The sequence below is a fragment of the Vombatus ursinus genome, unplaced genomic scaffold, assembly GCF_900497805.2.
Source record: "Vombatus ursinus unplaced genomic scaffold, bare-nosed wombat genome assembly UNPS02009205.1, whole genome shotgun sequence".
Taxonomy (NCBI): domain Eukaryota; kingdom Metazoa; phylum Chordata; class Mammalia; order Diprotodontia; family Vombatidae; genus Vombatus; species Vombatus ursinus.
Window position 1 is genome coordinate 44,842,999 of NW_020948983.1, and position 144,179 is coordinate 44,987,177.

A 144,179-nucleotide genomic window follows, 5' to 3' on the forward strand; every position below is an offset into this window, starting at 1 on the left:
ATTACTTTGCTCAGATGGCCTAGTTCTCATACAGGAAACGAAAGTTATGAATACTAGTAACCTACCAGCAGAATAGGGGCCCTTTTTGAGGTCAGGTGTGGGCTCTGACATTATTACATGTCAGAGATCTAATTACAGGATTCAGAGCGTGAGTGTATGCATTGTGCATGTTGACCAACTCCATTCAGTCGCCGGGGACATTTAGTGAAATGATATAGCCATGTAACAGGATATTAAAGAGATAAATCAAGCAACTTTGTGGCAGGCAGTAAAGTAGAGTTCTCTTTTTCTGAGTGTCGAACAATATTGTTTTTACATATTTCTGCAGCTCCATAAAGGAAAGAAATCATGCCATTACCCTTACATTTTATTTGTTTGTTTTTTCCAAAAAGGAATTCACATCATTTAATCTGTAATCATAACATCTATAAAGAAGCTAGGCCAGTGACAGAGTACCATCTTACATGGAGTTAGGTCCTAAAGTTGGTGCTGAGGCAAAGCCTGAGTACAGTAAAAATTACCATTGAAAATTCACTTCATAAATGATCAAATTTATAGTACTATATTTTTAAATAGTTGTAGCTGGAAAGGGATTCCATCTCTTTAAAAGACAGTAATCTTTATCAGAGAGCAAATGGATCTGAGAGGGTTGCTATGGAAATAATTGAGTATTAATCTTGTTTTTCATTCCACCCTAAGTTTTTGATCTGAAGAGAGGTAGAAACCAAGATTTCAAACCACATAGAAGAAAACAAAACCACATGAAGACTTAGCTAAAGGGGAAAAGGATGATTAGGAGATAAAAATATTATCTAAATGGGCTTGACACACGATTATGATTCTATTAGGGGTTGATCACATGATCACATAACTCTTTCTTTTTCTAGCTTCGTGGGTGCCAAGAGAGACGAAAGGAGGTCAAAGACAACATGGCAGGGGACTTTTAGCATCCAGAGAATGCTAGCAAGGCCACTCAGCCTTGACCTCTAGCAGCCTGGCCAGAATGAATAGACTGTCTATGGGTATGGTGAAGAAAAGATTCCAGAATCACTGTGTACAAGGAGATGCTCAAGTTATAAGAGGCTTTTCAGGAACTGAGACAAGGGCAGAATCCTATCTCCCATCCCATCTGGTGGAACCTTAGGCTCATCCAGTGGAATGGTGGCTGTAATTGCCTGTAGTACTTTAAATGATACTTTTTTCTCTCTGTTCTGCCAAAGGGGTAACTAAGTGGCATAGTGGATACAGCACTGGGCCTGGAATCAGGAAGACCTGATTTCAAACCATGCCTCACACACTTACTAGTTTTGTGATGTTAGGCAAGTCACTTAAACCTCTGTTTGCCTCAGTTTTCTCACTGTAAAATGGGGATTTAAAACTTTTTTTTTTCCGGAAGGCAATCAGGATTAAGTGATTTGCCGAGGGTCACACAGTTACTAAGTGTATGAGGCCAGATTTGAACTCAGGTCTTCCTGACTCCAGGGCCAGTGCTCTATCCATTGTGCCACCTAGCTGCCCCTAAAATGGTGATTATAATAGCACCTTCTTCCCAGAGTTGTTGTGAGGATAAAATGAGATAGATAATTATTGCAGAGTGCTCAGCACAGTACCTGATACAAGGTAAGAACTATATACATAGTCATTTTTTAGTCATGTCTGACTCTTCGTGACCCCTTTTGGGGTTTTCTTGGCAAAGATACTGGAATGGTTTGTCATTTCCTTCTCCAGCTCATTTTACAGATGAGGAAACTGAGGCAAACAGGGCTAAGTGACTTGCCCAGGGTCACATAGCTAGTAAGTGTCGGAGGCCTGATCTGAACTCAAGATGAATCTTCCTGACTCTAGGCCCAACATTGTATCCACTGAGCCACCTAGCTGTCCAAGTGCTATATAAATGTTAGCTATTGTTATTATTATTATGTAGAGTTGAATTTGAGTAAGTTCAATACACATATACAGTAACTCTACTCTTTTCTTGTTTTACAAAAGACACTGGGTCACAGATGATCAAGTGTTTTACCTTAAAAAAAAATTCACAGAAATTTCCTGGTGAATTAAGAACTCAGTCATGTCTCCTACTCTAGTACTGTTTTCACTAAATCCCTGACACTGGCTAAAAGGTGGAACTGTCAGGAAGAAATTAGGAGCAAAAAAGCAGATAGTATAATGGAAACTCTAATTGTCAAGAGATTCTGGCACCATGAACTAGTTCAATCAAAACATTTATAAACTCAATTCTTAATACATTTTAAGTCTATTGAAACTTTGAACTTTAAAGAATAATCAAAATATTAGCTTTATTAATGAGGGGTTTTAGGTCTCTAGCACTTTCTACCCTACTTTACACAAAAGGGGGAGGGAATGAAGTACTAAAATGCCCTAAGACTTTTGGGACATGCTGTATTTATTAATCTTCTACATTCAAGACATTGTTCTAAGCACTACAATAAAAAGCCAAAAATGAAATTCTCCAAGAGGAAGCCACTGAAGATTCTTGAGTGAGAGAATTACATATGTATTCAGACCTGTCTAAGAAGTTTTAAGGAATAGAGGAGATGAATTGAGACTACGTCCTTCCAATGACCTCAATTTTCTCATTAAAGTAGGAGGCAAAGTAGTTTGCCATGAGTGTGGTGTTGAGGGTACTGCTGGGAATTTAAGGAGAGGAAAAGGTGTAGAATTGTCTGTGATAGGGATCAATAAAAGTAGAATAGAAGAAACAGAACAATTGGTGGGGATGTGTGACAAGGGGAAGCAGTCGTCAGTCTGAGACTATGTTTTCTAAGGGTAAGCAGTGCCTGGGGTTAGGGAATAGGGAATGTAGCTATGACACAGATTTGAGATTACCGAGGCACAGCTCCATTAGGAAGTGGTTTTGTCCGAGTAGACATTTACTCAGAGCAATCAAAATATTAGCTTTTTAATGAGAGGCTGTAACTCTCTAGCACTTTCTACGGCCTGGCCCCTTCTTTACACAAGAAGGGAAGGGAATGAAGGCACCTAACAAGGCCATCACTTGGGCTTGAGTCAGCCTCACTAATCTTTGCTGGCTCCAGCTGATACAAGACGATCAGGTTTACAGGGAAGTGTGGTTTACCTGATTGGTGGGGCCCTCATCAAGAGTCAGGATTACCCTATGATCTGCTCAAATGACAAGTGAACAGAGTTAATAGTAAACCTGCATGTACAGGGCTTAGAGCACACAGCCACCCTGGGCAGCAGGCTGAGACATGGTCTTTGGGGAAGAGCCGAGCTCCACCCTTTTGAGTGCCTGGTGGAAAGGGAAGGGAGGAAAGCCAATTGCTGGAATTGCTTTAAACAGCTTTTTCCCCCTTTCCAGACTGAGTTCTGGAGGTCGCAGATACCTTTCTTCCTGCCATCGTTCCTGATTATGGATGCTGTAAAAACATGCAAGGCTTAGACAATTCTTTCCCTGGTGTGTGTGCTGCTCAGTTATGCTTGATGCATCTGTTTAATATGCTCCTGCCTGGTTTTTTCCTATTATTTTTGCTGAATGGCCTACATTTGGTTGGTCAGAATATGCAACGTGGACACTAAATCTCTAAGTTCTAAAAGCAATCTTCCTGCCAGGCCAGGAATGTCTGACCCACCCTGGTTAGGCATATCCTGCTGTCCATTTCTGACTGGCTGAGTCTTGCTGATGGCTCTCTCTAGGCAAGCTTTTTCAGCTTTTCATCCAGAATTCTTGGTTTAGACTTCAGGAGGGGCCTAGAAAGGATGGGGGTGAGCAGCAAAGCAAAGGCTTATATTATTTAATAGTAATAATTGCATTTATAAAAGTGCCTCTAGCTTCTCAAAGTGTTTTTACATCTCATTTTGCCTGGACAACTTAGAAGGATCAGGAGGGTAATTATTACTGCCCCCATTTTGTAGATGAAGAAACAAAGGCCCTGAGAAGGAAGGTGATTTGCTGAATTTCCTTAGCAAGTTATTAGCTAGGTCTTCTGCCCTGTAGCACTATTCTCTTTTCCTAAGATCACAGATGCCTACCCTGTTTTACACACTAATAATACCAGTACCACATATTTTGATAAATCGATCCACATGCATTATTGAAGCAACTACTAGGTGCTGGACACTGTGCTGGCACGAGGAGGCAAAACTGAAACCCTCCTGGCCCTGACAGAGTTTACATTCTGTTAGGGGATACAAAGGGCAGCTAGGTGGTGAAGTGGCTAGAGCACTGGGCCCAGAGTCAGAAAGACCTGAGTTCAAATTTGACCTCAGCCACTTACTAGCTGTGTGACCCTGGGCAAGTCACTTAATCCTGTTTGCCTCATTTTCCTCATCTGGAAAAGGAAATGGCAAACCACTATCTTTGCCAAGAAAACTGCATGATTAAACAATTGCAAAGAGGACACAAAGCATACATATTATAAATACATATGAAATATATCGAAAATATATATAAGGGAATTTGGTGGGAGCAGGGAGGCATAAGCAGGTGGGAGGATCAAGAAATACCTCACCTAGAAGGTGACACAGAGCTCAGCTTTGAAGGAAATGAGTCTAAGAAGAGAGAGGAAGGAATACATTCCGGGCAAAAAGGACAAACTGCCCAAGGGTATGGAGATGGGAGAGTACTGCCTGTGAGGTACAGCAAGGACTAGACTGTGGAGCAGTCAAGAGAAGTGCTTAGCCCAGAGCCGGGAGTAGAGTAGGTGCTGGATAAATGCTTATCAGCTGACGGATCCACTGATGCGTGATAAGGTTAGTTGGAGCCAGGCTCTGGAACTTATATTTCCTTACTTTCTCCTTAAAAATCCTCAGATATATTTTGCCTCCTTCTTGAAATCTGACCTCTTGTGCCTTATACTTTCTCTAAAGTACTTACTACTCTCATCACCGATATAGTCTTCTACAAAGAAGTCACAAAAATTTAAAACAAAAAACAATGAATAAATTCCATCGTCGCATCATAAATCTTTTCTTTTCTATGATACTACTGAAGTAGCTGCAAAAGAAAGCCTTCTTCAACCTCAGAAGTCTGGATTCCTTGCTAATACACTGATAAGAGTTTTAAATTCTGTCAAACCCAAGCTCTTGAGTTGCTCTCTTGTGAGCTTGTTATATCTTTAAAAAACTAATGATTCACTTTCTTAACTTAGACAGTAGATTTCTTCATTCTTCTGAGGCACACAAGGAAAGATTCTCCAATAGTCCCAGCCTTTGGGCATGTTATAGTTCAGTCATTTTAGTCATATCTGACTCTTCGTGACCCCATTTGGGGTTTTCTTGGCAGAGATACTTGGAGTGGTTTGCCATTTCCTTCTCTAGCTCATTCTACAGATGAGGAAACTGAGGCAAACAGGGTTAAGTGACTCATCCAGGGTCACACAGCTAGTAAGTGTCTGCTGCTGGATTTGAACTCAGGTCTTCCTGACTCCAGGCTTGGTGCTCTAACCACTGGGCTACCTAGCTACGCTAGGGCATGCCCTCTGGGCATGAGCGAAAGAAGAAGAAGAAGGCTCACGCCTAGGATAATAAAGTAAAAGATTTAAAGCTGAAAGGGACTGCAGAAGTCCCCTACTCCAACCCCTTTATTTTATTGATGAAGAAACTGCAACCTCATAGAGGTTAAGTCATTTGCTCAAGGTCACATAGTCAATAAATGGAAGGGGTAGAATTAGAACCTAGGCTCTCTGATTCCAAATCCAGCATTCTTTCCATTGTATCTTGTAACTATTTCCTTCCTAAACAACCTATTCTCCCAACTCATTCTTTCCAGCCTTATTTTATATCACACTCCCTCCCACATTCACTTAACTTCTCTTAACCTCAGCTTTCTCATCTGTATAATGGGAATAATAACAGTCCCTATTTCACAGGGTTGTTATGAGGATCAAATGAGGTAACATATTAAGCATTTTGCAAATCTTAAAGCATTGTATAAATGCTATTATCATTATTATTATTATAGTAGGTACTTAAAAACATCTGTTGAATTGATCAGCTCCTACAAGGCTTTCCTACTAGTTTCTCCTCTTTCCTTCATCTCAGTAATTGCAGAAACTTGAAAAATCTCTCTCCTGCTTGGCAGTCAATTGATGAACAAACACTTACCTTTACAACCTTTCCCAGGTATTCCCTTGAAACCAATTGATTCCTTGCCATTTGAAAATTACAGATGAATTATTAAGGTTGAGATATCTCTTGACATGGAAGTGACTTACAAATCATGATCCAGCTCCTCAAAGGCCACCAGTTAGGTATTGTTGTTTCCGTTCTAGAAGGACAAATGAACTGATATTACAAAGGACAAGCCACATACTCAATTGCTCAAGGATTTCAGACTTGGACTTGACATTGGAGAGAAGCCCTTAGCTCAGCAAAAATCATTCCAAGAAAGAATGAAGTGACTGACAAACTCTTGCAGAGCAGGGGAAAGGAAAACATTGCTAGATAGACATTTGGGATCCGGATGGGAATTTTGCCAAGGTACTGATGCTAAGAGTCTTCCAGAAAGGGATGGTTTCTGGGAGGATATGCAAGCAAGTTGTTCTTTGCAATGTCACTTATTCCCGACCTTTTGAGGTTGAGGTCAAAGGCTACATTCCCGTTCATTTGGAGAAGGGCACCATGAGAGACTAAATGGCTACTGTAATTGCCTTCTGGTTAGACTCCCTGCCTCAAATCCCTTCTGACTCCAATCTATCTTTCCATCCATCTGTCAAATTGATCTTCCTAGAGTTCAGGTCTGGCCATGTCATGCCTCTTCAATAAACTCTAGTATCTTCCTGTTCCCTATAGACTCGACAATCAAATCCTTTGTTTGGTGTTTATAGCACTTCGTAACCTAGCTTCTTCCTTCCCTTCCACTCTTCCACCTCACCCCCTTCCAGGTATGCTGAGACTCAGTGACACTGGCCTCCTTGCTATTCACCACACAAGAAACTTCATTTCCAAACTCTGCGTTTTCACTGGCTGTCCCCCAAGACTGGAATTCTCTCTCTCTCCTCTTCTCTTTCTCCCCCAACTTCCTTGGTTTTCTTCAAGTCTCAGCTAAAATCTCACATTTTGCAAGAAGCTAGCTCTAGTCCCCCTCAATGCTAGTGCCTTTTTTATGAAATTTTTCCCAATTTACTATGTACTTGTCTTGTTTGCATAGAATTGTTGGCTTATCGTCTCTCCCATTATTCCTTTCTTGGCAGCTTGGTGAATGAAGCATCAAGAGGTAGCTAGGTGTTGCAGTGGATGGAGACCTCCACCTGGAGTTAAAATTCAACTTTAGACACTTACTAGTTGTGTGACCCTGGGCAAGTCACTTAATTGCTATCTGCCTCAGTTTCTCCATCTGTAAACTAAGGATGATAATAGCACTTACCTCCCAGGTTGTTGTGAGGATCAAATGAGATAATATTTGTAGTATGCTTAGCACAGTTCCTGGCACATAGTAGGTGCTTAATAAATGCTTGTTAAAAAATAGTAAGCACTCATTAAATGCTTGCTGACTTGACTTGGACAGACAAATGTGGGTCTAGCCCAGTGACATGTTTCATGTTCCTAAGTTTAATGTTCCTGCAGGGGCTCTCCATAAAATCACAGAATCTCATAACAAGATGTCTAATGGACATCTAGTTCAGTCTATACCTGAACAAGATTGAGCCTAATTCAATTCAGTGAGTATTTACTAAGTACCTACTTATGCAAAGCATAATGCTAGGTACTAGGGATTCAAAGACCAAAATGAAAGTTTCTGCCCTCAAAGAGTTTCTATTCTGGGGAGATATAACTTCTAAACATATAAATAAATACGAAGTGCATGCAAAGCAAATACATGATCATTTCGAAAGGAAAGCAATAACAAGACGGGGAAAACCAGGAGGGGTCTCAAATAGACTTCAAGCCTGGTACTTGAAGGAATACAGGAATTCTGAAGGGGAAGAGGATAGAAAGGTGTGTGTTCTAGGAATGTGTCTATGCAAAGAAAGGGAGGTAGAAGACTGACTATTATACATAGGCAAGAGCAAGAAAGGCAGCTTGGCAGGAACACAATATAAGGAGGAATAATGTGAAATAAGTACAGGAATATAGACTGGAGCCAGATTGTGCATCACAGGCTAAAGAAAGAAGTTTGTGTTTTATACTAGAGACAATAGGGAAGCATTGAAGACTCTTGAGTACAGGTGGTCAGACTTGGACCTTAGGAATAAGATTTTGGCAGCTGTACTGAGGGTGGATTGAGAAGAGAGAGACGGGAAGTAGGGAGACCAGTTAGATTGTTACTATGGAAACCCAGTCAGGAGGTGATGAGGGCCTGAACTGGGATGGTGGCTATATCGATGGAGAGAAGGGGACTTATAAGACAGATGTAGGATAGGGACAGGAACTATGATTTCATTTGTATAGAGAATTGTATAAATTATATTTGTAATAAAATAAAAATGTGCATAAATTATATTTAATAAAGGACTATGGAAACAGATTAAAAACTAATTGGAGATTAAACAACCTACTCATAAAGAATGAGCAGGTTAAAGAACAAATCATAGAAACAATCAATCATTTCATTAAAGAGAATGAAACAATGAGACAACATATCAAAACCTATGGGATAAAGCAAAAGCAGTATCAGAGGAAATTTTATATCTCTGAATCAATAAAACAGAGAAAGGGCAGATGAATGAATTGAGTATGCACTTTAAAAAACTAGAAAAAACAAACAAACTAAAAATCCCCAATTAAACACTAAATTAGAAATCCTAAAAATTAAAGGTGAGATGAATAAAACTTAGTGTAAAAAACATTGAATTACTAAATAGAACTAAAAGTTGGTTTTATGGGAAAAACAATAAAAAAACCATTGGTTAATTTGATTTCTAAAAAGAGAGAAGAAAACCAAATCACTAGTATTAAAAATTAAAAGGGTGAATACCACTAATGAAGGTGAAATTAAAGCAATTATAAAGAGTTAGTTTGCCCAATTATATGTCAATAAATTTACACAACTTAAGTGAAATGGAAGAATATTTACAAAAATGTTAATTGCCTGTATTAGTAGAAGATATCTAAATAGCCCTATTTTAGGAAAAAAGATTGAACAGGCCACAAATGAGTTTCCTGAGAAAAAAGCACCAGGATCATTTGTCTAGGTAGACACTCCTTCTACCAATACACATCAGCAACTTTTTTGCAACTTATAGTCTTAGAGAGTTGCCTAGACTAGAGAGGTTGAATGTCTTGCCCACACAGTCAATTTCCATCAGGGACAGGACAGGAACCCGTGTCTTCTGGGTCCAAGGCCACCTCTGTATCCACCATGACATATTACCTCATCATGAAATTAGGCAACTTCTTGGATATGTATGGTGAGTGAGAGTGAAAAATTAAGGATGAATCTCAAGTTTTGACCCCAAGTGATGAGAAGGATGTGATGTCCTCAACAGAAATTGAGAGGTTAGGAAGAGGGGTGGGTTTAGAAAGGAAGGGGAAGAGAAAGGAATAAAAGCATTTATCTAGTACTTACCACGTGCCAGGCACTGTGTGCTAAGTGCTTTTTATGAGATCATTGAAAGATAATGAGTTCTGTTTGGGGCAGTGGTGTTTGAGATGATTAGCAGGCTGTAGGTGAAGAAGAAAGATTGCATCAGAATAAATGGCTCTGAGAGTCATCTGCATGGGACTAGACACTACATTTCCAATAAGTGTTCTGCGTCCAGTCTTCCAACCTCTTTGCTCAAGGACGTCTTTTAAGGCTGCCCATTCTGATTTTGGAAAGCACTGATTATTGAGGTTTTCTTCACATCAAAACTAGATCTGCTTCTCTGCATGTATTACTTTCAGTTCTGTCCTCTGGGGAATGGGAGTGGGGTAGAGATGATAAGCAGAATAAATCTAATCCTTCTTCCACCTAATAGTCCTTCAGTACCCCCAACTTCACTGAGAAGATTAAGCCACCTAAAGGAAGCTGTCTCAACTCTCCTCATCCAATCTTCAAAACTTCTCAGTATCATTACCTTCTCCTCTGTATCCCTGATTACATAGGAAGGGGTATCCATACTCCCCAAATAAAACTAGTTATGGTCTGATTTATCTTATCCCCCTTGCCTTTTCGAGCACTTTTCTCCCACCATCACCCCTTTATCTCATTTGTCTTCAAGCTCTCTCTGTCTTTCTTTCTCCACCAGTGGTTTTCTTATCTGCCTCATAAGTTCTCTTGTTGTTTTGTTGTTCAGTCATTTCCAGTTATGTCCATCTCTTCATGACTCCATTTGGGGTTTTCTTTGGAAAGATACTGGAGTGGTTTGTCATTTCCTTCTCCAGCTCATTTGACAGATGAGGAAACTCAAGCAAATAGGGTTAAGTGACTTGCCCAGGGTCACACAGCCAGTAAGTGTCTAAGCCCGGATTTGAACTAAGGAAGATAAATCTTCCTGACTCCAGGCCCGGTGCTTTATCCACTGGGGCACCTAGCTGCCCTGTAATAAGTTCTTTCCAGTCCTAAAAATAAATTACCTTGATCCTCTCCCCCCACCTTACCCAATTCATCTCTCTCCCTTCAATCACCCAACTTCTTGAAAAAGCTATGCTAAGCTCTGGCTGCTTTCTTGGTTTGACTCTGCTGACAGCATTTGGTAAGAGACCGTGTTGTAAGGGAAGAGGCCTTGGACATTCTTCTCTCTGAGGCCAAAATATGGCCCAGTAAAATGGGCTTTGGTTCTTTGCCTCTGCATTTGTTCTTTTTTTGAAGTAGGTGAAGAGATCAGACACTATGACCTTGTGAGTTTTGAAAAGTCAGGAGAGTGAGCCTCTGGGCGTCCTAATGTCCTGGCACCCATTTTTGCAGCTAGCTCAGAATTGATGCCCTGAGGAACAGTATTGACACAATTAGTATGATAGATTTTTGTGGGCCATCCTGGAAACCTCACTATCATTTATATAACTCTGGGAAAACGCATTCTGAGTATCAAACAACTAACTTACTCGATAACTTCTATAACACAATTTGTGTATAATCTGGCGGTTGTATATATTTTCATATTCCTTCCCTTCACAATTTTAGTCCTATATATCCAAGCATCTAAATTTCTGTCTTGAGCACACACTGCAGATAGTATGTTGTTCCTTTCCCAGGGAGGCTGACTGATGGCTTTGAGCCCTGCTCCCATTGCATCAGCCATTCATTATGTTCTTTCTCCAGCACACCAACTTATTCTAATGTGACATGCAAAGCCTCTGCTTTCTTTCAGCAGGAAAGGAAGAAACTATGAGCTTGGACATTATTACTCATTTTGGTGGTTTCCTTTTAAATGCATATGCATACACACACCCCTGATTTATTGCTGTAAAGGTTATTTGGGCTTTCTCCAAGGGAAGGAGTCTACTGATTCCACTCAATTCTTTACCAAGAAGTTGGAGGGGCTAATTAGATCAGCTCCAACATGTCCAGAATTACGGATTGCTCCCACTACATTTCACAATTACTTAGAAGAGAGGAACTAATTAGTTCTTTTAGATGCCAGACATGGAGTGGAATAAAAGATGTGTGTTTTCAGAAATGAAGAACACTGTCAACACTGGATGAGGAAAGGGGAGGTTGGGAATGTCTTTCTTATAGCCCTTTCAAATGAAGAGACTCACCTGAGCCAGACAGAGGTGAAATCTGATAGCATCACCAAGACCTGTCCCTCAGCTTTGCTGTTAGGCACCTGTCACTCAGGAGCCCCCTTCTACCCTTTATTCAAATATAAAATCAGCACAGTCCCAGACATCCAAGCAGATCAAGACCAAGCATGATCCAAATGTATAAAAATCTAGACAATCCAGACATTGGCGTCAGGATTCTTTCTGTGAGGCAGAGGGACAATGGGGAGATGTGCCACATGGTATGCACTCTTCAGCAAAGAGACAACAGAAGCATGCAGAGTAAGGGATTGGTGAGAAACCATGCAATTGCACCCTCTGGCAAGTTAGCTTGTAATATAGTAAAATGGCAAATTGAAATTTGGACAGGTAAGTGCTAGATAAACTGGGCTACATCTAAAATTACATGGTAAGTCACTATAATTCATATAAATAGATGATGCTTTGGAAAGACCAGAGGCAGCTAGGTGGCTTAGTGGATGCAGCACTGGTCTTCTTTCTTTTTTTTTTTTTTTTGGTGAGGCAATCAGGGTTAAGTGACTTGCCCAGGGTCACACAGCTAGTAAGTGTCAAGTGTCTGAGGTTGGATTTGAACTCGAGTCCTCCTGACTCCAAGGCCAGAGCTCTATCCACTGCACCATCTAACTGTCCTATGAGCACTGGTCTTAAAGTCAATTCAATTCAGTAAACATTTATTCAGCTCTTACCATGTGCCAGTCACTGTGCTAAGCACTAGGAATTCAAAAAGAGGTAAAAAACAGTCCCTGTTCTCAAGGAACTTACACTCTCATGGAGTTTGGAAAGAGGAGCACCAGGACCAGTACCCAGCACAGGGGGCATAATGGAATCAAAACTAGCTAAGCTGCTCATGGAAAATGGAGAGTTACCTGGAGAGTTCTGAGCTCTCTATCAAGCAAGACTCTGGGAAGAAAGACCTGAATTCAAATCCTGATTTAAACACTAGCTGTGTGACCCTGGCTGAATCACTTAAAACTCTGTGGCCTCAATTTCCTCTATCTGTCCCCCATCCCCCATGTATGGGATGCTATTCCTTATCACCTCTGTTTCCTTGCTTCCCTGGCCTTCTTCAAGACTCCATTCAAGGGGCAGCTGGGTGGCGCAGTGGATGGAGCGCCAGCCCTGAAGTCAGGAGGACCTGAGTTCAGATCCAGCCTCAGACCAAACACTTGACACTTGCTAGCTGTGTGACCCTGGGCAAGTCACTTGACCCCAACTGCCTAAAAAAAAATAAAATAAACAAACAAAAAAAAGACTCCACTCAAATTTTGCCTTGTCTACTGCCCTACCACTCCACTGCTAATGCCTTCCCCCTGAGACTACCTTCCTTCTACACTGTATATGTCTTGTAAATACTTAGTTATTTTCATGTTGTGCCTCATATTAGCATGTGAGCTCCTTGAGGGAAGGCACTGTTTTTGGATTTCTTGAAACTTTCTTTGTATCTCACTGCTTAGCACAGAGCCTGGCACATAGTAGGCTGACAGGCTGAAAGTGTGGGTGGCTGGGGGGATGGTTGTACCTTCAAAGGTAACAGGGAAGTAAGAAAGAGAAGGTTTTGGGGAGAAGATAATGAGTCTAATTTTGAATATGTTGAGTTTTGATGTGTACAGGACATCCAGTTTGAGATGCTGGATTGGCAACTAGAGATTGAAGATCAAGAGAGAGGTTAGGACTGATTAAATATATTTGAGAATTATCCAGGCAGAGATGATAATTGAGTCCATGGGAGACAACGAGATTACCAACAAAAAAGTATGGAGGAAGAAGAGAAAGAAATACAAATTCTAGCTGTGGGACTTAGGGTCTTAGGGTCTTAACATTTTTCGTAGGTTAATTGGCTGTGTTGTCTCCTATTAACTATAGATCCTATTTCCAGCTATCAATTAAGGCGTGTTGTCATTCAGAGTCCTCATCTACAAGCCCCCTGGGGGAATTCCCCCTGGGGGATCCCCTGATTTACACTGTTTGACATGGACTGAATGTTGTGACTGTTTTCTGAGTTACAGGATTGGAGAATGTTAGAGCTAGTAGGGCCTTTAGAGCAACTCCTTAATTTCACAGACTGGGAAATTGTGGCCCAGAGTGGTTAAATCACCTCCCACTGTCACAAGGTCATTAGTCATCTGTTATGAACATCACTGGTAATGAAAGAGAAGTCAGCCAGTCAACAAGCATTTATTAAACTTACTGGGTGCCAGGCACCATACTAAGCTCTGGAAATACAAAGAAAGAGAAACACACAGTCCCTGACCTCAACAAGCTCATGTTCCTTTTTTTTTTTTAATTTGCCCTCATACTTTTTTTCCTTCTTCATAAATATTCCTCTTTTTTTTTTACCAACTCCTCCCCCACCACCATAAAATATATTTGTAGAATGCTATGTCTGCTTTATATGTCCTTTCCTAAATTTTAAAGAAGATATACCACAGACCAATCAAAACTTTAACAGTAAAATGCACTATATTATATCTATATAGGATGATCTTTCTAAGGATGAAAACTTCTATTTTCGTTTGCTGTCTCAAAAAACAAACAAACCACCTTAAGTTGAGAGATACCTTCTCACTAAAATCCCCATCAAAAGCTGCCTCATTGTATCATAGATTGGATAATTTCTCCTATGTATTCTATAGTGCATCTCTATTGATGTAACAATCATCTCTATTGATGTAACAATAAGCTTACATTCTAATGGGGGAAACAGCATACAAACAACCATGTGAATGCAAGATACATACAATATAAATGAGAGGTCATCTCAGAGGGAAGGCACAAGCATAGGATAGTGGGCAGAAGGGATGATGCAGATGATGGGACTTAAGATGAGTCTTAAAGAAATCCAGAGAAGCTAAGAAGTGAAGTTGAGGGCAGAGAACATTCCAGGTACAGAGATAAAAAAGTAGTATTCTGACATAAAAGCAATATTTCCATTAGAAATCTTCCTCCCCTTCTATCATGAACCCCTACTTTTACTTCCCTTAATTCAATGAAATTGAATTCAACAATCATTTATTTAGCACCTACTGTGTGCCAGGCACTGTGCATACAAGTATGCCTTGAGTATACAAAGATAAAACAAAAGGCCCCACTTCAAGAAGCTTGAAATCTTCAAAGTAATTCTAGAGGGTGAGAGATCAGCCAAGTTGGTGAAATAGGCAGAAATAGCTCAGCTGCCTCTCCCCCCAAGACTATTCTAAATAGATCTAGAAAATGTACCAGTCCTGCCTGATTGGGAAATCTAAGGAAAAAATCACAGTGAGCCATTTTCCCAGTCCAGGTCAGCATAGGGAGATAGACAGGTCTGTGGACACTAGGGATGGGATCTAGCCAGGAATGGATGCAAGGAGTATTCCAGGTCAAGGACCAAACAAAGGCCTACTACAAGGCCAGGTACTAGGGCAAGAAGAAGTCCAAGATTCATAACAGAGAAAGGCCTGTCCATGTGCAGGGAGCCAGAACAGGTGCCAACTGGCAGTTCTGTTACTCATTCCCCATTTCTGAGACACAGATGCAATGTGGATTGACAAGGGGCCTGTGCCTAGGAATGGCAATCCAGATCAAGGAGTGCTCATGGCCTCTAGGATACATGTTGAGTGAGGAACAATTACAGAAACCATCAAAAAGCTGAGTTTCTCTGATCTTGAGAGTAGAGTAGGATCTCAGATCCTGCCCCTAGCCCAGTCTGATGCCTGCAGTGGAATAACCAGGGCAGAAAGTACAGACCAAAGGAGAGCCTGCAGTTCTGTAGCTTTGAACCTCAGAGCTGGCTGACAGTGACTGAGTCCAGCAACCAGCAGTCTACTATGAGCTAGGCACTGTGCTAAGCATTGGGGTTTCAAAAAAAGGCAAAAGACAACCCCTACCCTCAAAGAGCTTACAATTTAATGGGAGAGACAACATGCAAACAAATATATGCAAAGTAAGCAATATACAGGAAGAATAGTTAATAATTAAAAGAGAAGGCCCTGAAATGAAGAGTGACTAGGGAAGGTTTTCCTGTAGACAGTGGGATTTTAGTTGGGACTTAAAGGAAGCCAGGAAAGTCAGTGGGCAGAGTTGAGGAGGGAGAGCATTCTAGGCATGGGGGATAGCCAGAGACAGTATCTGGATCTGAGAAATGGAGTGTCTTGTTCATGGAACAACCAGGAGTCTGGTCTCACTGGATCAAAGAGTATGAGCAGGGGGAATAAGGTGTAACAAGACTGTAAAGGCAGGATGGAGCTAGATTATGAAGGGTTTTGACTGCCAAATCATTCATTTTGTATTTGTTCCTGGAGGCAACAGGAAGCCACTGGAGTTTATTGAATAGGGGAGAGACGTGATCAGACCTGCATTTTAGGAAAATCACTTGAGTGGCTGAATGGAAACTGGATGGGAGTGAGGAAGAGACTTAGGGCAGACAGACTTATCAGCAGGCTGTTGCAGTAATCGAGGCATAAGGTGATGAGGGCTTGCATTAGAGTGGTGGCAATGTAAGAGGAGAGAAGGGGGCATAATTGAAAGATGATGCAAAGGTAAAATTGGCAGGCCTTGGATATGGGGTGTGGGCAATATGGATATGAGAGAATGAGCAATCCAGGATGACTCCTAGGTTGTGAGCCTGAGGGACGGAGAGGATGGTGCCGCTTTCATCAGTAAAAGGGAAGGTAGGAGGTGAAGGATTTAGGGAAAAGATAATGTTCTATTTTGGACATATTGAGTCTACTCAATGTCTACTGGACATCCAGTTGGAGATGTCTGAAAGGCAGTTGGTAATGCAAGATTAGAGACCAGCAGAGAGACTAGGTAGGGCAGGATAGGTAGATCTAAGAACTATCAGCATAGAGATGGTAATTAAATCCATGGGAGCTGATGAGATCACCAAGTGAAGTAGCATAGAGAGAGAAGAGAAGAGGCCCCAGGATAGAATCCTGAGGGACATTGGATTAGAATTTGGAGAAGGATCCTGCACAGTGGAAAGAATAGTAGGCTGGAATCCCAAAACCATGGTTCTGCCACTTACTTGTTGTGTGATTGCGGTAATAGCATCTACTTCCTAGGGTTGTTGTGAGCATGAAATGAGATAATATATGTAAGGTGCTTTACAAACCTTAATGTGCTTTGTAAATGCTAGCTATAATTATTATGGAGGAAGTTAGGAGATCAGTTTGGGTAGAGCAGAGTCATGCAGGTGAGTAATGGAAGGTAAGGCTGGAAAGGTAGATTATGGCCAGTTTATGGAGGGCCTTGAATAATAAGTTAAGGAATTTGGACTTTACACTGTGGGCAATGGGGGAAACACTGAACATTTTGGAACTTGTAGATGGCATTATCAATCAATCAATCAATCAATCAAAAAGCATTTATTAAATATGCCTTTGATGTGCCAGGCACTGGACTAAGTGCTGAGAATACAAAGACAAAAGCAAAAATAGTCCCTGTCCTCAAGGAGCTTACATTCTAACTGGAAAGATGACATGTACATATATAGGTTCACATAAAACACATATAAACCAAATCCAAGATAACCCAGGAAAAGAGGAGAAGGCACTACCACTGTGAAGATAGTATTTATGAAGATTCATCACAGTGGTGTGCAAGGATGGATTTTAAACTTTCATGATTCAAATAGAACAATGTGCTACAAAGTAGGTTCTTGGATGTGATTGGGAGGTAGGCAGTGGGAGGAAAATCCCCAGAGACATCATGAATGTTTAAAAAATTGACCTCAAGGCCATTCCTGCCCTTCAAGTACCTCTCAAAGAAAGAACCCTCGCCTTCATCATCAGGGAAATTTCCCTTCCTTTCCAATTTGCTCATGGCATGCCATTTATTTCTTCTTTGATCAATTGGCCTGGGTGTTTTGTGTAACGTGTGTAAACATAAAAGCAACACTTTCTTCCACTAGAGGAAACTGGCGACTGGTCTCTGGCCTCTGGCCAGGTTTTAATCCAAGATTTAGAATGGACTGCCTCTCAAGTTTGAATAACAGCCTACTCTACTATAGACTGAGCAGAAGGGAAGAGAGGGTGACTTTGGGGACAGAGGCATTTACATAGTGCCTCTGACTTAAGCCTCCAGCGGCTCTCTGCAGCCACACAATGCCCAAGAGGGAAACGTGAAACTCTCCTTGGGAACCGACAAGGCACAAACCTCCCTGACCTTTCCCGCCTGCCAAAGTCTCCCAGAGAGCAGATGATCACTTATCATTCTGGAAGGACAAACCCTGTAGTGAACAGGGAGCCACTGACCTCCAGAAAGCTTCCTACATCCTCAGAAGCCATTTCCTGTGCAATGGGGAGTGGGAACGCCTCTTTCTTATCCCAAAACACTGTAGTATCTGTAGGCGAAAGAAAGACACATGTTTGGCCTCCAAGGCGAACCTTTGCCGGGCAAGATAAAGCAATGCATTTCTCAAGGCAGTCTCTTTTTGTTCTCTGAACACATTCCAGCATCAAAGAACAAGGTCTATACAGAATAATAAATAGGTGTTGGAACAATCACAACCTAAGTGCCAGCTCCCTCCTGCCTTTAAGCCTGGCAGGGCTTTCTTTAACTATGAAACAAGCAGACACAAAAAAGGAAGAGGGAAAGCATCCCTAAGAGCTCCCCATGAACTTGTGTTTGATGTGAAAAAAAAGCCTCTGCCCATAAAAGGAGCAGTTGTGTTTTTATTGGTTAGTTCTCCGGTCTTGCAGCCAACAGAACTACCACTGGTAATAATAATTTCAAAATGTTAACATCTGAGCCCCAAGCGCTGAACCATGACCTCCAGCTGACTTCCTAGGAGTCGCTTCAAACCCTAATGCCGCTCTATATCCGGTCTCCTTTCACAATGATTCATTTGGTAGGTTGTCTATGGGGCAATTGGTTGCTACAGTGGATAGAGCTCTGGCCTGGAGTCAGGAAGACCTGAGTTCAAATCTACCCTCAGCCACTCACTAGCCGTGTGTCCCTGGGCAAGTCACTTAACTCTGTTTGCCTCAGTTTCCTCATCTGCCAAATGAGATGGAGAAGCAAATAGCAAACCACTCCAGGACTTTTGCCAAGAAAACCCCAAAATGGGCTCATGGTGAATCAGACACACCTGAAATGATTGAACAACAACTACAGGTTGTGTATAGTGAACCTTTAATCTCAATTCATCTCTAATTACTGTCACATGTTCCCCTAGTCATGCTTGCTTAGCTGGGTTATGTTCAGGAAAAACAAACTAAAATATAAACATCTAGTCATGTAAAACATAATTAGGTCAATCTGTTACATACATATATAAATATGTAACTGGGAGGGGAATTATATGAAGTAATACAATTTGTATTATCCATTGTTTTAGGTTATCCATGCCACTATTTGCTTTGAGGGTGAATAATTGAATCGGTATAATTTCACAGTCTTGAATTACTAATGAAAATGGAATTGAAGTAATGGTCCTCTGATAACACCTCCTTGGATTCTTCCCAATCTAACAGGGTCTTTTTTCCATTAGGAGCAGGAGGATAGTATGGTGGAAAGAGCACTGGCTCTGTGTCAGAGGCTCTGAGTTCAAATCCCTGCTCTGCTACCTATTACCTTTGTGACCTCAGGCAAGTCATTTAACCTCAGGCAGATAGTGGCACGGCGTTTAGAGCACTGAGCATCTGTCCTCAGACACTTAATAGCAAGTCATTTATCCCAATTGCCATAGTTTCTTCAATTGCAATATAGGGGGATTGTTGTGAGGATCAAATGAGATAATAATAATAATAATAATGATAGCTAGCATTTATATGGTGCCTCCTATGTGCCAGACACTGTACTAAATGCCTTATAAATATTATCTCACTTGATCCTCACCACAACCCTGTGAGGTAGGTGCTATTATTATCCTCATTTTACAATTAAGGAAACTGAGGCAGGGGTAGAGTGACTTGCCCAAGGTCACACAGGTAGTAAGTATCTGGGGTGGGTTTTGAACTTGTGTTTTCCTGACTCTATCTTCTGTGCCACCTAGCTGCCTATTTATTACTATTACTGTTATTATTATTTTGTTGTTGTTGCTACTGCTATTGTTGTTCATACATTTTCCCCCAGAAGATTTCTTATTAAACATTTACCAGCACACTGTTGTGTACAGGAGCAAAAAATAGGCCAGTTAGGCTGAAAAGTAGAACTTCTGAGGGGAAGTAAACCTAATCAGCCTGAAAAGATAGACTAAAGCCAGATCATGAAGGCCTTTAAATATCAAACATTTAAAAAAATATATCTTGGAGGCAATAGGGAAGCACTGAAGACTTTTCAGCAGGGCAGTGACATGGTTGGACGTAGGCTTTGGGAATGCTGATTTGACAGCTGTGTAGATAGCATTTGTCGTGCTTAGCACAGTACATGACACACAGCAAGTGTTTAATAAATGCTTTTTCCCTCTCTTACCTCTCTGAGTCTCAGTTTCCTCATCTGTAAAATGAGGTGGTTGGATTAGATGGTCTCTAAGGCCCCTTCTTAGCTCTAAATCTAAGGTCTGATGAAATGTCTGCCAGCGGACAGAGAAGACATGGAGAAGGAATCTGAGGGCAGAGGCAACCCATAGTTCTAGTTCCTGATATGTCTCCCACATCAATTTACAAGGTCACTCTAGGCACAGTGCCTCCCTTAACTTCACCTACCTCTGTTCTCCTCCATTGACTCCCCACAGTACTTTCTACACATATGTTTCTTGCCACCGTTCCCTAATCCAATCCCCCCTGCCAATCCTGAGGGAGAAAGAATACAGTTTTTCTCATACAATTTGCAGAGAACCCCATTTAAGCTTCCAGAATACCTATCAATTTCACAGCTGGTAACAAATAAGAATATAGAAATCCCTACTTAAATCATTTTGCTAACATCTGTGACTATAATTACTTCTTCCATTGGAGAGTAACCTCACACTCCACCAAAGGGGACTGTGATTTACCCATGCCAAGGCAAGGAACGACAGGTATCATCTGGCACTTTGTTTTTGGTACAACATTTTGTTGTAGCTGGCTAGGGTTTAGGGAAGAGGGAGCAAGTTTGCACTTAGTCCTCTCTACCAGTTGCAAAATTACCTCTCTGTCCCCTCTATTCTTATCTCGGTCTCCGTTCTCTGTGCCCCAGCACTGAGTCTGACCAGCACAGAACTGCAATAACTGTCTCTCAGCCAACTTAGCCAGAAGACAAGGTAAGTAGGGGCTCCTTTGGGCTTTATGTTCCAACACACTTCCACCCCCTGAAGAGAAACACTGGAGTAATGAGCTGGGGATGCAATCTTAGGGTCCTTTTTCTCCACATTGAAAAAAAGTGTTTGAGAGGAAAGAAAATCCTAAAATGTAAACACCACCTTTCAATCACTTTTTCAGTTTTTCAGTTTCTCTCTCAAATATACTGGCAAACTCACATTGGTGTTCTGTCACACACCAAGTATCCATTGTTTCTCATTTGAAAGCATTTTTCTCTTTAAGCTGAAGGACACTTAATACTAGATAGATGCTCACCCATTTTCTCCTTCCTTCCTCATCTTGTCTCTTTTAGACTGAAACTCAGTGCAAAGGAAGGTTTGTCCAGGCAAATTTCCATGGTGTGGTTTGGTGTCATTTTCAGACATGTCTGACTCTTCATGACATTTGGGGTTTTCTTGGCAAAGATACTAGAATGATTTGCCATATCCTTCTCCAGCTCATTTTACAGATGAGGAGCTGAGGCCAACAGGGTTAAGTGATTTACCCAGAGTGTCTGAGGTCAGATTTGAACTCAGATCTTCCTGAATACAGGTCCAGGTGCTTTAACCACTATGCCATTTAGCTGCCCTTTGATTTCATTACACTATTCTTAGACGTCTCTATATTAATTTATCTTTGTTTTCAAGGCATCTTTGTTGGAATCATTTTAGAAATTATGGAGGAAGTTCTCCCCAGATAAAGAAACATCCTAAAGCAATAAAACAGAGTTATGGGGTTTGTTCTTTAATTCCCTTCCTATTGGTGACAATAGGATAAACAAGAATGATTCTATTTTAAAAGAGGCCTCTACCACACCAAACTACCAAAGAATTATTTTATAGAGCTAGAAAAAAATTTTTTTAACAAAATTCATGTGGAAGAACAAAAAGTCAAGAATATCAAGGGAATAAATGAAAAAAATGTGAAGAAAAGTGGCCTAGCAGTTCCAGATTTCAAACTACATTACAGAGCAGTAATTATCAAAACAACCTGGTACTGGCTAAGAAATAGGGTGGAGGATTAGTAGAATAGATTGTGTATATAATACACAGTTGGGAATGACCATAGTAATCTAGCATTTGATAAACTCAAAGAACCAAACTTTTGGGGTCAGAACTCAATATCTGAAAAAAAATTGTGGGGAAAACTGGAAAGCAGTTTGGCAGAAGCTAGGCATAGACTGACATTTCACACTATATACCAAGATAAAGTCAAAAGAGATAAATGATTTAGACAGAAATGATGATATCATAAATAAATTAGAGGGCATGGAAAAATGTACTTGTCAGGTCTATGGATAAGGGAAGAGTTTATGATCAAACAAGAGATAGATACATATTACAATATTTATAACTGATAATTTTGATTACATGAAATTAAAAAAAAACTTTTGCACCAATAAAACTAATGCAGCCAAAATAAGATGTAAAACAGAAAACTGATGGAAAAAATTTTTATAGCAAGTTTCTCTGATAAAGTCCTCATTTCTCAAATACATAAGGGAAATGAGCCAAATTTATAAAAATAAGAGCCATTCCCCAGTTGATAAATCGTCAAAGGATATGAACAGTTTTCAAAAGTCAAAGCTATTAATAAGTCACAAGAAAAAATGCTCTAAATCTCTACTGATTAGAGAAATAAAAATTAAAATAACTCTGAGATACCAACTCACACCTATCAGATTGGCTGATATAACAGAAAAGGAAATGACAAATGCTGGAGGGGATGTGGAAAAACTGGGACACCAATGCACTATTGGTGGAGTTGTGAACTACTCCAACCATTCTGGAGAACAATGTGGAATTATGCCCAAGAGGCTATAAAACTGTGTATACCCTTTAACTCAAGGATACCACTAGTAGATCTGGATCCCAAAGAGATGAAAGAAAAGGGAAAAGGACCTATTTGTGCAAAAATATTTATAGCAGTTATTTTTATGGTGGCAAAGAATTGGAAATCAAAAGGATGCCCATCAACTGGGGAATGACCGAACAAGTTATGGTAGTTGATTGTGATGGAATATTATTGTGCTATATGAAATGACAAGCAGGATGGTTTCAGAAAAATCTGGCAGACTTACATGAACTGATACAAAGTGAAGTGTGCAGAACCAGGAGAACATTGTACACAGTAAGAGAAATATTGTAAGGATGACCAACTGTGAAAAATTTAGCTACTCTGATCAAGACAATGAGCCAAGACAATTCTAAAAGTTCCATGATGAAAAATGCTATCTACCTCCAGAGAGAGAACTAATGAACTCTGAGTGCAGATTGAAGCATACTTTTTAAAAACTCTATTTTTATTGTTTTATTTTGTTTGTGTTTTCTTTTGCAACATGGCTAATATGGAAATATGTTTTGCATGACTTCCCATGTATAATTGATATCAAATTGCATACCTTCTCAAGGAGGGGAGAGGTGGAGAGAGGAAGAGAACATGTAACTCAAAATTTTAAAAAATGATTATTAAAATTTTATGTGCAATTTGGAAGTATTTAACAAAATAAATAAAAGTTATTATTAAGAAAAAAGGGGGACCTCTGTAATTTTAGAGATTACCTGACAATATAGTGAATTCTGAAAAGATTAACTGAAGAGAAATGTATTTACCACAGGAACAAACCTGGACTTTAGCAACTCCTATGACCCCAAAGCTTGCAATACTTCGTCATTTCCTTTATTTTGTTGAGGGGATGCTGCTGATTGGCTTTGCACTCTAGGTGAGCCCCAAAAGATGTAAAAACCCCCATCTGTTCTCTAAGAAGCTAAAGGTTCAACTAGTACAAATGGTCTTCTTTAGAGAACTAATAAATTTGTTTTCTTTTCAATCTGGCTACTCACTTTTTGGCCCCTGGTTCTACAGACCTCATCATGAACATGATTACCCCTGGGCTCTCATGAAACCCAGGTTGGGAAACTCTCACAGCAGTCTTTAAATGTGCTTTAGGTTCACAAAAAATAAGCTTCTGTATAGCAAACACTATACTAGGGTGCTTGGGGATGCGAAGACAAAAAAACCAAAAACATAATCCCTAGCATCAAAGAGCTTAAATCACTAACAAGAAATTTTTTCCAGCCAGAATTTATGGGCACAAAAATAACCTTTAATACAGATTTAATTTCAGAGAAATTGGCCATGTGTCATACCAAATCACAGCTGGAAGAACAAGAATCCTAACAGAATCAATTATAAGGACAGCTGAGCAAATATGAGCCTGCATCAGCGTGTAAATGAATCAATTTGCCTTTTCCCACTGTGGCAAAGGAGTGGATTCTAGCATGTCTTTTGTGTGCTAATGTTGATCAGAGCAGGATGGAGGAAAGAAAAGAAAGGAGAAATTCTATTTCTGCCTTCAGATTCATACGTAATATTGCTGATCATAGCCACACCTGTGGAGAAAGTTGTAGGAATTCATTTCATTTGAAATGCTTATTAAACCACTGACTGTCACCTACAGCCTCCAGATTCACACTCTGGATCTCTAAGTCCACTGAAGGGTGGAATAGTTATCCTTTAGAAAGCAAGAAAGTCACTTTTTCAGAGGCAGGAAAGTTCTTCCCTCACTTGCCAGTATGAATCCATTCACTTTCTGTATTTTAAAAGTCTGTCCAAAGAAAGATGGCCTCAGAGTCAGGAAGACTTGAGTTGAATGAATAAGTGAAAAGGCATTTATTAAGGTTTTACTAGGTGCCAAACATTGTGCTGAGGATTGGGATACAAATAAAAAAGTAAAGAACAGTCCCTGCCTTCATGGAATTTCCGGTCTAACAGGAAACAAACACACGATCCCCATTCAGGAACAATGACAGAGTTGATCTGATCATGGTTCATGGTTCCAGAACTAGAGGGAGAGTGGGGAACGTTAGGTTATTGGTAGGGAGGTTATAGGGGAGGTGGTTGGAGAGTAGGGTTCAAATTCAGCCTCTGACACACACTGGCCATGGGACCTCAGGCAATTTGTGCCCCAGGCAACTCTCAAAGATCATAAATTGTCAAAAACCTGCTCTTCAAGGAAGTTTCTTACTTGAGATGTCTTGACCCCAACGTGATTATAGAATCTTTTTTTTTTTAATATTTATCCAACTCTTCTGCTGCACAGTCACATTCCCTTCCAGTTCCTTGGCCATCACCTGATGGGAGGCCTTGGGTTTATAAGCCTTGATGAATTACAGCAATGCCAGCTCATTCTCTGGAGACACCTACATTGAGATATAAGGGCAGAGGGAAATGCTTCTGCTGACACAGGTGGGAGGGTGAATTGTCAACGACCTGCTGCCCAATGCTAAGCACTATGGGAGTACTCCCATATTTGACTGAAAAGAAGTGGGGGAATCAAGCCCAGTCATTAACAAAATGAAATGAACAATTTCATATTAAAATTTATTTAAGATTGAAATTATAAAGATGGATGTTTGATATTAAAAATAATCTTTCTGAGGAATCTTCCCAGCCAGTTCAATGGTAGCAGGGACACTTACACAATGTATACATTCTTTGTGTGTCCATATGGCAATTTATGAGCACATTCTTATGGAATGTGACTCCATATTGCCTCATTTCATATTCTACCATGCAGGCACATTACAACTCTATGACCCCTATGGAGAATTCCTTACTACCCTGAATAGGGCTTCACTGTGGTGAGCTCCTAATGAATAATAGTCCTCTACTTGCCCCATATACTTAATATTCGTGAATTACAGAACTTGCTAGCTAATAGGAAATTTCTGTATCTTGGATGGATGTTTTTTGAGTTGCACAAGAAAATTCCACTCAACTTCTCCATTGGACTGTTTCTCTGGATTTTACTAGCTATAAGCAAAAGGCTAAAAGCTTTTTAAAATTTCTAACAGCTTCCAACTTTACTATAAAATCAGATATAGAATAAGGCAAAAAGTCAGCGCCAAATAGAACAAAATACACACTGTTGAAGTGTAGTTATGCTTTGAATGATTGTTTTGGTATGAGATTTATATCAGAGAGCATATTGGCTTCATTCCTGAATGAGAAATTTTGAAATATGCATTCTTTTAGAGTTTATTTTATTGTCTTAAGATGCAATCCAAAAGTTATACCCAAGTAGGCAACTGTGGTGGAGGATGGCAGAGTAGGAAGAGACTATGTGGGAAAAAGAGATTAATATGATCTTATTGTACAAACATTTGAACACTGCATCATTGTATTTACTTAAAAACTGGGCTCTCAATAGCAACATTTAACCTATTTGTCCCCCTCCTCAATAATTTCACTTGCAACCAATTAAATGTTAGAAAAGATGAAACATTGTCAGAACATTAGCACAGTCCACTGATGGTAGCAAGAGGGTTAAAAATAAAGTCATACTTATCTCTACCCACCAGTCTAAATATCTTGCAATCAACTAAATTCTTAATGATTATTTTTATATCTCTCCATCCCTTTCTGCAGTTGTAGTTCCTGACTCTGTCACATACTAACTAGGTGCACTCAGACAACTCATCTCTCTAGCCTTTAGCCTCATCTGAAAAATGAAAGTGTTGATAATAATCTTTCTTTTTTTTTAGGATAATCTTGAAGGTTCTTTCCAGGTTTAAGATTCAGTGATTTCGCAAATGCCCCCCTACCATGCCCCTCCCAGTCTTGAGATTATGTAAAATATATATTTATGTATAAAGTACCATATAATCAAAATAGGAGGAAGTACCATGGAGAAAGTACCGTGGATAGAATATGATGAACCTGGAGTAATGAAGACTTCAATTCAAATGCTGCCTCAGACACTAGCTGGGTGATCCTGGACAAGTTACTTAACCTCTACTGGCCTCAATTTCCTCATTTGTAAAATGAGGATAATAGTACTCGTCTCACAGTGTTGCTGGAGGGTGGGGATAAAATGAAGTAATATTTGTAAACTGCTTTACCAACCTTAAAGTGCTATATAAATGCTAGCTATTATTATTATATGAGAGAAGACCCTACTTTTTGGATATACTGCCTGCATGAGTAAATAATGTTTAGTATTAGCCACGTAGAAACATATAGAAGACCAGATGCTTTCCATTTGTGACAGGTCCAACCTCAGGCAAAATCATGAACTATATACAAACATAAGCTTGCATAACTATGGCTTAAAGAGACTTCAGAAGCCAATGAGTTTAACCCTCTCATTTTAAAGCTGAAGAAACCAATCTCAGTCAGCCTTGCCACTTGCTTCCTGTGTGACCTTGGGCATGTCACTCAACCTCCTTGGGCCTCAATTTCTTTATCTGTGAAAAGATGGGGTTGGATTAATATCCCTCTCAGTTATATATCTACAATCCAAAATTCATGTCTTAAAGAGCGTTAGATTTAGTCATGGGCCTTGGGTTCAGTTCCCAGTTCTGCTACTTTCTACAAATTACTTAATCACTCTGCTCCTCAAGTTTCATCATCTGAAAGATGAGGATGTTATCACTATTTCAGAGGATTGATGAGGGAGCACGTTGCCAGCCATCTTTCAGCAGAGTGGGACAATACAGTAGCTGACTGAGATGTGCATTTTTGGACATGGACAACGCTAGGATTTGTTTTGTTTGCTTGACTGTGCTTATTTGTTACAGAGGAGGTTTTTATTTTATTGGAAGAGTGAAATTGGGAAGGAGAAGGGGACTAGCTATAGGGAAAGACAGGAAGGAAGGAAGGAATGAAGGAAAGAAGGAAGAAAGGAAGGAAGGTCATTGCAGTATTTAAAAAACACAGAAGAGAACAGAAGGAGGTTCAGAAGGACACACTGGCAAGCAGGGCAGCTTTAAAACTAACACAGGAGGAAACAATTTAAAAAGCACTGAAGAACCAATTTTCAAGATATTTGAAAGAGGGGTTGATACTAAGCAATTAGAAAAAGTCACAGATGATATGAACACCAAAAAAGGTGAATGGAAAAGACAGCAGTAACTAACAACTCACATGCCAAATTTTTGATCTCTATAAAATCTTTATTAGAATGATCTCAAATGCATTAGACACTTTTGTTGAAAATATGAGGAAAGAGGCAAACTTTTGCAAAATGATTTGCTATATCAGACTCTATGTTCACACTCACACAAATGACCCCAAAGTGCAGAGGATAAAAGATCCCATTGCTTCTACCAATTGTTGATGGTTAAAGGGCATTTTACTTGATTTGGAAGAGCAAAATGTAGTCTTAAAGGTTCTTAATATAAAGGGTTTGTATATTTTAAGGCAAGACCACACAACATTCCTTAATTAATGAAATTATCAAGACACCTTTGTTTACAACCCTCTCTCAATATTATGAGACATAAAACAGGGCAATGTATCTTGATGGACTAAAGGTATGGAAGTTGTCTTGTGCAGTCAAAGGGAAGAGGCCTTCCTACAAGATATCTTCCAGATGTTTCTGTTTACTAATAATATTGTGCTGAGTGTATCAGGCCCTAGAGTACTATAGGATTTCCTCAATCAAATTCCTGACTGCACAAAAGAGATCAGTAAAAGAAGTCAGGCAGGGGGGAAAAACTACACTAAATATATCAAGAATGCTCAGACTATATAATATTGCTGCATGGTCAATCCATTCATTTAAGTCTGTTAGTAAATTTATCTTGGGTAATCACTGTAGGAGGATAATGAACTGGTCCTAGAGCTAAGCAGGAGGAAAAGAGTGGGCTAGATTGCTCAGAAAATTGTGAAGAATTGTCTATTTCTGAGAACAAAATCCTATCTTTTTAGCACCATTATTTTTCTGGTGATGCCATATGGCTGTGAATTACAGAACACCACAATCTCAAAAACATAAAAATTACAGGTGTCCCCAAAGGCAATAGAGAGGTTGATACATAATGGAAAATATTACCAATGATGACTTGCATGCAGTAAGTAGTATAAAAGTTATTATGGAGCAGACCTATGATTAGGAAAGTAAAGGGACCATTTGTAATTAAACTGATATTTAACAGGTTAAAAGTTTGGGTGTTGCATTAGAATCCAAAAAATGCAAAAAGAACTAGAGAAAACCTCCCAGTTCATTGAGTAGCTTCTTCTCTGGGGAGTATTTACGGGAGAACATAAACAAGAATCATATGGAAGGAAAAACACATGGAAAAGTCGTGATCTGTGCCATGAGAAAGTGTCCTCACTGATGCGATCACAGATCCATTAAAACATTGAAGTTATATGTGCAAAATATTACGCTAGAGACTGAGGAAGACAGAACTTTAATAAAACATGGTGATTATCCTCATGGACTTTACAGTCTAATAGGGGGACAATGTGTTAACATACTCAAATATTCAAGGATTTGATGATATACATAATATATAAATATTATATATTACGTAAGAAAATGCAAACAAAATATTATGTGGGATCAGAGAAGAAGATTACTACTAACTGGGGCAATCAGGGAAGGCTTAATAAAGAAAGTACCTTTTGGACTGGGTTGTAAAAGATGAGTAGGATTTCTAAGGTTGGTGGTGATGGAAAGTAAGTTGCATTGAGGGGTTCCCTGCATACCCATTTCTTATAGAAATAAGCTTACGACAGTATTGATTGATTGCAAATTATAGCTTTTCACTTAAAAATCAGAATTTCATGACACAGAAACATTCATCTGCTTCAGAAACAGTTTAACATTACTGCAGATCCATGCATCTGTGGAAATGGACTAACTAAAGAGCTCTAACTCTAAGTGAGAATCAGGATGTACAGTGCAACTATCATTTTGTGCTCAGCAGAGGTTCCTATTGCTTCCCTGCAGAGGTAGTACCACAGAATGCTAATTTTTCCTCATTATTAAACACATAAAAAAAGCTTTGTCTGCAAGACAGAAGCTATCAAGTAGTGCTGAGTAAATGTAAATTTAATATGGTCCTGAGTATGTTGCATTGCAAATAGCTTTTACAAATAAGCTTTAAGGAAAGAATCCTTTTCTCCTCCTATCTTTTTTTTTTTACCCAGATGGCATCACTTTTTACACAGAAAAAGACCCTCTTCTCCCAATTTATTTTTTAAAAAGGAGGGCCAGTGACTTATGATAGAAATCTCTAATGGTTAACGAAATGAAATTTTCTTTCTTCATATTATTTATCCACCTTAATTTTTCTAATGCAAAGTTTGTTGAATTCCTGACTCCAAACAACTGGTCAACTCCTACATATCTAAGCAATAATCTGCCACCACCAAAATAAAGAAATTAAATCTGTCATTTTCTATGGCATCAATCATATCTACATTTACCCTCCCTCAGATTGCTTTTATTTAGCCACAAACTATGTGCTTTCAAAATGCTGTCATGATAAAATTACATTACATTTTTCATTATAACATAATAAAATAGGTCATGTTAATACCCATTTAACTGTGAAACTGTCTGAACTTGGTTTCTCCTTTTGGAATAAAGAGAAAGAAAATTGAGACCTACTTGCAGTGAGAAATGCCCAAATTTCGATTTCTTAACATTAGGAAAATATTTGTCTGTGATTTGGAAATAATCTGATTTCTTGTTGAATCCACCACATAAACAGAGATCCTAATGAGAACATAAACCACATGTCAGTATCTCTTTCTGCATCCTCACCTTCTTTGCCATTGTCTTCTCTGACAACATACATAGATCTAAAGGGATGCTCTTGAATCCTTGAAGGAAAGGTAAGAATGTGGTAGAGAATGAAGTGAGTAATAAGTCCTCAGATAATACCTTATTGACTGGCCATCCGTCCTCTCTCTGAAGAAATATCTATTCTACTTTTAAGTAGGTAAACCTATCTTACAACAGAGGTGACCACATTTTCCTTCCAGAATGAGGTTAGTTGTCATGGAAAATCATGATCAAATGAGAATAGTAAACAGATCAATATTAATGGATTACTGTTACTGAGCAGACTGGGGGGAGCTTAGTTGTGATTCTAATTAGAATACTCAGCTGACAACACAAGATTACTGAAGGAGGGCATTCAACTTCTCTACTGCTGATTACCATTTACAGGTTTCCTAATGCCATAACTTTTTGCTTGTTTGTTTGTTTGTCTTTTGGTGGTTAAGTGACTTCCTAATGCCATAAGTTTTAAACAAATAGTGACAGGCAAATATCACTATTTTAAAATTCAGTATGATCCTTGGAACATGTTTAGAAAACACAATCAACCTTAAAACACATCTAGGTGGTGCAGTGGATCAAGTGCTGGGTCTGAGTGAGGAAGACTCATCTTCCTGAGTTCAAATTTGGCCAAAGACCCTTACTAGGCGTGTGATCCTGGGCAAGTCATTTAATCCTGTTTGCCTCCGTTTCCTCATCTCTCAAATGAACTGGAGATGGAAATGGCAAACCCCTCCCATACCTTTGCCAAGAAAACCTCAAATGGGGTCACGAAGAGTCAGACACTACTGAAAAATGACTGAACAATAAAAGATTACCATAACCTGAATGTCACTTCACCCCTGAAAAGGACAACACAAATACTTATAGGAAAGCCTATATATATTTTCATACACACACACATATGTTAAGAATCAGAATCACTTTTGACATTAGTGAAGGGGGAGCTCTTCTCTTTATAATGTATCCCTTTTCCCCTATCCATTTCCACATCTCATTTATGATTGCTTTTTAGCATTTTCTGAACTCCAGAATGGCAATCCTTTCATGTCAATTTAACATTTCTGTAAATCCATGACTTGGAATTCAACTTGGCTTCAAAAGTCTCTCCTCCAATTCTTTCCTTGTGGTTCTCCACAGGATCAAGTGCTTCTGGAGTGGGAACAGATGTATATGTGCCTCATTCTTATATAGTCTCATCTGCCTGGAACTTGCTTCTTTTCATCCACGAGGCTATCAATTTGCTTTTCTCTTGCTTCATGCTGAATGAAATATTGTGCTAAGTGAGTCAATTTGCATAGTTGCCTTTTTAAGATCTGATGTAGAGCTAACTGAAATTCTCTGCATGGATTCTCATCTATTTACTTGAAGCATTTACCTAAGTTCTGTGGAACTCTGTGTCTGTCGAACAGAAAATGTATCACTAAAATATCTGGAACATAAATTGTCATGTGCAATCAAGTTAAATATTAGAGGATTCAACCTGACAAAAGAAATTACCAAATGTCAAATTTTCTCCACCCCACCATTAATTTTGGGATTTAGGATAAAGGCTCTATGTTGTCCTCAAAACAGTAATGTGTTTACTCTTTTGCGAACTGACAGAAGAGATTAACTCTTAGCTCTAGACTGACGTGTTATAGGTGTTTCAGGGCATCACTGAGATTTTTTAATGAGCTTTTGGTTTTGCCTTAAGAAGTGGACTCTTGTCACCAAGAAATAAATATCAACCAAGAAAGACCCAACCATGGTTCAGAGTTCATGAATTTTGGAATCACTCTAGATTTAGCTAAAAATGATCTTCCCTAAAGTAAATTTGTATGAAGCAACAGTTCAGTTTACAATATACAACCAGTCTCAGTACCGAAGGTTAATTTGCTATGAACCATCCACAAATGAGCCAAATTTAATTTTTAGATGATCAACTACTTACCAGACAAATGTATCCAAGATAAATTAATTCCATTTTAAATAGATTCCAGAGTTTGACAAATTTTTAGTACTAAATAATGTGTTCAACTTTCACATTTACTTATTTAAATAAGTTAGGAATAATAAATGGTGTGTGAGAGGCAACATGGAATAGTGATCTAAGACGACAGATTTTAGAGTAAGACCTGGGTACTGTCTTTGAGACAGTATGTGACCATGGGAGGTCACAACCTCTCAGTGCTTCCAGGCAACTCTCTTAAGACTTAAGTTACAAAAAGCTGGCCATCTGCATTGGTGCAGGGAGTTTCTACACAGATAAAATCACAGGTTTGGAACAAAAAAGGGGCCAACATTAACACACCATTTTAAAGGAGGAATAGCTAAAATATTAAAACAAAAAATTATGGGAATTAAGTTAGGAAATGATGAACCTGACAATTGCAATAATTAACTTTCAATTTAATGTAATACTTTTAATACCAAATAACAGATATTTATATTGTTTTATTGCATTAATTACATGCAAGCCACTAATTTGCTTTGAATGTGTATTTTCATTTATCATACAGATAATGAAAAATCCCACCCACCCTTACCCCCAACAAATATCAAACAATCCTTTCAAAAAATTAAGCCATTAACAGAGTGGCCACACAGTGAAGCACTTTTCTACTGCTAATCATGCAAAATGATTTAACTGATTTAATCTATTTTACTACATAGCAATGTGAGGTCACGTCAATAAAAAAAATATTTCAGACTAAGTAGATTTTGTTTAACCAACATTTTTAACTCCAGCAAAAGGGAAATTTTTTTCTGTGGGCAACTAAAAACTGAGGAAAGCAAAGCAGGTAATTTCTTAGAGTAAAGAAAATACAATCCACTTTGTGTTATCACATAAAGCAACTTCCAGAATTTTAGCACATAACCTACTTTACCAATCCGTGATGCCAGTTATCGATTTATAACAGTAATATAGTTTAATTCCCCAGGACTATATTTAATGAAGTTAATGCATTACATTTCCAGTTAGGCCAAAAAAAAAAAAAAAGGTATAAAAGGGCATCTTAGTAGTAGTTCTGAATCTGCATAAATTTTCAACATCATGACATCTAGCCACTAGCAGTCAGCCTTGTGAAAAGGCAGTACCAATAAGACTCAGGGCTTTGGTCTTCCAATTTCCCTTGTGGATGGAATCCTTGTTTCATAAGTGATGGGATCCAAATTTCAGGGATAAGTTTGGAAACATCAGTTCAGTCCTCAAAAACATCTTTAGCAGAAATAGTTTTTTCTGATGAGAAGGTAAAAGACTCTTAAAACCCATTTCCTTTACTAGACACATACATAATATTCAAGGGGATTAAAAAGGGTTGGATGCATAGAGGAAAAAGACCAAATAATCTCATTAAGAATGCAAGATTAAGGGGGAAAATGATGTGCATCACACATCATATATGTGAATGTGTATAGTAATATGAGAAAAAAAAGGATCAGATCAGATCAGATAAATATCACAATAAAATTAGGGGTACAGAATTCAAGAAACATCCTATTTATGAAGATACTTTACTACAAATATCCCTACTTCCTTATCTGCAATTCGGAGAGAAATAGCATTTCTGTGCATTATTGTCCTGTCTTGGCCATGTGGTTTGGAAGGTTTGGTTGAGGTGTGATTAAGAAGGCTGGGCAGGAAGGAGGCTTAAGATAGACTTTGCTTACATATTTGAAAAAGAATTTGTCAGTTTGGCTGATAAATGAGACATTTGGTTAATCCAGGGAAAGAAAAGATTTTTATTATTTCAATCTAAATTTTTTCTTAGTTTTAAATTTTATACTGCCCCAAGGCACACTTAGCAATTTTTCTCTTCTCTCCTTTTCCCATCTCTGGACTTTCTAACACCCTTGAACACCCTACAAGCCATTCAAAAAGTTGTTTCCTAAGGCACAGGTCTGGAGAGAGGTATGTTTCACTATCTTTTCTCCTGGACACTGACTCTTTTTTTCAGTTACTATTCTCTAAAACACTAAGGTAAAGGAACATATTTTCCACAGGTCCACTGTCTGCTTTCATAGTTAGATGGGAGGATAACTAGACATTTTCAACGACATTTAGACATCTAAGATTTAGGGTGACTAAGTCTTGATCTGAGTTTAAGTGTTGTTCTTGGCCCTCTGCAAAAGAGAAAAAACTCAATTACTTGAAAAGGGATCACTTCCACAGGAAATAATAGATTACTAATGTCTGCCTGGAATTTGCTTACTACAAAGTATATGATTCCATTTTCTATTTTGCAATAATGGTACTACTAGACATCCTACCACATATCCATAGTAACACAGGAGCTTAAGGCTCAGAAAGATAGTTGTCAAATCTAATCCTTTCATTTAACAGATGAGGAAAATGAAAAGAACAGAGGGGAAGGGACTAGCTTAAGGTCATAATCTCCTTACTCTCAATGCAGTATTGGACATTGCCATTGTGCCACTTGGGAAATTCATTCCATGCCCAATTCCAGACAGAACGTCACATAAACCACTTCAAAGGAATCACTGCTTAACTTTCTCTAAAAGGATTATTTAATGGGCTGGTCAGGCCACAAGGGAAAGTGACAGGGCACAGCTTGCGACCTGAAGCTCAGAAAAGCCCTCCTAGTTCCCTCCTAAATCAGTTTTGTGGAGTTGAATATGACAAGGAGCCCATTATGGTAGCTACCTGAGCAGTGGTTTAGGGCCGATGTGCTAAGTAAGGGCCTCCTATGCTACCCTATGGCAGAGATGTTGGTGAACCATGGTCAAGATTGGAAAGAGAAAAACCACATTGCCTGAGATTAACTATGGCTAAGGAGTTTTAGAAAGCCTCAGGTCCTGGTGAGGGGCCTCTGTAAGGATTCTAATCTACCGTGGGAGGCAGTGAAATTAGAAAGCACTAATTCTTGTGTTTGATAAGGATAACATAAGAGCAAGTCCTTAGCTCAGAAGTGTCAAGCACCACCCCCCAGCTGCTGAATCAGACTGAAATGTAATTGGGAAATATTTAACAAAATAAATGAAAACACAATAGAATATAGGTAATGTTATTATGTGGTTTTCTAAGTCAATATATAGCCTGCAGAGGGGTTAGTGGCCCTGTTTCAATTTGAGTTTGAAACCACTTCGAGAGGAAACAATTTCTAGAGGTCACAGGGAACAAGACTCAGTTATATCTTTCCCAAATTAACTGATTCTATAATTAATGTTAAAGTTCTACCTTTAGAACCATGTATGCAAGAGAAGTAAACTTTAACTTAATTTATATGAGAATAATTTTATCTTGTAATTTTCACTTATGGAAGACTAAATTTTTAGCAACCTCAAACACAAGTTATCAAGGTAAACAGGACTGAATCCTTACCTAGATTGGCAAAATTTAATATCACAAATTATTAATCAATTTTAAAAAGAACAAAATAAAGTTACCCTACCAAAAAATATCTCATTTCCTTGAAGTTCTACAATTTATTATGAAGAGGAAGGGAAGAGAGGAATTAAACTACTTTGTCAGAATGAATAACAATAAGCAGTTCTTTTTATTCATTAAGGGCTTTTTTAATCTGTTCTTTCTCCTGGAAAGGCTAAAATTTGCCATAAAAAAGACTGTCAATTACATTGAATTACAGCAATTCCCATTGAAAGTACAATATCATTATCTTGGGACTTGACAGTAATTATGCTATAAATACCTATTTTGGGAGTTTAATACTCTACCACAAAAGTTTACTGAGCCCTGGCACCAAAGGTCTCATGTGTATGTTATTTTATTATTGGATTATATATGCCAACAATATGTAATTTATCCTACAGCTCTATCCTAAAACTCTCAGAACACAGAGTTAACTAGATAGTATGAGGAAGAGACAAAGGGAGAGTTCATTCCATGAATAAATGCATGGATAAGTACTTATAAATTAGTTTCACAGAAAAACTATAGCTCAAAGAACCATTTTATCATTGGTCAGTCTTGAAAATAAGTATGCTATCCCTCCTCCTCTCCAAATGTAACAACATTCTTCATTTAAACTAGGAATAATGAGACTAAATGGTGCTAAAAAGTAAAATAAAAAAATATCATTCACTAGTTTATTTTTCCATCTGAGCAACCAGCTATTTACACATAGGCAGGTAGGTCTCAAATGATGTATTAAAATGGCAATTCTATCAGTCTGAACTCTAAATGAAAAAAGACCTTTCATTAAGGCACATTCAACCTGTAATTTTAAAACAAATTTAAGTTTTAGGATGCAATCATATACAAATCCATTTGACTTGTTTTCCTTTAATGTATGAGCACCAAAAATGTCCAAAATCACTTAATTTGTAAAATGAAAAGACTACAAATTATAGGTGGGAGGGAAAAAAAAAACTTTTCAAAAAGAACTCTTTGGAGATCAGTTTACTGCAAAGAAGACATACACTAACAATGATTTTTTTAAATTCCTAATACACACAAATATTAATAACTAACAGGCATTCAAAAACAGGACAGGAATCTATGCCATGGTTATTAAATAAATTAAAAGGTATATCAGATACAGAAAAATAAAGCAGTTTTCAAAGAATGAAATAACCATTTTCAACATAACACAAATGGGATAAAGTGAATGCAGTTAGAAATACAGAACACTGTATATTTTCCCCCAATGTCCTCATTAGGGAGGGAATTTTTTTTTAAAGTTTACTTACATACTTTAGATTTGCAACAATAATTCTGCATTGCCAGACTAAATATTAACATATTGCCTTTCAGCTTTAAAGGACCAGGAAAGGAGAAATACTAAATTCCCCTTGGAATATGATTCAAATCCATTTAGGACTTAATGCCAAACAAATTGCTATGATTAACCACATAACATATTGTGCTTTTCCCACTTCCCCTTCCCCAAAAGTTACATAATCACAACAAAATTATAATTTGGGTGAAATAACCTTTGAAAGTAATTTTGAAGATAATGACACAACTACCGTCATATTTCCTTATTTTATAAACTTGAACATGTAATGGCTTTTTTAAAAAATAAAAATCTTTTTGAAAAAGAAAAAAGGTAGAATCTGTGCAATGTTAACAGTCACAACAGAACATTTACCAAAGGTACAGTGTTTTGTTACAATAATACTTTGCATTAATGTTCATGTTCTCTACTATAGAATCATAGCAAAGAAGTCTGGAATGAAAAGGTTAAAAAAAAGATTTTTTGTTCATCATAGTTCTATTTCAAGTCACAATTATGCAGGATTGCTACATAATGTTCAACAAGATGTGTTCAAAGGCAAATATTGATCACATTTTTGTTCAAAAAGCTCAGTCTCTAAGGAGTTCTTTGTAAGAAAATCACTTCTAAAATATATCCTTGTGTGGACTTCAAAAATGACCTATCATATTAAAACTTTTAAAAATAAATTAGATAATTAAAAAAAGAGTTATCCAGCAGAGCTGGACATCAGGCTGTCCTCACTGAGCCATTATTATTGCTGCTTTTCCCATAATTTGGGTCATTTTTTTCTAGCCATAATTCAGCCAACTGCTGTGTAGATCCATACGTTGATGCTTTAGACCCTAAGCACATTTTGTACTGTTTGGGATCAAGATTAGGATCACAAAAGACAGGATGGTGAACATGGACTACTCCAACTTCTTGGCTTCTAAAAGTCTTCAAACCAGCTTGAACCACTTTGTTGAAAAGGTCCACATCCTCAAGTCCCCAACCTTGAATAGAAACATCAAAGCCACCTACTCTAACAAGATCTCCCTTATAAATACAAGTAATGCCAAACCCATAGTTTCTCCAGAAGCCAGTTTTCTGAGTGAAGGCAAAATGGTTGTCACTGGGAACTGTCCCACTATAAACAATCTTTGGATCATACTGGCTGAAGATGATTGGAAAATATATTTGTTGGCCCAAAACCGTATTTGCTCGACATCGTTGTAGGAATTCTGTAGTAAACACCAGGTCAACATCACAGAAGAACAGCAAAGATTCATTATTAAACTGAGAAGATCCAACTTCAAGTGCCAGAGCTCTTGAGAATTCTCCAGAAACTGGCAAAATCTGCATATCAGCTTTAGGATATTTAACACGATAATCTCTCATCAATTCTACTTGTTTTGCTTTGTCAGGGTTAGAGTCAGAATTGAAAAGTAAGACAACAAGCTTGACACTTTGATTTGGAATGAGACATGTCTTTTCAAAATTCCCCATAAATCTCACAAACATGTCAAATCGTCCAGACAAAGGGATCAAGATATTTATCTTTGTATCTTTGGGTTCTTTGTTTTCATTTTTTGATCCAGGAAGCTGAAAAGGAACAAACATCTTCAGGGAATTTGAGAGAAAAGATAAGGATCCAGATTCCTGGTTAATTTTGTTGGCCAATTCTTTGGCATCCATTTCTTCATGCTCCATAAACTGGATCTTGCTGAAGGTCTGCTGCAAGTAGGCATGCCTTCTCACAGGAACAGTCATTTTCTTCCCTTTATGTTTTTTGTATAGGAGTAGAAGGTCGAGAATGTATTCAGCCCCATACATAGGATTGACTCTACGATAACCATACTGTATTTCCTTGAAATCAATAATTCGCCCCCTGGTCTTAGCATTTGCATTGATCATTTCCATGACTTGCATAACAATGTCTTCCAAAGCTTCTCTCTGAGAAGAGTCCATTCCTCTCCTGGGGGGCTGACCATCAGTAGCTGAATACAAATATTTTCCAGTAAGAAACTCCCATTCTAAAATCTCCTCACGCTGGCGTGGCTGGAACCTCATAAAAGAAGGTGGAATTCCCAACTGGAGATCTTCTTTGTGAATCTCTGTGTTACTGTATTTGCTCATCAGAACAATTTCTCTGTGGAGCTGTATGGTTCGGTGACGCAATTCAGCTATTTTGCGACTCAACATGTAGCTATGCAGTCTATATTGGTAAGGAGGGTTTTTGTTGGGATGTAAAGTTATAGCTCGGTGGATTTTGCTGTTGTGCAGATCTCGGATGTAACCCTTTTTGTTCTGTTCATAGTTCTCATAAAATAGCTGCTGCATCTAGTTTAAAAACAAGATAAACAAAGTTATTACTTTAATATTATATAATTTTTAATTCTGCTCTACTTCAGCAATTCTTGATCTATACATTAGCCCACTGTAAAGATCCTTAAGAATAAATCTTTCTGAATAAATCATAATACATAAAATGCATTGGTTATAACTTGACCAGCTGTAAGAGAATTTTGGGAAATATTAACAGAAAGCTAATTAAGGAAGAGATGTAAATAATTATTTTTTAACAGTAATCTCTATACTTGGTATCCAAGGTTTGTAGTTAATATAGTGTTATGGTCTGGAATCTCCAGAAAGTTGCTCCTGAATGTTCCATAAGGAGATAAGTGAGTACCTGCTGATGTAACACAGAGACATTATCCTTAAATTAGCATTCTTGAGACAAATGTTCACCATTAACTAAAGAAACTCAAGCGCTACACTTCTCAAACTGAGGACGTAAACAGTATGATGCTATTCGTCTTCTTTCTCTATCCCCCCAAAATTGTAGGGTTAGCAAAAACTCTCACTATGCCTCTTATAGTAACAAGCTACCACTGCATGCAACTCCAGAAAAATCTCCAGGATGAGAAAGGGCAGGTATCTGGTAATGCTTTGAAATATCTTAAAGACCCCCAATTCCCTCCCCCAGAGAAACCCACATACTGCAACTACAGCCTCTTAGACCTCCATCCCCCCAAAAAAGAAACTCAAATATTGAAGTTGCAGCCTCTTTGAAGTGGCAGGCAACAGCTTTCACCTCCTTTAGACTTTCATGCTATAAGGGTCATAAAAAAGGACAAAGAACATGAGGCCAGAATCCTCATAAATCCTTCTTACAAAACAGACTCTGGGAAACACAAATGTGAGCCAATCTCTTCAAAGAATAAAGACTAAATAGTTATGTTTTATTCCTCAGTAAAGCTGAATAACTAAATAAAATAAATATTTAAAGTCCTTAGGAAAAACCTAATCATTTAAAAAGATTTAAAAATATAAAGAGCATTGTACAAATTAAATTGCTAATTTATATAAGTAGATATAACTGATACTGAAAGTTTAAAATAGATGTTCGATAGCAAAAGCAAACTGAGCAAAAGAAGTAATAATGAGACCTGACTGTAAGTATTCTTACTATACTATGATTATTTTTATACTTTTCTGTGTTCCCTTCCCTCATGAGTATTTCTGAGATTCAGACACAAGTTTAAAGTATTCTAATTACAATGTATCTGAAAACTATTATACTGGAGAACAATTTGACATAAAAAAAGCTTCCATTTTCATGCAGTTTATAGCATAGGCTGAAAATTTAATTATTAAAGTTGAATTATTTCAAAAGAAACCAGAGATAAAATTTTAGCTCTAATTGCTGCTGTCTCTTAATGCTACAATTTTAACAATTCTTTAGAACTCTGGCAACCTGATGGGATAACAGCCAAATGAAATTTAGTTCAAGTTAAATATATTAGACAAAGAAATAAAACACCTATAATTTGGCATCTACCTGCTCAAAAGTCAAATGGTTAGTGTAATAATGAGTACTTAAGGTATGCAATCTTCAATCGGGTACTGAATACTATCTTCTAATCAAACACTACTCAAGTTAACTCTCAATTAACCACAGTTAACAGGAAGCACAAAACCCACAAGTTTGAGCCAGAAATTTGTAGGAGTTTTTCTTTTTGCCAAAAGTAGCATCTGAGTCCCAAAGTAAAATAATGAGAAAAACCAGTCAAGTACCTGAGAAGAGCCAGGTACTGAGCTAGAAAATTTTTGTCAGTTTTTTTTCCTGGATATTTTGTAACATTCTGTACCAATTAAATTTGGGGAGGGAGGGGCACAGTTTTATACAAGAGAGTGGTTTCCTTTAGCTACTGCTATTTCCGAAACAAAAAACACTTAAATGAAATATTGCTTTAATTCAGGTTCACACTGATTTATTAGTTGTTCAAAAAGAAAATTTTCATTCAGGATTTAACAAATTAGTATGATTGATAATGAATGACTCTAGCAGAATTTTAGGCACTGTATCATATAGCTAAGGAGATATTTGCAAAGTATATAGGGGGAAATCATCAAATCAGACCACAACTACTTTGGGTGTTTTGCAGCTGGGATGCTTGGCTAGGCAGGTTTCTGAAGATCCTTCTAAGAGGCAGAGATTCTGAGATTTCAGGTTCAGGCTCATGTTCTGGCACTGGAAGAGTTAGTCTGGAAAAATTATTACCTCCTCAGTCTCTTTCTCATTTCTCCTTTAAACAGACAGTTGAATGACAAGGAGTATTGGGCTTGAACAGGAGAAGTAAAATTACAATAGAGAAAGCAAAGATCTCATGAGGCAACAGAAAGGAATGATAGCTCATATTTCTATAATGCCTTAATGAAAGTTTACAAAGTGTTTTCCTTATAAGAACACTCTGAGGGAGATAGTACAAGTACCATTATCATTATTTACAAATGCAGAAACTTAAACAGTTTATCAATAAATGACTTTTCCATTGTCACACAGTAGGTTGTGGAACTAACACTGGAAAACAGGTCTTCTGATTCTAAGACTAACCGGTGAGGAAAGTGAATAAAGGGGAAATTAATCTTTTGGTACAATAAGATAAGAAGGCAGCTGCAAAACCAAGTGACTAGGTTTAAGAAGACTGGTCCTTACACAAAGATTAATATAGTTGGGACCTAGCCCCTAGCTCTAGTCTTAATGTAATGTCCAAGTAAGTCACGGTCACTCCTTTATTTCTCTCCAATTTTCCACTCCTGACTCTCCAGGATTTTCCATCCAGCCACCACCTGGGTACCTTTTCCATGCCCTCCTCCATTTTTGGTTCCCTTTTTATGTATGTTTTCCCATTAGAATGTAAGATCCTTGAGGGCAGAGATTTGCTTCCTTTTTGCTTGAATTTGTAATCCCAATACTTAGGGTAGTATCTGGAATATTTTAAAAATAACTGTTAGGGCAGCTAGGTGGCACAGTGGATAGAGCACCAGCCCTGAAGTCAGGAGGACCTGAGTTCAAATCCAGCCTCAGACCAAACACTTGACACTTACTGGACCCTGGGCAAGTCACTTAACCCCAACTGCCAAAAAAACAAAACAAAACAAAAAAAAACCCTGTTGATTTGACCTGACTTAAACAGCCCTGGTATTCAGATTTTTATCCTTATCCTACATATGAAATAACTGAGTATATAAAGTTACAGGGCTTCTCAAGGTCACAAAACCAGTAAATGATGGAACCAGGAACTGAAACCAATCTCATAACTCCAAATTCGTTATTGTTTCCACTATACCATGTTGCTTTTATGTTATTCAGATAACTGGGTTTTCACTATAGCAATGCAAAAATATTTATAAGTCAGCATGACTAGCAGAAAGAACACTGGGCTCGAAATCAGCATATTTGTATTTTATCTTGGATCTGTGTAATTGTCCCTAATTTTTTTTAGTTCTAAAGAAAGTATTTCAAAAATAAAGTGTTACATGAAGATAAGCTATTATTACAAAACAGAGGTACTTACTTATTTTTCTATCTCACAAAGTTGTTTGAAGGATAAAATGACAATATGAAGGCACCTTGAAAAAGTTCTCAGTATCATACAAATGTAAAGTGGTGATTTTTTTAAAACTAAAAATTCAAGCTTTTACTAAATGATGAACTCTAAGTCTTTAAGAAAATCACATAATCTTATTTGGAAGGGATCTCAGAGATCATTTTGTTCAACCTATACAGGAATATCCTTGTATAACATCCTTCACTTAAAGACTTCCCATAAGAGTAGAACATAATCACAATAATTTATTTAAGGTTTGCAGAGTGCTTTACAGATATCACCTCATTTGATCCTCACAATCCTATGAGGCAGGTGCTGTTATACCCATTTTACAAATTAAGAAGCTAAGGCTAAGAAGTTAAGCGATTTGCCCAGGGTCACGTAGATAGTAAGTGTCTTACAAAATTCAGGACTTTGAACTTGAAGTCTAGCACTCCATCCATTATGCCAATTATGTGTCTGTGGCTGATAAGAGAGTCTGTCCCACTTTTGAATCAGCCTAGTTGTTAGAAGTTTTAGATAAATACTACATCTTCCTCTCTTAAACTTCCATGTATTGCTTTCACGTTAGCTGTTTTAATCACCATGTTGTACCTATAAATTATACTCAGTTTGCAGTCCACTAGATGTCCCAGATCTTGGACAAGTAAAATACCGTTTTGTACTTTAATTTTTTAATCCAAGTTAGGACTCCACATTTCTCTTTATTAAATTTAATTCCATTAGGTTTGATCCATTCTAAAGGATTATGGTTGTGGGTCAACAACAGAGCAAAAAGAAACAAATTACTAATGAAGAATTGTTCATCAGAAATAACATAAAACATCATGGCACTGTATGACCAGAAAAGGAGGTGGGTCAGTCATGAAGCAAGACTGAAGCATAACTAATAAGCAGCCAGCATTGTTACCCTGATTATCCATGTAACACCAAGAGATCTGAGAAAGGACTCTAGGCTGGAGGGTACTTACCTGTGAGTGATTTATGGGAGGATATGGACAGGAATCACATAGGCCCTTCTGCACCATTAGAAAGTGTTAAATTAAGCATAGTAATAAGGATTATAGATCCATGTAAGTATCAAATACCCACATTACAGGGTTGTTGTAGAGAAGGTATTTTGCAGAGTACTATAGAAATGTGTGTTATTTTCTCTTCGCTAGGCTGACTAGAGTACCTCTCTACGTAAGTATTGCATCTGTTCCTCCCTCCACTGACCTTTACACACATGTTCTCGACCATGTTTTGCTACTACTCTAGTTCCTCACATCAATGTATCTTCTTAATATACAATGCTCTTTTATCCTCCATTCTGTCTCTTTTGAAGACAACATACTTTCCTAGGCCTTCCTGGATTGGACTGAGAATCATTCCAAGTCTCACTGATAGCTAAAAGGTTAAATTTGCCCCTCCTTGAATTAGGCTCTTATTTATCTTACTTGTTAGCTTGACTCTGTATACAGTTATGTCAATAGATAGCTTGAGGTCATGAATTTCACTGCTGGCTTCTTTCTTGGTCTCTTGTGGGTGTCTTTTTACTACTGAGCTTCCTATGTTACAGCTGCTACTTCTGTTATTTATCTTGGTACCTATATGCAGGTTGTTTTCACCCTTTTGGTTTATAGCCTTCTTAATCAAAGCTGCAAGCTTCTAGAAAATTTATACACCCTTCAAAGTATATGTTCAGTCCTTGGCCATTCTACATTTTAAACCGTGGTTGAGAAATTTAAATCTCATTCTCACCATTTTCTTAATCAGCTATTCACTTGCCAGCTTTCCTTCTCCCTTACTAAAATCTGGCCTACAAATTAGCAGCCGTAAAAAAAATACCATCAATGTCTCTACTGTCTTGCCTAGGACTTCATAAGTCCTAGTAAGGATTTCTAGGTTCTTCCTGAAAGTAGCACGTGTCAATCAACAATCAATAAATATTTTTAAGTGCCTACTACATGCCAGGCAGCTCTGCTAGGTGCTGAGGATATAAATACAAAGAATGAAATAATTCTCACTTGCAGTGAGCTTACTTTCTAATGGGTGAAACAAGCACATATATAAACACATATAAGTAGTTAATAAATGCAAATTTACAGAAAGTAATTAAATACAAGGTAGTCTGGGGAGGATACTAGCATTTGGGGGGGCAGAAGATAATGTGTCTGAACTCCCTTTTTGAAAGAAGAAACATATTCTCTTAGGCAGAGGTAAGAGGGAGTACAAAGGTATGGAGGATGGACAATATAAAGACACAGAGATGGGAGATAAATATCTTGTATGAGGAACAGAGAGAAGACCAGTTTGGCTGGACTAGACAGAGCTGGAGGGGGAATAATATCTAATAAGGGTAGAAAGAGAGAATAAGAATAGGTTATAGGGCTTTAAACACTATACAAGGTTTTTTATTTTATCCTACAGGCAAAAGGAAAGCACTGGAATTGGCTAGTTATAGGAATCACATCATCAGATCTATGTTTAAGGAAAATTATTTTGGTAACAGTGTATAGGATAGACTGAGAGGGTAGGAGAGACACCTGAGGCAGGGAAACAAATTAGGAAGCTGTTACAATAATCTAGATAAGAGATAATGAAGGTCTGAACTAGGAGGGTATGCTTCTGAGTGGACAGAAAATGGTAGATACAAGGTAGATACAAGGTGAAGGTAGAGATGGCATATTTGTCAAGTGACTAAACAGATACATACACATACACACACATATATGTATGTATGGCGAGGAAGAGTGAGGAGGGCAGGATAGTGCTGAGGTTGTGAACCTGGGAGACAGGAAGGATGGTAGTGATTTAATTAGCAATAGGGAAGTCTGGAAGAGAGGAGAGTTTGGAAGAAAAGATGAGTTCAATTTTGGACATATTGAGTTTATTAAGTCTGTGGGAAATCCAGTTTGAAGACAACTGGTGATGAAGGTGGGGAAGACACTGGGGCTGAATATATAGATGTTTGAATTATCTGCATAGAGGTGATAGTTAAGCCCATGGAAAATGATGAAGTGACTCAGACTGTAGAGCAAATGTTCTTAACCTGAGTTCTGTGAACGTATTAAAAAGTTTTTGGTAACTGTAGTATTTTAACATAAGTGGTTTCCTTTATAATCCTCTGTGATTCTATATCCTTTATGCAGCTAGCTGGTGCAGTGGATAGAGTTCTGGGCCTAAAGTCAGGTAGACTCAACTTCCTGAGTTCAAATTGGACCTTACTTACTACCTATATGACCTTGGACATGTCACTTAACCCTGCTTGCCTCAGTTTCCTCATCTGTAAAATGAACTGGAGAAGGAAATAGCAATTTCCAGTATGTTTGCCAAGAAAATTCCAAATGTGTTCATGAAGAGTCAGACACAACTGAAACGACTCAACAACAACAATCTTTTATGCATTTAAAAACATTCTGAGAAGGCGGCTTCCATAGGCTTCATCAGACTGCAAAAGAGGTTCATGAAACCTGCTGCAGAAGGGGAAAAGAAGAGGGCCTGTAACAGAATCCTGGAGCGTAGCCACAGCAAGGGGGGGTGAGAGATGAATGATGAGCCAGCAAAGAAGACTGTCAACAGCGCAGTCAGACAGCCAGGAGGAGAACCAAGAGAAGAGTGTCACAAAAACCTAAAGGTAAAGCATCCAGGAAGAGAAGGAGATCAACAATTTCAAATGTAACAGATGTGCCAAAGAGGATGAGGACTGAGAAAGGATCATCTAAGCTGGTAATTACGAGAGTAAAAAAGCAATTTCAGTACAGCAATTAGTGCCCTCACACAAATGATCAGAAATAGGCAGTAGTCATTAGGAATTTGACCACTATGCCTCATTCATGTCTTCTCAAGTAGCATTAAAATGACAAAAAAAAATCTGAAAAATAGCCATTTGTTAACAATGTTAATAAATATTAGTAACAATGAAAAACTCCTGCTACCACAACTCATTGGAAGCTGCTCTCTCCAGGGCTATCAACAATCTCTTTACTGCTAAATCCAGCTGCCTCTCCTTGGTCCGCATCCTTCTTGACACTTTTGGCCAGTCTCTTCTCCCTTGCTTTTTATGTGTGACACTGCTTCTTGTTCTGTTTGTTTTACTGTTCCTTCTCAGACTCTTTGCTGGATCATCATTCATGTTCTGCTGCTCAACTGCAGATTGTCTCCCAAGGCTCTGACCTGGGCCCTCTTCTTTTCTTTTCTCTACGTCCTCTCTTGGCAATTTAATCAGCTTCCAAAGGTTCAAATATCAATTATCATCTCTAAAAAGTGACTTCCGAGACTATACACCCAGCATTGATTTCTCTTTTAAGACATTTCCAGTCCTACATCACCAACTGCTGTGTGGCATGGCATACTGCAACAGAATGTCCTTTAGGCATCTCATGCAAAAGAGACTGCACTTTAATCTCCTACAATCACTATTCCTATAAACTTGAATGAAAAATAATTTCTTAAGCACTTACTATGTGCCTAGCACTGTGCTAAACACTGGAGGATACAAATCCAAAAGCAAAGACAGTCCCTATCATCAAGGAGTTTACATGCTAATGGATAGAAGCGGAGAAAGTCACAGTGATGGCGAGTAGGGGGAATAGGGTGACATAACCCATGCAGGAACAATTGCACAGTTGATATAATCATGCTTCATAGTTCCCGAACAGGGGAGGGGAAAATGGAGGGTGAGGGAGAGGTGCCAGTTTAGTGGTGAAGCAGCTGGTGAGAGGGTTGTGGAGGAGGTGGCCTTTGAGGGTGCCCCATTCTTTCAGTCACCCACCCAGGTTCACAACCTCTGAATCACCTTCAACTCATCCCTCTCCTTCACTAATCCTTTCACCCCTTATGTAATCAGATAACAAGTTTTATTGATTATACCTTTGCAACAAATCTTGTCTGTCATATTGTCTCTTTTCACAGAGCCGCAATCCAAGATCAGACTTTTCAAAACAAGACCACCTCTCTCCTGGACTATTGTAATAATCTCCTAATTACTTCTTTCTGTCTCTCCCTTCTCCAAACCATTTTCTATACAGCTGCCAAATTAACATTTCTAAAATGCAGGCCTGACCACATCATCCAACTGCTCAGAAATCTTTAGTGACTTCCTTCTTATTGCCTCCAAGATAAAGTAGAATTATAGTCTGGCATTTAAAAATCCGTCACACCCAGCAAAACTGAGTATAATCCTGCAGGGGGAAAAAATGGTCATTCAGTGAAATAGAGGACTTTCAAGCATTCTTGATGAAAAGACCAGAGTTGAATAGAAAATTTGATTTTCAAATACAAGACTCGAGTGAAACATGAAGAGGTAAACAGGAAAGAGAAAATCATAAGAGACTTGTTAAGGTTGAACTGTTTACATTCCTATATGGAAAGATGATATCTGTAACTCATGAGACCTTTGTCAGTATTAGGGTAGTTGGAGGGGAAAAAATTATATGTATGTATATATAGATATTGATAGATAGATAGAGGGCACAGGGTGAGTTGAAAATGAAGGGGTCATATCTGGAGAATAAAATTAAGGGGTGAGAGAGGAATATACTAGGAGAAGGAGAAAAGGAGAGGTAGAACGGGGTAAATTATCCCACAAAAAAAACCAAACAAACAGAAAAGAAAAGGCTCTTACAGTGGAGGGGAAACGGAGGAAGGTGAGAGGGAATGAGTGAATCTTATTCTCATAGGATTTGACTTAAGGAGGGAATAACATACACACTCAATTGGGTATGGAAATCTGTCTTACCCTACAGGAAAATAGGAGGGGAAGGGGACAAGAAAGTAGGGGAATGATAGAGAGGAGGGCAGATTGGGAAAGGGAGTAATCAGAAGCAAATACTTCTGAGGAGGGACAGGGTCAAAAGAAAGAATAGAATAAATGGGGGGGGGCAGGATAGGATTAAGGGAAATAGAGTTAGTTTTTCACAGCATGTCTACTATGGAAGTGTTCTGCATAACTGCACATATATAACCTATATTTAGTTGCTTGCCTTATCAATGAGGGTGGGTGGGGAGGGAGGAAGGGAGAAAATTTGGAACCCAAAGATTTAAAATCACATGTTTAAAAAAAAAGTTTTCACATGCAACTGGGAAATAAGAAATACAGGAAATGGGGTATAGAAATCCATCCTGCCCTACAGGAAAATTGAAGAGAAAGGGGATAAGAGAAGGGGGGAGAGATAGAGGGGAAGGGGTATTTAGAATGCATGCCATCTTGGGGTGGGGGGAGGGGCAAGATGGGGTGAAAATTTGGAACTCAAAATCTTGTGGAAGTAAATGTTGAAAACAGAAAAATAAATAAAAATTACCATTAAAAAAAAATTCATCACAATCTGGCTCCAGCCTTGGAGCCAGGCTTATCGCTCCCCCTTACATACTATACATTTTGGTCAAACTGGACTATTTGCTGTTAACCAAATTTCATCTCCCTCCTTTGTGCCTTTGCATGGGGTGCCTCTACCCTTACCTAGAATGCATTCTATCTCGACCTCCGACTCTTAAAATCCCTAGCTTCCCTAAAGGCTCAGCTTATATCCCACTCTCATATCCCACTCTCATACAGGAAACCCTTCCTGATTCTCCTAATCAGTACAGGCATACCTTGTCTTACTGCGCTTCACAGATATTGCATTTTTTACAAATCAAAGATTTGTGGCAACCCTGCATGAAGCTAAGTCAATTGGTGCCCATTTCCCCAACAGCACAGGCTGACACTGTGTCTCTGTGTCAGATTCTGGTAATTCTCACACTATTTCAAACTCTTTTATTTTTGTTATTGTTACACCTGTTATAGTGATCTGTGATCAGTGATTTTTGGTGTTACTATTGTAATTGTTTTGGGGCAGCACAAACTGCACCCACATACAACGGTGAACTTATCAATAAATACTGTGTGTTATGACTGTTCCACTGACCAGCCATTCCCCCATCTCTCTCCCTCCCCCTGAGCCTCCCTATTCCCTGAGACAAAAGAATATTGAAAACAGGCCAATTAATAACTCTACAATGGCCTCTGAGTATTCAAGTGAAAGGAAGAGTCAATCAATATGGCAAACTTCATTGTTGTCTCATTTTAAGAAATTGCCACAGCCACCTCAAAGTTCAGCAACCACTACCTTGATCAGTTAGCAGCCATCGACACTGTGGCAAGACCCTCCACCAGCAAAAAGATTATGACTTCCTGAAGGCTCATACAATGGTTAGCATTTTTTTTTTTTGCAGATAAGTATGTTTAAATTAAGGTATGTACATTGTTTGTTTAGACATAATACTATTGTATACTTACTAGTATAAAGTGTATAGTGTAAACATAACTTTTATATGCACCAAGAAACCAAAAAATGCATGTGACTTACTTTCTTGCGATATTCATTTTATTGCAGTGGTCTGGAACTGAACCTGCAAAATCTCCAAGATATGCCTGCATTGCAACTCCTTCTCTATACTTTCATGTATGTACTTAGCTCTTTATTGCTTTAATTTCCCCAGTAGAAAGTAAGCTCCTCAAAGAAAGTGACTGATTTTGTCACATAGAAGGTGCTTGTAGTAGAGTTAAATTGCTTACTGAATTGTCTTGGACACAGCACAGGGAAATCAAGTGAGTTGTATCAAACTTACTAAGTCACGGGAGCATTGCAATCTGCATCTGTGCGCACCAATAAAATATAGGTTGCTAAAGTATTCCTACAGAATGGTGAGTGAAAAGAAAATGCCCTGCTAGGTTGCTAAGTACCAACAGAATCATGTAACTTCTGTGCTTGATATCACTTTCCAATAATTAATAAGCATACACATACACTCATGATAAGATTTCTTGGCTGTAGACATTTTCATTTTTTGGCATGGTCAGTCAGTCCGACAATAAACATTTATCAAGTGCCTACTATGTGCCAGGCATTGTGCTAAGTGTTGGGGATACAAAGAGAGATTAAAAATGGTCCCTGATCTCAAGGAACCCAGAGTCTAATGAGATGACATGAATACAACTCTATACAAACAAATTGTACGCAGGATAAATTGGAAATGATCGATAAATGGAAGGCACTAGAATTAAGAGATCAAGAAAAACTTTCTGTAGAAGGTGGAATTTTAATTGGAACTTGAGGAAAGTCCAGGCAGTCAAGAGGCAGAGATGAGGACGGAGAATATTCCAGGTATGAGGGACAGCCAGTGAAAATGCCCAGAGAGGGGAGATGGAGGATCTTGCTCGAGTAACCACAAGATCAGTCACTGGATTACAGAGTATGTGAACCAGTGGAAGGTATAATCAGGTATAAGAAGACTAGAAAAGTGGGAGGAGAAGAGGAAGATTATGAAGAGTTTTGAATACCAAACAGATGATCTGACATTTGATCCTGGAGGTGAACTGGAGGGAACAAGTTGGAAATCATTAAGTAGGGAGATAACATGGTCAGCCTTATGCTTTAGAAAACTTACTTTAACAACTGACTGGAGGATAGACTAGAGTGGGTGAGATATTTGTGACAGGCAGACTAACTAACAAGCTACTGCAACAGCCCAATTGTTAGGTGATGCAGTCCTATACTATGGTAATGGCAGTGTCGGAGGAGAGAAGAGTGCATACATGAGATGCTGTGAAGGTAAAATCGACAGTACTTGGCACCATTTGGATACGTAGGGTGAGAGAGAGTGAAGAGTTGAGGATGACACCTACGTTATGAGGCTGGGCAACTGGAAGAAGGCTGGTGCCTTCAAAAGTAACAGGGAAGTCGGAAGAGGGGAGGGTTTGGGGGGAAAGATGAGTTCAGTTTTGGACATTTTAACATGTCTACAGGACCTCCAGTTGGAGATGTCTAACAAGCAGCTGGAAATGCAAGAAAAGTTAGGGCTGTGCATTTGAGAATAATAAGCATAGGGATGATAAATGATTCAAGTGAAATAGTATAGAGGAAGAAGAGGGCCCAGTATAGAGTCCTGTGGCATACCCACAGTTAGTGGGAGTGACCTGAATGAAGATCCAGCAAAAGTGAATCGAGGACTGGTCGGATAGATAGGATGAGAACCAGTAGAGAGAAGTGTCCTGAAAACCTAGAGAGAAGAGAACGTCAAGGAGAAGAGGAAGATCAACAGCATCAAAGGCTGCAGAGGTCAAGAGAGATGAGGACTGCGGAAAAACCATTGGATTTGGTAATTATGAGATCATTAGTAACTTTGGAGAAACAGTTTTGGCTGACTGATGAGATCTGAAGCTAGACTGCAACGTTAAGAGAATGAGAAGAAAGGAAGTAGAGGCACACTTAGAGGCACTAAGGTTTGAAACAAGTGACTTATTAAATTTAAAAGGAGAAACATAGTAAGAACTTAAAGAATAACTAAAGTTATGTTTTTATGTTCTTTATGTTTTTAAGAGTTACTAATGTTACTCAAAAGAAAAGCTGATTTTGATTGAGGGCACTACCTCCACTAATGAAGATCACAAACATGTTATATCTAAATAGACAACTGCACAAGTGACTTGTGTGAGGCACAAAAGGAAGGAAGGAAGAAAGAAAGAAAGGAAGAAAAAAGAAAGAAAACAAAAAATTCACCTGGTAATGAGGATGGTCATTAGAAAAAAGATAATTTCTTAAGTTAAATGCTCAGAGTTCTGAAAGTTATTTCTTTGTAAGCCTTAAAGTGCCAAATGAAGGAATATTATTAATCATTTATTTTGGGGGGAAACCATTTCCTACACATGAATAATCATATTCCTCCACTTGGTCCATTCCGTTAGAAAATATTCTGAAATTATAAAAAAGATTGAAGATTTTTTTAACCTAGTATACTGGGTTTACTGTATACTAAATTACTACTACAATTTCTTCCCCTCCTAGTCTTGATACATTAATATAAACACATTTACATACATTTTCAGCTTGGCTATAAAAAATGTAGAAACAGAAGATAGGCAAAAATTTAAGTAACAGAAATGGATATTACACTATTAATGGTTTTTCATTAAAAGTTTCCATTAGAAGTTAAAGCTTATTAGCATGACAAATTGACTATTGAGTATCTGCTAGGAAAATTTGTCCTCAAACCATTAATAATAATTTTACAGTTTTTTAAGAGACTCTTTCTATGGTCATTATTAATTCCTTTGAGAGTGTTTTGAGTGCTCTAAAGGTAGTATTATAAAGAAGAGTAAATTTTTATTGATTACTATTTACTTTAAACCTGTTGAAGCCTTCATTCTGTTACAGACTAAATATTTAAACTGTGGTATAGTTGTTATGGGTACCATTGGCTAAACCCCAAAAATTTTGAGTGAAAACAATGTTGTGTTATATTCAAGAAAAACTCACAGGGGAAAAAAAGGCAGCACATGGGAAAAAAACAGACATAAAAATAAGGTAATTTATATGTACCTGGCCAGCAGCCACCAAACAGCCCCTAAGGAATTAACTCATAGCTCCAGATTAAGCTGCTGCTGCAAATCCTAAAGATACAGTTTGACACATTTCAATTTAATCCTTTTTGGCATTCTAGGCACTGGGAATACAAAGATGACATCATACAGGCTCTGCTCTCAAGAGGCTTACCGTCTAGGGGTGCGTATATGTATGTATGTATGCATGCATGCAAGTATGTATGTGTTACCCACTATGATAAAACTGCAAATGAGGGAAGTGAAAAGGAGAGGTCCAAACATCATGGGAAATTGGAGAAGGTGCCACCTGAATTTTGACTTGGTAGAAAGAGCAACAGACAGACAGATGTATTTGTGTGGGTGTGTATAGAAGACAAGTACACTTTTAGCACTGGCGGGGAGAGAAGTAATGAAACAGAAGAAGGCAGAATGAAAATGGGGAATGGTAAGAAGTCCAGTTGGGACAGAAAGTGGATCACATGAAAGGACGTAATATCAAATAAGGCTGAAAAAGCAGACAGACTCCAGACAAATTGTGAAGGACCCTGAACAACGAATTTATAGTTTACTCAGCAGGTAAGGCGGGTATAGCCACAGATGGTTTTTGAATATGAGTGACATAAACAGAACAGTATTAGGAAGATTACGTGGACAGTAGAATAGAGAATAGATTGGAGAGATAAACTGGACACAATATGACCAGCTAGATGGCTACTACAATAATACATATTAAGAGGGAAGGAAAAAAGTAATGTGGTAGCAGTTTGAATGGCAACGAAAGGATATAAGAAAAATGAATGAGACAGAATCAATAGGCCTTGGCAATTGAATACACATTAGAAATAAGGAAGAGAGAATTCAAAATGACTACAAAAGGGGAGTAGGGGTGGGAGGAAGAAGCAAGTTAGGGATAGAGTTAACAAAAAAAAAATGAGAGTCACTAAAGCAATTTTTAAAAAATGCACAAAACAGAACAGAAGGAAGGCTAGAAGAAATCACAATCAAGACAGCTTTGAAAATTATATGCTGTTGCCCTGAGCTAGACTTCTCCATGGCACTGGGAGAGAGTGGTGGCAGCCAGCAATGTGATGGTTACCAGAATATCCACTAATGGAGGATGCAATTTAAAATTTTTTTCTTTTTTGTCTTTTTTAAAGGAATCAATAGGTTGAGCTGTACATCTAATACTACGGAAATGGAAATGTTCAATGATGGCATATCTTCATTTCCTTGAAGAATGTGCCTGCAGAAATATCTCTATACTCTTCACCATCTCTTCTTCCCAAGGGCAGTTCTTTAAGAGCAGGTGAATTGCCTACAGGCAAAAATAACAGTTGCCTTAACCATAATTTGTCTCTTCTAGCAAATGTATCTAATCTCATAGATCACTAGGTAGACAATTCTCTACAGTCATAATCAAGGGCTGGCTTCCTTTGGACCTTCTGTGCCCCAAGGGCTCAGGGAAACAAACTTCTCTTCCTTCTCTTCCCTCAACACACATTTCTCCTTTTAAGAAATGAATGGGTAATTGTGCTGATCTCCTCCACCGTTGAAATGCAATGAACAAAGTTTCTTTTTAGAATAAAAAAAGTTACATGTTGAATTTATTATAAGTAAACTGTCTATAATAAATATTTGCTGTTTTATATATATTATACATTATACATAGAAAAGCATATATATGTGTAAATGTATATATACACACATATATAGAAATGCCAATTTTATTTGGTGTTGAAGTTCAGAATAAAATAATAAAATTGAGGGTTAAAAAAAGGAAATGATTCCAAAACCGTGGACACGGGAGACTACAAAGATGATGCTGCACCAAACAGAAATGGAAAAATTAGAGGGAGGTTCAGATTTTGTTGAGGAATGGAAGTAAGAAGGAGTGTGGATGACAGTTCAGTTTTGGACAAGTTAAATTTGGGCACTGGTGGGGCATCTAGGTAGAGATACCCAGAAGGCACCTGGAATTACAAGATTAAAACTGTTGCAAGAGACTGGGGATTAATTTATATATGTGGAAAACATGTATACAGAGGCAGAGCCTTACCTAGCAAAGGGTAAAGAGGGACTTTGCACCAGGATGCTGACATCTGGGGAATTTTGATTCTTTTCTCTCCATTATTCTTCATGTACATTCAATGGACAAGGCCTTTTGTGCACCCCAAATAGCTGCGTTTAGTAAACAAAAATCCCTCTTTACTTTTGTTCCTTAGAATTTCTAATTTCCTTCAACTCTCAGCTCAAGCTCCAACCACCTACATCAAGCGTTTCCAGATTTCTTCAGTTGCTAGTACTCCCTCCCCTACCCCAAGATTTTCTCATATTTACTTTGTGCATGTATCTTGCATTGACTTATCTAAGTGCATGTTGTTAGGCCAGATAGAGAGAAATCTTCCTCAAGAGGAGGAGAGGTTTCATTTTTGTCTTTGTATTCCTATGACCTAGCATAGTGATGGGCACATCGAAAATACTTAATAAGTGGTCAATGACTGATTGAGCCTTTAAGGACCCTTACAAATGTAACAAAAAAAAAAACCAAATAACTCTGATAAAAGCGTTACTTGACTAAAAGAACTTGCAATTACTCTCCAAGTCTAGTACTGATTTTCTTATGGGACTTTTGAGCAACTTCTCTGGCCCTCCATTTCTTCATTTGTAAAATGAAGGAAATGGACTAGATGATCCCAATCCCTTCGAACTCTAAAATTCTATGAATCTACATGGAATAACAAAAAGGTTGCTATACATTTCATTTTATGATTACAAGCCTCTGTTCTTCCATCACCACTAGTGTGGCTGAAGTTACTAGAGTATTACAGGATTCTGTCTTCACTGAGGAACACTATATTTGGAGCATTAAAGGGTAACAATACATTCCTGAGAACTGTTCCCACCCTGTAAAAACCTAGTCTCCAACTCTACCATAAAATAAGAATGGTTATGGAAAGAACGTGAAATTCATAACAGCACATTTTAATAACTTCTGGGGCAATAAATATAACATAATGACTCTTTCATAAAAAGTATTTTCAAAAACTTCCAAATTTAGAAATTAAAGCACTGCCAATGCTATAAAATATTTTAAGTTATCTATATTCTGATGCTGCAATTTTGAATTATGTTATAAAAGTAGTAGACCAAAAAAGTACTGAATAGAATTTGGTTTGGTAAATTTTTAGCAAATTAGTAAATAACAACAAATTTCTCTTAAGAAAAAATGGTATTAGGTTTAAGGTTTTTTTTTTTAAAGATGATACGTAGAACCATTTTACTTGGCTTCCTATGAACTGTCAAACTTGATTCCTCAGTGCCTCCCATACTCCTGAATTCCAAACAATGTTGCCTCCTTCATTAAAAAAAAAATAAGTTTCAGGAACACAAATTATTCCATAACAAATTTGAAAGGTACTGAATTCCCAAGTAATTTGGAGTCTAGTTGTGAATAAGAATCAATTATCCTAAATTTAATCTTTAGTTTAAACATACTGTGCAGGACTTTCATTACATGTCCTTTTTGTCACAATACAAAAACAGAGCAAATCAAAGAAAACAACATTAGGTCTGATACTGTCACTAATTTCTAAACCACCAACTGTGTACTGTTTCTATTCTTCTTTAAGCATACATTTTTCTGAGTTCTGAACAGGTTTAACTCACTGTGTTAAATGTATTTTCAACCTTTTAAACAGGTTCTAGGAGTTATTTGGTCATTTAAATATTGTGATAAGGCATTTTGTGGAACTGGGATTATACTAGCCTGAAGTTTGCTAAGAGTCATATCCATTCATATTCTGTCACAGAAATTCCTGTCTGCTTTTAGATCTGGTTTAATTTCTGTGTGTTTAGAAATAAACTAGCACTACTTGTACCACTGGTATCAGTGCTGGTGCTCTATCAACTGGTGCCATTTTTTTGAAAGTACAATTGAGAGGAAACTGGAAACAACCAGCTATGGTCAAAGTGATCCTTGAGTTCTTGGTTTTTTCCTTTTGTTCTGGTGGTGGAAGATTAAGTACATATTCTTCTTTGAGAGAGCATAGTATAGTGGAAAGAACATTGGTTCTGGAATAAGAGAACCTGGATTCAAATCCAACCTCTGACACTTACTACCTTAGGCTAGTTACTTAGCTTCCCTGGGCCTCAGTGGTTCCTTCTCACTCTAGGTCCATGTTCCTAGTACTAATATAGAAATGATAATTTAGAACAATTTAGGAATGGTCTGATTCATTGTTAAATAATTCAGAATTAAATTTAGCACAAAAATATAAGGTTGTTAATAATTTAAGACTTCTTCCCCTAATAAACAAAAGTGAATGGTACATGATTACAATGACCAAGAAGCTTAGTCCTAAAGAAGAGTTGAGAAAATACATCTTCCTCAATTCTCTGCAGAAGGGAAGTAGTATGAAACACTACATAAACTGTAAGACTCAGCTGATAGGTTGATTGGCTTTGCTGACACTCCCTCTGACTCTGAGTCTTCCCTTCTCCCTCCTTCCCCCCCCACCCAGTAGGGATGGGATATATTTGGAAATGAAGATAATGTTAAAAACAAAAATGTCATTCAGAAACTCTGTTTTAAGAATTTAAGACTTCTATAGAGCAACAAAATGAAAAAAAAAAACATGGAAGGAGCTCAACACCAATAGGTTTTGCCTATGAACAGCTACATGATTCAACTGTTCTATGCTACTATCAGACATCTGCTACACATCTACTACATGTAAAGCACTAGGCTAAGCTTAGTGCTATTAAGCAGTATAAAACACAGTTTCCTTACCCTCAAGGAACTTATACACTAACTGGAAAAAGAGAACACATACATTTTTAAAAAATATGTGACCAGACGCATAGAACAAATGCCAAATGTGTCGCAGACAGTAGGTGCTCTTTGAGTAAAGGACACTGTGGACTGGGACAACTTGAAGAGTCCTTCATAGAAGAAAGGACTTGAGTTAGACCCCGAGGGACAGGTAGGCCTTAGATAAACTGGAAGGTGGAATAGAACTCTGTAAGGATCAGAAGCAATAAGAAATGACACTATATTTGGGAGACATTATTTCACAATGTCCCTAAAGACTGAAGGAGGACTAAGAGGGTTTACACTTAGAAACCACCATATAAAAGAGATACTAAAATACCAATCACATTAATTACTATTGTTCCTCGGATGGGGGTTCAGACTACTAACCCCATGATATACTTTCATTCTAATCTCTTCTATTCCTCCCTTCAATGCTTCCACATTTGTTCACTCCTGCTAACTACATAATTAAAATTCTAATCCCATGACAACTCTGCAAGATAAAATATTTTCAAAATCTAAATATTTACTTGAAGAAATTTTCAAAATTTATATAGTTTATTATATCCCTCACTTTAAGCAAACTTGTTTTCCTTTTTTAAAAAACCCAGAATTTTAAATATATCATGTATTAATAAAGTTCATTTTATAGAAACTGAAGTTTCAAACTCTAAGAAGCTGTTGCATAATTTATGTAAAAATACAATGCTCATGGGATGAACACTAGAGTCAGATGACCAAGATTTGAATCCTACTTTATTAGCTGTGTGACCCTGACAAATCATTTAAAGAAACTGAAAGGGGTTATCAGTTACATGAAGGGATCAGAATAGATGATCACTATACTAACATTCTGATTCTATTCCTTAGCAGTACCTATAAGGGAAAGTGTGATGTTGTGTGGCAATGCAGCCCTAATGAACAATGCAAATGCTTAGATAAATTAAGGAAAGGTTCTATGACAGAAATATCAGTGAAGGGGATCACCAGGCCTAAAGATTTTCTGTGATTTGAGAAAGATCTGAGGACTATAGCATAAGAGAACTGCAGAGAGCTCCAAGATCACTAAATTGTTAAAAAAAAATTATAGAAGTACTCAGTATAATAATAGTCCACATCCCAAGGTCATGACATCAATCCTGATCTAGTTATGTTCTTCTCTAAATCAAGGACTCCATCTGTTGGAGTTTAAATTTTAAAAATTGATATATTTTATTTTGACACAATCACTTTATAGTACCATCAATCCTTGCCCAATCCAATAGCTCTTTCTCACTTAAACAAAAACAAAAAAGGTAAGAAAAATCATTTAATTTTAAGAGCCTACAGACTACTCTGACAGAATGTTGTATACTGTATTAAATGTAGTCATTGTATTAGGCTTTTCCTTATTTTTCTTTATTTCAAGTGAGGGTTCAAAAGGGAAGAAGAGTGAAGGAATGGCAGGATACTTCCCCAGGAATGAATAATATAATGACAAAAGACTCCAATAAAATGCATTTTTAAAATCCAATATAATGATTGTGACTAATAGCACATTTAACTTTTTTTTAACACAAATTATTACAGTTTACTACTTCTTAACAAAAAGGAAGTGAAATATATTTTAATCATGGTAATATGGAACTGACATCAGCTGTAATATTTGATTTGAATTCTGTTGCTATCTTCATTTATACTATTGTGTATATGTTTCTTTCAGTTCTCTTTGCAATTTGAGGTTTAAAAAAATGAAAACATGCTTTCAACGTTAGTAATAAAAATACATTTTACTGAAGCTTCATATTATAGCCAATTCTGTTAGAACATACCAATTTCATAAAATTGGGCTTAACAAATCTACTTTGACTCTTTAGGAGACAAGATAAAATTTTTTACTTTTAAGCAGAGAAAGACAAAAGGCAAAAATGGCAGAAGGCTATCATAGGTCACTGGTTTCCAATATAAGGTCAATATCCAAATTATAGAAAGTTCTGAAGGAATCTTTAGAAATGCCCAAACAGGGAAATGAACATATTTGACCATCATACTGGTGGGCAATGACCTTGCTTCTGTCTCATTTCTTAACCTCCTCTTTTAATTGAACGAGAGAGAACTGCCTAATCCCACTATTTACAAAGGCAGCAGTACCAGAGAATTCTTCAAGGTAGTTCTCCACCATGGCATTGGCTGGTAATGCAATCTCTTTTCTTTTTATTTCATTTTCTTCCAGGCATGTTTATTAATAATTTTTAAAAAAATTTTCCTGGAGGCAGCTGAGTGGTGCAGTGGATAGAGCACTGGCTCTGGAGTCAGGAGTACTTGAATTCAAATAGAGCCTAAGACACACAACACTTCATCAGCTGTGTGACTCTGGGCAAGTCACTTAACCCCAATTGCCTCACCAAAAGAAAAAAAAAAGATTTTCCTGCAAGGTTAATTTTGCATTTCTGGCATAGTTGATTCTTTCTCACCCCCTCCTTATCTTCTTTTATCCTAAATGTCAGTTCAATTAAAATAGTGACCATTTCTCCTTAATCTTAGAAAGCCTCTGTGAGAGAGAGAGAGAGAGAGAGAGAGAGAGAGAGAGAGAGAGAGAGAGAGAGAGAGAGAGAGAGAGAGAGAGAGAGAGAGAGAGAGAGAGAGAGAGAGAGAGAGAGAGAGTATTTTAAGTTAAGGAGGTACAGCTGTAATCATTTCATTGATGACAAAACCCACAGCAGCATTTTTTTTTAAAAGAGAAGCCTACCTTTTAAAAATTTGTTTTAGTTGTTTTTGATGTGCATGTTATTTGACTAATATGCCAGGAGAAATATGTATGATCATAGCTCATTATGGCAACTTTATTCTGAACAGATTCACTCTTTCAATTTCCATGTCATCAAACAACTAATCTTTCAGAAAGGAAGATGAAGGACAGATGACAAAGGCTACAGACAAATGGAAAAAAACCAAAACTTCAGAAAGAGTTCCCAATGAAAAGAAGAAATGGGCACAGCAACATGAAAATAATTTCTCATTCATTAGTTGGTGGTTATGTTTCTTCAAAAAAAAAATCAGTATTCAAAAATCACAAAGAACATTCCATTTCTTCTTAATAAAAAGCAAAGAAATCAGCAGTCCTCCCAAAAGAAAGTAAGCACCCAACAAGGTTTTTGTCCGCAAACATCAATCCCCAAAGGAAGATTTCCCTCCCCACATAAACTCCCAAGGAATCAAGGAATTTTAAGCTAAGGATAAAATACTTTTTTGGGGGGTGGGGTGAGGATAATAATCATTTGAGGGAATAATCATCAAACAATATATTTCTTGATTAATGTCAGTTTATTCTGGACATTTTCTCTTCTTACCATTACAATTTATACCAGAACAGTCCTTAAAATTTAAATTATGACCACTGGGCTTCTTGATTTCCTATAAAGGAAACTGATTTGAAAGCAGTGCCATAATAGATTGTTCTATGACAGATAAGGTCTAAAAAGATAGGAACCAAAAACTACCTCACAGCAAAGCCCTGAGCCTGACTTCTAGGATTTAAATGAGTAGTCTATTGAAAGACATTTAAAAGTTTTTAAGCATCAAAAACAGATTTATGTAAATGGATGCACAAAATGATAAAGGTCATACAGTAATTATAGCAGGTGTTTTGTTACATAAAAAGAATAAAGAAGTGATAGAGCATCAAAAACAGAACAAACTTGAAAAATAATTTAAATGAAAAAGCTCACTCTATAGAAAGATGGATGGAAGGACAGTCCACTTTTTTGGTTTTCAAGGCAGTAAAGGGTGTGAAATGGACACATTAAAGTTCTCTTTGTAAACAAAGCTGGTTTCTGTCAGGTAAAGTGGCAGTAACAATCTGCTTCTTTATTTCCTGTTAAGGTAGTCTCTTCTTTCACTGGCTTTTAAAAATGTGCTTGGTATTCTGATACATAGAAGTGACACAAATGAGAGACCACTATGATCACTCAATTGGTCTGCCAACTGGTGTTATTATCAATGGTTGTAATAAAAACATCTAAAGGTTTCTTTATTTTGCATCTCATCCAGGTGAAGTTCTCTATTAAAAGTCTCGAATAATTCTTGGACATCTGCAGACTGCCTAACAACTTCCAAAGGAGTGCTATTAATGAAAGATAGTTATTTTAGAAAACTGATTCCCCCTCTCAATTTTATATATTACATAGTTTCACTTCATATGTTTTTAAATAGGAGGGTCAGTAGTTCTGTAACAAGTACTATTTGAACGTGCTCTCAAGGGAGGGAAAGAAGAAGACAGTGCTTTGACTGTCCTTTGTTGAGTTCTGTTCTTTGTGGGCTTAAATGATAGTAAACACCTACCACCTGCTCCAATATAATAAATTCAACAGTAGCTCTCACTTCACAATTAACATACAAAGGCATGACTTTTGCCAAATGTTTTTAATGAAATATTTAATTAACCCTCAGAACTGTCTTGTTCACAGGTTTATGTTAGCTTCTGATTATATGGCACTGATTGTCAGTGAAATAATTAAACTTTTTCAAGACATATATGTCTAATTAAGTAAAAATAAATTTTAAAAATCTAGCTTCAAAAACATGATACAGTAGAATGGATATGGATATGACCCATGTTTGAATCTCAGTTCTGTTACTTACTACCTGTGTGACTTCCTTTATGTGTTGTATGTGGTAAAAACATTAAATTTGGTGTTGAAGGATATGGGTTCAAATTCTGTTTCTGCTATTTACTATCTCCATCACCTTGGGCAACTGATTCAACTTATCTGGTTCTCAGTTTCCTCATCTATAAAATGAAGAGGGTACATAAGATGACCTCAAAGGTCCCTTTTAGTTTTAAATCTATCTTCCTATGACTATGCATGTTATATGTGAAAAGTTTAAAAAAATAGCAGCATAGCTTATTATAGAAAATTAGAAACTTTTAATATCTGGACTTCTGCTTTCCTCTGAACTGTATATTATTTATAGTATTCAAGAGCTGCCTGGGCCATTGGGAAGTTGTGACTTTTCCAAGGTCTTTTTAACTCCAAGGACTTATAAGTCCTTGTCCTATATATATCCTATATATGTCCTATATATATATGGCTTATAAGCCCTACACTACTGTCTCTTTAGGTCTTCTAGGGCCTTGGGTGTGGCCTTTTGATTGAGTCCAAGTTTTACAGAACAAATCCTTTTATTAAGGGGATATGTTCTATAAAGTTTGGATTCAGTCAAAGGGCCACACTTGAGGACCTACAGGGCCATGTGTGACCTTGAGGCTGCAGGTTCCCCACACCTGGACTCTAGACCAAATGGCCAAAACCCTGGAAAATGCGAAGCATCAAGCCTCAACAATGAGTAAAACACTGGTGAAAAAAACTTTAAGTTCGACATTTAAAAATATTTTTCAAAGAACCACAGAATGACTAAGGATTTTAAGAGGTCATTTGGTCCATTTGATTGACTCCTAGCAAGGCTACTACAATATTCATTTTTCTTTTCTCACAGCAGGAGACAACTTATCTAAATATAAGAACCTTCAAGGAGTCCAATCACTCTTAGACTCCTATACACTTTTGATTTTTACAGAATCTTCTTTATATAAAGCTGTAAGGGTGGTGTCCTTAAAAAAAATTCTTTGTATCCCCAGCACATAAGCACAGCGATTTATACATAGTTAGTGCTTAAAAACACAGATGGAAGATGAGCCATTTCTAAGAGTGGACCATGTCCATGGGAAGTTATCCTTTTTACAAAACAGCAATGAATTGATATCACAGTGTCTAAAAGTGAATGTCACTGAATAAAGTCAATAAATTCAGTTAATAATTTGCAATTAATCTAATTTTCAAAGCTATTTTAAAGCCAAAAAAAGGAAGAACATTAAAAAGAATATTTGTGGCAAAACTGTAAAGAAACCATTCCAATGTTAAAGTAATTTCCTAATTTTTGCCAATGAAGCTATTTGGAACCCTGAACTTCAGTCCAGCTATTAATAGAATATAGAAGTTAGGTTACTAAAGTACTGCAACATTGCTTTGAAAAAGTATTTAAGACATTTAATCCTGAATCAAAAACTCATATTCTTCAGAGCTGAAAATGAATTTTATGTGGATAAATTAAATGTTTTAATCAACTAGAATGTAACTCCTTAGTTATATTAATCAACCCTATTAGAATTGAATTTTGAAATCTTAAACCTAAGATTAACTACCTACTGTGCAGTACTTCAGAAATTGTTTCCATACTAAGATGCCATGGATCGTGAAAGCACTTACCTTGCAAACACTATTATCCAATAACCTTTTTAAAAAGACAATACCATAAGCTTAAAAAATAACTATTTTAAGCATCCCTTAAATTCACTATGTATATGTAAAGTCCATGCAATTTTTCTTTCCAATATTTGTTAATATGTCAGTTCCATATAACTAATTGATCACAATACTTTAAAGGTTTCTCTTCTACTATATCTACAACAATCTGACAAATTCAAATTATTGAACCCTCATCTATTTGCACATTATTTGCAATTGAATTTTTAAGTGATGATATCGGGATATAATGTACACTGGTACTTCCTATACAAATAAGAGGCAACCTGATCTTTTGCTATGTAGGAATGTCTTGCCTATAAGGTATCCTCTGAAGCAGCATGCCATAAGCTTTTTTGAGAAATATTCCAACAACACAGAATACTGCGACCGCTGTCGGATACAGTCACTGTGATGAGTGTTTTACTGTGTTGTGGGTGTGTGATTTCTTGGAAATAACAATGGTATAAAAATAGAGCATCAATAAAACATTTTTAAAATTCCAATAATAAGGTGGCTTGGGTTTGTTTTTCCTGGTGTGTGTTTTTAAAAATTCAATGCATGCAAATGCTTTTCTCTTAGTGAAAAAAATGAAACCAGTTCTGAAATGGCTAAGAACTGGTACTTTCAGGCTTTTGGAGTAAGGCAATACATACAAGATAACAGTTGTGTGCATACAACCACCAGACCACAGTGAATCTTATATAGGCATACCTTGTTTTATTGCACTTTGCTTTACTGTGCTTCACAGATACTGTGCTTTTTACAAATTGAAGGTTTGTGGCAACTCTGTGTCAAGGCAATCAGCGCCATTTCTCCAATAGCATGTGCTTACACGGGTCTCTGTGATACATTTTGGTAATTCTAACAATTATCTGTAAGGTGTACTACAAACAGGGTATTGCAGAAAGAATGCTCGCCAATTTATAAGATGAAGGCTTCATCCACATACCAGTCTTGGTGGGCCACTTATTCTCTCTACATGCAAAATAGGGACAAAATAAAGAGGCTACAGATTACTCTCAGGGTCTAATGAGACAATGCATTCAAAAGCTTCCTGAAAACTAAACAAATAAAGTATAATCATCATTATATTTGTTTGAAGAAACCACTACTAGACTGAGATTATCAAGAGAAACTTAAAGCAAGGATTATAAGTATGATGAAGGTTTAATTTGAGTAGTCTCTTCCAGGTATGAGAATCCAACTAGGGCTTTTCCTAACTAAATGGAACATTTAAGTTGTGGCTGAATGTACTTTTATCAATTGGATCCTTAGGTTGAATGGGTAAAGTGAGATAGATACTCAAAGACATTAAAAATATCACATTTAAAGGAAATCAACTTACACATCAGATTTCAGAACTTTTGCCTCCTTTGTACAAGAGTACTTGTGCTTAGTAGTATATAGGAAGCCCAGAAAATTTGGAAATTTTAGCAGTCCACTCTGGCTTGCTATCTCCACAAATGTCCCATGTCCCACACAAAAACCAAATTCCTTCCTTTCCTCCCACCTACCAGCACACATAATCTGCCATTCCAAAGAAGTTGTTGAATAATACAGTTTATGAGGAAATAGGAAGACTATTTTTCCAGAAGCCAAATCTGCTAAAAATGGAACAAAGACAGGGAAGAAAGTGGAAGGTAGGGTGAATAATAGCATTTACAAGCCGAGGTCAATTATAGCCTTGAGCTTCTGTTACTTTTCTTGTTCTTTAATAAGTGTCTAGGAAAGCTAATTTAAAAAAATGGAAGGGAAAAAGTTAACTGGGGAAATTTTTTTCACAATTAGTTTTTCTGATAAAAGTCTCAAATTCAAGGTATATAAGTAACTGAACCAAATTTATAAGATGAAGAGCCATTCCCCAATAAATAAAAGGTCAAAGGATATGAATAGGCAGTTTTCAAAGGAAGACATTCAGGTTGTCAACAAACAAAAAATTGTGTTATTAATAAATTTTTAAATGCACATTAAAGCAACTTTGCTGCTCCCCCTCAAAACTACCAGACTGGCAAAGATGACAGAAGATGAAAATGACAGACCTTGGAGGGGCTGTGGATAAACAGGTGGAAGTTATGAATTGGTCTAGATATTATGGAAAGCAATTTGGAACTATGCCCAAGAAGTTATCAAACTACATACCTCCTGCACATTCTCTCAATCCTAAACCACTGAGTCTTGTACTCTAAAAGAAATCAAAGAATGGAAAAAAGTATACATACAAAAATAGTTATAGAAACTTTTTGCATGGTATCCCCAAACTGGAAACTAAGGGATGCCCTCCAATCAGGGAACAGATAAACAAACTGTGGTAAAAGTCGGTGATGAAATATCAATTATGACAAAGAAATTATAAAAATAGACAATTTCAGAAGACTTTTACAAACTGATACAAAGTGAACAGAACTAGGAGAATAATTTATACAATGATGACAACATCAATGAGCAATGGTTCTCAAACTTTTTGGTCTCAGGACTATCTCTCTACATTTTAAAAAATTATGAAGGATCACAAAGAGCTTTTCTATATGTGGGTTATATCTATTAATATTAGAAATTAAAACTGATAACTTAAAAAATATTTATTTATAAATGCTTCAAAATAAAAATAATAAACCCATTGCATGTTAACATAAATAACATTTTATGAAAGATAACTATATTTTCCAAAACAAAAAAATTAGAAGTTTGGCATTATTTCACATATTTCTGTAAATGCCTTTAATATCTGGCTTAATAGAAAATGGCTGGATTCTTATATCTACTTCTGTATTCAATCTGTTATGATATGTTGTTTTAGTTGAAATAAATGAAGAAAATATTACTTCACACATATATGTAGTTTGAAAAGACAGCAGTATTTTGATAAGCATATAATACCTTTGCATATTATAAAAATAATTTAACTTTGTAGATCCGCTTAAAGGGTCTTGAGGATCCCCAGGGTCTGGACCACACTTTGAGGAAACTAATATTACAGAGAAAAATAATTTTGAAAGACTTTAGAACTCTGGTAAACACAATAATAAATTACAAGTACAAAAGAATGAAGATGAAACACACCACTCACTGAGAGAAATGATAAGCTTAAAATGTAGAAAGAATATACATTTCTGGATTGAATACTATAGAAAGTAGTTTTGCTGGCCTATGCAGCTATGTTTTGAGGGTTTTAATTTTTGTTTTGTTTTGTTTTAAATTTGTTGTGTTAAGTGGGAAGAAAATATTCACTAAAATAATGCTTGTTAACTGGAAAAAAAAGAATCAAGTATACATACATATATATATGCATATAAGTGGCTAGGAATGAGTACTCCAACTTAACCCCAAAAAGCTATATAAATGAAGTTTTGACAAGCTGCATTCAAATCAGATCCACCCTTTTACTTTAGCTTTTCAAGTATAATCAATCACTCCATTTTAGTGTTTTGCAATATCCCGAGACTGAATAAGATACTAGTTTGCAAAGCTTTTTATGTGTTATCTCATTTGATCTTTTCAACAATCCCCTGAAATAGGTGCTGTTATTTTCCCTATTTTACCACTGAGGAAAGTGAGACAGAGAAAGGTGAAGAGATTTACCCAACGCCACACTGCTAGTGTCTGGGATGGCATTCTAACTCATGCCTTTCTGACTCCAGGTCCACTGAGAACCCAGTGGCCTTAAGATCTAGATTTTCTGCCTAGATTATTTCAATGATCAAACTGCTCATACACATATAAAAGACCAAGGATATTTGGCACCAGTGAGGAGCCTGTTGTAAAACCAACCTTCCATACTACAGAAGGAATATACACTTTACTTCAACATTTTTCTCCCAAAGGAAGCTCTCCCTCAACCACTTGGTTTTTGTGGCTATTGTTTTCAGTTGTGTCCAATTCTTTGTGACTGGACAGTGAGGTGGTGCAGTGGATAGAGTACTGGCCCTGGAGTCAGGAAGACCTGAGTCCAAATCCAGCCTCAGACACTAGCTAGCTGTGTGTCCCTCAGCAAGTCACTTAACCCCACTGCCCAGCCAAGAAAGCCCAAAAAACCAAAAAACAATTCTTTGTGACTCCCATTTGAGGTTTTCTTGGCAAAGATACTGCAGTGGTTTGCCATGTCTTTCTCGAGCTCATTTACTGATGAAGAACTGTAAGGCAAACAGAATTGAGTGACTTGCTCAGGGTCACACAGCTAGTAATAATGTCTGAGGCCAGTTTTGAACTCAGGAAGATAAGTCTTCCTGACTCCTGGCCCAGTGCTCTATTCACTGTGCCACCTAGCTGGCCCTAACCACTCGATCATGTAGCTATTTGTGCCCTGGAAGCAGGGAAGCCAAGCTCATTCACAGTAAGAAAAGGGAAAGAGAGACCTGAGTGTTGTAGCATCCTTGGTCTTCCATCAGGCTTGCTAAAGGTTTGTTAGTCCTTCCCCTGAACTTTTGCCCCATTCTAAAGAGCAGACAATTGTGCAAGCATCTTTTTTAATTCTGGCAGCAGCCTAATAGTAGTGTACTAACTGTTAGCAGTAGTGTCTTATCTGATTCTAGTTGTTGAATTCTCTATAAGAAAGTCATTCAAAATACATATATGTGTACTCTTTAAAATATATCATAAGGAACAAAACAGTATCCTACTGAATTCAGACAGATTTTCCTATAGTACAAAAATGCTATTAAGGTCTTAGGATACTACTTGATTTCAAGTCTACCCAAATGACACTTTTATAGATAATGCTAATAATGAGGGTGTCATAGTAAGTAAAAACAAATAAAACCCCCTAAAATATTCGAGAGATTTCACTATTATCCAATTGCTTCTTTGCTAAGGTTACTTATTTCAAACAAAGTCTTTTTATGGACCTATAAACATACCTAAATCTCAAATTATAAAATACTGTTACAGTCAACTAAGTGATAAAAAAATGTGTTTGCATATGGTCTGTACTCCCAAGAGATTAAAGAAAAGGAAAAAGGACCCATATGTACTAAAATATTTATAGCATCTCTTTCTGTGGTGGCAAAGAACTGGAAATTTAGGAGACACCCATCAACTGGCTGCACAAGCTGTGGTATATGCTTGTGCAGGAGGCCTACTGTGCTGTAAGAAATGACAAAGGGGATGGTTTCAGAAAAACCTGAGAAGATTTATGAGCTGATGCAAAATAAAGTGAGCAGGTATAGGAGAATATTGCACATAGTAATGGCAATATTGTAATGATAATAACTGTGAAAGACTTAGCTAACTCCACTGATCAATATCAATGATCCATGATAATTCTAAAGGAATCATGATGTTTAAAAATGCTATCCACTTCCAGATAGAGAAATGATGAACTCTGAGTGCAGATTGAAGCATATTTTCTTTCATTTTCTTTTTTTTCACAATATGGCTAATATGGAAATATGTTTTGCATGACTTCATTTATATTAGGGGTATCATATTTCTTGCCTTCTCAATGGGTTGGGGGAGATGATGGAGGGAGGGAGAGAATTTGAAACTGAAAATAAAAAAATACAAAATTATAAAAAGAAAAAAGAAAATTCAACTATTTCTTTAATAGCGATCTCTTCTACTAGTACATTTAAAACATGATTCAATTGATGAAAATTCAATCTACATACTCATTTTCAGGAACACACCTATTACATAAAAGGGAGGCATATAGCTATTTCACCTAAATAAAACAAATTGCTAATGCTATAGCTCTCTGTCTGAACAAAAATTTCATATTCCACTTCATAGTCTAATTTCTAAATTGCCCATTATTCCTTATCATCCAAATAAATATTCCTTCATCTGTTTCACACAAAAAGATAGCCTTTCTCCATACCAAGACAAAACTTCATGATCCCACTCCTTCCCATCTGCTCTAGCATACTGTCCCCTCTATTATCCCCATTCTTTCTGTAATCTTCAATCTCTCATTCTCTACTGGCTGCTTCTCTACTGCCCACAAATACCCTATGTCTCCCTCATCCTCAAAAACCCTCACTTGATCTAACCGACAGTCCCTGCTACCTATTGACCTACATCTCTCCTCTACTTTATGTCTAAATTCAGCCAGCAGCCTGGTACTCGCCCTTATCACTAACTGCAACAGCCTTCTTACTGGTCACTTTGCCTTGGGTCTCTCCCAACCCCAATCTATCCTCTAATCAGCTGCAGTGATGAAGCTCCTAAAGCACAGGTCTGACCACATCACCCTGCTGTTCTATAAACTCCAGGGGCTCTCTCTTGCCTTCAGCATCTACAGCTCTCACAATTCGTACTGTTCCCACCTTTCTAGTCTTCTTGTTCTCCATACCCAGGGGTCTAGGAGCACTGGTCTTTTTGCAGCTCCTCCCACAAGTTACTCTGTCTCCCAACTCCACACCTTTACAACGGCCGGCTCCGTGCCTGGAATGTTCTCTCTCACCTCCACCTCTTGGATTTCCTGGCTTCTATCAAGACTCGGTTCCAATTACACCATCTGCAGGAGGCCTTTCACAGGACCTCCTTCTGAGATTACCTTTCATTTATAACATATATCTAGCACATGGAATCTTTTGCATATTGTCTCTCCCATTAGAATATAAACTCCTTGAGGGCAGAGACTGTGTTTTTTACCTTTCTTAAATAATAAATACTTACTAAATACATGGTGACTGAACTATCACCAAAACATCTGGACAATTATGAAAGTCAAACTAATTGTTTTATATAGACAAAATAGTAAAGAGTAAGCAAACCATTTTCCTGTAATTTAAAGTAAGAGGTAACGTGTATAATAAAAACGTGCTGGAATTGGTGTGAAAGAATCTGGGTTTGAGTCCTGGCTCTACATACTACTTGAATGTTCTTGAGCAAGTAACTTCTGATGCAACCGAATAAAACAATTTTCATTAAGTGCAATACACTGCGCTAAGCAAAAGGACAATGAAATGAAAAAAGTCCCTGCCCTTATGTCTTTGTGCCTTGGTTTCTATATTTGTAAAATGAGGAAATAGTACTCTATGATTTTTGAAGTCACTAACTCTAAATATATGTTTCATAAATCCAGTTACTAGGGGGGGAGAAAAGGTGATTTCAGAAACAAAGAAGCTTTTATGTAAAACACTATACACTGGGAAAATTAATTATGAATACTATCCAATTTTTAAAATGAAACAAAACTAAAATTTAACTGAATAATCTTGGAGTCTGAAAAAAATACATGGTATTTTCCCTCAGCATTATAATTTGTGGTATACTAAATTCAATGTCTTGAAGACTACCTTTTTAGTCCCAAACTAAAGACAGATAAAATGTCTAGATTATAACTTTAAAAGAACATGGAAAAACATAAATTTAAATTTTTAGGCAGCTACGTACATTTAGAAGAGAGGGAGGGAAAAGGGAATAATGTGAATTACCAGTAATATGACTTAAACACTTATTTTATATTCTCTCAAGATATACATATAGTATCCCTAATAGGCAAGTGCCCAATTTCATTCTGACAGCAAGATAAAAACCTACATAAATAGAAATTTTGACCAAGGATGGCTTGGTCAATTATATAATCCTTATATAATTATTTCGTCAGGTTAAGCTTAAAGCTCAAACTCATTTTCTTCAAGGCTTCAGAGAAGTCTTAAACCATTTAAAGAAATCTGGGGAGAAAAAAAAGTCTGATTAAAAATGCTTGTCAATCTCTTTTTTCCTTTGATTAATTCCCCTGACCATGAATTGCCCAGTGTGGAAGGAGGTTGAGATGCTTTAAGATCCAGGCCCCAAGTATCTTGGCCTCCTTTGAACACAGGGTAATTCATAATTTACTAGTCTAGGTCTGCCCCAAGTAACTTTAGGATGGTCAGAACTGGCCCCAGCTGGATGCTGTGCTCTCTCCTTCAGGTTTAGCGTAGTGCTGCACAGTACTCCCTACACTCTGCACTCCCCCACACAGAGTCTTGTCCTCCTCCCTCTGCTCCTTACTGCTCTGGCACAACACCAGCAGTTCAGAACTTTGCAGCACTGATGCTATGGAGTTGCAGCTGCTGGATGTGTCAGGCTGGGTAAGAGGAAGAAGGAACTGGGGTGAGGGGATAAATTTTGTTGAAAGCTTGTGTCAGGTTCTTGGGTCTTCTACTTCAGCTTCATATTGGTACTGTGGAAGGTGAGGAAGAGATGCTGAGTGAGCTCTGGGGCAAGGAGCTATCAATTCATGAAGTTTTTTTTAAACTTTTCATATTCTGGTTGTCCTTCTGTAATGGTCAGAAACTCTGAGGGTCTTCCCCTCCCAGAGACTGAATCTTTTGTGAAGGCAAACCAGGCCATCTTTTGTCTCAATTTTTACCTAGCCTTTAATCACTGAATGATTAATGCCTCAGACAAACTGAGATCTGGGAAAGATCTTAGCTTAAAAAGGTCAAGGTCTCTGATTGCATCCAGGGCCATCACCAGCTGTCCTGACCTATCTTGCCATTAGACTCTGATAAATATGGAGGAGAGAGTGAGGTTGATAACTTTGCACTGCTCTGCCTCACACAAATCCAATTCACTTGCACATCAAGACATTACCCTCCTGATGTCATTGGTCCTCTTAGAGGTCCTCTTACTCTCATGAAAAACAAAACCCAACACCTGCTTCAACCTATATAGAGGTGAGAGAAATGTTAAAAATAGCAGAAAAACTTGCAAAATTTCCAGTGGAGCAAATGAATTTGCCCATTATTGGGAGTTCTCTAATTAATTGCTGACTTAAATACCCTACATTTCCAAGGCTGTATGGGAAAGCTTCTTATCTTCTCTTGAAGAATTTAGGAATTTTATCTCCTTAGGATGCTTGGAATTGCTATCCCACCCTAATTCTTCATCTTTACTTAGGGCCAACCAAGACAATACTGGAAAAACTAGCAGAGCTCAGGAGTAAAGAGAAAGTAAACTCGTCAAGGCACTGACTCTATGATCCTTTCTTAGAAAGTTTAACTGATTCAAAACAAGAGTCACCACAGTGAGGGGCCTCAGCCAGCAAACTCTTGAGCTACCTGCCAAATGAAAATGCTGGCCAGATAACTGTGATATAGGTTTTGTGTGTAAATTCGTTTGTAAAATCACAAGCATCATTTCCTCACACAGGGGTGAAAAGTCACACTGGGAAAAATGAGCTTTCAGAAAGCTTAATATGAAATCCATCTAAGCCAAAGCATTCTGAGAATATTTGTCGTAGTGGGGGAAAAATTGGAAGGAAGACAACAAGCAGATGTGAAATGGGATTTAGTAACAGTGGCACATCTGGTAAGAAGTTCACAGCTACTAGCATATCTAACGTTAGAGTTGACACCAATTCATATTTAGCCTTAAAAATGTTAATTTATGATATGTACTAATTTATATGCTTAGTGCGTTTTTTAAAGTAGTAAGGAATAAAATGGCTCATCATAGCACCATAGATTTAGAGCTAGAAGATACCTTAGAATGCCATTAAAAGCAACTCCCTTATTTTACAGAAGGGGGAACTGAGTCACAGAGCGGTTAAGTGACTTCCCCTGAGTCAAACAGCTAGTAACTTTCTAAGAAAGGGTTTTAACCCAGGTCCTCCTAACCAAGTCCAGTACCCTATCAACTATGACTCACTGCCTCTCATAATGTTCCTGATGCTTTATAATCACTTGACTTATAATAAAGATTTAAATGCTAAATTTATTTGACAATGATAGCTTCCATCTCTAAGTTACTAGAGACATTTTCTCTGGTTTGCACTCAGAAAACAGACAAGTCAGCAAGCAAAATGGGAGGGGAGAGGGGCCAGAGTTGTTTTTTTCCTTCTGGTCTGACCTTAGGAATAACTACCTTTAGCAAGTAAGACAGTCAGAACTGAAAAAATGAGAAAAAAATTGTAACATATCTCATAGCAAAAGCAACTAGCCTGTAAAACAGATTGAGAAGAGAAGATTTAAGAATCATCTGCCATGACCAAAACAAGCACCTAGAAATCATATTTCAAGAAATTTTAAAAGAAACTGCCCAGATTATTTAGAAGCAGAGGACAAAGTGTAAATAGAAGAAATCTACTGGTCACTAGCCCCAGAAGGAAACCCTCCAGGAACATTATAGGTAAAAAGCCAGTGCTTCCAGGTCAAAGAAAAAATACCACAAGCATCCAGAAAGAAAAAATTTAAGTACCAAGGAGTCACAGTTAGGATCACACATGATTTAGCAGCCACCAATATAAAAGATCAGAGAGCTTGGAATATCATATTCCATAAGACAAAGGATATAGGCTTAGAGTCAATAATTATTAACCTGGGAAAACTAAGTATAATCTTGCGGGGGGGTGGGGTGGGGATGGATCTTTAATGAAATAGAGGACTTTCAAACATTTCTGATGTAAAGATCAAAACTACAGAGAAACTTAAAAGTTCAAAGAAGGGGAGGGGAAGAGGAATTGGGGGGAGGTAAGGAGAAGGGAAAAGTCTGGGGAAATTATCTCACAAAATCAGGGTATACAAATAGACGTTTATACAAGGAGGATGGAGTGTGGGGAACAGCTGACATCTTACTCTTATTTGAATTGGTCAAAGGAGGATGCACACGTGTGTGTGCACACCCCCCCCCAACACACACACACAGAGCTGGGTATAAAAATATATTTTTACACAATAGAGGAAATGAAGAGAAAAGAGAACCAGGAGGAAGAATTAAAAGAAGGGCAGATTAAGGGAGGGATTATCCTAAGCCAAATAAACCCCTAAGGATGCACAAAAATATTTACAATTCTTTTTAAGATAGCAAAGTATGAGAACCTGAAGGAAGGCCTATAAATCAGGGAATGGCTGCACAAGTCCTGGTATATAAATGTAACATAATACCATTGTACTTAAGAAATAATGAAGGGGATTGTTTCAAAGAAACCTGGGAAGACATACAAACTAATGCAGAGCAAAGTGAACAGAATCAGGAGAATAATTTATATAAAAACAACAATATGGTAAAAACAAACAACTTTGAAAGAATCAGGAACTGATGGATGTAATCATCAACCTTGATTCCAGAGAAATAATGATGAAAGAAACATGCAACCTACCTCCTAATAGAGAGGCAAAGGATTCATAGCACAGAAGGAGGCAAATTTTTTTTTTGGACATGGCCAATGTGAAAATTTGTTGTGATTGACCATACATGTTTGTAACAAGGATTTTATTTTTCCTTCATTTTCAGTGGGGGAGGGGTTGAGGGTAGGAAGGGAAGGGAGAGAGGTTTTTATTGATTGAAAAACATTTTTTTTTTAAGAAAAAGCATTACTTTGTAGGAAAATAACTACTGCTTAATAGAGGACCAACAAGAAATGTTCATGAATATGGAATCAATGGTACTCTATGTACCTTTTTTTTTCCAAAGACCCAGGTGACAACTTGAGACAAGCCAGTCATCTTAGAAGATCAGTTTCTATGACTGAAAAACAAATACATACACAGGGTGTCCCAAAAGTCTTTTTAAAAAAGGAGCAATTTTTCTTCAATAAGTTATAGAAGACAGAGAAGATCCAAACCTTTGTTCTAAAAGTTATTTTTATTATTGGCACTATCACGAAGCTTGAGGTTTTCTTATTTTATCTTTTGGTTCAAAAAATTTTTTTTATAAAGTAATCAACATGGCAATAGCACATTATATCCTTTGAGGTTTCCTGGACAAAAAAATCTGCTACTATTCCTGCCTCTAATTCATCCTTTTTGCTTGCTATGCTGTGGGCATGACATCAAATTATAACCAATAATTTACTGTGCCTTCTAGTCACTAAATTACCACACTCTAACCACTGATGATTCAGTCAGAGCAAATGAGATGCACTACGTAGGAACGAGAATATTCATTTATCCAAGCAAAAGTTTGGCAGTTATATTGGTATAGACCATCATGTCTGTGTAGATCCTGTAATACTTTCTGATAACTATGAGAAAACATGGATCTCTGACAAAATTTTTAAAGGGTACTGTGGAAAGAAACCAAATTAGAAGGCTAGCATTCCATCTTAACAAAAATCTTACAAAATTTTATGTCTGTATTCGTTACAATTCTTACAACAAAATCTTTGTACTCTTTGTAACAAAAACAAAATATAATTATTAATTTAATGAAAATGAAGAATTTCAGTTTTGAAATTAGCTAAAAATGCATTAATTCTTATTACCACAGTACTGCAATTATATGAGTAAAGAAATAATCGCAGCAACTCTTCCAAATTCTAGAACTAGAGGTTTTTAGATAGAAACTGTCCATGGAATAAAACCATTTTACATTCTCATAAATGATATTTGTTTTATATAGTTTAATAAACTTACAATTAATCAAAACTATTTAAAATATTATATCTGATATTTATTTCATTTAAAGAATGACAAATTCATCTCCGACATCAAAGCCTCATGCTATGATGTCTGTTTATCCTCTTCTACCTATGGTAGTCTTTAAGGTACAGAGAAGAACAAGTCCACGAAAAGAAAGGTTAAGTGAAAATGGTTTTATGTGTAACTAGTAGACAAGCTCAAAAACATTCTCAAAAACCACAAGGTTCACAGCTCTCAAATCAGTTTTTAGTCTTAAGAATAAGAATTAAGCAGAGATATTAATACAGGGACCTAAAATTTAGAATGTATGAAAAGGCAACTTGATGTAATAGTTTCTTATTAACTCATTCATTGATTATAATTGATCTGGGATATTAGGTTGTTTAATCATGATGAATGGTGGTTGCCAATTGGATCAACTTTAACAAAAACTGAAAAAACGTAAATTATTTCTGCAAAGAAGAAAGATATACTGAAAAAAGTATTCAATGAAATAAGAGAGCTGCATAACCAAATACCAACATTAATGTTGTAACATAAATAGCATGGTTAATTGGTGATAATGAGCATAGTGGGGAGAATGGAAATCTTACTCCTTAAAAACTATATATGTGTGAACACACATGCATATACTAACAATATGATATAAAAGTTACTGGAAAAGAAATGTATCATAGTATCTATGAACTATTCTTTGTATTTTTTTTTTAAATTACAAAGCATTTAATGTTAGAAAAAAAAAGAAAAAAAAAACTTTCACTACTACCTAAAATGAAAAAAGGCTTCAATATGTTACTAAAAATAGAAATGTTTGGCTAAAGAGGAGGAAAGAGTTACACCCATAAAACTTTCACATAGGAAGAATATCACTATCTGTGGTGTTTTAACAATTAATAGGAGTGTTCAAAATATTATACATTCAGACTTTTTAAAAATAAAAATAAGTTTTAGTTACATATCAAGTGAAATACTATCCATTCACACTACCTACACCAACAATGTCATATGCAAATAAAAACAGATCCCTGAAATTGCATATTGACTTAGAAAATCACAAATTAACAATATCCATGTTCTTTTATATTTTTATTCATTTTGTTAAACATTTCTCAATTACACTTTAATCTGGTTCCCAACCCAGAATGTGACACCCCCATCCACCCCACAGAGTTAGTGGGATATGTTTCTGTAAGTCTCTAGTTTCCACTCCATATCCCACACTGCTTAAATAAAACACTAAAATCACAAAGCATTGAAAACATAACCTTTGGTATGTAGACTTTTCTTCAAAAACATATATGCATACACAGAGATAGTGGCCATCTAGTGGAAATATCCTACTATTTCTCCTTAATGACTAAATTTGACAAGTTTCTCCTTAAAAAATTAAGGCTACATAAATTCTCAGATGAAATGTGTTACCTAAGGCCAAAATGCTAAAAATGTTTTTAAAAACCACATTGCTCAACTGCTGATGCTTAACTATCTATGTGACTCAGGTAAGTCAGAAAACTGTTGGACATCAGTTACCTAATCTGTAGGATTGAGTTCAACTAAATAGCCTCTGAAATCCCTTACAGCTATGCTACCTTTAGCTCATTTCCTTTTTTGATGGGGCTACTAAACTAGAGACAGGAGAATGATATAGATACAGATGACCTAAATTTTGGCAAGACATTTCATAAAGTCTTTCAAACTATTTTTTTTGTGAATGATATGTGGGAGAGATGATACTTTGATGGATTCATTACTAATTAAATAGCTAACTCCAAAAGAAGTTAAATTAATGGTTTGATGCAAACTTGTTAGAAAGACTCTAATGAAATGAACTTCTTTGGGGAGGGGAAGGAAAGATAAGAACAACTCCCACAAAGGTTGGCAGTTGTTACATTACACAGTTAAATGTTCCTCAAGAAAAATATGACAAATTATAAGGACAGTTGCTAAGCAATATTAATGTTCAATATTTATAAGGATTCAACAGGGAGGGGAAAAGTAATAAAAAAGAAAAAAATGAAATCGATAATGACACTAGGTTGTGATGTAAATAAACCAAAGAGAAGACACTCCTTATATGAATGAATGGAAGGAATTTTTTCAGAAAAATAAAAAAGTACACAAATGGCATTCTTGAGTACAAGAAACAAAAAAAGGAAGACAATATGAACGTTAAAGGAAAGTTTTTTGATGAGAACATTGTTCTGAATGACATGGTAAAGAGCTCTATAAGATGCCCAAAGTTCTGAAAAGTACGTATATCCTAAGTAATTATTACAAAAGTTAGTGTTTTAAGAGTAACGTAGTTCTCAAAGAGTTACACAAATCCACACATGTAGTTGCTGTAGTTTTTTTCGTTGATTTAGTCATGTCTGACTCTTCATGATCTGAGGTTTTCTTGGCAAAGATGTGATTTGTCATTTCCTTCTCCAGTTCATTTTACAGATGAGGAAACTGAGGCAAACAAGGTTAAGTGACTTGCCAAGAGTCACACAGGTAGTCTCTAAGTTCATATCTCAACTCAGGCCCTCTCGACTCCAGGGTCCACATTTTATCCACTGTGCCACTTACATACACCAAATAATATTCAAGGCCTAAAATTTCATCTTTATTTTTGGCATTGCTTTTATCAATAGCTAAAGAAAAGATACAACTGTCCTGGGCCTCTTCTCTTCTCTCTACACTGTTCCCAAAGTGTAGAACCTATGTCAGATTTCCCAGAGGATAACTATCTCAAGTTCAAAGTACTTTGAATCCCCACACCAAAACTATAGCTTCACATCCCACAAAGCTGTCCATCCAGACCATTTTGCCACGGGCTGTCACTGTGCACATATCACCTCCCCTTCACCTCTAGAGTACTTTTTGATCAAATTTTTCAGAAAGAGGATAATTTAATAAAAATATATTCTTACTGCTGACACCTTGCCCATGGGGAGGAGGTATAGCAAGACCTGGATTTGAATCCTTATTCCCACTTATTGCCTTTGTGATACTCTGAAAGTCACTTTACCTTGTGAGCCTCATTTCCCTTATCTAAAGGATAAAGGTGTTGGACCAAAAAATTTATAAGATCTATTCCAATTTTAAACCCAATGAAAATCTTACAGTCTTCATTTTAATGTTTTTTATAACAGTTGAGCAATAAGTTAAGAAATTAATACATTCTCTTTTTAGTCATTTTCTTATACCAAATTTCCCAGTATTCTTCAAAAGATCTTAGAAGAAATTACAAGCCATAAACAAATACACACACACACACACACACACACACACACAGAGTTGTTGAATCATTGGCAAACTACTTTTTAAACAAAACTTAAAAGAAACTTATTTCCAAAAGAATGAATAAATTTCTCAAACTGACTAAAGAAGTGGTTTTAAATTCCCAAAAGAGGAATTATAATTAACCCTAGAAGCAACATGGACCTCCTAGAGTTAACTGGATAGAGGAATGATGTGGTTAAATCTGTAATTTAGGAAAAATCAGAAGTGTGATATAATCAGACTGTGATTTTGGAAAATCACTTTGACAGCTGTGTGGAGAACAGAGAAGAGATTTGAGCTAAGCAAGCCGATTAAGAAACTATTAACAATAGTTAAGGTGAGAGGTCATAAGAGCCTAACCTGCAAAGTGGAAAAAATTCTGGATACTTACTTCCTATGTTACTATGAGCAAATAACATCTCTGAACCTTGTTTTCCTCATATGTAAAATGAGAATGGGAATGTAAAAGGTACCTATGGTATCCACCACACAGAAAGGTGATAGACTGAAAATGCAGAGTAAGACATGTATTTTCAGACACAGCCAATGTGAGAACTTGTTTTGCCTGACTATATATTTGTCACAAGGGTTTTCTTTTTAACTTTGGGAAGTGAGGGGGAGGCTAGAGATGGGGTAGTTTCCTGTCCTGCCAAAAAAACAGAAAGGAAAGGAAAGAGGTTCATGGAATCAGTTTTTTAAATGCATGAAGAGAACAGAAGGAAGGCCAGAAAGAACCACAGACATGCAAGGTAGCTTGAAAGTTATATATTAGATTTATTATGTTTTAAAAAAAAAACAATCTGAATATGCAATTTATAATTTCATGTAAAATCCTTTTTCTGTTCTACTATGTGATGTAAATGTCCATTTATTATTTGTTAAGTTCAGGATAAAAACAAATAACTTTTCAAAAGACATCCCATAATTCAACAAGTCTTGAGGCTCTGCCTGGTCCAGAGAGGTAAGAATAGATATAGGAATAAGGAGAAGAGTCTGGAAAAAGGGAAAAAAGGGAAGGTGTGACACACTTGGATAAAAGAATAGTTCAAAGCTTTGGTACAGTGTGATTGGGAGGGTCCTGAGGGATGAAAATTCCCTGCTAGCAGTTGCTATAGGAAAAAAAAGAATTATCTTTCTTGCACCCACCCCCACCTTGGATATTATGAACCTATGCTGTGTGTACAATAAATTATATTTCTCCCAGATCTCTGTGTGTTGATAGTTTTGACTGGCAGCAATAACTATCAATGAATCCTTGAATATTTTCATAACACACATCTAGAGAACAAGAAATAGATATTCATGTAGAATATGAGGTCCTTGAGAGGAAGGATTCTTTTCCATTTGCCTCTGCATCCTTAACTTATAAGACAGTTCCTAAATACGTACATAATACAATGTTGATATTGTTTTCCCTTGTAGTGAAGATAAAATATTTAAAAATGGAGTCAAGTAGACTTGGAGCCAAATCCTGCCTCAGATATATACCAGCTCTGTGACCTTGGGCAAGTCATTTATTATCCATGCCTCAAGGCAACTCACTAGATTTTATCTACTAGGTCACAGACAACTGTGATCTGCATTGGTACAAAGAGTGCCCTACACTAATGAAAATAAGGTCATTAGAGAAAAAAGATTGTCTAAGAAAAAAAATAGATTTCTCCTAAACTCTCATCTCTTAAAATTAGAGATCATTATAGAAAGATATTTTGAACTACATGCAGAAAGTCACCAAACTATGCATACACTTTGATCCCGGACTAGTACTGCAAAGGGGGGAAAGGAGGGGAGGAAATAAACATTTAATAGAGTGTCTACTATGTGCCAGGCACCATTCTAAACATTTTTTTTTACAAATATCTCATTTCATCCTCAAAACAACCTTAGGAAGTAATTATTATCCTCATTTTAAAGCTGAGGAAGACACATTAAGTGACTTGCCCAAGGCCACAGAGCTAGTAAGTGTCTGAGGCTACATTTGAACTCAAGTCTAACTCCAGGCCCAACACTCTATCCATTGCGCCACCAATTCCCTTTAACCAGCCAGGACTAAGTACATACTTCAAAGAGATCAAATACAGCAGGAAAAGCCTCATAGGTACAAAAACATTTACAGTAGCATTTTTGTTGCAGCAAAGAACTAAAAACAAAGGAAGTGCCCAACAGTTAGAGAATAGTAAACAAATTATGTTGTATTAACATAACAGAATATTACTGTGCCATAAGAAATGATGGTGACACATCCAAAGAAAATTTGGAAGATTTGCAGGACTTAATGAAGAGCAAAGTGAGCAAAATCAGAAGAACAATTTATATGACTGCAACATAGTGAAGGAAAACAATTTTGAAAGAATTGAGAACTCTGATGAATGTAATAACCAATCAAAACTCCAGAAGGCTGATAATTAATGTCTCCAACTTCTTTGAGGACATAACCAATGTGTTGATTTTTGCTTAATTATACTTATTTGTTATAAGGGAGTGCTTATTTTTTTCCTAGGTGGAAAGAAAAATGGAGGAGGAGGGAATGAGAACTGATAGTGATGCCCCCCCAAATAAAGTATCAATAAAATGCTTTAAAATTACATGAAGAAGAGAAATAAATTCATAAAGACACAGACAAGCAAGGCAGTGATGGAATTTCTGTGCTAAATTTAACATATACTTAAAGAAATCAAGCTGTATGTGATAGTTTCATGATTTCATACGCAATCTCTTTTTATAATCTTTGCACATGGAAATATGTTTGTGTTTACTAATGTTTAATCAAATTCAAAATAATTTTTAAAAAGGAAAGGAAAAAATTAGGGGAGACAATGAGATATGGAAGACAGAAACTAGTCTTGAAGTCAGTAAGAGGCAGAAAGGGTATCATGGAAGTAACCTGTAGTCATGGACCCTGATTTCAAATGCTGTCTCTGCCACTAACTACCTGTGTAACCTTATGCAAGTCAATTAACTTTTCTAGGCATCAACTTCCTTATCTGTAAAATGACACGGTTGGCCTCAACAATTTTTAAGGTTCCTTTAAGCTTTAGATCCATAATCCCACACATACCTCCTCGCTCTGTGACCATGAGGTAACTCTAAGCCTTTAAGTTATATACCAATTGATGGTCTTCTGCATCAGTGGAAGGAATTTGCACAACAGATGATTGATAAAAGGAAACTAAACTTTTAAGTGTTCTAGAAAAGAAAGAATGAAATATATCTCCCTCTTTTTAGCAGAGGTATAGGGAATATCACAAGCAGAAAACACTGTTACTGTGTCTACAAGGATTCAGAACAGAGAATAGTACTTTTTTGATGAAGAACTGTGTAGGAGAAAACTGGGTCAATGCTTGTCCTTTTCCAGACCTGTGGTCCTTTTCTTTTCACTTCCCCGAGCCATAGCCTATCAAAGAGTGATAATAGCTCAGCAATCACACCAGTCATTTTCAGTCTTCTCAGATGTAGTTTATCTAAGGAAGGCATTAATAGGCAATAGTTGGTGTGAAAAAGATCTAGTAGAGAACTACAAATTCAATGTAAAATTATAGTATTCCAGGGAAGTAAAAAAAAAAAACGTTTTCAGTCAAAAGTCTTGATAAAAATGTTGAACAGAAAAGAGACACTCTTAGTGGAATATGCTTTATTTTCTCCTGGTCAAACCAAGTCTGGTGTACTGATAAAAGCATCATGGTAACTTGAAAAGACCAAGAGCAAATAGCCTCTCTGAGCTTCAGTTTTCTCATGTGAGAACAGAAATGTAAGATATCCCTGTAGTTTTTTAAGGCGGCTGTGAGGCTCAAACAAGGCAATCTACGTAAAGCATTTGCAAATCTTTAAGTGTTATATAAATGTCAGCTATAATTATCATTGTGTTTAGTTTTGGGTGTCCCTCTTTACCTTGTCCAGAGCTTTAGTGTGTATAAAAGAAGGTGATAAGGAGGATAGATTTGGAATCACACCATAAAGATTGGCTGAAGGAACTTGGAATGCTTAATCTGGAGAAGACAAAAGTTTAGGAGGTACAGGACCCGTGTCTTCAAATATTTCAATGGTTGCTATGTGAAAGAGGCAACCAGAGGTGACAGAGATGGGCAAGGGGGAATCAGAAATAGGAAAAATTTTCTAACTGTAGATCTCTTTAAAAGTGACTCAATAGATTGCTGTAGTAAAATCTCTAATACTGGGTATCTTCATCAAATGAGAAACTAAATGGCCACTTTGATAGAGGTGATTCTTGTACAATTATGGGTTGGACTCTATTACCTCTGATGTTCCTTTTTAACTCTTAGTTTCTAAGATAGTACACTTTAAAATTCCTCAGATCTGAAAATCTTCTCATGTTACTTTGAAACAAGGAATAATTAAATTTACCTCAATAAAAGTAATCTCTAAGGTAACTTTTAGCAACTTTATTCCACTTTAAAAGAATAGGTCAGAAATCAAACACAAATTTTAAGCACAATGCTTGCCTAGACTTGAATTAAGAAAAAAGAGAAAACAGTAATTTGGACTAAACTGTTTGTATCCTGGCTAAGATGGTTCTGGGTGGTCTCAACCACAAAGTTACTAATTAACTACAAAGCTAAAAAGTGATTTGCCTTACAAGCCTGTATATGTTTGGGGGGGAGGGGAGGATCAGAAGGAAGAAGAGGAAGGCTTCTATCATAGTGGTAGTGGATAGCTTGCTGTGGTCATTCTAGCTGGGAAAATGGCTATCACTGCATTCTAAAATGGCTAGTGAAATCTCTCTAATTAAATGCTTTTAGCTGAGGTGTAGATGACAGAGCTGAACAATATTCAAAGAGTTTGGTTAACTAGCTGCCCCATAGGTTTGCCAAAGACATAAGGTACTTTTCCCCCATCACTGCCCTTTTCTTAAATTCTCTTCCAAAATTCTTATTTTGTCATTTTCCATGAATTATGGTTTCAATGGTATGGGTGTTCCTCCATGATAATGCGATGGCAAGTCCCTTGTAATTTTTCTTATCATGTTAACCAATCTTTTTATGAGAAGACTCTCCAAACTTGGACTTTGGACAACAGACATACAATCCATTACAAGTCTTGCAAATAGATTCAAAACTATAATCTAGTCAGAAAAATTCCTGCATAATGATTTAATAACAAGGAACCTCAAAATGCAAGTAATCCAAGTAACATTTAATTTGTCTTTTAAATCTTATTGTCGACAAATTTTTTTAAACCCTGAGCATCTAATTAGCTATATATCCTTTTCAAAGTTTCAAATGGTGAAGTGTTCTGTATGTGCAATGGGGAGGAATGTGAATAAGATTCTGTTGGTAATACACAAAAATGATGATATTTATGTGAGTTTATTTTATATCCTGTAACTTTGCTGAAATTATTAATCATTTCAATTAGATATTACGTTGACTGTCTAAGGTTCTCTAGTAAATCATATCACCTGCTTATGGTTATTTCTTCAATTTCTTTTTCTTGTCTTATTGCAAGAGCTAGCATTTCTAGCTCTGTGTTGAAATGAAATGGTGATAATGGACATCCTTGCTTGCTTTATTCTGCCATCTTAGCTTCATAGTCAGGTTGCTTCCCCTCCCCTTAAGCAGTATAGTGACCCCTTCTCTAAATAAGATTTGGGACTGATTCATAATTGAAGAAAGTGCTAAATTTCAGTTAGTAAAAATTAAGTAAATTAGTAAAAATCAAGATGTAATTTTTCCCCATTCAAATCCACAGATGTCCCCAAGAATTCCTGTTCTTAGTCTAACCATTCTGGAGAATAATTTGTTTGTTGTTGGGTTTGGTTTTTTTTTTTTGAGACAATTAGGGTTAAGCAACTTGCCCAGGGTCACACAGCTAGTGAGTATCATGTGTCTGAGGCTGGATTTGAACTCAAGTCCTCCTGACTCTGTGGCCAGTGTTCCATTCACTGTGCCACCTAGCTGCTCCCTGGAGAATAATTTCGAACTATGCCCAAAGGGCTATAAAATTGTGCATACCCTTTGACCCAACAGTACAAATACTAGGTCTGTATTCCAAAGAGATCAAAGAAAAAGAGAAAGGACTTATATGAGGAATGAAAGAATAAAGACCCAAGTTCAAATTCTGCCAACACTTACTGGCAATATGATCCTGAGCTAGTCACTTAACAATTTTCACCCTCAGTTTCTTCATTTGTAAAATGAAGATAAATACTGGCACTTATTGACAGTGTTGGGAGGATTAAATAAGAAAATGCATGTAGTGTTTTACAAACCTTAAAGCTCTACATGTTAGTTATTACTATTATTAAAGCATGACAGGCTTGTCCTGAACCATTAGCTTTCAGCAGGAGTTCTTAACTTGGAATCCACAGACCAACTCCCCACCCTCCAATAAATGGGTCCATATATAGATTTCTGGGGTTTAGTGAACGTGGATGGGGAAAAAATTGCATCTTTATTTTAATATAATTGGTTTCCTTTGTAATGCTATGTGCTTTATTTTATGTATTTAAAAACATTATTCTGAGAAGGGGTTGATAGGTTTCACCAGACTGTCAAAAGTGTCCATGACTCATAAAAAAGTTAAAAACTCCTGAGTTAAAGGGATTCTACCATATAATTCTATTCTGTATCCAAAATTCTCTCTCTTTAAGAGCCATGTTCGGTTCACAGCAATCTGAACTTCATTCACTTAATTCTTGGCAGCAGCAGACAGAACCCCTTCTGTTCAGTCTGCTCAAAGACAAATAAATTGCAGCTTAGCAAGGATTGTTTAGAATCAGACAAAAATTCATAACAGTGTGAGTTCTTTCAAAATATTTTAGATCTCCACTTGAGGTCACTAATTTTTACTTGGATTATTTTAGTATTATTATATTCCACATTTTTTACTTGTCTTACTTGTGAGCTGTCAGCTGAGTTTTAGCCTTAATGGTAATGGAAAAAAAAAGTGTTTAAGTTCTGTGCATTAAGAGGCCAGCTGCCAAAGGCACACAAATATCCATAAAGCACAAGAAAGTCAAATCCCAAAATCTGTTAAGAAGTTTAAGATTTTTCCATATACTAATTACAGTCAAGCACAAACATGTTCAGCTTATAGTATTATTAAAACACAAGATGGAAAGGAGGGTATAGAAAGAGGAAAGAGAGTTACGACAAGACAGAAGGTTATCAGAAAAGATAAAAAGGACAACTATTGCACTAACTACCTGATTCTACGGAAGCTCCTCATTTGCTAAAGCGGTATTTCAAATTGGGGGTGCAGACAGGTACCTGAAGACTTTCTAGTATGATCTGCAAGGACCACAAATGTTTAACTGGGTCCCCACTAGGAGTGCAGAGGGTATGACAGGCGTAGCTTGAAAGCATAGTTCTATACAAAGTATGGGCAATCACAATGAAATCAAGAGGACAACTGGAAAATTCTTGTCTATGAGGTCTAGACAGAAGCTATTTTTTGCCACTCCCAGAGAAAACTCTGGGAAAAATGAGACAAATTCTAAGGTTTCCAAGGGGAAATCACTGACTAAAAAGTGATTTGCTGCAAGTCCCCATGACTGAGTCCAGAACGTGAGGTGTTTGGACAGAGAGCTGGCTAAGGTTCATTTGCTGGACCTTCGGGTATAGGGTGCTCCCAGAGAGGCGCTTCTGTAAATACACAGCTGTAGATTCTCTGAATCTTACATTCTTAGAAAGTTGCTTGAGGCACTGAAAGATTAAATAGCTAGTTCAGGGTCACACAGTTAGGATGTGATAGAGACTAGACTTGAACTCAGATCTTCCTGACTCACTACTGTCTCTTTTTATATTTAATCAAAATATTCAATTATACAGCTTTCTCCTTTTATCACACACACACACACACACACACACACACACACACACTCTCTCTCTCTCTCTCTCTCTCTCTCCCTCTTTCTCTCCCTCCCCCAGCCAAGAAAGGGGTTGTCTTTTTCTTCCTTTTCATCAAAAGCTATGAAGTTATACATCTTATTCAAATGCATTATCTTTTGCAAAAACAGAAAAACTCATTTTCCCCTACAAAGTACATTATTGAACTTTTTCAAATCTTTTATATTCATATTGACTATGTGCTTAGACTACTAAAACTGGAGTGTAAAAGGGCAAGGATTTTTTTGTGTTTGGTCTAGATCTGAAATTTCAATGTATTTTAAAATTAATTTTACTGGCATATTTCATTTTTATATCACCTGCATTTCCAAATATATCCTTGTCATCCAATTTCCCTCCTCCAAAAGTCACTCCTTATAACACACAATAAAAGACGAAAGAGGAAAACAAGCTGTTCAGCAAAACTAAGCAAAATATCAAATGAATCTGACAGTACATGCAATGCCCCTCTGCACAGAAGGAAGGGAGGTACATTTTCTCATCTTTTCTCTGGGATCAAGATTTCATAGCAGTTTTATTTTTACTGTTTTTTCTTTCCATTTACATTGATGCAATCATTATATATATTGCTTTCCAGCTTCTGCTTACTTCAGTCTGCATCAGTCCATTTAATTCTCTCCCATGTTAGGAGGGTGTCTTACTTTCTAATGTTAAATATTAAAAAGGCTTTTCTTCAAAGAAAAAAAAGTCTCCTGTAAAACAACCTTATGGGGCAGCTAGGTGGCGCAGTGGATAGAGCACTGGCCCTGAAGTCAGGAGGACCTGAGTTCAAATCCAGCCTCAGACCAAACACTTGACACGTACTAGCCGTGTGACCTTGGGCAAGTCACTTAACCCCAATTGCCTCACCAAAAAAAAAAAAAAAAAAAAAACCCTTATGAAAATTCATTTGTGTAAATAACTAGTTACTCAAGGAGAAAAACAATACTAGTTTGGTTTATTTTATGGCTTGTGTACTACATACAGATAGACTTCAAGCTTTAATTTGTTTCAAGAGATAACTCTCTAAGTAGTGGAGGAAAGAGAGATATATTTGGAAATGAAGGTGATGTAAAAATAAAAGATATCAATAAAAGTTTCTAAAATAATTTTAAAATGCTCACCGGGTAAAAGAGCAAAGACCAAACATAATGTAAATATAATTTTTAAAGTAACAATGTAACAAGATTAGTATGTTTAGCTTTGATTTCAACTTTATATTTTTATATAATGATATTGTAATTCAATTTTTAACCTTGCAGCTATAACCTGAAACAATAGAAACAATTTAGTCCTCTCCACTTGACTTTACAGAAAAAAAGGTGACTACTTTCTAAATTAGTTATGGTATGGCTGTAAAGGAAGGGCAAACCTCAGAAAATCTAGAAAGTTAACAAGCATATTAATTCAAGAAGATAGTGTTTACATACAAATCTGCACAAATGACTTCACAGTCAAACAGAAAAATCAACAGGAATAACCTATGGACCTTAAATGGAAAAAGTAATTTAAAAAAAACACAAAGCCCAAAAAATTCTTTGAAGCTTCAACAACAAAAATATTCATAACAACAAAAGCTGAATCAATGTTTAATTATATTTGTTTCTGATGACAAACCACAGATTTGTTTGTGGAGCTAAAGTTACAGCATCAAAGTCCTCTTTTCTTCCAAAAGTGAATGTTCTTGTCAATCTCTGTTTAGTTTTTAGTGTACCAAGCTTTGGATTGACTAAAGCCTTGAAAGGAAATGTCCAGCTGCCAAAGTCTTCCTCTAGTGATTCCTGAGAACTATTTGAAAAAATCTAATAATAATGTAAAATAAATTTAAAAAGGGGAAATATTTGTACCTGCTATTGTGATGAGGATTTCTCTTGAAAAAAAAATCACATGAATGTCAAATCTCTTTATAAACAAACAACTCTATAACAAAAATATGAATGCACTCTAGTGGTTTACTTATTTCCAACAATATTCCAGGAATGCATGATATATTAAGCCACCTACCACAAATGATAAATTGGTCCTGTGACTAAATTATATTCTTACTGTATAACAACAACTGGCATTTATATAATACCTCCTATGCACCAGGAAGTATGCTAAGTACTTTTTACAAATATTATATCATTTGATCTTCACAATAATCCTGAGAGGTGTTTGCTGCTCCTGCTGCTACTACCACTACTACTACTACTAGGTAATAATAGCTAACATTTATATAGTGCTTATTATGTGCCAGGTACTGTGCTAAGTGCTTTACAATTATTATTTCAACTGACCCTCATGAGAACCCTGAGAGGTAGGTTCTATTGTTAACTCCATTTCAAAGATGAGGAAACTGAGGCAAGTAGATGTTAAGTGACTTGCCTAGGGTCAGTTTTTAAGGGTCTGTGGCTAGATATGAACTCAAGTTTTCTCGAGTCCATGTTCAGATCTTTATCCACTGCATCACCCAGCTACTGACGTTATATGCAAATCACTGACGTCAGCCAGATAAAGGCTCTTTGGACTCTGACAGCACCCCTTTTATGCTAGTCCTCCCTCCATTATCACCTAACTTGTTTAGACTTCCTTTATCACCATTCTTTCTTCTAAACTTATGGGACGTTGAAGCAAAGATCACTCAACAAATATGGTGAAATGACTGACAAAGATGTAGAGCTTCAAAAGCCTACTGACTACTACTATAATTTGTGAAACTACAAATGACTGGCACAAAGAATTTGGAGAGTACCAGAGAGTTCACAAAAACAAGATCTGATCTGTATCTAAACCAAAAAGGCAAAAACAAAACCACATTTTCAGCAAATACAATGCCCAAGAATGTGATCTTCTGATGGCAAAGGGTATTAAAATATGTTAGAAGAGATACAAATAGATTTATGTCTTTATTTAATGACTATTTTCAAAGTCACATGAATCAAAAATCAATCCCTAAGGAAACATTTCCAAGTTTCTCTGAATTGTTACAATACAATAAAACTTAAATCAACAATGCAAACTGAAACTTTTTATGCAATTCATTTTTTTGGAAAAAGTAAAAATGGCAAAAAAAAAAAAGATGAGTAAGGATAGTATCACATCTGAGTTATATTGAATTAATGCAAATTCTTCTATCTCAAATCTTTTATAAACATATGACAGTTAAATGTTCAAGTCTTACTCCCTTGGCCAGTCAAGACCTCAAATGAGTACAAAAAAGCAGTTCTTTAAGATAGTTCATTTTGCATACTGCACTTTAGAATCGAATCTGACTCCTCTTTTATAGAAGAGTAAGTTGAGGCTCTGACAAATTCAGTGACTTCTGACAAGTTTCTAGAGCATCAGGAGAGAATCAAGACTAGAACCCACATTTCCTAATTCCCAGTACTATGTCAATTAAAAACTAACCTTTATATACTTTTAAAGAGATTTTTCAACAAAGGTTGAAGCAAGAAGAAAATAATTTTTATATTTTATTGTAGCAAATAATTATTTTAAATTGAAGCCAACATTCAATAAAATTATCCTTTAATGTTCCTGAAGACCTCCCTAAAAGGTGATAATAATGGTCAGGTACTATAAATAAATAAGTTAAAATAGTATAGTTTAAAAAAAAAATCAATTCTCAATTCTCCTTGTACATAATTTATCTAAGACAAATTTGTAACACTAGGTTCAACATCACCAACCTGACCTCTGGGTTGATTTCCCTCACTGCCCAAATGTTATATGTATACAATCTAATGTATTTCTTTTTTTTTTCTCCAAGCAAAACCTAATTGGGAAAATAGGTCACTAAATGGCAACATGCAATGGGGCATAAGACCACACCTCTGTAGGCTTCAATTTCCTCTTTTGCGATAGGGAGTAGCTATTGAACTAGATGATATCTAAAGTTCCTCCTAGTTCGAAAGTTTAATGAGTCTGTGTGCAAGAAAAGCATTATTATGCACTCTAAAATTAAAATATTAATTATTTTTATGCTATCAGGATTTTTAAAAAATCACCTATCCTTATAAGGCAGTTAAATCAAGAGCTGGCAGTAGTTATGAATTCTAAATTACAACTCTACTTATAGATACCATATTGATTTGAATGCAGTCTGTGACCCTAAAAATGAGCTATCTTTTAAAGGAAAAAAAAGCCATACATGCACTAGAAAATGGCACTGATTATAGGCCACATCTAAGTTTATACAGCAGATATGAGAGTGGAGGAGAAAAATGGACAAATGTGAACCAACACAGCAAGCAGAATATCAATAGCTTTAAAATACCCCTAGATATTTCACATACATTGTAGATAAGTTGTCTCATAATATTAACAAAAGATAAAATTAAAAAATCTGTTCCCCTCCTTTTGATGTGTAAAAACAAACTATACCACATTTTTAATAAAATGTAGGTTAATATTAGGGTTTTATCTTGAAAACCTGTGTTATTTTTAAGAAACAAAGCATTTGCTATATAAATGTGTTTTGTTATTTACAATACTCAAATATGGAAGGGGAAGATTTCTAAAATACAAAAAAGTTATAGAAAATAAGTTACAGATATAATTTTTTTCCTTTAAGGGTTCACTGAAAGAAAACAGAAACAAAATACTACAGGATTAACCTTGATGACGTTAGCAATAAAGTTAGCATTAAATTGCTAACTGAACACTGAAAGATTCTTTTTAGCCAGAGACAAACTGTGCTCCAGTAGTGCTGTCACAAACTTCTTACAGCAATAACATGGCACATTATAAGCTTGCTTACATGATAAACTCTTTAAAAGGGTCAGGATTCTGCAGCCCTCTAAAACAAAGAACTTTCTGTCTTATATTTCCTAGAAGTCGGTTAACTAAAACTCACATACTGCACAGTATCCCTTTACCGTTTCAGAAGATCTACCCATCTATCCCCCAACCAGATTAAGTTAATAATCAACTTTTGATACAATATGAGGAGATACACCAACAACTTTTTCATTCAATTAAATGACATTTTTATGTTCTATCTGCTTGTTTCTTCATTTCTGTTGGATATAGATCCAGAATTAATTGCTCAAAAAAGTTTGTTATTTAGTGACAGATTTGTAACTAAGACACTAATAAAATCTTTGGAACTATAGAGACAAAAAGAAGTACACTGAATATCATCTAACTTTACCATTTATTTCTGTCTTTAAGTTTATCATCAATCAACCTAACATTTCTTTTTGATATGTCATTTGCTATAAAATTATATCCCGTTCCCTCTCCCCCTCTCTCCTAGAAGTTGAGGGCCTTTTGCTCATCCTGTTCATCTCACTGGCTAATGATCTGGCAAGTCATTTAATATCCCGAACCTTGATTTCCTCTAAAATAAACCAAAAATGCTTCTGAAACCCATTTCACAAAGTTCTTATGTAGAAAGCCCTTTGTAAGTAAGCTGTAAAACATTACACAAAGATAACTATTATTCTTCTTGACTGTGAACATCCATGGGGACAACTCTTACCTAAACTTAAGACTTCCTCCCACCTCATCATCATGTGTAGTTCTCTACATATAATAAGTGCTTAAAATTGGACAAATCAAATACTAACAGAGCCCTTTTATGTCAGTTCACTTCACTGTGAGAAAAGGCACAAACAAATAACAACTTACCAAGTGATGAAGGCACAGCGGGTCTCCCCAACACAGATAGTATAACTGACATATATCTTCCATTCATTTTCTATTTGCCCACAACCATACCACTGTATTCTCCACACAATAACTCAAATATTGATTAACTTGCAACTTTGGTTTTTGGATAACACCACTAATACTAAAACAATCACTGTAACAGGAAGAAATGCTTCCAGAACATGACATAAAAGCAATTCAAACTGATGTAATGTGTCACTGACTCCCCTACTAAAAAACAAACAAAACTTCCTGTCATCTACAACACAGAAACTGAACTTTCATCAGTTTGGACCAAAGTTATCCTCACTTTCATTTCTCTTCACTATCATCACCAGAAATTCTTTTTTTCAACCAGGCCAAGTGACTCCCTCTTATTCATTCTTGCCTCCCCTTCCTTCAAATGTCTGGCCTGAAATATTGTCAAATATTTAGAGTACTAAAAAACACCAAAACAGGATACTTTAGGTGATAGTTTCATTTTTACCCTTGAATATTATCAAGAAAAAAAGAGAAAATTGTCATGGACAGTAGAAGGCTAGATCAGATGATCACTTCCTTTTAACTCTTTGCTTCAGATTATGTTCCAGGAAGGCTTAAATAAGAATACTGACTTCAAACTGCTCTATATCCTCTCCCTAATTTTACTTTCTTTGCCACGATGCAGGTGTTTCTTTGTAATGAAGTATTTTTTCATGTAAGCTCTTTGAAGGTAGGAACCTTGTCTCTTTATCTTCTCCTAATGCCTAATGAAAGGTAGCTTGGCATAGTAGATAGAGACCTGGCCTGGAAGCCAGGATGAACTCCATCAAATGTTACTCAGGACAGGCCACTTGACCTCTCAGTGCTACATGTGACTTTCTAAGACTGTAAGTTGCATAAAAAGAGCCCACCCTTCATTGGTTGAAGGAGTTTCCTTTTCTGAGAGTTTCCTATACCAATGAAATCACTGATCCAGTCCACATTCCTATGCATAATGCTAACACTGTGCTCCAGCCAGCGGGCAACTTCAGATCAAGTAACAGAAATTCAAGTTACCTCATTGTGAGCAAAACCAAAATGTTCTTCAGTTAAGTTCTTTTGACGATGAAGGAACACCAAAATGATAGCTTCAGTGGCCTCTATTCATTTGGATAATAAATCAATTTCTTCCCCGGTCACTAAGTAAGGAAATCATACTGATTTCTGCTCTACCACCTTAGAATCAAGAAAATCCTACACCCATCCTGCAACAGCACAAGCTAAATAAAATTATGTCAAATGTTCATAGCACTAAACTTTTAAAAATAACTCTTAATAACATTATATGTTCATATTTGTCACATTTCAAAGTTTGCAAACACTGTCAACTTCTATTGGATTTCAATTCTTTGAATATATATTGCTTAACATTCAGATTATTATTTCTCAGCCTGCAAAAATTACAATATTGTCTAAACATTTAAGTGAAATTGGCAAAAGTTCAGTCAACTTTAATAATAACTGCTCAAAACATGGGCCAAAATTTCTTTTTGGTAAGACCTCCACTAGCCAGTAACCAGGAATGAGGGTTTTAAATACCTATGTTTTCAAGATAGCTCTGAGAATGTCTTCTTTGAAGACCAAGATTTTAAAGGGGGGAAAAACTATCTTGGATAAGAGAAAGATACAAGGAGACAGAGAAATGGAGACTTGGGAATTGTCTGTCTAAAGGTGACAAATGTGACAGACTGCTGAAAAAGAAAAGATTGCCAGGTAGAATTTTGGGGATCACCTTAAGGGACAGGGAAGAAGTCAAGGAGGAAGCAAAAAAGAGAAGAAACATTTGAGAGAGAGAGGGGTGGGGGAGGGAGGGAGAAAGAGAGAGAGATGAAGAAAATTAGGAAAATGGAGCATATGAAACCAAGAGAGGAGATCTAAAGGAGCAGATGGTTAATAATATCAAATTCTGTACAGACGTCAGGGAAGATAAAGATAGGAAAAGGCTACTAGACTGCATGACCATGACTGATCCTTGTTTCAGCAGCACTGTAGGAGCAGGAGCTGAGGTACATGAGGCAGAGGAGAAAGGAGGTGATAAAAGTAGAAGCATCATGTATAGACAACTCTTTAAGGAAATTGGCAATAACGAAGGGGAGAGATAGTTTGGTTAGATGGGCCAAAGGAAGTCATTTTCAGGACTAGAAAGAACCAAGCATTTTGCAAGCAGGTGGGAAGATAACTATTAGAAAAAAGAGAGAAGAATTCAAGATAAATGAGTGGGGATAGCTAGAAGAGGCAGGAAAGGATGGGATTCAAGAGCATGAGCGGAGAAATTAACCTACTTATAGATTAAGAATACCTCTTTCTCTGTGATCCAGAAATAAAGAGCAAAGAGCACAATGATACCTGAAAAGTTCTGAAGGTTGAAAAAGGAGAATTGTGGAAACTCCTTTCACATGGCGTAAATCTGAAGTAGGAAGCTTCTGGAAAGGAGGTACAGTAAGAGGCTTGAGAAATGAGGGAGAAGTTTCTGATATGTGCCACGGTCAATAAGATACAGAATTCAAGTGTAAGTACTATTAGACAGAAGTGAAGCCTCAGCTAAATATATACAACCATAAATTTGTAGTAGGCAAAATCCCCACTTTGTGATTTTTTTCCAGCAATATTCACCAGCCTAGTAAAAGACTAAGTCAGATGTTTGGGATTACCAATGGACGAGGATTAGCAAGTCTAGAGTAATGGAAGGCCCAAAGGATAAGGAATTCTATGGTGTAGACTGATAAGCTTCTGAAATTCAGTATGGCACAGTTCTGTGAAATGATATGATCTAAGGTATAAGCATGTCATTGGGATAGAGAAGACAGTCATTGAAGATGAGGAGATGAAAGAATAGGTCAAGAGACTAAAAAAGGGCTGTGAACAATTCAACAAACACTTGTTAAAAGTATCTAGCATACTCTGGGCACTATGCTAGGCAAATGAGATAAAAAGATAAAAATCAAGGACCCCAAGGAACTTACATTCTGGGGCATAGCATATACATAAATAAATTAATTTCATGGTTAACACTTTTAAACAGTGTTAGAGCATAACCTCAGGACTGAGGTTAAGTGACTTACCCAGAGTCACAAAACAAGTTATGTGTCAGAGTAGAACTTGTACCCAGGTCTTCCTGACTCCAAAGTCAACTCTCTATCCACTAATTCCATGCTACCCCTAGATACAAAATATATACAAAGTAAATACAGTGTAATTATGGAGGATTGGGGAAAAGGAAATAAGATCTCATGAAGGAGGTAGCATTTAACCTTCATCTTTAAAGGAGCTAGGGATTTCTAGAGGGTAAAGAGGAAGAACATGACAAGAACTGGGGCGGGGTTGGGGAGGGTGGGGAGGAATCAGTATAGCCAAGGAATGAAAGTGTGAGATGGAATATTGTGTAGAGGACACAGTAAGTAAGCCAGTTTGCCTAGAAAGTAGGATGCTGTTGGAATATGGTGGCTAAGTTCAACAAAATAGCTGGGAGACTGATGAGGAGGTCAGTAGACAAAAATGACAAAGATAGAGAAAGGGTAGAATAAATGTGTGCTTCAGAATAGGCAAGGACACTGGGGGATGTTAGGTAGAAGAATGTTCTGGAAATAACCCCTCCTCCTGGCCCTGGGAGTTTAGAGACAATGGAAGATGGAGTGGGCTCCAGCAAAAAAGGTTCTGGGGCATGTGGTTTCCCCAGGGAAAGCCAAGTTTCATTTAAGAATGAGGAGAAAAAACGGTCTAGGGACACAGGGGAGTTAGAGAATAGAATATCACAAAAGCTCCAAAGGGCACCAGGGCACCAGCAGGTCTGACTGTAACAATCCTTCTCCTTATCTCTAATGTGTTGCTTCTCATTTGCCTGGAACTTGGAAAACAGATAATCAAGCTCATTATAATTGTATGTATAGTATGGGTCTCCGAGTAAGGGCCTGAGGGGTTGCCTTATAATTAAAAGTGAGTTTCAGAGAATAGACTTTGCTACATCTATTTTGGCTGCTCTGAGGTCCTTTTTGCCTCCTTCCTTCCAGGCTCCTAGCTCTTAGATAGAAGTCTTGAGTCATCTGTAAATAGTCTTGTACCAACCCCATAGGAAATTAAAAATTTTTTAAAATTCTAGGTTACTGAAGCAAGTCAGAATACAACCTTCCTTTGTATCTATTCCAACAATATCAAAAGTACTGTGTTTTTTACATTATACTGCATTGTAAGTTTTGTTTCTGTTCCTTACTCCGTGGTATCCCCTACCACAGGAATATCAATGATCTCGTCCTCCTCTGAACTAGTATCCTTATAGTCCACACCACACAGATTAGCCTTAATTTAGTAACCAATTTTCTCATATGTACATGCTTTATTTCCCCAACTAAACTGTAAAATCTCAGGAGGTAAGGGCCACATTTTACATTGTCTTGTCCCACAAGACCTCCCATAGGTTAGGGCACACAGTACAGATGCAACGAATGCTTGCTCACTCAATCCACTGTGCCTATCTCCAAGTATCATTTCAAGACAGCTTAATAATGCATGCTGCCTTTTACATGCAGAAATGACCTTGATTACTTTCCAAAATATAGGAGGTGCAAAGGTGACTAAAAAAGGAAAAACAAGATTAAACTTCTCATATACTCTTCTACTAATTGATGATGGTTTCTTTATGATATGGGCTTTATATGACACAAAATGCTATGAGTTCAGATCTTAGATTAGTTTTTCCTCTAATTGGGGAGCTTCAAAAAGGCAGATTTCATCTTAAAAAAAAATCAAGATTTCTGGCGAGAGAACTATAGCTAATAAGACTAACTTTACATCACAAATCCATATAAACTTATATAGGAAACTGGTATTAAATGTATGTTTTTAAAAGACTATTTAAAAATGTTTCAGGAGAAATAACAGTCCATTTAAAAAATGATCATTTAAAAAAAGTTCTGTCACAAAGAAACCTTATAAAATTAAGATGTATCTAAAAGGTCACTTATATAGGTCATCTGTAACTTACAGCAGCAGGTCAGCAACTTAGAGTGTTCATGATCGTTCAGAATGGCACATAAGTAGTGTGGTTTAAGAGGACCATATCACACTAGAACAAAGTAAATCTCTCTCCTCATTCTCTTTAACTCCACTTTGTCTACTGTCCAGGTTAGAAAGGTCTCCAAGTATGGAGCCTACTAATGCCATGTGAGCCTTACACACACCACTGGAGCTGGACATCTATTACTGGATTATTTAGTTTGGTTAAACAAATTGAGATCTGGGGGTAACCGAGGCTCAGAGACATTAAGCTACTTACTTATGTTCTCACAGCCAGCTAGTGTCAAGAAGCAGAAATTGAACATACATCTTGATTGAACACACTGAAATGCCCTCCTACTGCCATTTCTCTTCTTCCCAGGTACTACCTCCAAGTAATATGGGAAATAAGGCATAACACAACCCTTCTCTTTCTCTTGCAGCATACCCAAGTGTTAGTCTCTTCCACAGCTATCATGAAAAGTCTGTCACAAATAGCTGTTGCCATAAAATTACAGTTAAAACACTACAATCACCTTGGAATTTAACCTGCTGTCATTTTTTGATCTATGAAAATGAAATCAGGCCTGTATTAGAGAAACATTACAAATACTAACACTAGTAGTTTAGAAGTTAATTTTCTTTAACTCTCCAAGGTTATTTAGCCTTGCATTTCAGTGACACAAAAACAATCATCAGGTCATCCTTTCTATTTGGTAGAGAATAAATCCTCTGGCCTTCACAGATGGGCTAAAAAAAAAAAGAGCAGAGAATATAACTCAATTCTGCATAATAAATTACAACCTAAATTTATAAGAGTAGTCTTTTAAATAAAAGTTATACCATGAAGAACTCTTCTTAATTTTCTGGTAAACAGAATGACTAATCTTGATTGAACCTTAAAGTCAAGTACTTATTACACCAGAGATTCTGAAAGTTTGATAAAACTGTTAGAAGTGTTCTAACAGGTATAATTCCTTAACATGTAACCCTAAAATGCTGTCATGATGGTTTTCCATTCCCAAATCTTTCATCCTAATCTATCAAGATTTCTCCTAAACACTTATTTTGTCTATTTGTGTTATGTATGCATTTGTCTTATCCCATTAGATTTTCAGTTCCTTGAAGGCAAAAGCCTGCATTTTATTTCATCTCTATACTAATCTCTACATTTCACCTAGCCCTAATATACTGTTTACAGTAATACACACCTAGTTTTTAAAAAATGTTTTGCATTTTAGATGATAATATGGATCCCTGTTTAATAATATGTAAATTAGTCCATCCATTACTTCATCAAAATTATATGGAAATGATAAAAAAAATTTTTACAACCATGTAAATTAAATACAAAACTTTACCTAACAAGACTCTATTCACTCTGCACCATCACTACAGGAAGAAATCTTTAGCAAAAAGAACACTGGAGGGCAGCTAGGTGGCACAGTGGATAGAGCACCGGCCTTGGAGTCAAGAGGACCTGAGTTCAAATCCAGCCTCAGACACATAACATTCACTAGCTGTGTGACTCTAAGCAAGTCACTTAACCTCAACTGCCTCACCAAAAAAACAAAACAAAACAAAACAAAACCAACCAAACAAATAAAAAACAACAACAAAAAAACCACACTGGTTTAGGAGTCAGGAGATTAATTCTTATATTTCCTATTTCCTTTCCTCTCACTTACTTCTCAACCCCCTGACATCTGGCTCCCAACCTCACTCAACAGAAACTGCTCTCCCAAAAGTTACCAGTCAACTCTCAAATGCCAGAACTGATGGTGTTTGTCTGTCTGTCTGTCTCTCTCCTCATCCTTCTAAACCTGCAGCATGTAACACTACTGACCATACTACTCTCCTCCTGTATACTTTCCCTTCTCTGGGTTTTCATGAAAATATGCCTTCCTAGTTTTCCTTCTACCTGTCTTAACACTCCTGTTTCCTTTGCTGGTTCACATTCCAAATTCCACCCTTAACTGTGGATGTAACCCCAAGGCTGTGTCCTGGGCCCTATCCCTCTACACTATCTCAATGACTTTATCAGCTTCCATGGGTTTAATTATCATCACCATGCCGATGACTTCTAGATCTATAGACTAGCACTAGCCTCTCTCTTCAGCTCCAGTTTCATATCACTACCACCTACTGGATCTCAAAGTCACCCACTCATCCTACTTACCTCCTAGTGGTCAAATCTTATAATTTCCAATTCTACAATCTATCTTGCATGTATATACATATATATATCCATATCCATATATGGATATGTCTATATCTATATATATATCTCCATCCCCTTCTCTCCACTCACATAGCCATATTCTTATTCAAGCCCTTATCACTTTCACTTGGATTGTTAGAAGAGTCTAAAGTTTAGACTTTCAAAGTTTATACATTTCAAATGGCCTCCTAAATTGGTCTCCTAGCCTCTAATATCTCCACATTCCAATCCATCCTCTATTCAGCTACCACAGCGATTTTTCTTAAGCATAGGTCTGACCATGTCACTTCCCTACTCGAACTCTGGTGGTTCTCTATTACTTATAGGAGTAAATACAAACTCCTGTTTGGCATTTAAAGCTCTGCACAATCTGGCCAACCAAGCTATCCAGCCTAATTACATATTATTGCCCTTCATTCACACTATAGACAATCCAGTGATACTGCTTTCTTTCCTTATACATTATTCTATGCCTTTGCATTATCTGTCTTCTATGCCCAGAACACACTTCTTCGTCTCTTCAGTTTTCTAGTTTCTCTGGCTTCCTTCAGGTTTCAGTTCAAGTGCTACCTTCTCCATAAAGCCTTTCCTGATCTCAGCCACACACCAGATTATTGCATATGTCTATATATGTACATGCTGCTCCCCCAGCAAGACTGCAAGCTCCTCAAGAACAGGACTATTCCACTTTGTCTCAGTATCATCACAGCACAGTGCTCAGCACACAGTATATGCTTAATAAATGCTTGCTGACTGATTTAACAAAAATCTGAGCACGCATGTTCAGGCCACTGCAAAACACAAAATCTTTGCCCTTAGGATGCATATAAAACACCATGCAATTAAGACAGCATTGCTGTGTAAAGCAGAGTTTGACTGGTGCTATTCCCTTCCTACAGAGCTGAGAGGAAGAAGGTATTTTTTTCTTATATTACAGAGAAAAAATTTTAAAAAACAATGCATGTAACATCCTTCATTGATGATAAAAGTCTTGAATACCACACCTCAGTTAAAATAAGAACTCTAAATAGCAACTCTCATTATCCAACCTTACTCTATAGCTTTTTTCTAGATACCTTAAAAATATAATACAAGTGACAAAGGATGCCAAGAAAGTAATTGTGAAAATACTTCCTCGAGTGCCACATTTCAGACCAAGAGGCCAGAGTTTTGTCTATGGTCTCCAGTCAGCTAAGTGCTGGAGAGGCTCTTGAACTTAGTATTCTGCTGCTATTCACCATGCCACTAACTTCCAAATATCCAAAAAGCAACAATGGCATTGCTAGTCAACCCAGACTCCAATGAAAATCCAATTCTGCTGCCGCCATTTTCAACCACAATTTTCTTAGGCCTTTGCACTTTCATCTGATAAAGTAACCTCAATATCACTCTGATATTGAATCTTCTTTCCAGGTTTCCAGAAATGATACTTACAGTCAGTTCTCAGGACGTTAGGTAGGATGAAGATCTCACAACATCTGAGAAACAGAGTGCCCAGGAGATATCTACGAGTTTCAGGACCAACTCTTTTGTTAATGTTAAAAAGAACATTGAAAACATTAAGTCTAACCTCCCTATTCTGGCATTCATCTAAAAGAAAGTGGCCACAAGTATACTAACATTTAAAGTGTACATCAAAACAAACACATATGACAGACACTACAAAGAAGCACATTTATAATACTCTTACAAGGGTGAATTCTTAACCAGACAAGAGTTAGAAGTGGTTACAAAAGATAAAATAATTTTAATTACATAAAATTTAAAAGCTTTTTGCATCAGCAAAATTAATGCAATTAGGACAAGAAAGGAAGAAAGAAATTGAGTAAAAAATTTTTTATCAAACATCTCTAACAAGGATCCGACATTCAAGATAAAAAGGCAACTAACAGAAATATAAGAACAGAAACCCCCTCAAAGATAAGCAGTCAAAGGATATGAATGAACAGTTCTCACAAGGATCTTAAACTATTAACAATCTAATGAAAGAATGCTCCAAGTAACTAACAATAAGAGAAATGGTTAATTAAAATAATCCACAACTTTCAATTCACATTGAGACAATTGTCAAAGGTGACAATTTACAGTCAGTGTCGGAGGAGTTGTGGAAAAAAACAGGCACACTAACGACTGGCTGATAAAAGCTACAAATTGGTTCAATAATTCTGTAAAGCAATTTGGAATTAAACTAAGAAAGCTGCTAACAATACCTATTTTTTGATTCAAAGATTTCTTTGCTGAGCATATCTCCCAAGGAGATCAGTGACAAACAGAAAGGCACCAAAATAGTCATAGCAGCACATCTGTAGCAGCAAAAAGCTAGAAACAAAGTATATGCCCGTCAACTGGGGAGAGGCTAAACAAACTATGGGACATGAATAACAGAACATGCTGAAAGAAAAAATAAAGATGATGATTACAAGGAAGCACAAGAAGACCTATATGAACTGATGCAAAGTCAAGTAAGAAGAATTAGGAAAACAATGTGCATTGTAACAAGAACAACGTAAATGGGAAAGAACAGCAACACAAACTAAATGTTGAGAAATTATGACCAAAATTATCCTCAAAGGAGGGATATGAGAAGATACTTCCCCTCATTTCTTTATAGATATGAAGGAGTATGTGAAAAATGTCACAATTTCAATGTTGATTAGTTTTGCTAAACTATTTTTCCCATTTTTAAATTCTGTGTTATACGAGACTCTTGGGGGTAGGGGTGGAGAGATACATTAGGAAATAATGGTGATGTAAAAACAAAATACAAAAATTAGTTTAACAATTTTAGTTTTAAAAAATTTCAGAATATTACATCCTGAACTTCCATTCATATAATTAAGCATGGAAAATACTTCTGTTTTAATAGAAAGCCAGAAATATAGAATCCATAAGACAGCTGCTTACCATTGCATAAAATCCTCAAAACAGCTGTGTTTGCTCACGGACTTTCTTAGCTATCTTTTATCTTTGAAAAATAAGACCCCTTACACATATTTAGCTTAATGCCAATGCAATTGAAGGGGGAAGAGATCAAAGTGTGCACTCTGATCAAGTCTTGTCTTTACTACATAACTTAGTGATTTTATAAATTGAAATGAAAACAAAGGATACTCCCTGCATCACTGAAAATGTGCATATCTCTAAAATTTCAACCAGAACAAACTCTGATTAGAAGAAATTTAAAAGCATACATTGGCAAGAATAAAATGCTTCCATGATCTTGGGCAAATTTATCTCAAATGAAAATTAACTGTTTGCTACATATTAATGTACCCTTAATTATGTAATTTCCTTTCCTTGCATACATTATTACTTAGGAGAAAAGTACCCCATTTTTCAAAAACGCTTCTAGTAAAATAGCATCTCTGAATTGGAAGTAAAAACATAAAAGGCGTCATAATTTTTTAAAGTTTGTTTCAACTCAGCTTCTTTTTGAAGGAATGAGGAATGCATTAGAGAACAAAGGACCTTCTACTTCATTGTAAGCAAATAATTTTTAGTCACTATTTCTGAAGAAATAATTTTTCTATATCGAACTTATTATTGTTGGATCAAAGTTTGCTACATCATGTTGCTCAAAACCTCTCAATGGCTCTCTGTTGCCAAGCAACAGAGATCTTATTCCCTTCTGTTTGTCCCTCTCCTATATTCTTAATTTCCATTTGATGTTGCCTATTTACATGTTTAGGCCACTGAAGACAGGAAATAAAACTTTTATCTCTGTATTCCTCCTTGCCTAGAAGAATGTCTTATATATAGCAGTATAATTTTTGAAATTTTTAATTGAATTATGATGACCTCTTGATATGGTCATGACTCGCCATTTAACTAGTTTGGGCCTCAGGTTCCTTATCTGTGAAATGCAATGGTTTGACTACACAAGTCTGAAAATCCCTTTCTCATGTTCCACTATTTGATAACTATAGGCTGGAAACAATTACAGTGAATTAATTTCTTTTTCAGAATTAAGTAACAAACACCAAGCACCATTATTAAAAACTGAAGGCAATACTTGTGGAAGAAAAACAGAGGATCCTTCAGTTAAATATAAGAAAAAGAAATGTGAAACTTGTTAGGGGAAAAAGTGAAACACAAACCAGAAACAAAAATATGAAGGGCATGTGATAACTTCATAACAGAACTTTCAATGTGAGAGGGATATATGAATTTCCCATATTATTTCAATACTAAACGCCAAAAATGTTTACAAACTATTAAATAACTTTGTTCTTACCTCATAAGACCAGACACACTGTACTCCAGCAAATCTCCGGACACACCGTCCCACCTCCACATCTTCATGGGTTGTATACATTTCTCTCAAGCATTCTCCAATATGTGGTACCATTCTTCGAAGCACCTCTCGGCTCATGATCACACCAGGACCACCCATGCAGAAATTCTCACCAGGCTCTAATGCCAATTTTCCCATCTCTTCTGTTGTGCCCAGTCCTGTCTGCCCAAGAAAGAGGGGTTCACTGCTATTCAAACTCCTTAGAAAATTCTCCAGACGATCTCCTTTGATGTAAACATCATCATCAGCTCTCATAAACCATTCATACTTGTCCAAGTAGTGGTCGTGCATGTACTTGAGCATCATAAAGGACTTCTTCTGGGGTGGATAGGAGTCATCCACACCCTGTAGTGGCACTATAGGAATTGGGATAGATGTGTCTGAACCCTCACTAGAGAAGAATTCAACTTTCCCAGGAATCGTCTTGGACCATGTTCTAGAATTAAAATAAATTCCAATTAGAGATCAAATTAGAGAGAAACCACTTTCATTTTCAATAATCTTTCATACTTCACGTTTGCAGAGTTTTGGCTATCTGCTCATTCTGAAAAATTAGTGCTTTCTCTCCCTCTATTATTTCTAACTGAAAATGTATTGAAGACAAAGATCAAATCCTGTTACAAAGAACGCCATGGGGTGAAGGGTGGAGTATCAAAACGTCCCCTTCATATTTAAATTTTACTGAATGACTATAATTAGAAAACAGATTTACAAGGCACCAAGGACCATTACTCAGGGATGTAGGTACCCAGAAGAAGTGTTGCATATGAAGCAGAAGCAAGAGAATTCACTGTGAGTACAGACTTCTCCTATCTCCAAAAAACTAAGGCCTGGATTTCCCTATCTGTGAATCACTTGTTCTCTTCAATCAAAAAGTACACAGCTTTGAAAACCAATTCACATACATTATCTAATTTACTCTTCACAAAAGCCTTTTAAGGTGGGCAGGACAACCATTACCTCCAATTTTAAAACACAAACCCAGAGACTAAGTGATCTGCCCAAGTCACACAACAGTAACAATCAAAACCAGACTGGAGGCAGCGAACAGCATTTGGTTTTGAGTTGGAGGATATAACTTCGAATCCCAATTCTGCCACTTATACCTGTGGGATCCTGGTCAAGCCACTTATCATCTCTCCACCTTGGTTTCTTCATCCATAGAAGGATAGGGTCAGATGGGATGACCTCTATGGTCCCTTCCAGTTCTCAGTCTAAGGTCCCATGCAACTAGCTCTTCTCACTTCGAGTATAATCCTCATCCTCTATTACACCATGACACTTCTCACTGTTGTCTATTAATAATAATAACATATACATATATAAAAACAAAAAAAATAATAAAGTCCATGGACTTTAAGAGACCGTGGAGAAGGTAGGAATCAAAATTCATTATCTTACCTTTCAAATCTAGGGTAACAGCAAAAATGGCAGTCCCAAGAGCATGTTTTAACTAATTTGGAATACAGACAACAATCTCAAAACTTTGTTAAAAGCTTCTCTGTTTTGGGGTTATTTAGCTATTCCTTTTTAGGTAACAAAAGAAACAAAACGAATGATATCTGTATTTCTGTTCTTTTAGCTAGTAGTTTGAGAAAAACAAGTTCCCTGAGGTCAAGAACTGTGTTGTTTTCCATTCTTATATTCCCAATGCCTATTGCTATATCTCACTACACACAACAGGCATTCAGTTACTATTGGCTAAATCGAAAAGGAGTTTCTTAAACTTCTTCAGCAATAAGAATCTTTCTCAAAAAAGGTATAATTTTAATCTAGAACAAAATTCAAGATTTTAAAGGGTTTTTTTTTGCTAGTCTTATACATTTTTGGGGAATTATGAGAATTACTTTTAAAGTAATAATAAAGTGCAAAAAAGATGCAAAATCCATTATGACACTCTACATTAATAATGCATTCTAAGCACCGAGCAAAATGATCATCATGGCTTTGTCTCAAAGAACAGATTATAACTCCAACATTGCTTGGGCAACAGCCTAGAAGACATTTCTCTTATTTATCTTATTATTAAATTTAGCTATTTAAAAGGCAAATCAAGTTATGCAATCCAATTTTTACTCATTAGGTTACATAAGTCCATCAAAATCTTATACTACAAAATCTGAACCAATTCTATCACTTTTACCATCTCATCTACTGAGTCTTTGGCCCATCCATCCATGCAGTCTCTCATCCACTGCTATTTATCACCTTCAAATTCAATTTAACAAACATTTATCAAGGGTCTCTAAAATGCAAGGAATTACACTTTTAAGTGGGAACAATTTTTCCAATCCACTTACCACTTAAAATTTTTTTTCCTCTTTACAATTTAGGACCCTATTTCCTCTTCCTTCCTTACTAATAACGTTGCAGAACCCAAGGTGAAAGTTAGCAGACTATAATGTAACTTGGTTGTACTCAGTCACCCTTTAAGTCTGACTGGGCAAAAGAGAGAAACAGTGTCAATGCCTATTATTCACAAGTAATGCTTGCTTGCTACTCTTGGGTAATCTTTAAATTTAAAGACAGGTGATATTATAAAAAAAATTTTAATCTCATTTCATGTTTTAAGCAGTAATTAATCTAAAATTATGTTAATGAACTAAACAAAGGTGAGGAAAGGGAGAAATACTACTTAAGAGTGAAAACTTAAGCATCGCAGAATTTTAATTTGATCCAAATTTTAAATAAATATAAATTTTCCACTTATGTCCATCTAGCAAAATGCCCTAACTACATATAAAATAACGATTGTACTGATAGTCACGCTTTCAATTATTTTTGGAATTTTTACTTTGTATTTAATCTTTAAATGGAAGTACGGATTTGACATCTCACTGAAAGCATCTACTTTCCTTCCTAATGTTCTCTTGAGACCTAGAAATACAAATCAATGCAAATTGTAGTTTAATTTTAATTATTTCATGCATAAAGTTTTGTTTGGCTACAGAACAAAGTAGTGGCTATGACGCTTTTGAAGTGTTTTTGAGTTTAGTGTTACTGGCATCAACAGCGTTTAGAATTAGAAAAATTTTTAACAGGATGCAAAACCCTAACAAATGACATGACAAAAAACAAAAGAAAAGAAAGGAAGAAGTTTTCCTCATGCTGAAATACATAGAATATCTATGGTATTCCAAGTATGAATAGGTCAACTGGTTTTTCTAGTACTTAGTGGAATGATTGAGCAAAGTATAATATTATCAATATAATAAAAGTAACTCTGCCTAGTTAGTTTTTCTACTACCATACAATATAAGATTGATTAAATTAGTAGTTAAGAATCATATATGGCAAGGGGTTTTTGCTGTATTTTCTATTTTAATTAAAAAGTTTAAAATTTTTATTTGTCTTACATTCTCCAAGGAAGGGTTAAAGAAAATGGCAACTGAACTCCTTAAATTCCCTCTTAAATTTGCCATTTCTTCAAAATTCTCTTTTTCTTTTGATGACACCATTAACCTTCCAACTACCTAGGTTTGAAACCTTAGATTTATTTCTGACTCTCCCTTCTCTCTCACCTTCCACCTTTTGCCAAATCCTTTGATTCTGACTCCACAACACTGCTCACATTTGATCCTTATAGCTACTCATACCACCGCCATCCTAGTTCAGAAGACACATCACCTCTTGCCTAGTCTAATCTAAGAGCCTCCAAACTAGTCTCCTTCACTCCAATCTCTCTCCTCTTCAAAATAAATATGCCTATCTACAGGAGAGGGCTGACAATGTCAATTCCCTACTCAAAAACCTTTAGTTGGTACCAACTGCCTACAGAACAAAACACAAATCCTTAACCTAGCATTTAATATTCTCCACCATCTGACTCCCTCCAATTCTGTGATCCTATCACATTACTCCTGACCCTTCTCATTTCCATGCATTTGCCCAGGCCTCTTTACACCTCTGCCTGCCTAATCCAATTCTTCAGCTCAAGTGCTCTACCCCCTGTATGAAAGCTTGCCCTTGAAAGTCCTCCTCTCCTTCCTCAAGTTTTCCTAGAGCACCTTGAATCTTTCCTTTGCTCATATCACATTCTACTCTGCATTATATTTATCTGTATACATATCACTATCTAATATTGTCAACTGCTTGAGGGAAAGTTAGTATTATTTTTTCATCTTTATGTCTCCAGAATATGGCACTGTGCCTGGAAACATAGTTATGTCCTTATATGTTTGACTGAGTAGTTTAAAGTCTGGGAAAAGATACAGGTTCCTTTATGTTGGGGCTATTGGCCCTCTCAGCAATATTCTCTATACAAATCTTGTTTGCTGGCAGCCCAGCAATGAAGAAACAAGGAGTAGATACTTAGTGGAGCAAGTAAAAGGGCCGAGGGGAAATAGTGACAAAGTCCCTTGAATCTCAATACCTTATTACAAGCTTTTTTATTCACAGTGCTTTTGGAAAACAAATTCTAAGAATCTCTGTGACTGAGAGTTGTTTAAAAAAAAGAGATCGACTGTTAGGCTGTTAATGAAAATGTATATTTAAATTAAGATATAACTGGTAGGCTTTTGGGGGTTAATTCTGAGATGTTGTGGCTAAAATAAAAAAGTCCTTTTACTTCCTCTTCATCAATGGTCATAGGGTAAGGGCTGTTTTTCTACAAGATGGAGCATATTTTTATAATTTAAGATTTTCCCTTCTTTGAAAAGTGAGGTCCATTCATTGATTGTGATTTATATATTAAAAAAAAAAAAAAACAACTCAGCCATCTGGTATGCACTAACTTCTCTAAAGTTCAAATCCAAGCAAATTTTACTGGATTGTTTCTTTTATACACACATCTGTAAAGCTTGCTACATAACAAGCTTCAACCAGTAACTTTTTATTCCCAGAAGTATTTAATAAATACCCACAGTACATGAAAGAAACAATGTCCCTACCAGGAAAAAATATACTAACAGAATTTTGACCCAAAAATTCTTTCTCTGCTATCCAATCAAAAACTGAAAAATCTACCCAAAATTTAACCTTTTGCTAGGAAACGTGAAGACAATGGTAAGCGGGGAGATAATTCCATTTGTGAAAATGCTATCTTTTTTATATGGCCCCAAAAATTATACATGACACTGATTAGCTAATGACAATAGGCACAGCTCTTTAGCACTTTGCTTTACATATATACATATTAACCCTCATTCTCATCACATGTCCAGCCCATCTCCTTTTCTGATCTTGCATTTACTATTTTTTATACCACGAATAAAATGAAGTTTATAAATTCATCGTTGGTGACATGCTGCACCCTATTTATACTTACCATTTGTTCCTTTCCACTACCCTTCGAAACAGACATTGCAGGTGGACAACGAATGAACTAAGCCCAGAAATGGATGGGACAAAGAATAGGCTGGATTTCATTTGTTTTAAGCGTATAATGCCATCAATGATCTTAAGGTGCTTACTGACACAAAAACCTATATTTTTAATACACATGTTCTTCCAGTGATGCTCTATGGTTGTAAATTATAGAAAATCACAATGCCTGAAGAATCCAACTTGTGAAGAAAGGTACTATTGGTATTATTAAATTCATCTTATCATTGAGGAAATTGAGGGTCAGAATGGTCAAGTAAAACTTGCCTGTGGTTAAAAAGTTAGTACATGTCCAAAGCACAATTCAAGCCAAGTCTCTAACCCTAACTTCATCACTTCCAACTACGTCAGTTCATATGAAGGCTTGCTTTGAACTAAAACCGTATTTGCATTTTCATATGTTTGAAAATGTTTTCTATATTTAGACCAATTATTTCAACAAACTATACACATGAGAAATTAGACTACTTTTCCCACCAAAACAAAAATCCATCATTTTAACACTAATATTTTTCTATAACACTAAGAATCATGGAATATCACACTCTCTAAAGAATAAAAATTATAGGTTACCCAAGAGACAATGCAGTGATTCATAGGGGGATTAGTAGGCCTTAGCGTATTATTGATTATGAATTACATGAAAAATATTTCATAAAAGATATCACCAAAAGATATCTTATCAGAAAAGGAAAGAAGCCTTGCTCTCATTACTATACAGTAAGGGCAAGGGATAATGGAGGGAGTTCCCATATAAAGTTAAGAAACCTAGAGAAAGGTTTCGGGCACGTTGTGCAGAACCTTCTGGATAATTATATGTATAAGAGAATATTTATAAGAGTCACAAAGGCAAAAAAAGTAAAAGTTCAACCAACTTCAACTTTTTAAATGACATAAGTAGAAAATAGAAGGTAGACAAGAAAGCCACAACAAATTCACTTTTCCTTTAGAAAGGATTACTAGTTTGGTATTCAGGGAAATGTTATAGATAGATACAGTTTAGCCATAATTTAGCAAAGTAGCTACCAAAGTCTCAGGCTAGCTTTGGGGAAAAGCTGTGGGATAGACAATAATACACCTAAATGAATTCAGAACTGGTGAATGGCCAGACCCAAAGGGTAGTCAATAATATTTCCAGTTAGAAGGAAGGCTTTACTGTAGTGTCCCAAGTATCTATGCTTAGTCCTACAATGTTGAACATTTTTAACCAGTGACTAGAACAAAGGCATAGATGGTATATACTTATCTATTAGTAGATTACACAAAGCTGTTAGGCATAACCTTAGTTTTCTCATCTAAAAAACTGGGACAATAATATCTGCACTATCAACATTTTCACAGATTATTACAAGGCAAATGATTTGTTAAACTGTAAAACACCATATAAATATGAGCCAATATCAGTACCTACTCAAGGCTTGTTAATCTGTTGATTCTACCCTAAGTCTCAAATCCATACCCTGCTCTACTCATACCACAACCACCGTTATTCAGGGACCTCATCACCTCTTACCTGGACTTGCAAAACAGCCTTATTTGTTTTCCTGAATCCTTTCTCTTCCCTCTCCACTCAGCTGCCAAGATGAAGTTGCTAAAGCACATGCTAGAAAATGTCACTCCCTTGCTCTAAAAGGTGTGACTCATTAATGCCTCTGGGCAAGAGGGGTTCTTAACGGCTTTTTTTGGGGGGGGGTCATTTCATTAACCCCTGGTGAAACCTATGGACCTCTTCTCAGAACAATGTCTTAAAATGTATAAAATAAAATACATAGGTTTATAAAAGAAACAGATTATGTTGAAATAGTTATCAAAATATTAAAAAGAGACAAGTTCAGGGACTCCAGGTTAAGAATCCCTTGATCTAAGATAAAATACAAACACCTCCATCTAGTATGTAAAGCCCTTTACAACTTGACTCTAACCTACTTTTCCAGGTTTACTTCATGTCATTCTTTCAGGCACTCACTGGTCCAAACATGCCCACTGGCTGCCATTCTGTGTATACCACACTTCATCTCCTTCTCCACACCTTTGCATGAACTATCCTCCATTCCTGGAATGCTCTCCTTCAATCTCCATCTCTTAAATTACTTCCATCTCTGTAGATCCTTCAAAGTTCAGCTGAAGTACCACCTCCTTTCCTAATTTTCTATGTTTGTTAGGGTCCTGCCTAACATACCACCGACCCTGTAAAATCACTTTATATTTACCTTGTATATAGTTTGTATTTACTTATCTGTGTACAGGTTGTTTTCCACCAGAGGTGTATAATAAGCTCCTTGAGGGAAAGAACTGTTTTTGTATTTATAACAACAACGTCTCGCAAATATGGATACTTAAACGCTTGTTAAACTGAAACTCTAGGAAAGATGTTAACAAGCAAAAATGAGAAACCAAAACTGTTTTCCCTTTTTTATTCCTACCAAAGTCTCCAAATAACCCACATCTATATATGGATTATTTGCTGATAATCAACATAGGACATGGGGTATAGCAATCTTTGGATCTAAGTTTTCAAAAACTTTTCCCCCTTTAATTTTGTATCCTAACTATGAAATGCATTTTATTGATATCTTTTGTCTTTTTAAATTAAACTTTTATATCCTTTTTGAACTTACTGCGGGGGTATGATATTGGCTGTGGGTCTTAACCTAATCTCTGCCAAACTGCTTTTCTATTTTTTCCTGTCATTCTTGTGAGCAGAAAAAAAAATCCTTATCTCAGTAATTTAATGTTCTTGGGTTTATCTACACTGCACTGTTTCTGACTGCCAATTTCAGCTGGTAAAGCAATGATGGACCAATAAGGATTTCTGACCACCCTCTGACAGTAAGTAGAAAAATTACTCAGGTCAAGTCATGTACTTCAACATGTGATCAACCTAAGATCCAAATAAGTTACCTAGAAAATACATACCCTTCAAATATAAAAAGAAAATACAGTAGACTCCAAGCCTTTTAGGACCGTCTAGGGATGAGTCATTCCAAATAGTCAAGTTTTCTGAATATAGTTGAGACTTTATTCAAGCAGCAGTTTGTTTTCTTTTCTTTTTTTATATAGTTTGGATAATCTTTTAAAAATTTATTATACACTTCCTTGTGAGCATAAATAATTTAACCTTTTCTTGATGACTCAAAGTCCATCCTTGTGAATACATGTAATTATAAACATCTCACTTATACAGAAGCTTTGTAATAATTACATTTATCTCATTTAAGTTCACAGAACTACGAAGCAAGTAGTCTTAGTATTTTATTCTGATTTAATAAATGAGAAAACTGAGTTTTGGAGAACTTAAATGTTATGTCCAAACTCCATCAGTAGTAGGAAGCAAAGCTGAGAGAGATTCCAGGCTTTTCATACTACACAATAGATTTCCAGTGATTATACAATACTGCAATACAGAAAGGTCTCAGTGCGATGCACAGGGCTGTTGGCCCCATATATTTAAATTCTTAAGTTTATTCTTTCTAGTTTCCTGTTCACTTGCCGTCACAGACTATTGATTACTTTTCACTGTACCTGCCTATAACAGCTCCTTCTTCTAATTTACTTCTTCTGACTTGATAGAATTATGTGTAAAGCAGGAATAAGCAGAAAGTCGTGGTCTGGGAGCCCCATGGTCAGAAGAAAAGCTTTTACTGTATTGACTTTGTGAGACCTATTCTGGCCGCTCCAGTTGTCTTTTTTTGTTGTTGTTGTTTTGGGGTTTCTTTGTTTTTTTAATCATTGCAAAAGAAAGGAGTATGGTATAGTTTAAAAAAATAAAAACACACCGGATTTGTTGTCAGAGAACTCTGCTCTGCTACTCCCTATCTGTGTGACTTTGAAAAAACTCACACCATTTCTCAGGGCCCTGGTCTCTTCATCCATAAAATGAGGGGACTGAACATGGTGATCTCCAAACTTCCTTCCAACTCTAGGTCCTATTATACAAGATGACTTCAAGGGTGTCACTGCATATAGTAAGAGTGTCATTGTACACAGTAATTTATACTAACAGTTTCAAGTACATCCAGGTCCACTAACCAAGTACTATCTTTGCTACAACAAAAGGTTCAAGCCTAAATTTGCACCAAAATGACTTTATTACTTCATTTAAGGACTGAACATTGACTTTCAGCTTAAAAATGGTCCAACCTAACTCTAAGGTATAAATCAAATACAAAATCCTCTGTTTGGTATTCAAAGTCCGTCATACTCTAGGCCCTTTTCCAACTCCTCTTATTTTTAGCACCTTCCCTCTGTTAATTAATTCCCATTTATCCTATATAGAATTTATTTGTGCATATTTGTTTGCTTGTTGTTTCCCCCACTAGATTGCAAGTTCCTCAATAGCAGGGACTGTCTTTTACCTTTCCTAGTAACCCCAATACTTAGCGAATTATCTAGATATTAAGTACTTAATAAATGTTTACCGATTGACTAACTAGTCTATAACCATGAAATCCAAGTCAAGCCAATTCTCTTTTGGGTTAACAATTATCTGGTTGAATGACAACTCAGAGTCAGTCAAAATTATCTTTAGATTAGGAAAATGTTAAACTGCATGGTGCCAAAGCCCAAACAACGAGGAGAGCTCACCTCACAAGTCCTCTGAATCCTAATTACTTCCTCAATAAGGGTATAGAGGGAAAGTCCCAGAAAAGATTCTTTATTTTGTTTTAAAGGAGCCAAGGAAGGAAGAGAAGGAGGGAAAGAGTAGTGGTATCACAAAAAAAAGACAGTAATAAAGAGTCGGAAGGCCAAATGATCTATATTTCTACCTTGCTCGAGATATCCCAAGAGTATCCATTAGAGAAGCATGGAAGACAAAGCATTAGGGTCATTAACACCCAAAAGTAAAAGGGCATTTAGAAGAGAAGAGTGAGCCAAAGTCAAGAAGATGTAAAACATGACAGCCCAGGCTCTGGGAAAATATTAATCCTACTGATCAGACTTCAAAATAAGATTGGATTTGTTGTGTCACACAATTGATAACCTAACCACAGGGTAGTCAAATATCATAAGCTGTATTTAAAAAAGGTTGCTGCCAAAAATAAGTGATAATGAATTTCTACAATGGTTTTCATTTGAACATACAATATTTTTGCAACCACACTGAATAATTGATGTTTATATGTCACTTTAAAGTACGCAAAGCATTTCACATACAACATTACTGTGAGGCAGATAGGACAGATACCATGCTTATTTTATAAAGGAAGAAGTTAAAGTGGCATAGTGGTACTGTAGTCAGGAAGACCCTAGTTCAAATCTTGTCTCTTACTGTGTGACCCTGGACAACTCACTGAACCTCTGTCTGCCTCAATTTCCTTAGCTGGAAAAATGGGGATAATAATAGCACCTACCTCCCAGAGTTGCTGTTGAGAAACGAATGAGATATTCGTAAAGCACTTAGCATATGTGTAACACATATCCCACGCTTAATAAATGCTGTTTATTCCTTCTTTCTTTCCTTGGGCACAGGGATTAAATGACCATGGCCATACAGTTACTGTCAGAGGCAGGATTTGAACTTAGGCCTTCCTGGCTCTCCAAGAAAATTTAAGTGACTCACGTAAGGTAACAGGAAATCAGTTTACTACAGAATACAGTAGTTCTTTTGATGCTCAGACCAATCTACTATCCACTAAACTCCACTACATGTTTCTTTGGCTTACCAGTCAATAACCCTGCATGTTCAATCTGAACTTCGAATGTATGTAACACAGTGGAAACTTTAAGATTAAATACATATATGTAAAATCAGATCAGCATTGCTAGTACTGTAATTCCCCACTATTACTGCAGTATCTTTCTAACTCTTTTCTTCCCTTCTGGTATATTCAGTAGTAGACTCCTTTTTGATCTTCACTGCTAATTTTTTGGGGGAAAAAAAGAGACTCAGGCTAATAATGAGTCAGATATGATCCAGGGTCCAAAGCAGACATTTACAATAAGATGTAAATCCTAACTCAGCACTCTCATAGTCTGGTTCCATGTATTTGTACTTTGGTGGTATAAATAAGCAAACCAACTTTCCTGGCATATGTCTTGAAATCTCTCACATATAACCAATAAAAGTTTTTTTAAAGATTCAATTTCACGAAAATGGACATATTATCTTTTCCCACTATCTAATTTATGGCAAAAATTAATTCAGTTTCAGTCATAATTTAACAAAGTCTGACATCATTCCAGAAAATCTCTTTATAAAGCCTATTTAGTTAACGCCTGGTGCTCATCCTGAACATGAACCCATCTATTCTTCTAACTCATGCTGATCACTGCAATAGGTAATAATTATTCTTAACTTTGCTAATATTTAATACAAATTCTTTCATCCTTATGTAGGTAGATATTATGCTATCCCCCACACACCCAGTATTCTACTACAAAAAGGAAAAAGGTCTAAAATTTTAAATATATATTAATACCTGAGTATTTATTGAAAGTCATTATTTTTAAAAATTATATTTTGGTTATTAAAAAAATAGTATCCTCCCCCAAATAAAGACACTTAAGATTCCTATTCTATTATAAAACTACAATAGATCTCTCCCTGCTCTCCTTTTTATAGGAGTCCAATTACAATGATCAAAACCAGTCTTGATTTATTAGGATAGCTATCTTAACTGACAACAAAGACTCTTCTCTTTTGGCTGTTAGATGCCAGGAAGTTATAAGTGCTTCAAAAAATTGCAGCTGTTTTGGACAAATTCAGTTTGGAGTAGCAGAATTCCTTGTGGGCATCCCTCAATTTTTAAGAACCAAATGTTCATCCTAAGAGGCTCTCAAGACTAAATCAGGGGTTCTTGACGTTTTGTGGGTGCGTGTGATAGACGCTTTTCAGAATAATGCATTAAAATACTTTAAGGAAATGCTAAATTTCAGTTAGAAATTAGTGAAAATAAAGATGTTTTTTTTTCCTCCATCCAAATTCACAGATCCTTTTGACAATCTATCCAAGGACCTGAATGGTCCATCGACCCCAGATTAAAAAACTCCCTGGCCAGTGGAAATCTAGAGAAGGAATCTATCTAAATAAAGCACAGTTGGAATCCCTCTAGCTTTCTCAAGAGAAGGCTGTCTGTTTCCTGCTGTCAGGAAACTGACATAGTGTATCTTTGCTGTGTATCACCTGAAGACTCCACCACCACCACCCCCAAACACAAGAGGATGGCTAAATCTCTCTTCCAGGTTTAAACAGGTCTCATCTGACTGAGAGAAGTAGATTCAAAAGGACATTCCCTGCCCTCCCGAACCATCCAGAGGTTTGGGAAGAGGCTGGAGCCTAGAGGCTAGGAGTGAAGATGAAATCGGATGCCCCGAGGACTTGCCCGGGATGCAGAGTCTATGCAGGCAACACTCACTTGTAGGCGGCCACGGCTCGGTTCTCCAGATACTTCTGGGCTGTCATGACTCCCACGAAGAGAAAGTTCTTGGCCCGGGGTAGGTCGTCCGGGTGGCCGCCAGCGGCCAGCTCCGGAGACCAAAGCAGCGAGCCCCGGGAGTCCTCGCGCGCCCCGCCGAACGACAGCACAGGGGGCTGCTGCTGCTGTGGCGGCAGATCCTGCAGCTGCTGCTGCAGACGGCAGCCCTCCGGGCTGGCTTTGCGCCGGTGACCCGCTTTCTTCAGCTCCGAAGCGCGGGGCAGGATCAGCCTTGACGCCAGGATGAAGCCCAGGATGAGCCCTAGCAACACACTGAGCCAGGAGCGGCGGCTTCTCCCAGCCATTCCCCAACTGCCCGCCGGCTGCACAGCCTCCCTCGCCCCCTGAAAAACAGCCACCTCCCCCGGGAGCAGCCTCCTCCGAGCGGGCCCGACCCCACTGCGCTGCGCTGCTCGGCGCTGCGCTCCGCGGCTCCGGCCAGGGGCTCGCCCGCTGCAGTCCCTTATCCGCTCCCTTCACCGGCCGGCGGGAGAGAGCTGGCCCGTCACAGCACCCCGGTCTGGGGAGGCCACCCTGTCTGTCCTAGCGGCCCCGGGCCGGGGACAGGCAGCGCGGCCGCGCCTGCGGCCGGCCCCGCATACCCATGGCTCCTCGGGGTCCTCCTAATCCGCCCGCAGGCCCCTCGCTCGCCCCGCGAGCACCGGCGCTTTGTTCTGGCCGCGCCCCCCCTCCCACCCCCGCCGCGGTCCTGCGCCTTTAAGAAGGGACCATGCCCGGCGCGCGGCGGCGGCGGCGCTGGAGGAGGAGGAGGAGAAGGAGGAGGAGGAAGAAGAGGAGACGGCAAAGGGACTAGAGAGCGGCAGCGAGGGCTCCCGCTCGGCGTCTCGGGGCCGGAGTGGCAGCGCGTCCAGCAGCGGGGATCTCCCCTCCCTGCCTCCCCCCTGCCCCTCGGACTGGCTGGGCTCCGCTAAGCTAGCGCTACCCCTGCCCTCGTAGTCGCCGGCGGCGCCGCCGCTGCTGCTGCACATCCTCCGGCTCAGCTCGCCATTGCAAGAGGAGCCCCTCACGTCACGCACAGCGCGTTATGAAGCGGCTGCCGCGGCAGTGGTCCCGTGGCCTCGCTCGGGATCCGTCCTCGCTGCCCCATTGGCGCAAAAGTGAATGGGGGGCGGTTCACGTGGCCAAAGTTTGGCCAAAAATAAAAAAATAAAAAGAGAGACGGAGAGAAAAGAACCCTCCCTTACCGAGTCCCCTCCTTCTTCTTCCTCCCTCCTGCCCCCTCCCTCTTCCTCCTCCCGGCCCTAACATCCCCCCATCCCAGGCGCGAGCAGCTCTTGCCCCCCGCTCCGCTGCACCCCGGGCGAGGAGAGGAGGATGGCAACCCCCCGGGCCCAGGGGGAGGGCGGCTAACGGTCTCGGGGCTGGAGGAGATCTGGGCGGGATTCAGCACCCGGGGCAGTGCCTGAGCCGCACCCTCGCCTCGGTTCAGCCCCCGAGCCCGTTATTCGCCGGGCCTGAGAGGGAGCCGAGCCGAGCCCAGCCGAGCTGCCGCTCAGCCAGGGCGTGCCGCCGCCGGTGCCCCTCCGCGCCACACCCGCGCCCCGTCTAACCACTGCGGCCTCGCCTCCCTAGAAACCTGACGTGGAATAGGAAAGGGAGGGGTCTGGCCCCAGCCTCGCCGGGGTGGGAGGGGAGCCTGGCCACGCTGGGCCCCCACCCCCCTCCCCTTCTCTCGGCCCCACCGACGGTGGAGCTGCCCACGTCTGCACTGGTCGGGCTCGGGGCTACGTCAGCCCTACCGCTACCTGCGGGGCAGAGCCGCGCGGTGTCATCCCGGAGGCCCAGAGAGAAGGGCTTCTGCCAGGCTAGGGGAGCAAGGGACGTGGGGGGCGGGGAGGGGCAGGCTGAGGGGGCGCTTGTTTTAGCACGAGGAGGAAAAGTGGAAGCGGGTCTTCGTGCTGTTTTGTGCATAAACTAGTTTTCCATTTCTTTTCTTTTTCCTTTTTTTTAAATGTTCCTTTTCAAAATCCTAGATCTTCTATCGATGCCTGGGCCTGTTTCTCTTCTGGAAGCTAGCACCTGCTCGCTTGGAGGGGATTCCTCTGTTGACTTATTTGTTTTTACGTACCCTGAGGGTTTCAGAATTATCCTGCTCACCCTAATCTTCTCTCTCTGATTAAGACTGGTTCTAAGGCAGAATTGGAGAGGGAGGAAAGAAGATCCTCAATCTCACATTTATATCAGCCTCTCTTCTAGTGCAGCCTATTTGACAAATTATGGAATTTTTTAAATCACTTTATAGCCTTTTAGGTCAAACATTCTTAACCTTATTTTTCTTTTCCCATATTCCCATATTTCCATATTTCAAAATCTCTCTGCAAAGAATCAGAAACTCTGCAAGGATTGATAAACTTTATGTATATTCTCTCCCAGCGTTTTGTTTTTTGTTTTTACATTTTCTTTGAGCGGAAAAGTCCTGATAAAATTTTTGGAGATTGCTTGTCTGAGACATGCAATAAAATAGGGGTGGAGCTTTCCTGACACCTGTCAAATCATACTATCTAGCTACCTACTCTACCATCTATCCTCAGCAAAATCACAAACTACCGCACCCTCCACTCTGACCAGGCAACTTTTCTCCACTCACTACCATTGCTCAGATATGTGTATCAGTTATTTTGGACTATGTTAATCAGCTTTGTTATTCTCCCTTTGCATTTCAAAGGCCCTTAATTTAACGTCCAATTCATTCCACCAAGCATTTATTCTTGGTTTTTTTTGTTTGTTTGTTTTGTTAGTGAGGCAATCGGAGTTAAGTGACTTGCCTAGGGGACACATAGCTAGTAAGTATCATGTGTCTGAGGCCATATTTGAACTCAGGTCCTCCTGACTCCAGGGCCGGTACTCTATCCACTGCGCCACCTAGCTGCCCCTCATCAAGCATTTATTCTGTGACAAAAGCACTGGGTTAAAACAGCCCTACTTTCAAAGAACTTACAGCTGACATCAATGATGATGATAAATATTACTTTTCATTACAATGAAGCAGGGACTGGAACTTAGATTTCATTAGTGTCTTCACTCAAGTGAAGAAACTCCTATCAAGGCAGGTTAGCACCTTCTCTGCAATTTACAGTCTAAGAGAATTGCTTAGAGCACTGAAAAGGTAAGTGACTTGCACAGGGTCATACATCCCGTATATGTCAGAGGCAAGATTTTGAACCCAGATCTTCCTGGCTTTAATGCCAGCTCTTTAATCACTAGACCATGCTTAGAGTTCTCCTAATTACAATGTGAAAGTATTTTCAGAGTTGGTAGGGACCTTCGAGGTAATCTAGTCCAGTCTCCTCCTTTTTCAAAAGAAGAAATTGAAACTCACTAAGCTAATGACCCTACTTGACTGCTCCACTATAGTTCATTATGGAAGTGGATAGGCTGCTGGACTTGAAATGAGAAAAGGCCCGAGTTTGTATTTTACCTCTGACATTTACTCTCCTTGTGACTAGAGGCACTTAATTTAACCTCTCACCCTCAGTTTTTTCAATTATAAAATGGATGTAATACTGCCCTATGTACCTCACAAAGCTGTTGTGAGGCTCAATAGCATAGTGTATGTAAAGGGTCCTCCCATACAGTTAAGCAAAAACAAAACAAAACACCATGTTGACCGTATCTGAAAGTACATACTTCATTTTGTACTTGTAGTTTTCAAGATATTAGGAGACACCCTGTTTTCCAGAGCCAATACCCAGCAAGCAAGCTGTGCCCTGAGCTTGGCGTAACAACAGTCCTTTGAGCTCACCCTCTGGTGGACCTCAGCCACAACAAAATCCCAGAATTGTTTCTGATCAAGAAGCCCTGCTGTAATCAAACTTGTCACACTGTTGCTGTTACTCCTCATTGTCAGTCTGCAGCTCACTATGCAGCCATTGGTATAAGTATTGAGATCTCCCCACACTAAAGTGGTGTCCCCCCCCCCCCCGGGGCAGGGCTTTGGCACGTGTGTCCTTGCTTGCAAGCTGTTTCCCTCACTTTGAGATTAAACTTCTGTTTGATTCCTGGGGGGGGGGGGGGGGATAGGCTTTCTGGGAGTGTCTTTATTTAATTTTAAAATTTACATATACAGAAAAAATAAAAACTAAGAAGGTACATGAAGCTGTACTTAACTGCCAGCATATTAGTATTTTCAAGTGAAAGGATTTTGGGGTGCAAAATGATATTTCCAGGACCAAGATAGGTGCCTTTCATTAAATAAAATTATTTGGGGAATAAAAGGCATAGAGTGAATAGCATACCTTGAGTCTTTTTTCAGTGATGATAAGCTACCAGTGACTGAAGGAAAGAAAATCCTTGAATCATTTTTATTTTGCCCAAAATTAAAAGTATCAAGATGTATGTGATATAAAAAGACATATAAAATATCCATGCTCTATACCCAGTCTTAGCTGCAGTGGAGTCACTCTTGCTTATTCAGAATTACTGCTTTCCATTGCCATTTGTGACATATGTCAAAAAATAGTTCATTACCCACCATCCCACAGACTTTTCCCCTCTCTAAGTGGTGATCCACATCTAAAAATAATACACTAGTTGTGCAGTGAATATGGTATTACAACAGTGGTCTTCAGAAGAATATAGAACACATAACCATGAATTAAAGGTTCTAATTCCATTGAAGGGGATTTTCAGGAAGCCCATAAGCTATAAATGCAGAGTAAATCATCAGAACCTTCAATCTCAGTTACAGTCTCATAATTCACAGTGTCAGTCAATTTTTATGTAATATACAAATCTTACTAGATCTGGATGAATTCAATATAATGCCAATAAAGACAAACATTTTCTGCCCTATTCTGAGTAAGAAAAAGATTCTCAGCATAAATGGGGTAGACTAGAAGCTCAGAATGAGACATATATTCGGACAAAATATGTACATTTGTTTTGCTTGACTTTATTATAAGGAAGGGCTTGCATTTTGGAGGAAAGAGTTGTGAAGGGGAATGGGGGAGTGATAGTGATACAGAAAAAAAGACAAGAAAATAAATGAAACATTTAAAAATAAAAGAAAAGAAAGTTTAGAAAGGAATACAAACAGGGAAATGTTGGTGCTATAGTGTTAAATTTAATATATACTTTAAAAAGAGGCTTTAGTAGTGATCATGATTTCATATCTTTCTGTTCTTTGAATATGGAAACGTTTGCATTTGTCAAGTTCATAATTAAAACATTAAAAACAAAAAGCCAGCAGTCAACAAGCATTTATTAAGTGCTACACTGGGCACCAGGCACTGTGCTAAGTGTGGAGTATACAAAGAAAGACCCCCCCAAAAAATAAGCCAATTCAATAAGGCGTGTAAATAAGTACACAGAATCAAGATAGAGAGTACAGAGTGTATGGAAGGTAACAGATAAGGGGACTACGGAAAACCTGCAGAAGATGAAATTGGAATCGAGTCTTAAGAAAACCAGGGAAACTCAGAAATAAAAGTGAGAGGGAAAGAACATTCCAGGCATGAAACACAGGCAGTGGAAAGGCACAGAGATGGAAGAAGGACTGTGAGGAATGACAAGTAAGGCCAGTATAGCTGGATCATAAAGTTTGTGGAAGAGAGGAAGGGAGTAAAATAAGAAAGGTCTGAGGTTATGAAGAGCTTTAAATGACAAAAAAGTTTATAATCAATTCTGGAGATAATAGCCATTAGAGCTCATTGAGCAGGGGATGACATGGTGAGCGCTATACTTTAGAAAAACCATCTTGGCAGCTGAGAGGATTGGAGTAGAGAGACACTTAGAGCAGAGAGACCAGTTAGAAGGCTATTGCAATAGTCCAATCCATAGATGATGGGGCTTGGACCAAGATGGTCATTATGTGAGTGGAGTAAAGGGGATGTTTTGGAAAGATATTATGAAAGTAGAACTTACATTGGATATGTGGGGTGAGTGAGACTGAGGGTTTGAGGATGACACCAGAGTTTCTAGCCTGGGTTAATGGGACAATGGTAGTGCCCAATTAAAGCAATAGTAAGGAAGTTCAGAAGGGGGGGGGGTGCTGAGAGGAAAGATGAGCTCTCCTTTCATATGTTTAAGTTTGAGATGTCTAGAGGACATCTAGTTTGAGATCTCCAAAAGCAATTGGGGATGCTTGACTATAGCTTGGAAGGAAGAAAGGAAGGAAGAAAATAAGTATTAAGTGCCTACTGTGTGCCGGGTGCTGTACTAAATGCTTACAAAATATTATCTCAAGGGGCAACTAGGTTGCTCAGTGGGTAGAGCACTGGCCCTAGAGTCAGGATGATCTGAGTTCAAATCCGGCTCAGACACATAACACTTAACTAGCTGTGTGACTCAGGGCAAATCACTTAACCCCAATTGCCTCACCAAAAAAAAAAATATATATATCATCTCATTTAGTCCTCAATACAACCCTAAGAAGTACATTCTATTATTATTCTTATTTTATGCTCAGAAGAGAAACTAGGGCTGAATATACAGGTGTGAGAATCATCTAAATAGTGATGATAAATTGAATAGATTTCAGGAGAATAAAGAATGAATTATGTCTAAGCATAATTCTTTAACGACAAAACAGTTCAATATTAATCACTTTACTTATTTTTGGAAATGGAAAAAAAGTGTTTGAACAGAGCTTTACTCAATGCATTAAGGAAAGACTTTGGATTAGGAGGTCTAATTTATAGATTTAACTCCACAAATGACTTACTCTGCTATCCCAGGGCAATAATTGAATTTCATTTCTTCACCCTGAAAAAAAAAAAAGATTGTGCTAATGTTAATCAGGCATTCTTGCAAGGGCACCACATAACTGCAAAGCAGTCTTCAAATGTAAAGTGTATACAACTATCTAATTAATATTTTCTTACGTAGCTGATATGATACACTGGAGTGGAAACTATGGACTTTAGTGATGCCTCAGCCCCAGCCAATTGTGTAACTAGGGGTAAGTCATTTAACCTTTCCAGGTCACCTGTAATGCCTCCAACTCCCATCTGAAGTAGATGATCTCCAAAGTCACTTCCAATGCTAAAATTCTATGATCTTTGTGCTGGCTTTTAAAAGTCTGTTCTTAAAATTCCATGTCAAATAATTTCCTTTATTTATAAGTAATTGAGTATTTATCCATTAGAACCTTTGTTTATATTATTTAATTTATATTGTGCTATGTTATTTTTTTGCTCAGTAATCTCCATTGTAGCTCCTTATTACCTCTAGAATCGAATAAAAACTCCTGTAATAGTTAAAGCCTTTCGCAAAGCACTTCCAACTTACCTTTCCAGGATTATTATATATTTCTTCCCTTCACATACTCTACGAGCACAGTCAAACCAAACTGATCTTCTTGCTGTTCCTAGTACACGACATTCCATCTCCCATCTCTGTGCATTTGAACAGGCTACCCCACATATCTAGAATTCTCTTCCCCCTCACTGCCACCTCTTAGAATCCCTGTCACCTTCTACATTATGCCTTTCCTGATCCGTGCACATGCACACACACACACACACACACACACACACACACACACACACTAATTAATGCCTTTCCCACCAAATTGTGTACATATATACACAGCATATACATACACATATATGTTTTTTTCCGTATAGAATGCAAGCTCCTGGAAGGCAGGGACAGTTTCATTTTTATTTTTGTTTCTTTAGTGCCTAGCACAATGCCTGGCATATAATTGGTGCTTTATAAATGCTTGTTGATTGGCTAATTTTCCCATAATTTATACTTTCCCAGACTCTTTTTCATTTGCTATGTTAATAACACATAGAATTCTATGCAATATACATTGCATTCCTTATAATTTACAATGATTCCTTAGAAATGCTTGGTCAGAATCTTGAATGTTTTCTAGCAACTAATTAGGGATATCTAGAGACCTTATTGAAATCCACAGACAAGAATTTCTATAATTTGCTTAATGCTTCTATAAAGGTCCCCTTTAAGGCAAAAGAGGAGACTTCATAAGATACCTTTAAGAAGATTTTGTTAGTTTTCTAACATGAAGATGCATAATGATTATTTTATGTGAATGATCATCATTATCATCATAGTTAACATTTATATAAGATTTCAAGGCTTACAAATTAGTTATTTTAATGGTTTGCAAACCATTATTATCACCACTTTATAGAAGAGAAGTTAAATGATTTTCCCAGGGTCACATAGCTAATAAATGCCTGAGGCAGGATCTGAACACAAGTCTCCACAACCCTAAATCTAGTCACTCTACAAAGTGGCCTCTCTCCTAATTACAATATTTTAAAGACATTTTTGCTATTAAACTATGAGAAGCAATCCCCTAATTAATTTCCTATTAATTTCCCTTTTTCCTAATCTTTGCGGTGGTTGCACCCAATCTCTTTAAAAGCTCAAGAAAGATAATACTCTATTTGTATAATGAATGTTCGGGCATTTAGAGATGTATGAACAGAATATCTTTCTGTACAATAAATGAGTATATCTGAATGAAGCATTTGATTCTACTACCAAAAATTACAGGTATTTACCTAAAAGACACAGTAACCTTAAGTGTAACCAAACCAGAAACATATAAAGTTACAAATTATGTAGCATGGGGGTGGGAGAGGAGAGAAGAAACACTTTAAAACTATTTGCTTATTAAAGCAGATTATTTTTTGAAATAACACTTCATGAAATGAAATAAGAATAAAACCATGTTGAAATTCTTTTTCCAACGCAACACATATGCTCAAAATACCAGTCGTAGTGCATATTCTTTTTTTGTTTGTTTGTTTTGTTTTAGGCAATTGAGGGTTAAGTGACTTGCCCAGGATCACACAGCTAGTAAGTGGTAAGTGTCAAGTGTCTAGTCTGAGGTCACATTTGAACTCAGGTCCTCCTGACTTCTGGGCCAGTGCTCTATCCACTGCGCCACCTAGCTGCTCCTCATAGTGCATATTCTTCAAACAGAAACATTTTATAAAGATGTAGAACAGAAGCCATGAAGAAAGCAGCTGAGGGTTGCTTTTCATTGTGTGGTAGAAATAACTTCAGAGTGGAAGTTAATAGACTGAGTCTCAGTTTTACCACTAACTTTAGGGAAATCACTTAACCTCTCTTATTCACATTTTACTTACCTATAAAATAAAGATGATATTATTTCCTAATAATGGTGAGAATAAAATGAAATAAATGACATAAAAGTCTTTGGAAAAGTAAAACACTATACAAAGGATTGGAACAGTAATACTTCTTACCTTACGTTACTCCTCATGTAATGGGATTTACTTATTACTCTACCCATATGCTATATTTGTTGAAGATATGTGTGATGACAGGACCAGGAGTTAGATGACTAAACGACTTGATAGGCTGTGTCACTTTGGGCAAATCATCTAACTTTTTTTTATTAATTTATTTTTAGTTTTCAACATTAACTTCCATAAGCTTTTGAGTTTTAAATTTTCTCCCCCTCCTTTCCCACCTCCCTCCCCAAGACGGTGTGCAATCTGATATAGGCTTTATATGTACATTCCTATTAAACATATTTTCACATTAGTCATGTTGTAAAGAAGAATTAGAACCAATAGGAGGAACCACAAGAAAGAAGAAACAAAACAAAACAGAAGAAAAAAAAGAGCAAATAGTATGCTTCGATCTGCATTCCAACTCCACAGTTCTTTCTCTGGATGTGAATAGCATTTTCCATCATGAGACTTTTGGAGATGTCTTAGATACTTGCATTGCTGAGAAGGGCTAAGTCTATCAACGTTAGTCATTGCACAACGTGGATGTTACTGTGTATAATAAGGTATAATTCTTGATAATGGTCCAATCTTTAGCTGAGGTCAAATACACAACTAGTTGCACTGACTTTTTGAAGGTACAGGAATGTAAGCTTACATTAAGGACGGTACCTTGAGAGAAAGGGAGAGAGAAGAGAGAGGAAGAAAGGAGTGGGAAGCTGGGAAAGAGGGAGAAAGACAGACAGAGGGAGACAGAGAGAGAAAGGAAGGAGAGAGAAAGAGAAAGAGGAATTATGTAGTATGGACTAGATAGGTTATGATCTTACTAACTAGGACAAAGTTGGCTGCTATTACATAGACTATGCAATGAAACTGCTTGTGTGTTCTTTGAGAGATAACCTTAAAGCAAAAGGCATGGGACAAGACATTTCCTGTCTCTAACTTAACCTTTATATGGTAGAATCATTTGCTTTTTCCCTCTGCTATGCAGAGATGGCATTTATCTTTAAAACATTTCCAGATTCTCTAAAGATAGTGTTGGTATAGACAAAGGAACTCAGTCAAATGTTTAGATATATTAATGCCTTTTTGTTTAAAATACAGTATTTTTCAGTTCAATGTGCTATGAGAAAACATGAGCTCCTAAGCTTTGACTATCTCGTTTTATGGCTAATGAAAGATAAAACTGCTTCAAGAAGAAAAAAATCAAGCTGCATATGCAATTTGTACATTTGAACTACAAAGGAAAGAAACATAAATTTAATTGTTAAAAATATGAAAAGTAAAACTGACAAGATAAATGGCCAATAAAATATGTGTATGTTCCAATGTACTCTGAATAATCCTAAACCCAGGACTAGATTCTATTCCTTTAAATCTTTTATTATTATGCTCTTATTAATATAGCCACAAATACACGTTCACAAATATTTTTATAATACATTTCATAGTTCTTAATGAATTTCTTCAAGTCTTGGCATATTCAATCATTATTTATATACCTACAGTAACTAGAAAACAATGGATGAGCTTATGTATTCACAATTACTAACTCTAAAATGACATTTGTAGATCATAGAGATAGAGAATTTTAGAGTTAGAATGCAGATCATCTCATTCAATCCATTCACTTTACAGGAAAAAAAATGATACCTTGAGAGGTGAAATGACATAATTACTTAGCAATAGAACCAGGACAAGAACCCAGAATTTGTCATATTCTAGGTTAAATACTCCCCAGATATTTTCTGTTAAGACCCCCTTTCTTTCCTCCATATGGCATCCATCATCCCGCAGCTGATTAAGACCTAAACATTCATGAGATTGCAAGTTCTTTGAGAGTTCTCTTGCAGGCACTGTCTTTTGCTTCTCTTTGTATCTTCAGTGCTTAGCACAGTGTCTGGCACATACTAGGTGCTTAATAAACGCTTATTGGCTGATAAAATTCATTGACCTCCATTCAATAGTTACTTATATGATTTTCTTTGTACAACATTAGAAATTTCCTTGACCATGGAGATAGCCTTCTCTCATCTGTATTGTTCTGTTTCTTTCAAAATGTTCCCCAGTCTCTTTGTCTTATTCCTCTCTCCACCTTATTTATGTATTCCCTAGCCTTCTGCTATGTGACTTTGAGCCAATCACTTTACTCCCTTATAAAACAGAGATAATACTAGCACAGCTTACCTAACAAAATTGCTATCAAGATTAAAAGAGACAATGTATATGAAAATGATGTGACCATCCTGCTATATGTAAGGCATGTTATCATTATTATTTACCAACTAGACCTCCCAGCTGGAGGTGGAGGGAACGTTTTTGTAGTCTGGATTCTCCTTCTGGAACATCAAAAGTTCTTTGTGCATTAGGAGAATGGTTGTGTTGATTTTTCCTCTCACATTTTGATCCTGATTACCTTTGGAAAACTTTATGCTAAATAACAATTTTCTGTAGATCAAGGGTTCTTAACTTTTTAATGTGTATTATGGACTCCTCTGACAGTTTAGTGAAGCCCATGAACCCTTTTCAGAATATTTTTTAAATATGTAAAATACATTGGATTAAAAAGAAAAGCAAGTATATTGAGGTGCAATTATCAAAAATATTAAGAATTTTAAGTTCATAGACCCCGTGAAATCTAGAGGGGTCCATGGACCCCAGATTAAGATCCCTTGCTCTAGATTATCTTTTTTTTTTCACCATATAATCCTGGTAGTCCAGTGGTACTGCACCTTTTCTGAGTTCTCTTCTTTCCCTTTGCTTGATCAAACAAGAGACAGTGTCAGTCTTTCAGAAAATTTACAGGATGACTTCAACAGACATTTGTTATTTAAAATAAAGAGCTGAGTAGAAACTGTGAAACTTTAGAACAATGGCGCCCTCTATTGGTAAGACAGTTGTACCTAAAGAGCAAGTACCTACCTAATGGAGCTAGAGTGCACCAATTTATTTTTAATATTATATTGTTTCTATCCACAATCCTTTGCGATGGAAAAGCTTATTCTTAGCAAGTTCCAAACATAATAGTAATTAGCAACTTATTTTTTCATTCTGATTTTCTTCTAACAAAATAGTTCAATAAGCTACAGAAAAATTCATATAGCACAGCCTCTATGAAAGAATCTTGAAATTTTGAAAAGTTGTTTTGTAAAGTGTTAAGCTGTAATAATGCTCTATGATACATGCAACTATATACCACAAGATCAAACATGCTCACAACTCATGTACCAATACAGAGAAAGAGCAAATCCAGGTAATTAACTTGGACCCTGGAAAAAAGGCAAGGACTCACCTGAGCTCTCCCAAATTCCTCTCCAAATATCTTTAAATATTGCTTCAAAACAAATTCTGGAGTAGCAGAATCCACAACAGGATGAGGTGAAAGAATTCTCCAGCCCAAGACAACTTAGAAGGTTTGCAGGAAAGATCTATTACACCGGGGTGAATGTGGAAGCAGTCTAGTGCAGGCTACACCAGTACAGGCTCTGCCACAGGAAACCAGCAACAGGCCCTGGGGACTCCTGACTCAATGGCAGCCACTTCCAGAGCTCTCATCCCACAGATAGTAAGATCAGATAACTGATCAGAAGAAGCTTTGCTGTTACTGGGTGCAGGACTTGGCCACAGTGGGGTTGGGACCCTGGTTACAGTTCCAGGGCAAAGAAGAATGCTTGTGGTCACTCACAGACCAGAGCACAGGCCAGGACAGTAGTAAACACACCTTTCCTTAGATCATACCACTGTGGAAAAACTGACCTTAATCATAGAAACTTATTATGGTGACAGGAAAATCAAAACACAAACTCAGAAGAAAACAACAAAGTCAAAACTGCTACATTCAAAGCCTCAAAAAAAAAAAGTAAATTAGTCTCAAGCCCAAAAATAATCCCTGGAAGAGCTTAAAATTTTTAAGATTCATTTTTTGTAAAATTTTGAGTTCCAAGTTTTCTCCCTCCCTACTCTCCCCCTCCCTAAGACAGTAAGGAATTTGATATAGGTTATACATATATATATGTATATATATATATATGCAATCATGTAAAACCTTTTTCCATATTAGTCATGTTATAAAAGAAGAAATAGTTTGCAAAAAGAAAAAAAGCATGAAAAAAGTGAAAATACTATGCTTCAATCTGCATTCAGATTCCATAATTTCTTTCTCTGGATATGGATAGCATTTTCCATCATGAGTCTTTTGGAATTGTCTTAGATCATTGTATTGCTAATAACAGCTAAATCAATCATAGTTGATCATAGCACAATGTTGCTAGTACTGTGTACACTGTTATCCTGGTTCTGCTCAATTCACTTTGTGTTCATTCATGTAAGTCTTTCCAGGTTCAAAAAGGATTTTATAATCAAATAAAAGAGATAGAGGAAAAATTGGGGAAAAGAAATGACAATGACACAAGAAAATCATGAAAAAAGTCAACATGTTAGTAAAGGAGGCACAAAAAAATACTGAAGAAAATAGCACCTTTTAAAAAAAATAGACCAAATGGAAAAAGATATACAAAAATTCACTGAAGAAAAGAATTTCTTAAAATGTAGAATTGGCCAAATGGAAAAGGAGATACAAAAGCTATTCGACTATCTGAAAGCCATGATAAAAAAAAAAAACAGCCTACACATCATCTTTCAAGAAATTGTCAGGGAAAACTGCCCTGATATTCTAGAACCAGAAGGTAAAATAGAAATGAAAAGAATCTGTTAATCACCTCCTGAAAGAGATCCCAAAATTAAAATTCCCAGGAATATTATAGCCAAATTCCAGAGCTCCTAGATCAAGGAAAAATATTGCAAGCAGCCAGAAAGAAACAATTCAAATATCATGGAACCACAGTCAAGACAACACTAGATTTAGCAGCTTCCATATTAAAGGAGCAGAGGGCTTGGAATAAGATAACTCTGGAGGGCAAAGGAGCTAGGATTGCAACCAAGAATCACCTACCCAACAAAATTGAGCATAATCCTTCAGGGGGAAAATGGACAGATATTCAGTGAAACAGAGGACTTTCATGCATTCTTGATGAAAATACCACAGCTGGGAGGCAGCTAGGTGGCGCAGTGGATAGAGCACTGGCCCTGAAGTCAGGAGGACCTGAGTTCAAATCCGGCCTCAGACCAAACACTTGATGCTTACTAGCTATGTGACCCTGGGCAAGTCATTTAACCCCAATTGCCTAAAAATGAAAAATGAAAAAAAAATACCTCAGCTGAATAGCAAATTTGATTTTCAAATGCAAGACTCAAGAGAAGCATAAAAAGATCAACAGGAAAGAGAAATCATAAGGAATTCAATAAGGTTAAACTGTTAAAATTCCTACATGGGAAGATAGACAGAGGGCATAGGTGGGAGTTGAATATGATAGGATTCTCTCTTAAAAAATAAAATTAAAGAGTAAGAGGACTGCACTGGGAGAAGGGGGAAAGGAGAGGTAGAATAGGGTAAATTATCTCACATAAAAGAGGTACAAAAGAGCTTTTACGGTGTAAAGGAAGATAGAGACACTGGGCAGGAGCTCTTCAACTCTACTCTCATCAGAGTTGGCTCAAAGAGGGAATAACATACACACTCAGTTGAGCATAGACATCTATCTTACCCTACCAGAAAATAGGAGGGGAAGGCGGAGTGAATGATAGAAGAGAGGGCAGATTGGGGGAGGTGGTAGTCAGAAGCAAAACACTTTTGAGGATGAACAGGATGAAAGGAGAGAGAGTAGGATAAACAGGGGGGAAATAGGATAGAGGGAAATACAGTTAGCAATCATAACCATGAAAAAAATTACAACAAATCATAACTATGAAAAAAATTATAGCCTCTGATAAAGGCCTCATTTCTCAAATATGTAAAGAACTGACAAGTTTATAAAAATAAGAACCATTCCTCAATTTATAAATGGCCAAGGACATGAACAGGTAGTTTTAAGAAAAAAATAATCAAAGCTATCTATAGTCATATGAAAAATTGCTCTAAATCACTGCTGATTAGAGAAATACAAATTAAAATGACCCTGAGGTACCACCCTTCACCTATAAGATTGGCTAATATAACAGAAAAGGAAAATGATAAAATGTTGGAGGGGATGTGGGGAATTAAGATGCTAATATGCTATTGGTGGAGTTGTGAACTGATTCAACCATTCTGGAGAGCAACTGAAATTATACCCAAAGAGCTACAAAAAAAATGCATAGCCTTTGACCTGGCAATACCACTACAAGGTCTATAACACAAAGAGATAAACAACAAAAAGAAAAAGGACTTACATGCACAAAATTACTTATAACAGCTCTTTTTGTGGTGGCAAATAACTGGAAATTGAGGAGATGTCCATCAATTGGGGAATGGCTGACCAAATTATGGTATATGATTGTGATGGAATACTATTTTGCTATTATAAGAAATGATGATCAGGATCTTCTCAGAAAAACCTGGAAAGACTCATATGAATTGATATAAAGTGAAGTGCGCAAAACCAGAAGAAGCGTGTACACAGTAACAGCAATATTGTATAATGATCAGCTGTGAATGACTACAGCTTTACTCAACAATATAATGATCCAACACAATTCCAAAAGACTTAAGATGAAAAATGCTATCCATCTCCAGAGAAAGAACTGATGGTGTCTGAACGCAGATTGAAGCATGCTTTTTAAAAAAAAAGTTTCTTTGTTTTTCTTATTTTGGAGGTCTATTTCTTTTACAACATGACTAAATTGGAAATGTTTTGCATGACTGCACATGTATAACCCACATCAAATTGCTTACCTTTTCATTTGGGAGGTGGGTGGGAGAAATAGGAGGGACAGCAAGAATTTGGAACTCAAAATTTTAAAATATGAATCTTTAAGATTGTTTTATATATAGGTGGGGAAAAATGAAATATTAAATAAAAAAGTTAACTTGTATTCTGTTTTGGGGTATCTTGCTGGCTGTTGGGCTGTGTTTCTAGGATATTTCCAGAGTGGGAATGGTATTAAACAACAATAAAAGAAAACAAAACAAAGCAAAAAAACAACCCCACCACATATTCCTTTTATATTAATTTTAATCTAATTTCACTTATATAAGAGTCATGTAAAGAATAGAGGGGAAAGGGAAGATGAGTGATAGATACACAGTGTCCAGGAAAGCCTATTTTGGGGGTTGTATATATCTTCTTTCCTTTGGTACAGGGCTTTGTGAGATCTTGAAAGTCAGCCAGTGTCTTCCTCTTACCCCTTTTCTGGAACACCAGAGCAATTATAGTGACAGAAACAGCAGCAAAGGCAGCAGACCCAAACCAGAGAAGGAAAGAGTTGCCTGCAGAGAGAGAAAAACCACTGGAAAGAAAACTCACTTAACATTTGTCTGGCTATACTCAGTGAAGGCAAAATGCAGAAGAGCTAATAATGATAAGCTCTGTTGTAAATGTCCCAATGAGACTTGCCTTTCAACTGATAGTAATAATTCTATGATTTTTTGTTTTTATTTTTAATTAAATTTTATTTTATTTTCCAATCATCAAGTATTTGGTTTCTCCCAACTATCCCACTGGGGGGAAAGAAAAGAAATACAGACCTCGTGATAAATAGGTATAGTCAGCAAAACTAATTCCTATATTGACCATGCCCAAATATATATTTCATTTGCATATTTAGTCCCTTCCCTCTTTTTGTCAGGAAGTGGGTAGAATTTTTCATCTCTGATCCTCTGGAATTGTGGTTGATCAATACATCGATCAAAGTTCTTATGTCTTTCAAAATCATTCATTTTTATGATGTTATTTTTGTATCAATTGCTTTTATGATTATGCTCAATTCATACAAGTTTTCTCAGGTTTCTCTAAAACTATCCCCATTCATCATTTTTTACAGCACAATAGTACTCCATTACATTCATACACCATAATTGGTTTAGCCTTCCCTTATTGATGGGCACTCCCTTAGCTTCAAGTCCTTTGCCACAACAAAAAGAGGTGCTATAAATATTTTTGCACACACAAGACCTTTCCCTTTTTTTTTGAATTCCTTTCAGCTATAGACCTACTAGTAGTATTGGAAATGTAGTGATTTTTGGAGGAATTACAAATTGCTTTCCAGAATGGTTGTACCCAGTTCATCATTCTACCAATAGTATATCCGTATGCCTGTTTTCTCATAGCCTCTCTTAGAATTTGTCATTTTTCTTTTTTTGCTAATATTTTCAATGTAATTTGCATTTTCATAATTATTAGTGATTTGGAGTGTTTTTATATGGCTATAGATAGTTTAGATTTATTTCCTTGAGAACTGCCATTTCATATCTTGTATATTTATCACTTGGGGAATGGGTCTTAATTTTATAAATTTGAACCAGTTCCTTATCTATTTTATAAATGAGGCTTTTATCAAAGACTCTTGCTGCAAATCTCTCTCCCCCTAGTTGTTTCCCTTCTAATTGTAGTTGCATTTGGTTGGTTTGTGCAACAACTTTTAGATTTTATGCAATCAAAATTATCTACTTATAATTCATAATCCTCTCAATTCCTTGTTTGGTCACAAACTCTTTCCCTGGCCATATCCAAAAGATAATTTCTTCCCTGTTTTTCTAATTTGCTTATAATGTGACCTTTTATATCTGGGTCATGTTTCCATTTGGAACTTATCTTGATATATGGTGTAAGGTACTGGTCTAAACTTAATTTTTTTTCTTACCAGACTGCTATCAAAGTTTTCCCAGTATTTTGTCAAATAATGATTTTTCTATGATCCTTTATTGTTTGATGTTCTCTTTCTATGTGGGATTAAAACTATTGATTCCATACCTAAATCATGTTTGTGTTCTGGGTACCTTAAAAAAAACCTCCCCCTCCCAACCCAGCTCCCCTTAGACTAGAAGCAAATATAAAATTATTCCTCAGTAATTTGAAGTGGGAATAGAATTCAGGTGCCATGGAACCTACTTCTCCATTGATGAGACTGGCAACTCCAGAGCAATGAACTCAGTGTAAATCAAGATGACTCGGTGACCTTGGCCTATTTAGCCGTAGTGCTAGATTATCAAAAAGTATAGCCCAATATTCTTATTCAAATGAACACCTGTATATTATACTTACACATTGACCTATAGTGCACACCTACAGCCAATTTACTATTACATATGCTACCTAGTGCAACAGAAACACCAATTAGATTTGTACTTTTAAATGCATGCAGTCAAATTTTATTATTGATATACGCAAATAATACAAACAATGGCCCCTCTAAGAACAAACCAGCGTCTCGCTTCTTAGATGTCCTGGTTAATGTAAAGTTCTTTCTCCGCTTAGCCAGAGGTCATGTGTCTCCTTCCACAACAGTTGTCTGGCAAATCTCCATCAGTTAGCACTGCCCTCAAGTGAACAAAGGCCTCCTGACTTTCAAGGATGGGGAATTCAAGAGCCTATCCTAATCATGACTCAGGAGCAGGCTAATAGGACCTCTAGTGGGTTTCTTATATTTCTGGTTATATGTGTTCCTAATGTAACTTGGTATGGGACTTTCTCCTCATTGGTAGAGATCAATGCCCCACACCTGCATTGGGGGGGGGGGGCTGGTTAGAGTTGGTGAGATCTGTTCTCTCCTATTCTTGCCAATTCTACTGCACCCCTTACACAGGGCATTGATCTCTATCAATGAGGTGATAGTCTCATACCGATGGGCTTTAAGACTTGGGTTATACTAATAATTTGATTGGTAGTTCATTACATAAGCTACTGATAAAGTTGTTTTTTCAATGGTGGACTGTCCCATCAGAGGGTCTACATATACTTATCAGTTGTTTAAGAACACACATGTTGTTCACTACATCATTCCAAGTTGTTTCAGTCACATCCAACTCTTCATAACTTCATTTGGGGTTTTCTTGGCAGACATAGTGAAGTGGTGTCCTATTCCCTTCTCCAATTCATTTTACAGATGAGGAAACTGAAGCAAACTGGATTAGGTAATTCACCCAGGGTCACACGGCAGGTAAGTATCAGAGGCCAGATTTGAACTCAGGAAGATAAGTTTTTTTCTGACTTCAGGTGCTGTGCTCTATCCACTGTGCCACCTAGCTGCTCTATTGAAAAACAGCTTACTCAAAATAACCCAATCACCAAATAGAGGCTTAAAACAAAATGGAATCAGTTACGCTAAGTTGACAAATGTATTCCTAATATCTCGTTAAGGTAATAAAATATATTCTTATTACAAACTTATTACTTCGACCACACATTTATTTTAAAGGCTGATGGAAGATGATTAGGATAGGAAAATTAGGGTAACTTCATTTTCAGTACATAGTAACTAACTAAAGATTTATAATTCATTAAGGCTAAGGTTTAGCCCCTCTTTAAAACTTCAAACTTTAGGAGACTGTAATTCTTATCTATTGCTTTCCCCAACCGTCATTATTTCTATTTTGCAATTGTCTTTCATTTTTCCAAAGTCAGGTTTGGTGTTACACAATGTGATAATTGCATCGAATAATGTGATATACTGAAATGGTCAAGTACTATGAAAACAACACTTATAAAGTAAAAAAAAAAAGAAAGCATTACGAGAACGGTTTCATTATTTTGTTCCAGCAATTTGTTCCACCAGCTATGGAATTCAGCAAAGAAGAAATCCTCCATCTAAATAGTGTTGAAACATGTTGCTAATGGAGGAAAGTGATTATAACTACAGGACACTCCCACAGTATTTTGACACATTATATATGAATTGGTAAAAGGTTAAAGGGAACTTTAGTATTTAGAAGGTGAACTGTTCTTGGAACAGAGCATTGGGTAACAAAGAATGAGTCATTCTTTTGCACGCTGCAGTAAAACTGGGAAATTTTTCCAGTACTTTAAGAAACTCATAAGCTTCTAGGTTTATTGAATCCTGATTCACTAATAACCCTATCAAAAATTACTATAGACACAAAAATCTGTTATTAGAGTTAAGGCAGTCTTATGTAGACAGATGTGCCACAGAAGGTCATTTGGTGATTAATATTTAAAGCTGTAATTTTAAATGGCATAATTAAGTGTTGGACATTTCAAAAATTAAGCCACTCTGGAATAATAAGATAAACCTAAAATCCAAAGAAAATCAAGAGAAGTCAAAAACTAAAATAATCACTCAATAAGAATTTATTAAACACTTATTTTAAGACACTGTGCTAAGCATTGAGAATACAAAGAAAAAAAATCCTGCCTTCAAGGAGTTTAGATTTTAATGGGGCAGACAGTACAAATAAGTATTTGAAGACATTTACAGAGCTGGTGGAAGGAAGGTAGCCTGAGAGGGGAAGGCACTAATAGGAAGGGAAAGGAAAGGCCTTCTGTAGAAGGCGATACTTGAGCTAAGTCTTTAAGGAAGCCAAGGATTTCAAGAAGGAAAGGAGAAGTGGGGAAGTACTTTAGGCCTAGGGAACAGCCAGTGCAAAGGCACAAAGATGCAGAATCATGTGTGAGGAATGTCAAGTAGGCCAGTATGACTGCAATGTAGAATATATGAAGGGGAGTAATATGAAGGAAATATGGGAAAATGGGAAGAGCAAAGTTTCAAAAAATGACAAATGAGTTAATATTTCATTCTAATAGTAATAGGAAGTCATTAGAGGTTATTGAGTGAGGAATGACTGTGGTCAGGCCTATGCTTTAATTAGACAAGAAAGATTTTGGCATTATGTACTTGCAAGGAGTTTAGGAATTAATTCTGCACTCAGCTTATTTAAAAATCATTATTATCACTTCTGACAGTTACACATGCAATAGTTTGCTCAGTGAGTTGAGTTTAATAATTGAATCTATTTAAATAAGGATTCACATAATAGTAAATATATACATCTGTGTATATACATATATGTATATATATCTATATATCTTAAGGCTACTTAGATATTTTATGGCATTTGAACTATATCTATTGGTTGTGTGTACACTCTCTAATAGGCTTTTATGATGAATGACCCTCATTCCATTTATAAATAAGTTCCTAAGATGTTTAACTTCCATTACTCTTGGGATTATTAAAAGTAAAGGTAGCATAAGAAAGACAGGTGAACCACATGACATAATTTGTTATTATATGGATTTGAATATACTTGGGGTCAGATTACATCCTCTGGCACATTATAACTACTTATAGACATATATAGTACAAGTATTAGTTCAGTCTCCTGGTATGATTACTATAATATATTATACCATATTCATAGAATTAATTTTGATAAACTGTACCAGTTGTACATTTGGAGAGGCTTTTATCAGAAGGTAATTTTTTTCATCATGCTTGGAAAGTGAAACTATTATTTATCTGATAATTCCCCCCAAAATGTGTTTCATGTCAGAGGATTCCCCAACAACAAAGTTCAGCAGTCAATCTGAATTCACCAAGTAACACAGGAAGGCTAACTACATAGATTGGTCTTAAAGATAACAAATTGTGTTGCTTTCTTATGCAATATTTTTAGGTAACTGATGGGAAAATGTAAAAGACTTAGAATAAGAATCTTAAAGTTCATTTAATCTAATCTTCTTCCTAATATAAGGATCCTCTCTACAATACCTATAGTAGATATTCTTCCAATCTCTGCTTGGCATTTGATAGCTGCTTCTTGACCAACTAATTGATAGGGAGTTCACTAGCTAACAAAACAGCTCATTACGTATTGGAACACCTCTAATTATTAGAAAGTTCCTTACTTATTGAACTAAAATTCTTCCTCCTTGTAACTTCTAACCTATATAATTTGTCCTATTGTTATATCACTGAGGTCTTGGATCTTCTTAAGGTGTATAGGTTCCTAGTCATTAGAGAAGACACAAGCCAATTGTTAAAGATTAGTAGATGAATTATTGTATATATCACCAGTATAATTTTTCAGACTGATATCTTGTAGGTAGCTATAGAAAATGTGTAATGTCTTTCCATATCTTTCTCTTACCCCTGATTAAATTTAAACTGATTGTAAATATATAGATGTTATTGTTTCCAACTCTTCATTATTCCATTTGGCGTTTTCTTGGCAAAGATACTGGAGTGATTTGCCTCCTCCATTCCATTTTACAGATGGAGAACTGAGGCAAACAGGGTTAAGTGACTTGCCCAGCGTTACACAGCTTGCACGTGTCTGAGGTCAGAGTGGAGCTTATGAAGATGAGTCTTTCTGATTCCAAGCCCAGTGCTCTATCCACTGTACCACCTAGCTGGCTGCTAGGTCTTACATACAATCATTATTACTAAGTTAAATTCTAAATATTCACTCAAGAATAATAACTGCTAACAGTGTAGTTACAGTTTTGGAGTAAAAGGCAGTGCTCAGGTCACACTGCTTATTAAAGTTCCTTTTTCTTCACAGAGAATCAGGTAGATTTTTGCCTTTTTTTTTTTAAACCAAAAACTATAAGCTAACATTCAACATGACTGTTCTTCAGTGGATCAGATCTCAAGATCAGGTCTAAGATCTGTACTTATCACAAATACAGGTACCTCTTTAAGGACACACCTGCCTTTTCTTAGTTAAAATATGAGAATGAGTCTGTGCTTGTATCTGTGTCCTGACACATACCATTCATACTGTCAGTGAAGGTACAATGAACAGTGATTCTAGCTGTGTAGAAGAGTAAAGTTCATACTTCAAATCCTCATGCTTTCTCCTATCAATTGTTCAAAGCACTGAGCCCCATTGGGATTAAGAACTACTTGGGCCTCCTTTCCTTAGTTATTGCCCCCATTATTCATCTACACTTCACCTACTATTTGGCTTGATGAATGCTTCCCTATCGTCATTCTTCATTCCCTCAGGACTAAACTGTCCTTAGCTTCCAAGGTAATAATTAGCTAGACTGATAACCTCAAGGAAATAATCTACCAAAGAGAGACCATTGGCATTTCTTAGAATCCTTCCTCTAGGAGTTAATTTTGCTTGATGCATGTTCATTATGAATGTTTTATTTTTTGTTTATTTAATTGGGGCGGGGGTGGATGCTACTGGAAAGTGAGAGGGAGAGAGAATAAATGCTTTTTAATTAATAATAAAGCTTAAAAAACTTTTTTTTTTCAGAAAGAATCCTCCCTCCAGTTCCTAGACCATACATGTGGATTTTATGGATCACATGGATTAAATGAGATATTGTAATGCTCTTAGCACAATGTCTACCTGGAAGATAATAATTGTACAGAATTTAGCACAGTCTGTCACATAGTGAGCAATATATAAATGTATATTACACATTTATTATGCATATATATATAAAATATATTCCCTTCCTTTTCCTTTCCTGCCTTTCCTTTTCCTACCCTTCCTTTCTCATGGTTTAAGAAGCACATTGATAAATTGGAGTTCCTCCAGAGGAGGATAATTGGGATAGCGTATAGAGCCTTGAGTCCGTATCATATGAAAATGTTGAAGGAATTGGGCATGTTTTGACTGGGAAAAAGAACACTCAGGGTCAGAGGAAGGATAATATCTGTTTTGAAGAATTTGAAAAGCTTTCATGTGGAAGAGAGACTGGATTTGTTCTGTTTGGATCCAGAGGGAAGGACTAGAATAATGAGTGGAAGTTGAAGAGAAGTAAATTTGTTTGATATCAGTAAAAACTTCCTAACAATTAGATCTGTTTAAAAATAGAATAAGCTGCCATGAAAGGTAGTAGGTTCTTCTTCCTTGGAGGTCTTTTTTTTTAATTTATTTTTATTTATTTTTTTATATGAGGCAATTGGGGTTAAGTGACTTGCCCAGAGTCACACAGCTATTGAGTGTTATGTGTCTGAGGCCAGATCTGAACTCAGGTCCTCCTGATTCTAGGGCCCGTGCTCTGTCCACTGCACCACCTAGCTGCCTTCTTGGAGGTCTTTAAACAGAAGCTGGATGACAGTTTGTTAAGTATGTTATGTTAGGGATTCCTTTTGTGTATGGATTGGTCTGGATGGCTGCTGAAGTTCTTTCCAATTTTCAAATTCTGTGATTCTGTGTTTCTTGTGTAGATGGTTACAATGATTTCTTTTGAGTTATTATGGATCTCATTAGGGAAGCTCTGTAATGTTCTGAGTCTTGATAAAATCAGCACAATATCACGTATAAACAGGAGTTTCTGGAGAACCTCATCATCTAGAAAATCCCTCTTCAATTTGAACTGTGCAGTGGACATCTTAAAAGCAAAAATCCTTTTGTGAGTATATGTTTCCTTGTTTTGTGCTTCACTAGGTATTAATGAGCAGTGGGTCATTAAATAAAATGATCTATGTTATTACATCTTTCAAGGGATCCTGTAGGATTTTATCGCATGCATGAATGACACCTTATTGAAAAAAATACTTCAAGATAGCATTTGATATACCAAATTAAATGCTTTTTTTATAGTCAACAAACAATCTTGTATTCTTTGTACATATCACCCATTTGTGTAACTGTAGAGGTGATCTGTTGAAGAATATTTTTTGCAAAATTCTCTTGGTTTTCTTCTCAAATTTTATCAAGTATGCCATCAATGAGTGTGCAGATTACTCATAAATGTTGTGGAAATGGGATGTTAGGCATGTAGCTTGTTATGAACATTTTCCCAGTTACCTTTTTCAGGAATAATAAGCAAGGTATATTAGATGTAGTAGTTCCATTGCAGTCTATATAAATCAAGCAGTTATTAAGCACCTACTGTGTTTGAGATATTGTGAAAAGCACTGGGGATATAAAGACAGATTTGAAATAGTCCCTGCCTTCCAGATTCGTACAATCTAGCAATGGGAGGTAGATATATAGATAGATAGGTAGATAGATAGATAGATAGATAGATAGATAGATAGATAGATAATTTGGGGTGGAGGGGAGCCAGCTAAAGTAATCAGGAAAGACTTCATGTTAAAAAATAGCACTTGAATTGACCCCTGAAAGAAGCTAGGTATTCCAAGCAGCAACGGTGAAAAGAACATGCATTCTGGACAGTACAAAAGCAGGAAGACAGGAGGAGTGTAGTGTATGAGGAACAGTAAGTAGATCAGTTTGGCTGGACCTTAGTATGTGTAAAAGGAAGTAATATATAATAAAATTGGAAGGGTAGACTGCAGTCAAGATATGAAGGATTATAATGCCAAACAAAGAAATTTATATTACATATTTAAGGTAACAAAGAACCAGTTGGAGATTGTTAAGCATGAGGGTGACATAGACTAAATACTTGAGGAAAATCATTTTGACAGCTGTGTGGAGGATATATTGGAATGAGGAAACTTGAATCAGGGACAAAAATTAGGAGACTATTGCAATAGTCTAGGTAAGAGGTGATTAGAATGAAAATCTGAATTAGCGTAGTGACCAAGTGAGAAGAGAAAATGGGGATAGATGAAGAGATGCTATGGAGGTAGAAATGAAAAGGTTTGGCAACTGACCGTACATGTGGGGGTGAATGAGAGTGAGGAGTCAAGGATGTGACTGACGAGTGAACCCAGGTGAATGGAAGGATGGTAGCATCACCTACAGAAATAATGAAGTTTTAAAGAGGGGTAGGTTTGGGGGCAAAGATCATGCTTTTAACATGTTGACTTTGAAATGCTTACTGGAGATTCAGTTTAAAATGTCCAGTAGGCAGTCAGTGATACAATTGGAACTTAGCAGAGTAACTATGGGTGCACAGATCTGAGTGTTGTTAACAGAAAGATTACACTTAAATCCATGTGAGTTGATGAGGTCACTAAGCCAAAATACATAGAAGAGGGCCCAAGAGAGAGCCTTGGAGTATACTCATAGTTTGGGGCTACCTATGGATGATAATCCAGCAAAAGAAGAATCTAAATAAGAGTAGTCAGATGGGCAGGAGGAAAACCAAGAGAGAAAGATGTCATGAATATGTGGATTGAGAAATGGTTACCAGATATGGCAATTAAGTGTTAATAGCTGTGGAGAGAACAGTTTTTTATCCAGTGATAGGGTTGGAATCCTGATTGCAAAGGGCTGAGAAGAGATCAAGAGAGGAAATAGCAATGAATCTAGATAGCTTTTTCTAGAAGTTTCTCTGACAAAGGGAAGAGAGATATAGGATAACTATATAGGTTAAGGGGATGATAAGGTTTAGAAGATTTTTTTAAGTAAAAAATATGGGAGATTCTAGATGTGTTCATAGGCAGTAAGGAAAAAACAAGACTTTAGGGAAACACTGAAGATAAGCAAGGAAGGGGATGATTGTGGGGACAATTTGCTAGGGAATACTGGAGAAAATGGGATCATGAGTATACATAAATAGATACTTATCTTGGTGAGAAGGACCACCTCTTTATCAGAGACTATAGTGAGGAGAGAATCAGGGATATGAGATGTAAAGAAGTGG

At 37.0% G+C, this 144,179-nt stretch overlaps 1 protein-coding gene across 1 annotated transcript; it reads right to left on the reverse strand.

Moving 5' to 3' along the window:
- Window positions 1-36,748: 36,748 nt before the first annotated feature.
- CHSY1 (chondroitin sulfate synthase 1) lies at window positions 36,749-118,073 on the reverse strand. The gene is made up of 3 exons (XM_027852038.1): window positions 117,629-118,073; window positions 104,892-105,387; window positions 36,749-39,401 (listed from the first exon to the last, which is right to left on the reverse strand). Exons 1-3 carry the CDS (start codon window positions 117,991-117,993, stop codon window positions 37,809-37,811), a joined length of 2,454 nt encoding a protein of 817 aa, XP_027707839.1. The 5' UTR covers window positions 117,994-118,073; the 3' UTR covers window positions 36,749-37,808.
- Between the last annotated feature and the right edge of the window lie 26,106 nt (window positions 118,074-144,179).

Coding starts and splice junctions, on each gene's coding strand:
- CHSY1 (XM_027852038.1), bottom strand. CDS start 117,993: ATGGCTGGGAGAAGCCGCCGCTCCTGGCTCAGTGTGTTGCTAGGGCTC. Junction 105,388..117,628: donor CGAGCCGTGGCCGCCTACAA/GTGAGTGTTGCC, acceptor TTTTAATTCTAG/AACATGGTCCAAGACGATTC. Junction 39,402..104,891: donor AGTGTGTCTGGTCTTATGAG/GTAAGAACAAAG, acceptor TTTTTAAACTAG/ATGCAGCAGCTATTTTATGA.